The sequence below is a fragment of the Harpia harpyja genome, chromosome 8 (genome assembly GCF_026419915.1).
Source record: "Harpia harpyja isolate bHarHar1 chromosome 8, bHarHar1 primary haplotype, whole genome shotgun sequence".
Lineage (NCBI taxonomy): Eukaryota > Metazoa > Chordata > Aves > Accipitriformes > Accipitridae > Harpia > Harpia harpyja.
Genome location: NC_068947.1, coordinates 51025435 through 51140015, shown reverse-complemented (window position 1 = coordinate 51140015; position 114581 = coordinate 51025435). Strand labels below are relative to the sequence as shown.

Sequence of the window (114581 nt, the reverse complement as noted above, 5' to 3'; positions counted from 1 at the left end):
TGTAAACGCTGTTTGCTAGCGGCCTGAAACAGATTTCCCGGCTGAGAAAAGTCACTTTTTAGACTCAAATCTCCCCGCCGGGACTCTCGCGTGGGCCCGGCCCGCCTTTCCCGGTGCTCCTCGCATCCCTCTGGCCGCGCCGCGGCGAGGCGTGGGGCGAGAGAGGGAAGAGGCATCCACGGCCCGCTCCGGGCTCGGAGCAATAGCGGTGCTGAGCCCAAGGACGGGCAGGGCTGAGCCCTTCGGCCTCCGGGAGATGCTTGTGTCGCCTGGGGGGCAACCTCCCCGGGAGTGGCTGATGTGCCCTGGGGCTCTGCCAGTGGATGTGGTTGAAGCTCTTGTCCTAGAGCTTGTCTAGATACAGCCCCCGCTGCCGGCTTTTCCCTGCTCTTTCCGAGGTCCCCTAACCCTCTAGATCTCCGAAATCCCTTAAGGGCGGTTTATTTCTTGGGGAAAAAACCAAAACAAAACAAAACAAAAAAACCCCAACAAACAAAACCAAACCCAAACCAGACCCCAAAACCGCTTTGAGATCTCCCTCCCTCCCTTCCCTCCGGCCAAATCCCCCCCCCCCCCGAGTCCACCTGCAAACGGGGGCAGGGGCAGGAAAAAGGAGGCCCCGAGGAAACCTCAGGAGCGCAACTTTTTGGGGGAGACCTCTGCTCTTCCAGCGGGCTTGCCGGCCTCTGCCCTCCGTGGAGCTGCCACCCGAGAGCTGCAGCCACGCGAATTCACCTGTCAGCAGAGACCTCAGCGCAAGGCAGGGGGAAAATCTGCGGAGGAAGGTTTCTTCCTTCGGGGAGGGGGGAAATGAATATAAAAAAAGCGGACGGCGGGAGCGGGAGCAGCCGACAAGGGGTCCCGGGGCGCCCGTGGGTGTGAAGCGGGGGGGTCCCGGCCGGGGGCACCCCCAGGCTGTGCCCGGGGACCGCAGGGCGCAGGGAGCGAAGACCAAGCGCGCCTGTGGGTATTTGCGGGTTTTATGCACGCAGCGAAAGCTGGAAGCTGCAGAAACTCCGCGACCTTGCTGACAGCCAGGCAAAGTGGCTTTGTAGGCGGCAAATAAAGAAAGAGATCATCTAGAGCCTCGCTTATCGTTCCGGGTTGTTCTGAAGTTTGGCGTGGTAAATACGAAATGCAGGGCTTTTAACCCCGCCTGTGGTGTTCCAAGTTGGCAGCCGAGAAGGCAGAAGGGTCTTTAGCCCGGACTTTCGTCTTTGTTTGCGAGGGGAACCTGCTTTGTTTGAATTATTCATCATAATTGCCTATTTCCAACCAGCTCCACGGGGAGGCTCCGAAATGCAGTCAGGTCTGATTAGTGCCTGCGAAGAAGCGACGCCCGGAGCTGGAGGAAGTTCAGGGACAATTTAAGTTCCCGATTCGCCTCCCCTCCGGGACCCCGGGGGGGACGGGACGGGACGGGGGGGGGGACAGGCCCGGGGACAAGGCGCATTTTGTTGCCTTAAGCGCAGGAAACCTGCCGATGAGTTTCTGCTCTGCCTGCTCTCCTTCTGCCGCCCCGAAAAGAGGAGAGACACAAATAACGTACGCGCCTTGGTCTGCGCTGCCGAAACCAGCCGGGGAGAAGTCCTGGTAAAATGGAGGGAAAATAGTGGCTGTTTTTTATAGTCCAAGAGTATAATCGGATTTTTTTTCTCTCCTGATAGAAAGCAGATAAATTTATGAAGGGAGAGCTAAGAGAATAATTACAGGGTGAAGGTAGTTAAATTTTATTTCGAGTCCCAAAGGCAAAACCTGACATTTTATTGCAAACATCTGGAAGGCTTAAGAGACTGGCATGGTGTTTGTTTAAACACTAATAGAGATTTTTATTCTGTAAAACACAAACAAAGCCTATTTAAAAACACTTGAGACTGTAAATGTTTTGCGGTGGTTCAATTCTCAAAGCCTGAGAAAACCGGGGGAAGGGGGGAGAGGGGGGGAACGAATCGACGGCATAATAGGGGTATAATTATGAATTAGTTAATAATACGCAACAATACCGTTTGTGCAGACCATAAAAATAAATTGCAGGCGTATTTTTTTCCCGCAGTCACAAGAACTGACCCCGCGCAGCCCCGGGAACATCACCTCACTCAGGTTTCCAAGCGGCGACTTGTATTCGCTTCAAACTCGCCTCTTACGAGAGAGCCCAGCCTCGAAATCCTCCGGTCCGTTTTAAAAGATAATCGACGTTGCCTTAAAGTCCAGTAAATCACTCGCTCGCGTTATCAGACAGCCTTCAGCCCGCACCCACTGACTAGTTTTAACATTGTTTTCAATTACTAACTTGAAAAAGTAAATAAAGAATAATAAATCCCCGGGCTAGGTCTGGCTAAAGGACCTTCGGTAAGGTTTTCCTCGCTGTGGTGCAGGGTTTGAAACTGGTTGGGCTCAGCCCTTGCGAGCAGCACATCTGGACAGCACTCCCGCCCTGCAGCCAGCTCCCCTTATTTCTCTTTTTTTCCCCAAATATTTCCATATATAAACAAATATTTTCAGGCTCGTTCTGCGACAACTGGAAAGCAGGAGTGAATGATTTCTTTATAAACCCCAGGGCCTGGCCCTGCGACCCTTGCTCCTGCCACTTTATTCCAGGGAGCAGTTTCCTGGATTTAATGGGAGCTACCCCTGCGAGTAAGGGTCTGGAATAAAGACCAGGCAAAGGGACGCATTCATCTCTGGCGGCTGGGGGTCAGAGTCGGATCTGAATCCAGATTAAGCCCAGGCCGACTCCGGATTTACGCCGTTTGCCGCTCGGGGGCTGAGAAAAGCCCCGTATCGGCATGGAAACTCCGTCGTGTTTCTGCTTGCTGCTGGGGGGGGGCTGTGTCCCGCTGCCAGGGCCCGGCGTGGGGTGGTCTGACACGGCTTCCAGCGCGGAGAGCCCGTGGGTAAGAGACCCAAAAGGGATCGGGGCTGCTTTAAACTGTCGACCCGTAAACCCACACTTAACGCTGTGGAAAACGTTATTTCCGAGCTCTCATATCAGCCCCCAAATTTCGTTTAAATCGCCCTGCCTTTCCAACACCATTTCCTCTCGCTAAAACGCTATAAATAATCCTCTGTTTTCTTGGGCTCTCTTTCTAAAATCTCCCACCAGCTTCTTTAAAAGCCTTCCTCGGTGTCTGTCTCCCCGACGAGTGTTTCCGAGGCTTTTGGAAATAGGGAAACGGTTTATTTTATTTTATTTTATTTTATTTTTTTATTTTTATTTTGGGGACATTTCTTTGCCGGGGAAAGGACACACAGCCGGGGGACCCCGCTGGAAAGGCATGTGCCCCCTCTGGGTCCCCTCTCCTCGGCCGGTGCTGCTGCCGGCTCCCTCCCAGCCCCTGTGTCTGTCATTCCCGCTGCTCCGCTACTGGAGCCGGGTAGTGCCGGGACACACACACACACACACACGACGGGGACACAGGACACGCGAGAGGACACACACGACACCCCGTGTGGCAGTGCCGCTGTGCCCGGCGCTGCGCCCTGTCAAAGGCGATGTACGAGAGGGGAGGAGAAAGGAGCGGGGGGGGGGAATGTGTGCGAGGGGGTGTAGAGTGGGTGATGAAGACAAAACCTGCTCCTCGGCCTAGATAACAGGGCTTAGCTTTTCCGGGATTTCCCGAAAAAACGGGTTCTTTCTCGCTTTTCGTCCGAAATCTCTTTCCGGGCGGGTGAACCCCGGCGGGCTGCTGTCAGGCCGGCTAGAGCCGGGGAGGGGGGGGGGGCTGAAGGGCTCCGCCGTACCACGCAGACATGGGCACCGTGGGGTCACACCGGTAGCTAAAAGAAGGGAGACATCCCCCCCCGCGCCGCCTGTCCCCTTCACTTGTGTCCAGCCCCACGGAAAAACCTCGCCTGAGAAAAATCTCGCTCTGCCCCTGGCGCTGGGAACATCGGGGGAACACCAGCCAAAAATAATCCCTTCCTGAAATTTGTTGTGTATCCTCGGCCGCTTTTCCACCGTGGCTCCATCCATATTAATTCCCTCCCTTACTTTATAATTATTTATTGTTTATTTGGAACCTGTATTCGATCCACGGGATCGAATTAACCCCCGGCGGCTTTCCCCGCTGTTTTTTCCCTAGGCGGTGTTTCGCTTGACTTCACCTATTTTTCCGTGGTCCCATCACCTAAGGAATACAGACGCTGCTTCCTTCACTTCTCAAATGCAGCCCTTGTTCTTTTTCCCTGCGGGCTCCCCCACGCACGACCGAGGAGCGTGGGAGCAGCTGCGGACCCTCCTCACAGCCTGGAGGGTTTCAGGGCAGAAAGAATAAGCGAGCAGAAATAGAATGCTGAATATCATCCAGGCAACCGGCCGGGATCTGTACCTAGCGGGTTTCTTCTCGCTGTAGCTCAAATGACAAAAAGAAGCGGGGTGGGTGGGGTGGGTGGGGGCGTGGGGTAGGGGGAATAAAATAAATTGATCAAGAAGAAAATCCCCCTTCCCAAAGAGAAGGCGCTCCCCCTGCCCGGGCGTGTCTGGCTCTATCTGCCTCGCTGCCGGCGCCAGCCCACGCCGCCCGCTCAGCCCCGCCGCTCCACGGACACGCATCGGTTTGAAGGGAAATTTCTTCCCCCCCCCCCCCCCCCCGCCCCGCCCCGAGACGTTGCTGTTGTCGGGCCAAACACCGATTCAAGCGCAAGTAATAAAATGGCATGAATGACGTTTTCAAAACACCCCCTCCTCCGGTCCCCCCCCCGGGTGGTAAAGCCCCTCTCGGGTGTTTTGCGTGGGGCTTCGGTAGCGGCAGCCCCTGGGAAACCTGGGTGCGGTGGAGAGAAGTGTGGGAGTTGTTACCTCTCTGCATTTAGAGCTATGGGTTTCCTACTGGCTCCCCGTTCTTCAAACAGTTAATTCTCCCGGCCGGTGCTCCAGGACTCAGATGGCCAAAATTCCTCGCCCTGAAGCCCGAGTCTCCCTCCCCTCCCCATTGGGTCGCAGCTTTTGGGTCTCTCCCGATCTCTAACTCCTATTGGCCGGCAACAGTTGTTTTTTTTTTTTTTTCCTTCTTTTTTTTTTTTCTTGACAGGCGCACGCAGCCTGCCTAACTCTTGGAGGAAAAAAAAAAAAAAAATCCCAGAAGTTTGGATCAATCAGAGAGAGACAGAAGGAAAGGGGAGAAGGGAAAAAAAAAAAAAAAAAAAAAAAAGATGAAATCCAGCCTGCAGCCCCTCTGAGCAAGTGCTGGGGACCTGGGCTGAGCACACCCTCCCGGCTCTGCCTACGGAGTATCTGCAGCCTCATGTAGTGCCTTCGGGAGACTGAGGGCTCCTTCGTTCTGGGGGTGCAGCTGGGGAGGGCTGGGGGGAGAAAGAGGCGAGAGGCTCTGCCTCTGGTCCCCGGGCTCTGCGCTCCCAGCCGCTGCTCGCTCCTCTGCCCCGGGGTCTGGGCTGGGGGATAAGATGAGTGAGAGGCGAAGATCGGCGGTGGCCCTCAGCTCCCGAGCGCACGCTTTTTCGGTAGAAGCCTTGATCGGGACAAATAAAAAGAGGAAACTGCGAGACTGGGAGGACAAGGGGCTGGATTTGTCCATGGAAAGCCTCAGCCCCAATGGCCAGCTAGGGGACAATGAAGACCCGACTCAGTGCCTGGATCTCAATCCCGGTTAGTGCAACTCCTTTCTCTTCGGGACCCCCCCCATACCAGCCCCCCAGCCCCGCTCCTTCCCCGGGAGCTGCCCGCCGGGAGAGCGGCGCCGGGCAGGGCGTCCCGGAAAACACCCGGGACTGGGGCTAGAGGAAAAGGCCGGGGGGGCGGGGGGGGATGGATTTTGCGGAGATTCCTTGGATTTTGATTTTAATTTTTTTTTTTTTTCCGGTTTACGGGGAGTTTTCTCCGACTCACTGCGGCTCTTTCCCCCCCCACAACTCCATGATCTCCCCGGGAGGGAACGGCGTGTCGTCCCCCCCCGCTTCCTTCTTCTCCCTCTCTCCTCCCTCTCCGTGCCTGCCGGTCGCGATAGTCCTTCCCGGGTGTCTCGGGACACGCGTTTCGCCTTGCCCCGGAGCTTCCCGACCATCGCGGGGGTCCCGCGTGGGTCGGGAGCAAAGGAGTGGGGCACGACCCTCGCATCCCCGTGGGAGGGATCACTCCCTCTCCTCCTCCGTGCGCCTTTCCGAGACACCGGCCACCACCCCGACTCCGTCCCGCGGGGACCGTGCCGCTCTAACCGGAGGTTTCGGTGGAGGAAGAGGAGGAGGAGGAGGAGGAGGCAGGCGCCCCAGACCCAGGCGAGGGGCTCCGGCTCCTCGGAGCGGCGGGGACCCGCTGCACAGAGCACCCACGCCCCGCGGCGAGCTCCCACCCGAGACCTCCACGGGCCGGGCTCAGCCCGGCAGCGAGGGGCTGGGGGGGGCCCGATCCTTTCCCCGGGATCGGGCCCGCCGGGACGCTGCTCCCGGCAGGGAAAAGGGGCTCAACCGGCAGCGGGGGTAACGAACGGGTGGTGGTGGGGGGGTCCCCGAGGAGCCCGGCCCCCGGTAGCGAGCCTGGCGCTTCCCGGGACCCGGGGCGTACGGTCCCTTGGCCGGCTGCACGGTATTTGGGGAGAGAGAACACGAGATTTCCCTCCTGGTATTTGTACTTTTAATTTTAAACTTTTCTTTGTTTATTTATTTTTATTTAAAGGGGAGCCGGTAGCTTGGAGGGATCATTTGGCTTCAAGCGAAACCCTCGGTCTGCTCTTGCGTGTCCGTGTCCCCCCCCCCGCCACTCCCCGCCTCGGGCCGTTTCTCTTCGGCCTAAAACGACGGTCCCGCAAAAAGCAGCCGCGGACCCGCGGCCACCCCGAGTGGGGAAAAGCTCGCTGCCCCCCCCGCGCCCTTCTCGCCGCCCCCCCGCTCCGCTCCCCAGCGCCTTCAAATGGGACGGAGGGAACGGGCCCAGCTCTCCCGGTTAGAGTGTGCGGAGAAAGCGAATGTTAGGTAATTTCTCTTTATTTTTCATAGTCGGGGGGGAGAAAAAGGGTTCAAGCGATTTCTGGGAGCGATCCCGCAAGAGAAAGAGCAGAAATTTCCTCCACTCGCGCCAAGTCCACTCTGCTGCGCTTGGAGAAGAAAACACCTTTTTTATTTATTTTTCTTTTCTTTCTTTTTTTTTTTTTTTGCGTGACATTCCCCACGCTATCAAGAAGCATCAGCTGCCCAAAACCCAGCATAAAAAAAACCCCAACTAACCAAGCAGAAAAACAACCAAACCAAACCAAACCAAAAAAGGGGGGAGAAAGAATTAGAAATCGAGGTGTAAAAAATATCTGCTGTAAAAAAAAAAAATTAAAAAAAAATCTGTTAAGTATTTTTGAAGGGAGCGAAAGACCGGCAACTCCGGAGACCTCGCCCCGCTCCGCTCTCAAGGAACCGCATTTCATTTTGCTTGTAACAGCAGCAGCCCTTCCCGGTGCGGATCCTAAGGAGAAATAGGTAAAATCTGCTGCCTGGGACCTCTCTTTCAGAGGAGCGATGGGCCTAAAGGAGAAGGGACAGAAGCCATCAAAATATCAACCGCTAAAAAAATAGCTGACCGTTTCCGAGTCTTCCCCGTTCAAAACACGAAATACGCGAACGGAACGACCCAAATCCGCTTTCCAATAACAGAGCAGATATGTGCATGAGTCTTCTTTTTTTTAGAACCGTTTCTCGTTAATTTTTAGCCGCAATAGGATATATTTTTGGACGGTCTAGAAGTTTAATTTGCCCGTTTCTCCAGGAATTGGAAAGAAAAAACGGGAAAAACTCCCCCTGCGCCAGACTGGAGAGCGGGAGAGAATGGCTGCTAATGCCTGAAACCTTAGAAAGCAAACGTGATGTTTTTCATAAAGCAAAGGAAATCAAGAACAGTTTGAGAAATCATTTTTAGGAGCTTGATAGACTTTAAATAAAGTCCGCGACTGTAATTTGCACAGTCACTTCATTAAACCTAAATCCTCCGCGGTGTACCTTTGCTGCTGGGTGAAAATTGATTAGCGGCTCTATAATGGCCACCAAATTCCATCTTTACAAGACCCAATTAAGAACAAACTTTACACCTAAACTATTTTAAACTCGCCAAATCTCCAGCGATATAGCAAAAAAAAAAAAAATTTAGGAAAGGGCTTTTTTATAGCGTCCCAAAGGTTCAAAACTCAAAGCCGCTGCCCACGAGTACCGTAGGAAATAACACGGGGCTGTTCCTTCTGCTGGAGATTTTATTGGTACGGGGGTGCTTACAGAGAGGCCCCAAATATTCCAGTACACCCCGGGAAATTCTGTGTTGATTTTCCTGTGATAACCTAAATCGGCCTAGCCGGGTTTATCCACCTCTCCGCATAACCCCCCCTCCCCATTTCCAGTTCAAGAGGGGCTGAAAAAACCATTCGCGGCGGGGAACCAAGCCCCGCCGAGGGAAGAGTAAGGCTTCGCTCTCCTTTTTGCAGCTCTTTTCCCTGCAGACGGCTGTGGGGATTTCTCTCCCACGCGTCCGTCACGACTCCGTCCCCACGGCGAGTGGTTCTCCCGGCGTGGGGGGCTCGGCCGCCCTCGGGGGCCGTGTACAAAATCCAGCCTTGGAGGGGGGGGACACGACACACAGGGGACACCCGTGGGAGGCAGAGCTCCCCGTTTTGGCGAAATCCTTCACTCCTTACGTGCGACTTTCCAGCCGTGCCCAAATCCTTGGGCGACAATATTGGCGAGCCCGAGGGACCTTTCCCACGGGCGAATCTTCCCGGGAGAGGCGAGGGGGCAGGTTGGGAGGTGGCCGGGAAGGGGGGGTGGAGAGGTGAGAAAAGCCAGCGGAAAAATCCCCCAGGTTTGTAAAAAATATGTCCCGAGCATCCGAGTTATTTATGTCTCGGCCATGAATCTTGTCGCCAGAGTTAATGTGCTGTTTTACGAGACTCATTTAAAAGGGGGCTAAGGCTGGATTTTAATCACGTGCGGGTTTTAATCACGAAGTTGGGAAAAGGAATTCGGGATTACAGCGGCTCTCCCCCTCTCCCTCCCCCTTCCCCGTCCACTCGGGGCGTTCCACGCGTGGGCCCCTCGGTGGAGCCTCCCCCGGCTCCTGCCCCCGCCGCATCCTCCGCCGGTCCTCGGCTCCCACCGCCGCTGCGGAGAGGAAGAGGAGGAGGAGGAGGAGGAGGAGGAGGAGGAGGAGGAGGAGGAGGAGGAGGTGGCGGGCAGCCCTCCGTCCCCTCGGCAGGTTTGGTTTCCGAGGGCAGCAAAACAATGGGCTCGGGTGTCTGCTGGGTATTTATAGATTAAACCTGAGCGATGGAAAGGTCACGGGGGGGCTGGGGGGGGGCAGGCGTTGCCTCCCTTGATGTATATATTATTTACCATCGTTTACAGCCGTGCCTTTCCTCGGCCCTTCCCTCCGCCACCCCCGGGGCGCAGGGACAGACCAGGCAGAGCCCAGCGCGCTCCTTTGCTCGTCGAAAGTTTAAAATGTTTTTGTTTTTGGTTTTTTTTGGGGGGGGGGAAGCACGTCTCCCCGCGGACGCGTTTCCCTCCCTCCCCCCCCCGAAACACGGCTGTTCCCTGAGGCGGTCGGGGTCGTTACACGGCGAGACGCTAAACAGGCGCTTCGCAGGCAGAGCAAAACGGTGCGGCTAAAAATTTAGGATTTCTCGGATTTGGGACGGTGCTGTTCCTCGTAAAGAAACACGCTAGCGAGTTTGGAAACGAATTTCGCCAGTGCTGTCTTCATATCATGCATCCCATCGGTATTTCTGATGGCATATATTAAAAATGCACGCATTGGTTAAAACAAACAAACGAACAAAACAAAGGCAAAAACATTTTCGACAGTTTTATTTTAGTCAATCCACGAAGGCATTGCATTGCAAGTTGGTTTTCGTTCTGTGTGTTTTTCTAAAGCTACGTTAACGAACTACTGCGAAGCTTTGCAACGAGAGAAAACAACACGGCGCACATTTTGAGACCTACAACGTGTTTATTACAGCTGCTTATCCATAAGATTAAGATCCGATAGCTTGACAAAGCCTTCCGTGGCTGGCAAGAGTAAAACCTCCATCTCTTTTACCACGGCGTGTGGGTTCTCCTGCCTATCCCGGGAGGTTGGAGGATTAGCCATCCCAACCCTGCTCTGCCACAGGGTACCTGCTCCTCCTTGCCCCTGGAAAAACACCCTCCACCGGCCATGCAGCCCACCCACCCTCCGGAGAGGGCAAACAAATTTTAAGAGCTGGAGAAATGTGATTGATGATATGTGATTTTTGTAAATTTTTTTTATACCACTGCTTCTGAATGCTCATATTGATGAAGTCCCATTTTTTGAGCAGCGCCCGTTAAACCTTCGAGTAGGGAGTGACTTAGTTTGGTTCCTGACGTAGTTTCTCACTTCAGCTTTTGTTTGAGTGCTCGGTGGACAGGGCTAGGATTTCAAGAGCTGGCAGAGAACTTTTCCTCCTCTCTTTCCTGAGGTAGGGGGAATCGGTGTACACCGTCCTCTGCGTGGTCCTTGAGGCTTGCCGAGGAGCAATGCTCCGTAACAACGAGGTGTAAGGCAGAGAGCGTCAGCTTTGCCTTTGGCAGAAGTGCTTGGGACTGGGCATTATTGATGCGAGGTCTTTCTAACGAACGTGCGTGTGACTGGGATTGTATGAATTCATTCCACCTGTTGGATCATCAGTTTGCCTCCTAAGGAGGGGATACCGAGCTCAGATCCATTGCTCCCTTGTGTACGCGATGGAAGGAAACGTGAAAATCTGACCCTCGTAATGTCTCTGCTCCCCCGGTGCTCTGGCCGCAGAGCTAATGCTCTCCCCCTTCCCAGAGGAGGGAGTTGCAGGAGGCAGATGGAGCTGTCCAGATGAGAGCCAGGAGAGCCCTGGGGGAGCTCGGGAAAGGGCTGCCTTGGTCAAGTTCGTACAACTCTGACCTTGGAGCCAGCCGGAGGAGACAAGAGAGCGAGAAGGATTTGTCTCTGCGGTAACACGCGTCTTACTGAATTGGTGAACTCCCGCGGCTGGGTTTGTGAAACTTTTCCTGCAGAGAGGTGAATTGCTCACGCTGTATTAAGAGGGCAGGTAATAGAATAATAGAGACAAACCTTACAGAACGGCGGAGTGTTAGAAAAATGGCAGCGTGTCAAACAACGTCCTCCTTTCTTTTGTATGTATTTTAAATCTGCAGCATTTTTTACGCAGGTTTATTCCATCTGCTGGGAAGGGGAATGCTGCTATTTCAAAAGACATTACTTGTCTTTGACAAGAACTTCGGGAGAATCCAAAAAGCTTCTGTTACAAGCAAAAGTCAAGTAATTCCTTACAAACCATCAATCACTTCTCCCTCCTCCCACTTGGGACTGAGCGCTTATATCAAATATCAGCCCAGCTAGCCTCTCCTCAGGCAGAAGTGTCCAGCTTTATCTGTATCTGTCTTTAAGGAAAACTGATGCTTTTTTCAGATGGAAAAGTTGAAAGATGTCTTCCAAGAGCGCTACATTCAGGAAAGAGCATTTGCATTGTTTTACAACACAGTTGGTGCCACTTAAGTCACCTCTGTTCAAGCAGATCACCGTTCCTATTTTAATCAATTGGATTCCTGTATGAATCTTTGCTTGCAGTCTTATGTCTTCAAAGGTCAAAGCGTGGGGGGGTTTAAACTTTTTTTTCCCCTGCCTTCTGATCTAGATTAATAAGCTTACGCTAGTTTAAAGAATGCACTAAAATCAGTGCGAGAGTGCTCGGAAAATTCCTGGATATATTGAAAGAGGCTCATATGGCGTTTACATCAGTTCCTGTTGCAAGTCAAATCTATTCAAGTGTGATTTAAATCACCCCAAGCGTCCATATTGAGATCTGTAGTTTACACCTGTGATGTAAAATCAAGTTCAGTGAAAAAAGCTGAAGTTTTCTAAAACTAACAACATTTCAGAGATCAACAGAGTTTCCTGGAGAGGCTGAGCTTGCTAGTGCCTGTTGATGGAATTCCAGGATTTTATGCTAGCCCTTAGCTCTCTGACATCCTCCTGAACAATACAGTTATTTTGCGGTAATGGGATGGGAAGTTATGTTTAAATCCTGACAGATTTAAGCAAGAGCAGCAGCGGGCACCTGGGCGTACAGGGAAAGGCAGGTGACTGGGGGCTTCCCAGCCTAATCCTGCCCAGAGCAGCCCTGCATAGCAGGACGTTGAAAGATTTGGCTTTTCTGGCTTATTAGTCGAACTAAAGTTTTCAGTGGAGAGCACTGTGCAGCAACACCGAGACATTTTTATTTTCAGAGAAAAAAAATGGTGTAGCTTTTTGCTGCTTATTTTCAACATTGGTTAAAATAGGTTACAATTCCAACCTTTCTGCCTGTGAAGCATCTGCTGTCTCAAAATACAATGCCATTGCACTTCTAGGGGTAAAAGCTGTAGCGTGCGTTGGTGAGAAGGGCTAGGGAAGATAACATGGTGTTATGGTAAAATTAAGTTGAAATATCTTTGAAAGCAGATTAAGAAATTTTAAAACTCTGAGAGGAAACGTAGTGCCAATTCAAGTTCTAGCAACAATATTCATGCCGGGGGCATCTTTTAATTGCATATTCTGCAAGATCAGAAAACAATGAATCAGTAAATCAATCCAAGACGTGACAAAAGCACTTGTTACAATAATATTTATAATAATATTTCCATATGCCATTTGCTCAGATGAGCTATTGACCTGACAGTACTGTGAAGATGGTGAAAGGATTGTCCGAGTCAAAGCCCTGTGACAGTGGGTTGTCCCATGCTTGCTGTATATTTGCAAACGCAAACTTATAGCTGCTAGAGGGAAGGCTGCACCTAGCAAATGCCTTAGGCCAGCCCATACTGATTCCCAGCAGCTGAGGAATTCAGAGGAGGATTTTTCATCTGGGGACTGAGCAGAAAAAAAGTGAAGATGGTGAGGAGGCATTTAGGTTTGGTTGAATAAAAGCTGTTTTTTTTTTTTTACTTTCTTGAGAAACAGGAAAACTTAGGTTTTGGCCAGCCTTTAAATATTTATTTTTGTATCATCAAACTACATCACGTTTTTAAGTTACGCAACCATTTTAAAAATGGATCCCCAAACATCCTTGTTTAAATTAATTAAAAAATATTTTTAAAAGAAATTATAAAATGAATTTGCAATTAAAAAAATAAGGCATTTTCTTTTAGATAATAATGAAATCAAGCATTTGGACATTCAAAACTGCTTCCCCATTTTTCTTCTTTTAACAAGCAAAGTTATTTGCCAAATTGTGTGGGATTTCATAAATAAGTTTTCATTTCTCCAAAGCTCTATTTTCTTGGTCAATTCACTACATATATGTATTAAAAAAAAAAACAACTCAGTTAAACTCTTGCACGGTAGAGTTCAGTCCCTGTCATAGCGGACAGTTTCACTGCACCGCATCTGCACCTGCTCATTCTTCTTAAGGCTTTTGCTTTTGGGGCAGGAAATCTTCCAGTATTGTTAAATGGACATTTTCAGCAACGTCCACACGTGTAGCTCTTGGAAAGAAGCTTGGGAAGAAATGATTGCCAACTGCCTTTACAAGAACCGATTTACAGTTTCTAAAGAGTACTTAACCGACTGGTTAAGAACTGACACAAATCATATTAATAATCAGCACATCTATACGAATGCAGCCACAGCAAAGATTGTTTGAAAATCAGTGGGCCAGGGCACACAGAATAATTATGAATGACTTACAGTTCTTTGACTTCACTCAGGGACTGGATGCACTCTTGGCTAACATTAACATTTTTCCCATGACCAATGAATTAACAAAACCAAGCCTCTACTTTTAGGAGCTTCCGGAAATAGAGAACTCCCTGATCAGAAATCTACCCTGAAACTAAGGGGAAAACTGAAGACACCAGAGTGTCTTTGCTTTTAATGAGAGTGGAGAACTGTGCATCGTAGACTTCTTAAGAAGCTGCACCAGTTAATAGCAGTATCCCTAAATCAGATACCAAAAGTGCTGGCTGACTGCATGGATGCTTACAGACACAAAATAATTCTGGAGAACACATCGTAGCATTTAGAAATGAATGGTGCATATGATAAGTAGGTTAGAGAGTCTTCAAAAATAGCTTTTTGTTGTTTTACCCCTGAAATGCCTGCAGATCAGTTCTGCAAGTTTGAGTTTGCTGAGGAAGAAGGGACCTTGGGAACAGACGGAGAGACTCACAGATAGACATTTTTTTCACCTACTTGCCACACTGGATTGTCCTCAGTCCTGCTCAGAGGATCCTATTAAAAGGTCAGTTATTAAATGCTCATAGATGTTATTGTCATCACTTCTACAGGCGTCACTTAGTGTGATGAAGAAATTACCCCAGCGCTGCCTTGTCATCCCTCTCTCAGCTTTGCATGTAGATGCACTTTGCACAGAAAACATGCCCATGTATTTTTATTGTGCTCTAAGCAGTCTTCCTTCTCAGGGTGAAAAAAATAGTAGAAGGCGACCTGTTGAGCATTCCCTTGTATCCCCTCAGACCTTAATGGAAACACTCCCACCGGCTTTTTTAAAAGCAGGCTTCAGCCTTGAGGTTGTACTGGACTCTGCTGCTGCCTTAACTTGTAATAAAATACCATGCAATAGCTGGGATTGGCAATCCTAAATTTTTAGTTGACATCTCCTCTTGCAAAGATGTGTGTTGCCCCTGAGTTTGTTCTTTTATGTATCAGGCATCTGAAAAACTAGAGAACAAAGAGATTGGAAGTGCCCTATGACATTGCAAAATACAGTGGGGCGAAGGCTGTGGGGAGACACGCTTAGGAGGCAGCTGCTAAAGGAGGGCCTGATTCTGCGAGGTGCTGAGCCTCTGCATTTCAAAGGACTTTATGGTGCTCATTTTCAAGGGTGCAGCTTTTGTGACCTTATTTTCAGTGGCGTTAAGAACGTGTAATCGCCACGGAGATCTCGACCTCTCGCTTGATTTCTGCTCTGAGATGCCCTAAACAGACGGCGATAGCCAGAAAGTAGCCTCCCCTTCAGCGTAACTGTCAGGATTGGAATAAGTTTGATTTATGTACGGGGATTTCTTTTTCATCTGCTGGAATACTGTATCAGTCTGTATGAGTGAAATAATCGTGACAGTGAGGTTAATGCCTGGGTGATCACTTTTATGCTATGGAAAGATCATGTTTTCCTCTGCTCTTCAGTTTTCCTGCAAATGCCTGATAGCGTGGAAACTATCAGGTTGGATCAGATACGGGTTTCTGGATTGTACCCGTCTTTGCAATTTCTAAGTGCTCCTGCCTTTTTACTCTGTGATACGATAAAACAGTGCTCCATACAAGGCAACGAGGCTGTTATTTTTAAACTGAGAAGGTGTTTTTTACTTCAGAAAACTTAATCTTTTTATGCCAGAAGGTTGTAGGAAGTTGGGAAAATATAGAATACAGCACATGGTGGTGGGTGCCTAATGGTTTTTATTTTGCTCCAGAATTTAAAAGATAAATAGAGGATTTATTATTGCAGGATTTGGGGGTTTCCTGTGCCAGGCTCCTTGGAGCAAATAAAAAAAAGTCTTCATTTACCATCAAACAACCCTAGCAAAGTCTCCATCTGCCTAGCGGCAGGCCAGTCACGTTATTCACTTCAATGCTTGGGAGTGTTACCCACATAAGACTGTAACATCACAGTTCTGTTACGCAGGTCCCTGCGACGCTGACGGAGTGGCAGAAAGCCTACACTGCCCCGTTAGAGACTGCTCGGATTATTCTGTACATAGTAATTCTGTTTACTCCATAGCTCAGGAAATTGCGCCTGGGCTGGGGAAAGGGAGGGCGGCTGTGGAAGTGCCTTGCAGTGGGCCGTTACAGAAATGGACAATAATTAATAGCTTTTGTGAAAATATAGTCATATAATGCAGCTTCAGGAAAAAAACCTCCTTCTGCTTCTCAGAATGAAAGATTCGATTGTGAAGCAGCTGTTTATTAAGAGCGTTACAAGACTGATTGCTTGAGTTACATTAAGGTCCTGAGCATCATTTATCCAGGGTAATTTGGGAATAACTGATGCAGAAAAAATGGAGAGAGGCTTGACTGAGTACGTACGGGGCACATGAGCGAGTAATCTGGTATGGTTACAGCCTTTAACAGAAAAGCAATTCGGCCCCAAAAGGGGATGAAAAATGTCCGGGGCGTTTGTTGCCTCTGTCCTTTTGCCGTGTCAGATGCCCGGTCCCTGGTTGTGCTCTCCGACACCCGCTGGACTGGGATGTCCCGGGGCTTCTGTACGTGCCGACTTCTCCTTGGGCTAAGAAACGGTAAAGGAATAACAAATCAAGAATAGGAGTGCTGGAGCTCAGCCTGGATGCGGACCGGGTGCCCCGTATCGCTCTGTGGGGCTCACTGGCTGGGGACAAGGGACATAACGCACCAGCGAAGGGACCGGCTCACCGTCGCATTAGCTTCATTTTCACGTTGAGTCGCGCGCGTACGCTATCCGCCTGGGGATGAAATGATGGTGAAATCGGGAAGAGACAAGTTAATAGGGGCAAAGGAGTAGAAAACCAGGCAGAAAGGGGGATCGCCGCTGGGAAGGAAGGAGGAGAATGAGGCAGGAACGGGAGCGGGCCAGGGCTTCACTTCCTACCCACCGGCTGCTTGCGGCACGAGGAGGAATTAGAAACTATTTTCAGACTTTCTCCCTGCATCTGGGTACCCTCCTGGGTTTTTTTTGTTTGTTTTCTTTTTTTTTCTCCCCCAAATAATGAATGGCGTGGTTCCTATAAATGAAATATACTGTTCAAAATAGTTCATGAAGGCAAATTAGTACATTATACCAAACAAACGTAATAATTTGGTGTAGCTTACGTATGTGAGAGGCCTGGGGGAAAAAAGGGAAAACCTCTCAAATAAGCAGAACCTTTCAAGAAAAAGAACAAGGTTTCTTCACATGGTCTTTGTTCTCTGGGGTTCGATGTGAAAAAATCAGGAATTTCAGGTAAAATTATAAAGCCTCTTCTAGATGAAGTATTTTCTCTTACAGTGAACTCGATAGGATTTTTTAGAATAATTCTTAAAATCCTCTTTGCTACTTTTGCTACTTTTACGCAGGCCTTCAGCCTTTTTATAATCAATAGATGTAACACATGGAGTTAAGTCTATTTTATTATGCAGTTGCATTGGCTGTACATTATTGATTTCCATTGTATATAAAAATCAGATATTTCAGTGCTTTATATTATTATATATTTAAATTGTCAATATACAGAAGTTTTTTATGTGCCTGAGAGAACGTTAGTCATTATTGCAAGGAGTGTAGTTATTTATTATATAGGTATACCTAGAGGCAATTTCTAATGGCTAATTAAATTACACATAGCACATTTCTTATTGTTAAGGAAGTAATTAAACTGGACTTATGATGATCATCTACTACAGATAATTCAGTCTTCCCCCTCTACTTGAAATTTCTACTTGTTATTTTGTTTGTTTATGTGTTTTTCCTGGGGTTGGGAGTGGTGGGAAGAGGGAGGCAGCTTTCCTGCACAGCAGCAAAATTTTTTGGAATTGTCACTCTGGCTAGGGCCACGTAATTTAAATGAAGAATTACAAAGAGTAGTAAAGGTTTCTTATTACAGTTATTTGTAGCTGAATGAGAATACTTATTTGTGGACTGACCCTTAATAATTTTATTTATGAATAGTCAGACAATTGCTGAGTATTCATGAAAATGCTTGACAGTCCTGAATTAAAATATAAATAATTACATCTCGGATAGTTGCTGTTCACTGTAGCATTTAGGCAGTGATGTTTGCTGGGCAGATAAATGGGAAGAAAAAGCTTATTATTATTCTGATGGTCATCTAAAGAAGTGTATACTAGTTATTTTGTACTTCTTTCCTGAAAAATGTGTGTTTCTTTTTTTAGTCTTTTTTTCCCTATTTCCGCTTCCTTTTTCTTTACTCCAGATTCACGATTGCAGTGTTTTTGACTCATCTGAGTCATGACTTTTCTCCTGTAAATCAGGATGCTTATCTAGCTTTATTTCTGAAGCAAGAGGTGATTCATCATTAGCACTTGGGCTGTTGCACGTACTGAGACTGTTGGCTCTTTGGGACAGCCCGATGAGCTCCTTTGCTTACGTTTAACAGTACAGTGGAGCGTCAATCCACATCCAGGGCTTCGGGACATTACAGTTGTACAAAGAATAATATTTTGAAGGTGTTGCTGGTTAGTCACCTTCCTTTAATATGACAACATTCGTACCAACCGTTTACACTGCGGTTGGCTAAATTTTTTCCCATGTACATACTAAGATGTGATTCTTCATTTCGTATGCCAGACTTTGCTGCTTTGAGCACAGCAGATCGAATGCTCTTAACTCTTCCTTGGTATCTCCATTCTTAGGGAAACAGGGACTTCAACCAGGATTTGTCATTATTTTACTTGTGGTCTGAGTTTGACGTCATTTAATAATAAATGCAAAGGGACGCTCGACGATATTTGATTAGGAACTCAAATCTCAATACAGTGGAAACCCTAAACGAAGAATGAAGAAATAATCAAAGTAGAGTTTTGTGGAGTAGAACAGAGGTGTTGTGTGAAATCTCCATTTTATAAAGGAATATTTTGTGAAAAAAAAAAAAAATCAGAAATTCCTGAGATATGTTTCCTCTTCCTCTGTCTAAGATGTTGGGAGAAAAGCCCTTTCTTCTTGTATATCTGAAAAATAAACAAGGGAATAGAAAGCAGGAGTTTCTCTTTTGCGGGGGCAGGGAGCAATCTGAAGCTGAAGGCTTAGTTTGCAGAGTTGGCAGAGCAATTAAAAATAACAGGGTTCTCAATTCAAATTGTTGGCTTGAAATGCATCCTGATTTAGTAAGGAAAGCATAGGAATCAGTCAGTGATTGAGTCCCTCACACAAGGGATTTGCAAAATTGGAGATCTGACAGTTTCATTTTCTTCAATTAAATTTTGGCTACCCTCGCACAGATACAAAGGTTATTTTTTAGGAGCACATGACTTTCAAAAGTTATTTTAAAATATTTGTTTCTTTGTTTCTCTTCAGAAGAGTCTGCAGATACCTATTTGGGGCCAGATTCAGCAAACGGCTGAGAACTCTAGCCTCCTGTTACTGCATTTAAACAAAAGCTTACCAGCAACAGTGACTTATAGCAAAACTTATATTCCCCATTTTGAGTGAATGTAATTCTCCCTCTCTTTTTTGCGTTTGTTCTGGAATTTCTTTTGTTTAAGAACTGGGGTTTTTTTGCAGGGAAGAAATTCCCGCTGCTCTTACCAGTTCAGAGACAGCAAAGAACTTGGGTTCAAATCCCATTTTGCTTGCTATATACTTTCTGCATGTTGTGTGCATGTATAAGCCTCTCTCTATAGATACATTTATAATATGTACATGTATATATTATACTAATAATATTTTGGATATAATTTTTTTTTTAAATAAGACTGTTTTTCTAGGGCCACTAAAACCCTGAATTTGAACATTTAACATATTTTAAGTATTTTAGAAATACCAATCTTTTCCGTTCCTATTTTGCACTTCCAGTTTGTTATGGCAACAAGTATTAGTTACTAATCTTACGTCTGACAGATTCTAGCTGACGCTAGAAGTAGGAGAATCATACTCTGCAAGAGGTTTCAGGCATTTGGTAATGAAAGCTACTTTCATTTTACAATGGAATTTAAACACCTGTTTTCGTACAGGGCAGCAAAAAAAACCCCTTTCTTTTTAATGGGAGAAGCATTGTTCTATGCATTGATTTATCCAATTAAGTTTGCAGCAAGTACCTAATCTTCAGGAGTTGAAGGCAGAACCGTCTGCTGTCTTTGGTGAGAACCGCTCGACAACCAGAGCATTCCCACTTATCCAGCAGATATATTTGTGGCAGCAAGGGTTTCCCTCCAGGCAAAAGTGGAGGTGAAATCCTCTTTTAGAAGGGCAATTCAAAAAATTCCCCATGTTAAACAGAAGTGCAAAAAACTCTTTTAATGAAAGACAGATTGCAAGCGTTTGCCTAAGATTATCACTCCGCTAAACTGAAGCAGAGCAGCTGAAATTCCTGCATCCCTTACGGCCCGTGAGCAAGGCAAGGGCAAAAGCTGGAGGGAGAATATTCGATAGCATGGGAGCAAACAGCTGTGAGGAAGAAAAAGCTGCACTTTTAGTTGCTGAATCTCTCAGCAAAAGAAAATAATAGTTTAGTAAAAGCCAAACCAAGCAAACCCTGGGCTGTGCCATGCCATAAATCCTTAAAGGGACGCTTTCAACTCAGCTTTAAAAAAAAAAAAGATCATTTCTGAAGTCCTCGAGTTTCTGCTCCCTTTAAATACTCTGGCTGGCATTTAAAAGTGTATAAAACTTTAATTTTTGTTCCTGGGATCTTTCCCTCTTTGTGTTTGCAAAGGTGGTTTCTGTTAGCTGGTTTCCTCCTTGCTATCTGAGGCCCTGATCCTGCCAAAATGTATTCATGTCCTTTATTGCGGCGAGTCTCCCATCAAAATCCCTCCCAGCAGGAAAGGTGAGCTCACATTTATGTGTTTGTAGGATCGGCGCCTAATTGTAGGGGAAATGGAAACTGCACAGGGTTCTGTCCGTGGCACAAAGTAAACAATAGAGAGTATGGAGTAAAGTACATTTCTTTAATACTTCAGTTATAGAAACGCTAGATCCGATGTGTAACTCTAGTAAGGGACAGACACTTCAGAGAGGAATGTAATTTTTCATGTTAAAAGTGTATAGTCTTAAGCAGAAGTAGCTATTAAAATAGCATGTATTGAAATTATTGTAGTTGTGAGGTGAGGAATCAGGTTCTTTATTTTCATTCTATATTTTCCTTTCAATGTAAAACTGTCGAGCCCTTTTGTTGCTTGCCGTTGAACTCCAGTGGGACTTTGACTTTATTTCCCTGGTGCATGATCTTTTTTTGCATATTTAGCAGTTCTGATGATGGAACTTAAGATAAGGCCATTCAGAAATTGCAGTATTTATTAAGTCACCTTTTATGGAGGCAACATAAGACAGAATGTTAAACAAAATGAAATTGTGACCCCCTGATGTGTCCTTATTCAGACAAATAGTCTGACGGAAGTCACTGGGAGCTGGAAAATACATCACATGCAATGTAGACATTTACTCAAACCTAAAAGCTTATACTGCATTGGAAATTGGAAAAAAAAAAAAGTGTGCTTAAATCATTTACATGCTTTCAAAGATGCTATCAAGATTTAAAGTATGATACTGGCATGCATGACCATAATTGAAAAATCTAGTCTAGCCATAGCATGCTCCCTTTAACTGTGCTAGAGCTGGTTGAGATAAAGATTGCAAACCTGCTGTCATCTTACAGAGCTAGGTAAAGTCACTGCACAAACCTCTATCAGACCCAGCATGAAGAATGGGAATGATAACGGACTGAGCTGTTAGGTGAGAAATTATCTTTCTTTCTGGGTATCAACCTGAGATAAAAGTTGGGGAAAGGTGTATGCTGGTACTCAGTTTTTGGACTTCAGTTGCAGGAAAGTTATGAAGAAGAGAGGCAATCTTTATTTCTTGTTCTCTCTTCTTGCACACTGGTGCAGCTGTTTTTCTGAGAGCCATTTGCAGAGCACAGGTGAGACATCAGTATTTAGATCTTGTAAAATAAAATATGAACGACTGTATAGCAGCACTTCAGGAAGATTTTATAAGCATTTTCTGCTCCAAAGGCCTAGTTTTGCTCTTCTTCTGGGCCCTGAATTCTTGATGACTTTTAAAGGGTATTTCAGTGAAAGAAGCAAGCCTCTTTCAAGCAGCTGGACAAATGACTTGTGTTATGTCCTGATGTCCCCATCACAGAAATGTTAGTTCCTCCTGCTTCTTCCCCAATGGCTATACCCTGTTGTTTACCAACATTTTCAGCTTCATGTACTTTCCCCCGAATATCCCATAGCATCCCAGTTTCAGTTCCAACTCCTCTACTACCTGTCTTGGGACGTTCTGCCTGGATGAGCACATAGCGCAAGTAGCCAAGGGAGCCTCTTAGTTGAGGGTGCTAATTAGTTTAGCCATTGATTTTCACAGAATTTGTAGAAATTTAATTCCTTTGAGACCTCTATCCCTCTGTCAAAGTTGGTTGAAGCCGACCAGTGAGTCAATTTGGATCAGTGGGTCCAGAATATTGAGGGGAAAGGGAAGATTGACCAGCTGATGGCCTCCTGTGAGCCTAATTTCCTAAGAAATACAGCTAAAACATTTGATCCATAGATAGACAATCTATCCCCTTACATTTTCTATCTCAGTGTTCAAAGGAGATGCTTTAGGCCGGAGTTATTTTATGTGCTTATGAAAGGATGATGAAAAAATAATGTTCCACACTTTCACAGAGTTTTGGTCATTTGTATAGCTTCCTTCTTCAACTTTCAGATCTGAGTGCCACTTTAGGAAACAAAACCAACTGCATAATGCTTATGCACATGCTGCTAAAAGGCACTGATTCTCCGTGCCCTTTTGTTCCTGACATAGGTCTTTTAAACACGACATTTCCTCTCCTTTCCCACAATATTCGATAAGGAGAGAGGTAGCTAACATAATGCAGTATATCCCGATTAGCCACCAAATTAGCACCTGCAGATATAAACAGAACGTCAAAACTCAAACCTATTAATGTAGACACTGCAGATTCACACAGCCGTCCATAAGGTGGTTTTCAGACTTGCTTGGCACCTTGGTTTGAAGGATATTGCGCTTTCTGATGGCGAGGGCAGAGGGGCTGTGGACAGCGGGCAGCCGAGCTTGGCCTCAAGCCCTGCTACTTACCTGCTGCTTGACCTTAAACCAGACTTAGGCTCTATCGGTTTTGATCCTGTTCATTTTGTTTCAGCCGGTACTTGCGTGTTCAATCAATGACAAATAAACCTGTGTGTGTGTGAGACCCATTATCTGATATCTAAAGTACACTCAGATATGGTGAAATAAAGGTTACCATTTGAATGCAAAGCTTCAGCCTTGACTCTTGGTTGGAGAAGTTCAATGTATTAAACTGCATTATTAAAACACCTTAGGGTTTCACGAATGTCATTTTACTCGCTTGATTTTTCCGGAAGGAGATTTGAGTTGTTACACATTCAACTGATGTACTGTAACATAACCTTAATGCTGACTGACAAACAGTTCAGGAGCATTTTCCCAGAGATCGCTGTGCCTTCACCACTGCCCCTGCCCTTGGGCTGTTTTAGAAGCCCTGACAACTCAGAAGGAAACGTTTCCCCTCGCTTGGTAAATGTTAACATTTTTCTAATGATAATTAATACAGAATTAACCTTTCCTAATTTTTTCAGTGGTTTGATATAAATAGTTACATCCTCTGAGTGAAAATCTCCCCGGCAGGGAAACCCAGATTAAGAACCCATTTACCACATAAGACTAATTTAACCCCCATATTAAGGGTTTAGTATAGTTTGTTGGCTCTCGTGTGGAACACTGGATATGAATTTCACCAGAATATTTATAGATACAACATTCCTCCTTTGTATCACCATCTGCTCACCACCTCTCTTTCTCTAGCTGAGCTTCAGGGTCTGTACCAATGTCAGCGGAAGCTTTAAAATCTGCCATTAAAATAGCAACAACAGCAGAGATCTGCTGTTAAAATAATAGCAACAACATCCCTCTGTGGGATGCTAGGGAACACACGACTATGGACAGGCCTGATCCAGCATTCCTTTCCTGCCCTGGGAGCTTTTTTGGGGGGGGAAAAAATAAGAAAGAAAAGAATGCATGGGCTGACTCCGTTTGTGTATAGATAGATGGAAATGTGGAACTACTTTCTCCCATTGTCCTTCTAGCTGAACACTGGGGAGAGAGTGGAACAATGCATGGAAATGTCATGGAGGGAATGTAAAGAGATGCTCAGCAGATGAATTCAATATAAACAGAGCTAAACCCACCGATAATGTTAATTTCTACATTTTTCAAATGACTCTCCATGTAACTGTGACTGAGCCAGCTTCTACACATATTACAGTTAATGGTAGCAGGATTACAGTTAATGGGAGCGGTCCTTATATCTGATAGCTGTGGGACTGAACTTATGGGTCATGTGTGAAACACCCTGAAAACACAAGTACAGTTGTGAGCAAGAAAACAAGATGTGAAAAGGAAAGTAATACATAAACATTAAATGTCTGGCAAATTTTTATTTGGTTGTAAGGAAAAACCATTGTGGCAACATCATCTGGTTTGGTCCATAAGTTGTTCTTTTTTCAAAGTGGCCAATGATACAGGAAAAGTTGAGAAATGTTCCTGGATAGCATCTCAGCACATGCACGTGTCTAATGAAGTCACATCGTATTCAGCAGCACAACTTAGCACATTTTCATGCGTTTGACTAGTAGAACTTCAGAGACAGTGTAATGCCTGACATGAAAATAAGATTGTGGTAGCTAGTATGAAAGAAAAAGGTGATCACAGTGATCAATAATATATCTTGAGGGGCTTTACTTTTCATATTTTGATGCTGCTTTGATAAAAAAATAGTGTAAGACTTCAAGGAGACAATCTGAAATGTAGCATAATGTGCTTTATCGAACAGAAAGAAACAAAGGGCTTTAAAAATTGCCTTTTTCACAGAAGAACTTAAGACTGAGGAACTAAGCTAACCATAACAAAAGGGTATAAAGGACAAACCCTCAAGACAGAAAGTGCCTTTGGCCGATTTCTTATCCTGAAAAGTGCGTGAGTGGCCATTTGCAATGGATGTTAATGGTGTAAAATCAATGGGGCGTTTTAGGTGCCTGGGGTGGGACAGGGCAAAGGACATCTTCTCTGGTGCAACGAAACCCGTGAATTCCCATCCTTCAAAAAAGAAACTTACTGTAATCAACTTATATATAGAAGCAGAAGGAGGTTTGCTGATTTTGATGCAACTATTTGGTGAATAACTAGGCAGAAAAACAATTCTGTGTCTTGTGGTGCAATCCCTGTGAAGTGTAATGCTCACTGGAGGAAGCATAAGGAATGAAGTCCGGAGGGCCAAGACTGTTATTAAGTACCAGCTGTATGTCAATGAAGTGACTGCATAGAAAATATTTAGTAATAATTGATAACTGGTCATTTCAGAACAGCAACTTTGTTACTAGTAAAGAGTTCAATCTCTAAAATACTCAAGATCCTGCTCAGCTATTGCATGATACAAATAGACACTTGCAGTTTCATGGCGTAGGAAGAATATACACAGAATTAACTAACAAAGAGCAACACAAAATGCATATGCATATGAGCAGCATATTAAACAATCAATTAATGTTTTAACAATGGTGAAGAGTAGCAGGAATACCATCTTTGTATGCAACTTTATTTCCTCTTATATTGTGCAGGATTTTTTACCTTGCTTCCCTTGCACATTCAGAGCGTGCTGTTGGTTAAGTGGAGCATCAGATGAAGGTGTGAACTGCTAGCGTCTCTACCATCAGAGGGAAAAAGGCTGCTGCATCACCTAAACTGTGCGCGTCTGTTAGCAAGACTATGTGGAAATGAACAGGAGATCAAAACGGGAGGGGAAAATAAGAGATCTCCATAAGATAAGGGAACCCAATTTATTATTTTTAATGACAGGCACATGGAAGAGACACGTATACCACAGTAGTAACAAGAAACAGTCTACCATTTAATAACTGTAGAAGATAGCATTTATTTTTATGGCAGGTCAAGAGCCCGATCCACAAAACAGATGAAACTTTTCTTTCATGAGCTCAGCAGGCCAGACCCATACCATGCAGGCTACAACTGCAGTTGGACTGGTCTTTGAAGTTAGTTGTATCTGCCTTTGCAGTATCAGGCACATGAAGCCCAAGAATGTTAGAGGAAAAAAATCTTTTAAAAATTACCGTAGAGAAAAGGGGAAGTGGTATAAAGGAAAACAAAGACAAAATCCACATTCTTGTGGCTGTAAATCAGTTCCAGTGACCTGAGTGAATTTTCCCTTGTTGGTACTATGTGAGGCTGACCCAGAAAGACAGAAGTAGGAATACAGAAGCCAATTGGGCAGAACAGCAGTGAGATAGGCATTATCTGTGTAATCTGAGATGAATTCCTTTTATTTTTATTCAATAAAAGTAAGAATTGCACAGTGCAAGCCATACGGATGAGGTCAGACTGGGCTGCATCTCTTCTGTGTGCCTATGACTGCCTGTCAGTAATCCACAAGACCTCGAGACATGGGTTCCAGGCTTTAATTTCATCTTGCACGTCTAGTGCCTTTTACTTCCTTGGTCTATTAAGATACTGCAGGAGCTCTCCTACTCACTCTGGGGTTTTGCAGAGAAGCAAATTGGGATGAAATGCCCAGAAGAAGGTTCCTGGCCAGACACACCTTTTCTGTCAAGGATGTACCTGCCTGGCTAGGAAGAAGTATCCATCATTAAAACATATAGTTTATTTGGGTACATCAACCCTGCTCCTTCTTGCTTGTTCCTGGCTACTTTAAGCTATTTTTTCTGTTCAGCTCATTTTTATCCCAACTGTCCAGCTTCCCCCTTTTGTTTCAGAATCTTCTTCCTTTGCTTTTCCTGAGAAAACTCACCATGCTCATACTCTTAGACCATCTTGCTTACAGCAATGTTACTGTTGATAATTCTCTCCAGATGTTGTCTGGCACATGATCATCAGGCCAGGCACTTCCTAAGCTATTTACCTTCCATTAAAGAAAAAAACAAAAACAAAGACAATTTTCTGTTTAGACAACTATAAAAACCCAGACCAAAACACAGCTAGAACATGCAGAAATTGCAAACCAAGATATACAAGATTCAGAAAACCATTAACACGATACCATTCACATAACAGAAGAATTACACCTGTTAGCAAATGTAAAGAAAAGTAGTATGTGAATAATACCTGCGCAATATGTAAATAATCAATATTATTCATAAAAAATATCATGGCTAGGGACCTGGGCTTATTTATTACCTGGTGAATTTCTGCCTTTTGTGTAAGTAAAGAACAGAATCTGGATTTACAAACACTTTTCCCTCTTCTGACTAATTTCTAGAAATTCGACCTGATGGGCTTCTCCATCTGTTACCAAGGCGTCCCAGAATTAGCAGGCTGCATGTTCAAGGAGGAAAGGAGAGGGCCGGTTCAAGGAGGAGACTTGGTATCTTCCACATTTGATCATTTCACGCTTAGGGTCTCACAGCAAGAGGGACATCCTCTCTTCCTTCTGCACCAAATGAACTCCATGTGAGGAGCAGGCAGTAGGCAGCCCAGCAGGTCTGAGGGGATATTGCTGTCTGCTACAAGGGCTAAGGCTCTGGTCAGGTCCTCCCAGAATGTTTGGGTCCCTGACGCGACCCAGGATGACAGAAAAGGAGCTTGCATCTCAAGAGGTTCTCCAGTGGGAAAAGTCACTGCCACAGAATAGACATTGAATTGCTACTGAGACAGATGCATAGATAGAACTATCTCTTAACAAAGTTGGTTTTGAGAAAATCACGCCTGGAAGATGAGTAGCTTACATGTTGTCTCTCTCATTCGCTATGCTGATGTATCTATCTCTCCATTAAAATTACATGTATTTTAGAAATGATTCCATTTTTCCTTGACTTCACCTATGTCAGTTGCTCAAAAGGGCAAAAAGGTCAGATGAGAGCTCTTATACGATTATTGCTGATTGCTATTGCTGATAGAAGAGAGGAATTCTTACTTTATTATCACAAATCTTTCTAAATGGGTGACAGCTGTCATAATGCAAACAGAACTATACATTAGACTGAGTGAAGAATTCTTTATTTTTAACCAGGAAGGTAAATGGGGAAAGATGAAGGGAAAGGAGTTTTTTCCTCTTTATCTTTGTATATCAAGGAAGGCCAAGTCAAGAGGTGGCTTTATTTTTTTTTGTCCTTAATCTCTTTCTTATGCAGCATTCATCTCAGAAATTTCCTCGCACCATTCTCATTCTGTATCAATCTACAAATATGGCTTTGCCCACAAGTATAAAACATCCTTCAGCCGAGTTCCGTATTTCAGCTGAGCTCTGTAATAATGTGCTGCTCTTTCAGCCCTGTAAGATTTCCCATTGTGGGAGGCCTCAATAGTACGGAGCTGTTTGGTTTTGGCTCTGTCTATTGCCAGATGAAATTCATGACAACAGCTTTTCAAGTCTTTAAAGTGCTGTCTGGTACACATACAAGTAAGTAGTGAAACAGGAAAAGAATGTGAGGGAGTATATTCATTTTCACAAATATATTTTTTTAGCCCATCTCAGAAATCCCTGTTCTTACTCCATTTCTTAAAGCTCCTTTTTTTTTAAAAAATAAATTTTATATTTTGGACCAGATTAATACACAATCATCTATTAGAAGACCTGAGTTATCCAGGTATCTCATTGAATCTTTAATCCACAATAGTTTTGTATCTGTGCTTTTTTTGGGAAATGCAGAAACCCAACCCTTTCCTTTTACCTTGACTAACAATTTTATGTGTAGAAGCCGAGCTGTATCTGTGTGTTTGGAACACCACTGCTTATGAGGCTTCCTGTGCTGAAGGTTTCACAGAGAGTTATCGCAGGTCCGGTCTCTCATCTGTCCCCCAGTTGCTTTATTTTGAGACTTCTGCTTAATTCCTTGTGGCCAAAATGAACAGCCATCAGCTGTCAGCAGGGCCTCGTCAACTGTCTTCCTCTTGAAGACATTCAATCCACTAACAGACGAGCTGTAGGATCTTTATAGAGCGTAAGTGCAAGTCCTCAAAGTATCTTCAAAATCATACTTTTAGTGCCATCACTGGAAGTTCCTGTTATTTAATTGAATATATTTCTACATCCAGAGACAAGAAGACTAACCTGTATAATTTTCAAGCTTTGCAACTATCTGGGTTTTAAAATTTGAGTTTATTTGTTTCTTCTGGAAGAGAAACTACCTCTTCTTTGCATGATCTTGATAAATAGGTCTAATGACACTGTATTTGGTCATAAACCCATCTGTTCCTGCTGCCTTATTTGCATTCAGACTTCGATGATAGTACTCACTTCCTCCTTTTAAGTGGGTTATCCAAGAATTCTGTATTTTTCTTGTGGTTCTGTGGGAAAGAAGTCCTTAGAGCAATTTAAAAGTTGTTGGCTTTTGGAGAGTTGACCTGTGATCAATAAAACCTTTTGGTCTCAAATCACCCAGCATCTCTTCTCAACATGTTACCAGATGTCCATTGCTGTCCCTTTTGAAGAAATTGCCATATTATCCGCTTTTTTTAAAGCCTGTCCACCATCTTTCCCTTATATAATGTTTTGGTTTATGCATTTTTTAGGCTGGTTCTGTTTAACAGATTGGCAGGAAATCCAGTCCCTCCAATCCCTGTGGATTTATGCATTTTTTCACAAAACCTTTTAGTACCTTTCTGCTTATCTCAGACTGAAAGGGATCCACCAGGCCTTTTTCTTCACTGGCTCTTGATCTTTTAAGATGGAAAGCTGTACTGGTAACTTTATCATTTATCCTTGACTTACAAGCATCCCACAGAGTTTTCTTATCTCAGTGAGCTTACTGTTTTCTCTTAGATAACTCTGAAAAAGCTACAAATATTTCTTTTGCCCTAAGTTATAAGCAGAGTTCCATCCAGTTGCCATCAATATAATCTGTTTTAAATTTCAGTCTTTTAAAATTAGGCATGGGGAGTGAGGATACTGACTGATTACATCCAGAGAGATCAAAGTAACAGGATTTAACAAGCTACTAGTGACAGGGAACACATCAGTGCCTGAATATGCATCACACGGTTGATAACAGTAAGAGCATCCCCTGAGTTAAGAGCTTACCGCCTTTCGAACATTACCAGCATCTAACAAGGTCACTAGCTTTAAGTTACCTTCTTATCTGCAAATCCTGGTCACCTCGGTCTATCAAGGGCTGGATTCATGAACTGACTGTAATTGTCTCTCCTGTCCTAAATTTTATTAAAAATTCTCAAAAAAAAAAAAAAAAAGAAAGTGAAATGGAAGAGGCTTGTGCCTGGATGGAACAGTACATAGTATATACTCTTTTAAGTTACCCTTTTAGAGGTCTTTGATCAGAATATATCTGCCATCTTCAAACACCAGGCTTTTAGGATGAAAAGGAGGTATTCGACTAATAAAACTGCCACCCCTTTTCCTTTTGATGGCCCGAAGAGCAGTATGGTGTCTGTTCTCATATTGCATCTCAAGCAGCTTTCATTGTTGGTCTGCAGAGGAGCTTCTTGTGATTGTACAGTTGTGTTATTATATTTTTTTTTATTGCTTGTAAAACTTGTTGACCTAAGCTGGTCAACCATTTAACATTTAAAGGCATCATTTGAATTGCATCAGCTGTTCTACTGCCTTTCCAGCTGTTGCTTTTCTAACATTTAAACTTAAAGGCTGTTATTCTACTCCTTTTAGCTGATACTTTTATAAACAATTCAGTGCTGCCTGTTGCAATAGCAAGTATCCCCTTTTATTAATAGAGGAGATGACAAACCTTCAGATAACTTTGCAGGCTTCTTACTACACTTGGTTTACTTCCTTGCTTCGTGTGTTTCATACTCTGTATCGCTGCCCTAACATTCATTGAGCTGACTTTAGCCATTCTGAATTTCTCCTGTCTTAAGTACCTTCTTGCTACCCTTCTGGGTGTCCAAGCACTGCTGTGTCCTGTGCCCTTTGGAGCACAACTGCAAATTTGAGTGAGCAGAAATTACTCGTTAACAGAAGGTACTGACCCCTAAAGTGGAAGGTGCTTGCAAAATGGAGAGAGATGCTGAGAGAGTAGGGAAGGGAGGGCATCATTATTTTAAGAGCTCTGCCGGCCTCTCCTGCGGGGTCCATTGCTAGCCTGCCTGACAGCCGACACAAAAAGCAGCTCTTTGCCTGCCGATCCGAGGCAGATCATTCAAATCAAACAAAGGACCGGGTTTAAAACGCTGCCTGAACCCGAGCGGCAGCGTGCCCCGTTCGAGTTGGTGCCTCCGCGCGTTGCGCACCCACCGCCAAGAGGAGGGTGTCTACTAGGAGTTTTATTTCGTACATATGGAGGGGGCCTCACCATCCCGGGTAACTAGGCAGGGCAGTAGACTTTGGGTGTCCCCAAAGCTTTTGCTCTCTTTGAAAGTCAAGGCAAGGAAGGCACCCTGCCTCGCTAGAGAGATTTCTGCTGCCCAGACGGGGGAAGTGCTGCTTGTTATTAAGTCTCTTGAAACTGAGCAGTTGTGAAAGCATGTTTGAAAGCAGGATATGCTCTACAGTGATATCCAGGGCTCATAAGAGATTTTAAAGGAGTTTAAAGAGGAAATCAGACCTGATCAAGAGAGCTTGAAGATGGTAATTTAACAGGGGAACTCTATATAGTTTGAGGGTGTTGCTTTCCTGTGTATTGATTTTTCTGTGATTCTGAACTAAAAAAATGCATTAGGATATTAAAACCAGAGCTTCTGGAGTATGGTTTGGATGAAATCATGAAGTGGGAGAATGTGGCAAATTTGCCCATGCAAAGCCCAGTGTAAGCTTTTCCTTAAAAAGTCACATCAAAGCCATAAATATTGCAAGATGTAAAGCACGACAAATGTGCAAGCAGAAAAATACCTCTCCCTGTTCTTTCCAGCTGAGCCTACAGAGGAGAGTATAGGATAAGCTAGAACAGTAAATGCTCCAGGATGCAAAAGGGAATAGCAAAGCAACCTAATTCAGGACCTAATGCAAACATTAAATTACTCTCTCAGGCTTTGCTGCAAATTTACTGTCATACCCATCTATTTGAGAGCTGTCTTTATCATGGAAGCTGCTGCAGACGTGCGCTCCTGATAATACCTCTCCTGTTAACAGAGATCCTCTGGATTCATGCCATTGGTGGGGGAAGGTGAAGGGCATTATGGAATTTGGTCCATCTGCATTGGAGGAAAAGGAACTTGCTTTACCTCTCAGTTTTTTTTCAGCTTTATTTCTGATTCAAACTCCCACTGGTTTTGAAGCTCGGAGGAGCTGAATAGGGTAGATAACTCATCACTCCTGTGACATCTGCATCCTCTTTGTAGTGAAACTCAGAACTTTTGGCTTTCTAGCTTTAAAAACATTCTTTCACAATAGTGGCTTTTTATTTTTAATACAAATAAACAAAAGTACCTTATGTACTTTAACACTGCAGATCAAACCTTTTCCACTAGCAGCAGGGATACACTGCAGACCACAAGGAGCGTAGACTGAATAACCTACTGATGGCTCCTAGCAGCCCTTGTAGGATTTTCTTAGTATTATGCTGATTAGCTATAGTATTATACTGTTTTCTACCAATAAATGGCATTAGCAGCTTATATGTTTCTTTTACAATACAAAGCATTTCTATATTTGTGATCATATGGTATTACGTGAAATGCATATGTTGAACTTCTGTTTAATTTTTTTTCTCTTAATATTAAGAAGGTCAAAGCCTCATGCAGAAAATGGGCTGTGAAACTCCCTTGAAGTCATCGTCATTATCCAAAGCTACCAGCTTCTTCATTGTTCAATGTTTTAATACAAAAGCCTCCAAGTTCAGTGAGCATAAGGACTAAAAGAGTTATTTCTTCTTAATGAAATCATACAGGATGCCTACAGCTTTATGGTATCCTTGTGTGGAGTAAGGAATGGTCTTTGGCCCTAACAACATTCTTGGTTACTTTGATGAAAATCCATGGAGACCCACCTACCTTCTAATCGTGATAAGAAGCAGCAGTTTAGATATATGGAGTTTAAGGACCAAAGAGACCATTAGATTGTCTCATTACCTTTCCCTCTATCACAGATTGCAGCATCTTACTCAGTCACCTTTTTATTTGGCTAAAAAGTATCTTCTAGAAAAGCACATAAGCTTTGTCTGAAAGGTTCAGAAGCTGGAGAACTCAGCACCACCTGCAGCAGGAGATACCACCCCACTGCTAAGAACATGTGTCTTCTTTCCCTCAGAAAAGGGCTTCACCTTCCTGCATTGGTTCTTGTCATTCCTTCCTCCAGGAAATTAAAGAATTCTCTTCTATTTCACGTTTTATACTGTAAGCATACCCCTGCATTGTAATAAACTCACCCTGTCTTCCTTTAGTATATAAAGCAGGCAGAGCTCCTTACATCTTTCTCTGTAACACATTTTTCTCCAGACCAGAAGTAATTTTGCTGTTTCTTTTCTCCATCCCATTGAACTTCTAAACATCCTTTAGAAAATGTGTGCACAGGACGGTATACAGTATCTCAGTAGGAGTACCGCTACTTTAAAAAACTTTAAAAATCTAGATTTAAACTACCTCAAATCCCACTTAATACTCCCCAGTTTAAACACAGTTACTTGTTTTTTCTAGAACATTACACTGGGAGTTCATATGGTGTTGCTTGTCACTGTGACCCCCCCCCCTTTTCAGACACTCCATCGTTCAAAACACAATCCTCCGTTTGTACGTTTGGCTCCCATTCTTTCTTCCTAAATATACCACTTTGCATTTGCCTGCTTTAGCATGTCCTCTTTAACAAGATTTATGTTCCATAGAATTATGTGATATAGCTTTATTTATATCTTTATTCTTCGGTTATTTTATGAATGGGATCTGTTCCCGGCTTTCGCGTTCTTCTTGCCCAGAAGGAATATCAGGCTCGTCAGCAGAGCTCCTCCGCTCATCCCATTCACTTCGTACTGACACTATTCTAGTCTTTCTGCGTTCCCCTGCATTTCCAAGATACGTTCAAGACCATCACAGCAGGCCAGAGATCTCTTCAGCCAAGTCTCTTAGAATTGTTGTGCACAAGTGGTCTCGCCCTGCCAAGTTGAATATGCTTACTCCTAGGGGACTGATCTGAATTTATGTAGCATCCTCCTGTTGCTAATAAATATAAATTTTCTTCATCATTCTTACATGGTGCTGTCTTACTTCTGAGTCCCAGGCATGAGTAATTGTTATTTTGTATTTATATTAATGTATCTGAGTGCATTGATCTTATTAATTCAGCATTCTTAGTTTTATAGGCTACAAGCTAATATTTATTGCTCTTTTCTGATGAAGAATGTTATGCCTGTAAATTCCCTGGTACATTTAATACTTACTAATGCAGACTTCCTTGCTGATTTTGGCGAATTTACCCTTGACTCATTCAGATCATTTAAAGCTCTAGCCAAAATTGCCTCCTTTGCCCACTGCTTCCCTCATGCTATGGGTTCCTATGGACCCCTACTTTTTTCCTCCAAAATTGTACTGGGACACTGAAAGGAGTCGCTTCTAAATGCAAATACTCCTGCACTTTTAACCAGCTTTCGGGTCAGGCTTAAGAACACAATTTGACCCTTCAACTGTTAACCACAAAAAGTGCTAATCTTCTGCCCCCTCCCTCAAGCAAACTATTTTTATGAAAGTGATTATCTGGATGGAAGCTCTCACACCTGCTATCAGGAAGCCTTGGTGCGTGCTAATAGTTTGCTGTAATACTAGAATTGCAGCTGCTTCGGGACTGGGGGCTCTCGGTCCTGCTGCCATTCATGCGGACACGGGGCTTTCATTCTTTGATCCTGCGACCTGGGGTTGGTGGCTACCAAGTCACCTCCGTTGTATGGCAGGGTGCTGCCTCCATCTTCAAGCTTTGGAGGAAATCCTGATATTTGCTCAGTTCAGAATATAAAATTTGGTTTCCATAGGCTCTTCCTGAGCTTGCTCTTCCCACCCGCAATTGCGAATCGCTATAATTGCATACATTTAAACACATATGGGAGGGAACCATTTTTCTTCGGATCAGTGTTAGAAGGAGGAAATAGGGGGAACGTTCACTTACAACTGACAACCACCTGGGGCATGCATGTTAATTTCTGCTCAGTCCCCCCCCAAAAAATTGGTGAACAGAAATGATTTCTGACATCCAAGCCTTCAGAGGCTAAGAGACAGAAAAATAGCAACTACTTAGCGTAGAGAGAAAAAATATCCAACATATCACGTGGTAATATCTTGGATATCAACAAATGAATAGGAGACCAAAGGTAAATTTTTGGTTCTAGTAATACAAAACAAGGGAGACAGAATTAAGAACAAAATGCTTGGTGTGTGTAGTAGAGATCACAACTGAACTGAGGGCTCCACGTATGTCCGCAGTAAAAAATGCAAAACATGCATAAAACACAGAATATAGTCTTTTTCCATGGAATGGTTTGAAATGTTGGCATGTGACTGTGTGAAATATCATACGATATAAATACTTAAATAGGTAGCACCATGGTCTCTATTGCAATCCTAGAGAGCTGTTCTGAAACATACTGTGCTTGCTCTTTGCTCAGGGGTGATTTTCTTTACTTTTCAAAACTGGACTAAAAATGGTTCAGCTCTTTGTAGAGACAAGGTGAAGGTCCAGTGCGCAGTTTACACATCCTAAACCAGAAATCTCCCTCCTTTCCTGCAGGCCTGTAGGTTGGAACAAGAACTAGACATTTTGCAGAAGGCTATTTCCATTCCACTCAGATTTGGTACAAATTACAGCCCGCTCATGTTCTTTTAAGGTTTCTCTAGGCTTGTCCCATGAGCACGCTGCTTTGGTGGGCCGACTCCAGCCATACAACTCCTTTACCCTCCCATGGGAAGGAGCTTGGGAAGATGCAGCAGCAGCAGGGATAACTGCTGCTGTTTCTCCTTTTTCCTAGGAGAAGGCAACAGCTAGAGAAGGGGAAAACGGGTGGTACCAAAGCTTCTCTTGCATTCTTTGGTTTGAACTGGATGGGTGTCAGCGCATATGAATATGCATACATTTGCATTTGCACGGAACACCGAAATACAGGGAAACAAGTGGATTTGCTGAGATCGTTTCCTTTGCTTCATTAAAAAGCAAACACTTCCCAGTCTTCTTCCATGTAAAACACATCCCCAAACCCCACGTTGTCTTTAGAAACAGGCATATGTTCTGCTCAAATTCACTCATTTCACTTAAGAAAACAGCATGTGCTAAAACTGATCCAAAATGTAAGTTTTTCACAACACACACCAGCATTACCTCATAAATCATGAAGGGCAGCACAACCAAGATCTTTTCTCATCTCTCTTAGCCATTAGAGGTACTTACAGTGTGAGAGACTGAAAATCCTTATATTACCAAGAAAAATGTAAGGGTTTCTGAGTCTGCCAGGTTGAGTAACAGTGGGCAGTGAATGAGGCAGAGGACAGCAAGAAAAGGATTGAAATTTTGCAAAAGCAAATGTAGATCTGCCACCTCGTAGGTACCCAGAACTTGTACATTCCACTTGTACATGTCCAGAGTGTGGGACAGCAGGAGCAAAAAGCTAGATGTGGATTTACAGCGATGCATGGCTGGGCCGGTCTGACGCCTTCTCTGCAGAAAACATGCAGGCACAGCGCGTTCCCAAGTGGACTATAGGTATGTGGGGGGGAGTGCAGAAGCCGTAGCCTAGTTTATAGAGTGTACATCTGGACATTCAGAACAATCAATGATTCTTTATGAAAATCCCTCTCTGCTGTTTCTTTCCCAACGATCCCTGTGACTTGGGCAGTGAGCGGGTTGCAGATGAAATGAGCTGTTTTGGCAGCTTACCGCTTGCAGTCTTCTTGTTGGACTTGTCTTCCTACTGCCTTTGTCCTATGCATTTAGCACACGTGACGAAGGGCCTTCTGATCTGCTGAAATAAGTTGGAAGTATATATAATCACCACCACAGATGACAGGGTTTAAGGACTCTTTTAAATAGTCATGGTTAAAGCCGCCTATTTAGCCTGTTACAGTTTCTTTTCATTGACACAGTTGGTAGGTACTCAAATAGTTACTCAGGAGCTCCTGAAACCTTTTGGACTTTAATGGTAATACTGGAAGTACAGTAACTAAGGACTTTGCTACGGAGGGATATGCTGGAAAGTTAATATGAATTAATTTTTAATGTATTAGCTAATTTACATGGAAATCCTGGGTAGCTATTCACTAGAGATGAAGTAAGTAAAATGAGATCAGGGTCATCTGCATTCTCAGTAGGGATTTCCACTTAAGTGGCTTAATGCAGTTTTGCAAAGCCACTTTAAATTACGAACTTCATTGGTTTAGTATAGTTTTCCTGAATGTCTCTGTGTAGGTAGTCCCTTGAAGAAGAATTCCTATAAAGGTGGTAAGTTTTAAAGCAGCATGAATATTTTTTTCCAGTTTTCTTGAGGCTGATTTAAAAAATAAGCTGACTTAAGGAAAAGTGAAACCATCTACTCTTTGCCTAGCTTGGAGAGTTCCCTGTAAGGTTTAGTGTTGGCTTGCTTAGTAACAATGCTTAAATAATTCTTTCTAATAGAACCTTTCTGAAGCCAAAGAAGGAGTTTTTCAAATACAGATTACATTCAGGCAAGCTTCTGGTGGTAAGAGGGGCTAATATATGCGAGAAGGAAACCTTCTCAGACTGTATGAAGCTGGAGGGAGGAGGCTAAATGAGACATTCTGCAGAAAGCCCGTCTTTTGGAACTGCAGTTTGCTGTCCTGGTAAAGGAGGAGAGGCATGAAAATCACTGTAATTAACATGTACAGAAGTTTTCATGATGAAAAAAAAAAAGTCATTGTGGAAAGGAAAGTGGTATGAAAAATAACGTCATCATAAAAATAATGGAAAACAGGGGCTGGGAAGTTGAAGAGCAAAACTACTCCTGCATAAGGGAAGCATCAGGAAGGCATAATTCAGGTCACGTTGACTATGTAAGAGTGAATTACAGAGCAAAACCAAACCTGAACCGGAAAGGTTTTCTGCACTAACTATACCAGCGGTTGCTGATGGCTCTAAACTGGAAGTCAGTTTTAGCTAATATGTTGCTAATTTTTTCCTCCTCTGTTAAAATGTTTTTCATTTTCTGGCGTGCTGAAAATATCTCTGAATAGGACCTTACAAATATATGAACTTTTACCACAGCCCATGCAGGCGGTGGTATGAAGAATGCTGGAGAAAATTGCTTTTGGCTTGAGGGACACAGAAGACAATGAGAAGCTTCTTTAAAAAAAAAAAACCAATCTAGTTTGCATTTTGTTGTGGAGCGGACCACAGGACCTGGTTACGGGAATCGTCCCACACAGAAACCCGGCCAGCATCTCTCACTATCGATTTGCATTGTTCGGTGGAAGATGAACCGATATTTTCTGCGGCGTTGGTGGGGAACAAAAAGTGTAAGCGAATGAACTATCACATACTGCTCTACAAGAGGAGGACAGCTTCATTGCTTCAGCCTTCCAAGACAAAGTGAAAGGCTGGAAACCTTCTGTCCTCTAGAGGAGGAAAAATTCAAGGGAAAGCCTGTCTGCCACACTAGAGCTAGGGAAAACAGTATGATGCTGGAAAAAATAGGAAACTAGCAGTTTATAGCCAGGCTGCACAGTATATTGCCCATATGGATTTTCAGAACAGAACATTTTTTTGTCAGCGTCCACAGAATAACTATTATTGGCCTTTAATAAGGAGCAAAAGCTATTTGGAATAACGACTGTACAGAAACTAAATGTGCAGAGGCTTAAGTCCAGGCTTCAGGACCTGGCCCGAGCAGTCGGGCCAAGCGGTGGGCAGGAAAGTGGGGCGGGAGGAGCGGACTGAAGGAAACCCTGGGAACTGTTTTGAACCTTTTTGACAGAGTCCCTACAGCCTCTTTTGTACTGAAGAGCAGCTGAGCAGGCGCTGCTGGCAGCAGCATCTCTGTTTATCCTCCTTATCACCTCTGTCTGTTGTTCTGCAGGGCCCCAGGCAGCCCCGGGGTCGTGCATGACTCCGTTTGGGCTCCTTTGCGCTGAGCAAGTGCAGCGATGATACTGGCTGGGGGGTTTTTGCCCATGACTCATGAAATGTGACATTTACGATTCACCAAGTCCTTCTGCAAATAGATTTTGGGTTTTTTTTTCTGAAAACCTCTCATGGCATTGTTTCTTTCTGCTGCTTTTCTGCTTCGGTTCGCTCTTTCCATTTGGTAACGTACCCTCAAGAAGTGTTTTGTCATCCTGGCTAACTGTTGCTTTCTCTGTCTTCTGTATGGTCTGGGACTTCATCCAATGCTTTGTGTCTTCTGCTGGTTTTTATCCAGATGTTCTCCAGCATTTTATGGAAGGTGAACTTCCCACCTTGCACACACTAGCCTTCATGCATGGTCCTGAGGCTTCTCTTTTGAGGTTGAAAATTGAAAAATGAGGGCAAAAACCTCCTTAGAAACAACTTCCCCAATCAATAAATCAAGGCACACATTTTTCAAAACTGCCTGTGGGTTTTTTTGGAGGAAGAACCTGAATCGCTGTGTGTGCTTATTTGGTTTGCATGGTGTTTTATAGATTTCTCAGTGTTTGCCTTAAAAATCTGTTTTAATTGAACACAATCACAAAAACCATAGAGGCAGAACACCGGTTAGACATTAAATCCTAATTTATGCCTGAACTGCCTTTGCGTGCAGTCGGATGAACGGCGATTACAAATAATTTTACGGCCAGCACACTGTGCAATGCTGAGAATTCAGACCACAGGGTTCACCTCTGAAATTCTCCCACCTCCCATTTTTTGTTGAGACAAAAAAGACAAAAAGGAAAGGAAAGGAAAGGAAAGGAAAGGAAAGGAAAGGAAAGGAAAGGAAAGGAAAGGAAAGGAAAGGAAAGGAAAGGAAAGGAAAGGAAAGGAAAGGAAAGGAAAGGAAAGGAAAGGAAGAGAAAAGGAAAGGAAAAGGAAAGGAAAGGAAAGGAAAGGAAAGGAAAGGAAAGGAAAGGAAAGGAAAGGAAAGAAAAGGAAAGGAAAGAAAAGGAAAGGAAAGGAAAGGAAAGGAAAGAAAAGAAAAGAAAAGAAAAGAAAAGAAAAGAAAAGAAAAGAAAAGAAAAGAAAAGAAAAGAAAAGAAAAGAAAAGAAAAGAAAAGAAAAGAAAAGAAAAGAGAAAAGAAAAGATGAAGCTGTTGTTATGAATTGAACTTCTTGTGTTGCATATCTAAACTGCGCTGTGCTTCTGCCCTGGAGCCCATAAGTGCAGCTTCTAATGACATTGCTCCAGCTGCAGGAATCTGCTCAGCAAAGAGGAGGAGGAGAAGGAGGATGGCTGCTGGCCATTTTTGTTTTCTAACGTGCATGGGTTGAAGAAAGAAGAATCCCTTGTGGGATTTGATTTAGATGGTTTTGGCAGCTGTAAATTACTCACAGCATGCTGCAGAGTTTGTGCTATGAGATATTTTCAGTTCCATCGAAATCTCATGCTAAAAAAAAAAACCCTCACTAAACTCGAACAAAAATAAGGCAGCAGGACAGAAGATCGCTGCAGATGACTTTCAGCTGGCTTGTGCCTGCTTGCTCTATAGGAGGAGTTTTAAGGAGCTGGATTCACCACTTAGGGAATCCTGAAGAAACGACACTGACACTTAAACATTGGTTTTCACTCTTAATGGCAAAGAAAGTGCTTTTCTTCAGACTTTGCATTACATTAGGGTACACTTACAGACAGTACTGTCTGTCTTAAGATTATGCTGCAGCACAGGTTTTTAGAGGAATTGGGGAGTAATGAGTTAGTGCTTTCTAAAACATTGTTTACTTCTGTGGTTATGTCCTGAGGGCCATTTAAGAGTGATTTTTAGTCAGAGGGCAGAGCTGCTGCTTATAAATTGTACCACCACAAATAAGAAAACAAATAAACAAAAACCTGTGCTAAAATTAAAAATCTTAGGAGCACGGTGTGCAAATACCTCTGTTTTGTGGAGGGCTGCTCTTAGAGTAATTTCTACTTTAAAAAAAAAAATGTATTTTTACAACTTCCTATTTCTTCTGCTGCAGTAGAGCCTGAGTAGCAAGAGAAGTGAGATTGCTTTCCATCAGGAAAGGTGTTGCTGCAGTTGCAAGAATGAAATCTATTTCAGTGGAGGGGAACCTCTTGGAAGAAGCTTGGCTGGGGTCTCAAATCCCAAGCCAGCTTGCAAGGTTAGCCCCCCCCCAAATCCAAGAGAAACAATAACAAACAAACAAAAAAACCCCCTCTCCAAACTTGCTTGGCTTGTAAATTGAGAAATTGAATGGATTTAACCCAGGTATGATTGAAGAGTGGGGAACAGAGGTGTCCTTGCTAACACTTTGGTTTTTGAGATCAGTCGTGCTCTTTCAGGACATTTTACACTGTAAGAGGCATGTGGCCGTACAGCCTTCCCACACCAAATGGAGCCTGCAGCAGAGCAGGGCACCTGCAAAATCAAGTGTAACGGTGGAAAGGGAACAAGAGCTGCTCACCTTTCCTTCCATCCGCGGGATCATTCCAGCATCTGTTCTTACTCCACAGCTCTGCCTCTGTTTCCTGTATCACCGTATGCAGTACAGAGTAAAATATTTTAGTAAGTGGGAATATGCAAGATGTTTCAGAAAAATATATGCACATTTTAATGATGACGTTTTTATATATGTCAGTACAAAAAGGGTTGTAATCATCAGAATGAAACAGGGCATTAGACATAGTTTCAATTATGAAACAATAATAATACCTCTTTGAATCACTTCTACTTTTACACAATGACACTTTCTGAAGAAAAACTTATTTCATCAGCATGTTTTGACCAGCTTCAGTCACAGTTTCATTTTACCATCACTTCCTCGGGTGGACTAGAACAACAACGAGTCAAGAAAAATGCTGGTATCTTGTATTACTAAATTAATAGTACTAGGCAGCCTCCTTGCTGCCTTCCTTCTCCCAGCAGATCCTTTGCTGCAGGTACAAACGCACACATACCCCCACACCTATACCCGTGGCTGGGCAGCGGGCGGGCAGCCAGCTTTTAGTCTTGCTTGATGACATGAGCTTTGTGTCATGGTCCATCTGCTCCCACCTCCCTCTCCGTGCGCTCCCGGTAGGAGGAGGAGCACTGCAGGAGAAACGCTGCTTGACCCCTGCAGAGTTCTTCCCTGGGTTGAACAAAAAGCCAAAGAATTGGCATGTCAGGTATTCATCCCACATTTTCCCTTCGGGGCCAGGGCAGGACTTCCAAAGTTAGTTTGGTACTGCGGGTTACGGTGGCTATGCAGGGTGAGCGGGGTCGTTGCGGTTCATAGTTACATGCTTCAGCACTATGCTGAAGGTGTGTAGATATAAAGATCATTTTAGGCATCGTCTGGGATGTTTCAGTCACAATCCCTGTTTTACAAATGCTCCTAAATATTTCTGCTACCGAGAGTCCCCACAGGGTGCAGAAGGCAGGCGTGTGTGGAGGGGTCATGGTGGCCCTGTAGCCTGGTGAGGCACCGATAGGCATCTCCTCAAGAGTGATGCTAGAGGACCGTGGGACCCAGCCAAGCCTTCTGCTGGCAGTCCCTCAACCTCCTTTGATCCAGAGGTATTGGTGGATGAGGAAACAGGGGAGAAACAACGCGGACTGCAATAAAATCTGTTGTTAATGTTCATTTTGTGTAAGGCATCTTGACCCGCCCTCTCCCTACTGTCAGGGGAATTTTGAAGGCAGTGCAAAATGTTTTCTCCCGTTCCTCTGCTGGATTAACAGCTGCAAAAGCTGGGGCAGCTGAGCGGTTTTAACCCCTAGGTTCCTGCGAGCGCTGTCTGATATTGGAGGCTTCTGTTGGTGGAGGAGAGAGAGGTCATACCTCAGTTTGGGGCCAAATGATATGACAGTGGTTTCGTGCTGTCATCTGTTGTCTTGCACGTTATCTTTGCGTGTTTTCCAATAATCCGTAATTGCTTCTACCTGAACTTCCACAGGACCGTAGGGGAAGTCCTGCCTTTGGCTGTCTGAGTCGGTCCACTCCAAGGTCCTCTGCAAGAGCTTTCTAATTCGAAATGGAGATGTAGAAACATTTTCTCCAGCATATTACACTGGAGAGCTCATTCTTCTTTGGCTTGCTGTCTGAGCTATACCTGTGTAGAAAGAGAGCACAATGGAGAATAATTAGGAATCTCTACTATCACTGTGCAAGAGGAGAAAATGCCATGGAAGTAGATGATGTCACTGTTGTGATTGAGGAGAGAACTGGAATTACTTTGTATTGACTTAAATGCACACAAAGAAACACAGTGGTGGGTTAAGATTCAATATTAGAGGAGTGTTTTGGGTTTGTGTGGCGCAGGTTTTTTTGGTAGCAGGAGAGGGGCCGCAGGGCTGGCTCCTGTCAGAAGCTGCTAGAAGCTTCCATGGCTCTGAGTCGGACCCGCAGCTGGCCCAGGCCGAGCCCGTCAGTGAGAGTGGAAACACCTGTGGGAGAACAGATTTAAGAAGGGGAACCTGCAGTGAGTAGGGGATTGGAATGTGAGAGGAACCTGTCTGTGGATACCGAGGTCAGTGAAGGAGGAGGGGATGCCCCCACAGCCTGTGGTGAGGCGGCAGGCTGTCCCCCCAGCCCATGGAGGGGAGCGGAGGCCACCCAAAATGGCCGCGACTCTGTGGTAAAGCCCGCGCTGGAGCGGTCTGTGACTGAAGGACTGCACCCTGTGGAAGGGACCCACGCTGGAGCAGTTGGTGAGGAACTGCAGCCCGCGGGAAGGACCCACCTTGGAGAAATTTGTGAAGGGCTGTCTCCCGTGGGAGACACCCCACAGCGGAGCAGGGGCCGAGCGCGGAGTCCTCCTCCCCCTGAGGAGGAAGGAGCGGCAGAGACGAGGTGTGAGGAACCGACCCCAATCCCCATTCCCCGTCCCCCTGTGCCACTGGAGGGAGGAGGAGGAGAGAACCGGGAGTGGAGTTGAGGAGGGAAGGCTGGGGGGAAGCTGTTCTCAGGTTTGGTTTTACTTCCTAATATCCTTGTTTTGATTTGATTGGTAGTAAATTAAATCGATTTTGTTTCTTCCCCAAGTTGAGCCTGTCTTTTGCCTGTAACTGTAAGTGGGGAGTGATCCCTCCCTGTCCTTGTCTCGACCCATGAGCCTGCCTTTATATTTTTTCCTCATGCCACCGTGGCCGGGGAGGGCAGTGAGTGAGCGGCTGCGTGGTGCTTTGTTACCGGCTGGGCTGAAAGCACGACAAGGAGTTTCATAGATTTCCTCCATAATCCAGCATATGTGGCTTTGTGCCCACCTGAATGTGGTTGTCTGTTTCATGCAATGTGGACATCTCGCAGATGTATAGAAATTATACCTAGGGAGCACTGGGAAGGTGTTCAAACCATTTAGCGTGTCAGAGTAATTTCTGAATTTCAGCTTGACTTGCCTTTTTCATAGTCTGTTTTCTCTTTAGGTTTTTCTTTCATAGTTTTATGTCTTTCTGATGTCCTTTCAATGTCTTTATGTTTATTGGAATGGGCTGCCCAGGGAAGTGGTTGAGTCACCATCCCTGGAGATATTCAAAAAGCGAGTGGACAGGGTACTCCAGGGCATGGTTAAGGGGGCATGGTTAATGGTTGGACTCGATCTTGAGGGTCTTTTCCAACTGAAATGATTCTATGATTCTGCTTTATTATTTGCTCTATGCTTTTTTTAAAGCTGTGCTGTTATAGCTCTTTACTGTCTTGTCTTCTCCTAATCTCTTCTCCCATTGACTGTTCTAGCTTTTTCCTTTTCTCCTTCTCCTGTGCTTTCTCCCCTTTCTTACTGCTGTGCAACCTGCAGTGTTTCTACCTGTTTCCTCTGAAAACATCTGGACTCAGGATGGTCTTAAGAGTTTTGTGGGTGAATATGAGCCAACAGAGCTTTTAGGGAATCCTACAGTCAAAGCCTTAATTTTAGTAAATAAAAAGTATTGTAGCCTTCCCTGTGGCAGGAGAGGTGGCTCCTGAGTGTTTGCGTTGGCTTCCAAGCCACATAGGAAATTCTTGAGAATGTTTTCAGTGATTCAATGTGTTGGTTAGTAAGTCTGTAGTCACTGAATTATTTTGTGTATGTGTGGGCAGATTTTCTTTTTGCTTTATTTTTTCCCTCTTCCTTTATTTCATTACGTCTTTGGCTTTTGGTTTTTATTTTTCTTTTCCCCTCCCTTAAATTATTTTTCTCCCCATAACACCACCACATCAGCTATTTGCACCCACTGTGTCCTTCCAGGTCCTTTTCATCTTGCTGCTTTTACCCTTTTCCTCCTTGTATTCTCCTTGCTTTTATTGTCCCTATCGTACTTTGCTTGCTCCCTTTAAAACTACTGAGAGCAGAGAGCCCTATATCTCTAAGGAACAGGTTTTTGTGATATTAAAAGTTAAAATTTGGAGTGTTTGGCTTAGGAGGTCTGAAGATTACCTTTCCTGAGACAGTAACTGGATTGGACCTAAAATTCACCTGTGTTTCTCCTGTAATGGTCCTTGCTGGATGCTCTGACTTCAGGAGCAGAGCAAGGAAACTGCCTGCTGTGTCTGTTTGCTTTGCTAAGAGCTCAGGTGGTAGCATGCAGCCTTAGAGAGCATCAGGGCATTGCCTGTGGGAAGGGATCCAGGCTGGAAGAAGGGATTTGCTGCCCAGGCTTCTCCTGTCCATGGCAGCTTTCAGATCTCTTTTCCCTTGGAGCCTGGCTTCTTCCTCCCACACCTGGGAGAACCCTGTGCAGGCTGTGATGTCCTTTCTCAGTGAAACGTGTGGGCGCGACAGCTGTTGAACTGGTGCTAGTGTTAGCAAAGTGAAATCGTTTTCAGACTGTGTGGTAGATCTATCTACTCTAAAGCTGATAGCGGTGCTGTAAGCAATAACTTGAGGTGGTTTGTGCAAGTTGTCAGGCACTGTCAGTAAGCCCGACTCTGTGTTCTGTGTGAGGGTTTCGTGTGTGCCCAGGAGGGCAGTCTGGCCGATGGTGAATGTTAATGGATTTACTGCTACTTTGAGGTAGCAACTGTGAATTAATCATAGCCTCTATGAGGGAATGGCTCAGATTTGAGCAATTCTGGTAAGTGTGATTCAGCTTGGACTTCCCCCGGATGCTTCTAGCACAGCTGAGCACAGGCACAGGGAAATATTCCTGGCAGGGGTTTGAGGGCATTGTATGTAAGTAGATGTGTGTCTCTTTGCTCTTGCGCATGTGTAACCCTTGTGGAAATCCCCTCAAACCAACTTGGTCTAAAATAAGTAAGAAATTGCTCGAGCTCATTGAAGAAGCTGCAATATAATAGTTTTCTGTGAGAAATTCTGCATATAATCGCTTTAAATTGTATGCAGAAATTGGAGCATTTATTGGGATCTGTACTAAAGCAGTCCGTGCTCCCACAGAGGCTTTTGCTTTCTGGTGGTTTGTACTCTCAAGGCGACCACGCTGCCTTATAAAGTTTGAAAGCTCTGTTCATTCTTAGGCAGACTGTGCTGGCCTGTGTGACTGATTTGTATGAACTGTAATATGCTTTTAGCTCAAGAGCTGTATGTTTCTGGCAGATTCTTTCGAGTGCTTTGCAAACCTTTGAAATAAAAAGCTGTGGAGTATTTGAGTGCATAAATAAATGGGAGGAAATCACATGCAATAAATCACCAGGAATGCATAGACAGTCCAAGGATTGTGAAGGAAATAAAGTGTGAAATAGCAATGATACTGTAAAAGAGATATAATAAAATCAGAAAAAACAGTGGGTCAGGTGCTAAGCAGCCTGAAGGCTGCTTTGCTCCGCTCCAGTGGCTCAATATAGCAGTTAAACAAACATTTTATAGTTGGAGGTACACATACTCTAGTTCCTCTGAAGCTGAGTGCTGTGCCACTCTTGCTGTGAGGCTGAAATAGTAGCACACAGTCCTTGCATCGACAGTCTGCAGGACTCATTCAGTGGGTCAGTGTGTGGGGATGGGACAGAAGCAGTATTCACTGCATGTCGGTTTTCATGTTCAGAGTTCCTGCTTAGTTCCCTGCCAGCTCCCAAGCTCCTCTGCCCAGTCCTATATACAGCAAGAGTGGGGGAACCACAAAGGGATGCTGAAGTTTGTGGAGCATCGCCTGACTTGAGGCAACTGGGAAGTTATTCTTATCTTTTAAATACATTGCCTCCTGCAAGAAAATACTGGTTTTCATGCATTAGTGGAATGTCATAGGAAATGAGGCATTAAAGGCAAAAAAAGCAGGGGAGGGTTTAGAAGGTCGGTCTCAGCTCTGGCCCCTGGTGCCTGTGTGTTACAGCTGGGCCCCAGCACCTCTGTGTTTAATTTGTTAATTAACAAGATGAAGTGATGTGTTTTTTGCAGCTGATGTCCTTCACTCACAATTGCTGGTGTGCATGTGTGTTTATGGAAATTATGCTTAAACTAGACTGTAGGAGTTTAATTACAGGTGCATCGTTATGCCAGAGCTTTTTCCCCATGAGATGACGACATGGATTGGTTCAGTGGGTGATGGTGGAGAGCTCAGCTGTACTGTAACTGTTCCCAGGGCTTTCATATGGGTCTGGTGGGGGCAAGTCTGAAGGAAGGGTTGGAGGGGGAAGAATGACCTGGCTGTCTAAATGTTTCTTCCCATGTGTGAAAGGTTCTGTAGAAGTCATGGAGATGCTTGCTGAGGTCTGCGGTGCTCTGGGAATAACTGCTGGTACTGTGAGCCTTTCAATGTCTTTTGTGGGTAAGAGGGGAGGACAGAAAAGGTTGAGCAGGTCCTTGAAAGGAGAAGATTTTTCATTTTTGTATGATGTACTAGAGAAAGGGAAGAGAGTGGAGGGGTCAGGTGACAAGACGGGAAGTTTAGCCTCACGATGGTGTTTTACACAAATGTAACTGTGGCACGACTGTGTAATGATCTTGCAGTAGACAAGAGGCCAGTACTGACAAAACCTTGCAGATACTGGTGCTGACAAATCTTACAGATTTATCATAAAAAGGCACAGGTTTTGCTCATGTTGCATCAGTTTCACACTGCAGAGACAGGCTATGGGCTGTACGTGGTTTTTAAGAAAACAAGTCAAAGAGAAAGGACTTCTCAGAGCCATGTAGAGAAATGTGTTATGCAGGAAACCCAGAGGAAGCTCCAGCTCTCCTTAGGAGCCCAGGTCTCAAACCTCTAGGCATGGGTAATTTTTGGTAATGGCTCATTGCAGATCTCACAGACAGTGTGGGGATCTGGCAGAGTTGGAAATAAAGTGAGATGTCTGTCCTAGAAAAGGTCAGTCTCATTCTTTTTTCATGCAGTCTTCCAGAAGGAGCGTTTCAGAGAAGACATTTCCTTTTAACTATCTGCTTGCCTAATAGCCATTGGTACTATGTACTGCCCTCTGCAAGCTGACCTACACATGGCTTTTTCTTGACACTTCTATTGCTGTTACATGAAAAGCAACTGATGCTTTAGCTCAGATAGAGACCCGAGAGGTTTTTTTAGACATAGAGGCTTCCCTTGAACTCTTGACTTGCAGTCTTAATAGGTCTTTATTATGTTTGCTCATTTTGGTGTTAAATGCTAGGCCGGGGGTAGAAACTAAAAAGTTGATGCCCACTACTTTCTACCAGTAGATTTATGCTTTGGTCATTGTAAATTGCAGTATTGTTCTGTTCATGTAAAGAGTAGCAACATGCTTCTTACCTATTACTGGCTCTCCTGTCTGCTCTGCCCTAAAAGTTAGATAAAAGTAGGTGTAAGTATAAACATTTTTGCTTTAAGCCCTCCTGAGTTTGATAAAAATGTACATTTACCTGAAAGAAAAGTGTAACGTTCCTGCAGCAATTATTAGTATGTTCTTGTGTCATAAACATGTGAATGTTGTGTTAGGTGTTTTATTTGCATGTATGCAGTGTCTATTTAAGGTTAAGGGGGTGGCAAAGAGAGCATTTGGACCTGAAGATGATGCTGTCTGTTATGCGCAGAGAATGGAAGACCATTTGGGTAGGCTTTTAAAATCTCAGCTTTGGCTCAGTCAATTTCTTTCCACAAAGCTAGTCTCAGTTTTGAAAATGTAGCATTGGCACCAGCAGGTCTTTAGGACAATAGCTAGTGGGTTGCAGAGTCTTTCAGGGATTTTTGCACACTTGAGATCTGGAAACTTAATTATTTTAAACTCATATGCTGAAGGCTAAAGCAGAAGTTAATGGTGGTGTAAATTCTTCTTGTTTTCTGCTTCAAAAATACATGGAATATTTGCAGATAAGAAGCTGGATCAAGCCCAGCTCAGGGTGTATGACAATTATCCCCAACTTCATGGATGCACAGTGGTCCCTCTGTAAGTTGAGTTCGATGAGTCTCAGTTCCTCCTGCTGCTGCACAAACTGGCTGCTCAGTCTTGTCCTCTCTTTCTCTCTTTCTGTGTGCTTCTCAGCGGTTTAGCACAATGATTGCCTGAGGTCAGGTAGACTCTCATGTAAGAGCTCCGACCAGGGCCAAAGTTGCTCCATGGCAGATGTGATGCTTACAGAAAGCTATTTGCACCCGCCATTTTACAGCGTTTGAATCTCTGGCCTGGTAAATGAGGAATATTTTGTGGGGCAGGCTGGGTAAACTCTGTCAGGGAAAAACTTTGGAGGGTGAATTCTAAGGGTGAAATTTTAAGATATTTTTCTCCCAGTCAGACAATGGTTTCCTGTGGTACCTCACGGGTAGGACTGGGACACTTACTGGTTGTCAGGGTGGAGGTGTGCTGTTGCTGAGAAGGCTTGCGGTGGACCCCCAAACAAAGCTTTGTGTGGGCTTACTGAAATCTGTTGAGAAAGGCTTTGAAACTTGAGTTGCTCGAGTTTCATAAAGGAAGGAGAGCCTTGCAAAACCCCAACTAAACAGTGCCACTTGCTGCTTGGAACACAAGGGCCCTGAGCAGTACAAGTTCTGGGGGGGGTGAGGGTGGATGAGTGCGGCGCTGGTGGGTGGGATGGAGACGGGTAGAACACCACAGGTTGCCCTAGCAATATCCTGCACAGCACACTTGCTTTGTGCTCCAAGGGCTTCTCTGCATGGGAGGTTCTTAATCAAAAAAATTCAGTAACAATCAGTGTAAGGTATCCTTTACTCAAGAAAAAACCAAACCCAACAACACGCTTGCTATTGAAGTAACCCAAAAGTATCCACGGACTATAAGTCCACATGGAGATGCCTTGCTGGATTTAGAAACACCAGAGTTATTACACAAAGCGTGTCTCATGGGTATGACCTTCTCCGTTCCTCCCACTCAGTAAACGGTGGCATTGTTATTCTCTAGCTGTGTCTTCCCTGCAAGAAAGGCATATTTTTAATGGTAAGATGCATAAAAGGAAGTTAGCAGTCTTTGTCTCAAATACTTGGTATAATGAGCTTGTGAGGGGTTTGCCCCAGCTGCAGAGAAAGCAATGGAGAAGCAGGGGATGTAATAGATGTAATGTTGGATTTGCTTTGCTGCCTTCTGGGGGAAATGTGTTGCTCCTATTTTCCAGTGAGGCCACCAAAGTGCATTAGTTTACCTTTCTGTAAATATCCTGACTTGTTTTAGCAGCTAAAAGACACCTGTGGCTGCAAAACTGGCATTTTGCAAAGACACCTTGAGATTCAGCCATGGAAATAACCATTTAATTTCAGCCAGCCACTTTAATTTTGTTTTATTTTTTTTTCCTCTATGCCTCAGTGGAACTTGCCTGCAACTGTACCGTGTTGTTAGCGAGGAGTGTTGTGAGACATGCTGTCTGCTCAGAGCTGGGAGAAGGAGGCTGCAGATGGGTGAAAGGCTTTTTAGCACTGGTTTCTTTATACCTAAATGCTGTAAGATTTAAACAAAGAACAGACTCTCCAGCCAGGATTCTGGGTGCCTCATGCAACAAAAGGTATCCTGTTGAAGCAGCCACACATTTTTCTATTATGTTCATATTTTCCTCTGACATGAAATGGAAGTGGGCAAGCAAGCTGCTGAGATGGGTTAAGAGGTCCCTACTCTACCTGGCACACACCGGAGGAAATCATCCGGTCTGCTGCAGCAGATCAGACCTGCAGCCAGTGATAGAAAGCAAGACTGTCTGACAAGAGCTGTGGAAAGAATTGTATGGCATTGAGGACATTAGCCTGCCTCACTGTCATTCTTTCTGCCGGGGTGTTTCGTGAGAAGGTGTAAGGTACGGGGTCGTAATGTTTCCTGGACTGTCCTCTCTTTACAGCATTTGGTGTCAAGAAACCCATTCCAATAGGCTGTCCTAATCCTCAGCCTCTTCCTTCTCCTTTCTCACTCTGTACATTTGTTTAACTTCTGTTTTATCCTTGTTTTCTCTCTTTCCTTCCCTCTCCTTCTCTGCCTTCCCTAACGCATCTCACGGAAGAGCAGCCCAGCTGCTTCTCAGACCCTGCTGGGCTCCAGGCTTTGCTTTGAAGCATCACTGTGGGGCTTCGCAACCGTACTAGGAGAGGAAATTGCTGCCTCCTCCTGTAGCCACATGGTCAAGCTCAGCAGCATTAGAGACAAGCTTGGGCTGCTTTTCACATCAGATTTTACCACACAAGAAGGTGACAGAAGTATGGTTGAAGAGAAGGTGGAGGGAGGGGGAGGAAAGTACGTTGTTTTGAAACTATATTTTTCTTCTTTTTTCCCCTCTGAGAACTGGTTGATCTCTTATTAATTTAGTACTTCTCTCCAACCACCTCATGCTGTAGGGCAGGAAGGGCCGAAAGGAACTTTTGAGCCGCAGATGGCAGCATTTCAGCAATAAGGAGGGCATGGGAGGATGCACAAAAGCACCAGAGGCAATAAATTAAGTGATGAAATAATATGTTTAGAGGCCCAATAAGGGATGGGCTAATTGGCTGCTTGTGCACTTATACCCCACTCATAATGAAACTCCAGTGACAGTTAAAACTCTGCTTTGCCTCTCTGCTCTTCTTGAGCTGACCAGTAAGATAAATCTACAGCAGCATCTGGCAAGGATGTGAGGTATCATCTGTATATCAGAAAAGTCACGTGTTTTTTCATTAAGACCTTTTGCGTGGAATATGCTGAGAAGTTGCCGTTAGGTTAAAGCATATTCATTTAGCTGTCAGGGATTTTTGCACATCTGAGATCTGGAAACTTGATTATTTTAAACTCATATGCTGAAGGTTAAAGCAGAAGTTAATGTGATATAAATTCTTGTTGTTTTCCGCTTCAAAAATACATGGAATATTTGCACTCTTACCTGTAGTTGAGATGGAAAATTTTGAGAATTTTGCAGATTTCCTTTCCACATAAAAATTTTCATCCTCATTTTCTAACCAGAGGCTCTAAAGTAATTCAGTAGAATGCATCACACTTCTCATATGCAGTAAGATATAGCAAGCCATTTTTCCTACTGTCAAAAAACCTAACTTTTTTGGAGAGAAGATGGTTGGGAAAAAACCTCAATAAACACAAAATATGCGTATAATTTTCCAAGTGTAGTACATGCTTTTAAAGGTTTTAAAAGAATGGGTTACGAAATAGTTTAGTTCTGCATGGTTGAAAATGTGTGGGTATTCATACACACAGAAAATTACTAGCCCTGTTTTTGACAGCCATAAACGATGCTATCTGAGGTCACAGAAGCCAACAGGTTTCTGAGGTCACCCCTGATGCATTGACATCGCTGTTGGGGGAATCTGGCAAACCTGAGCCCTTTGCAACTTCGATGCTTCCAGACTGTGTACTTTCCAGCATATTTTGCTGTAAGGTAGAGTTTACTGAGAACATCACAGGGGGGCATCCCACTGTTTCCGAGGTGCTGAACTGAGAGCCAGGCAGGCACAAGCGTTTTGAATTAAAGTGTTTTTCATAAAATACCAAACACAAACTATCAGAAGTTTTTGCCCACATTCTCCTTGAACGTATCTTTTAGATTAGATGTGGATGAGAGAAACAAAGGAAAACAGACCGGAGATTTCCAGCATCCAAAAATGCTGAATTATGCAAGCATCAATTTGAGTGTTAAGCAATGGGATGTCTTTAAGTTAACAGATATCTGGATATTTGGATGTGATTCTTCATTTCCTTTTATCAGTTTTATTCTGGCATGACTTCTCACCAGAAAGTGGAAAAGAGAGCAACATAGCAGGTAAGGGCATGTAGGCACAGGTACAGGTATGACTGAGAAATTGAGAGGTGTATATCTGTAAGCAGATTATGTGCAACACGTGTGAAGTGTTTGTGTGAAGAGCCATTCATGCCCTGTTATTCAGAAGGCACTAAATGTGTGCTTTAAGAGTAAGCGCAAGCGCTTGGTTGTATTTCTGCGTGTGTGACCGTGAATGCCATGTTAAGAGCACATACTTCTTTCAGTGAAGTGGAAGAGGTTATGCACCTCTTCAGTGGATGTATAGATGAAGTGTTTGTGAGTTTTGTAAAGATGAATGAAGTTCATGGAGCTATTACAGTTAGCTTGCGATCTCCAGATGTTGGAATATGTGTGCGCATGCATGCTGGTGCATCTGTTGTTTGGATAATAGGATATACACATGTGGGACAACTGTGCAGTGTAGGTATCATTACACTCGGGACCATAGCTTCACCAGGTGTAAATCAGGGTGGCTCAGTGGAAGGCAACAAAGTCCAGCAGTGTGCGCTTCCTGGAATCAGTACGTGTGACTGCATGGAGGGATTTTGATGTGTGGGATTGCGGTTGGCAGAGTTTGTCAGGATGTGACTTTGGGAGCTTGAGCTGAAGACAGTTAGTAAAAGAAAAGAGAAAAAGCCAAGCCACAAATACACATCCAAGGAGCAGGGATGTTAAGGGAAAAGGAAAGAATACATGCACTGAGACTGATCCTCCAGGCTAAGCCACCAGTTTTGTACTGCTCTTTCTTTGTGGAAGTACATGGAAGCTGTGGGATTTTAGAATACCGATCTTTCACGTAATTCAGTTGCTGGCAACGTCTGCATTAAGCTATGCAGCCTGACAGGAGCAGACCTGCGGGATGAAATGGTTGGTGTTCAAGATCTGATGTTCAGATTGTCCAGACTGTCTGACTTTTGAGTAGGGTTAATTTAATTTAATTACTGCAGTGGAGCTGGGGAGGGCCTGGAGTCTCTCTCAGCCATGACCTCATTCCTTGTTGCACTGCTGCTCCATAGGGGAACAGTTTATACCTGCTTTTGTGCCACTTCTGTGCATGGGCATGAAGCTTGTGGTGCTCTGTCCCCCATCCCTTCCCCATCCTGCCTGTCTGCCGGATTGAGGAGGAATGTAACTCAGCGTCTCCTTCCTCTGCTGTATGTGGAATGGGAGTCTCTAGGTACAGGGCTTCCTCATGCCCTCATTGCTAAATGCAGCCACAGCCTGGCTTTCATCGAAGCATTGTCTTTTTATGCACTGCCCAGAATTGTGGGGGGTTATTTTGTCTGTTCAAATGACATAGTCTGGAAGTCCACTCATCCGTTCTTTCTTACCCCCAGGTCTGTTTCAGCATCCCCTTCCCTGTCTTCTGGCAACTACAGCTGCTGTTGATGGGCTGCCTACATCAATCTTTCAGCTCATCTGGGCAGTGGTTTAATTATTAAGATGTTCTTGAACATCAGTGCCTGGTACCACTCCCTGGATGTGGAGTGAAGCATCAGCTTTTGCAACTTTGAAAACTTCTACAGTTTTAACACTTTCTGTGAACAACCTCATCCTAAGCATCGTTTACTTTTGCAAGTTGCCTGATTATTTTAAAGTTGTTAGGATAACTGTTTCAAATTGATATGAGGTACATTCCTGGTTGAAGGGGGGATGCCATTTATGGCTTGGCATGTGTGTCTGATATTTCAGATTTCAAATTAAGTTGTTTTTATTTGACACGGCTGCCTTCCATAACACAGGCTGGATTGAAGTTTCTAATGCATCCTTTCCAAGTCCATGCACCATATTCTTGTAATGCAGCACTGTAACCTATTCAGTCTCTCGTGGTTCTGTCCCCCGTGAACTCATACCAACTCCATCCCCTGTTTTGTCACTTTTAAAAGTAGTGTTTTATGTTCCTGGCTTGGTCTTGAAACACTAGAAGTTAAAAAATCAGCACTGTGCTCAGGTGTTTATGGAAAATCTTCTCTCTCAACCCCACCTGCATGGCTACATAGTCAGAGGCAGGAAAATTGGCTGGTTTGGATGCAAGTCAGTTGTATGTGAAGCAAATAAAAGGAAGAATATGTTTATCACTTGTGAAAATGCCCCAGGCTCATTGTTTAGTAAAAACATCTGGTCACTCTGCAGAGGTGATCAAAACAGCAAACAGAAAGTTAAGTTGCAAGAAACTTCCCGATGGAAAGTACCATTGAAAACATTACAATTTTACAAAGTGTGAGCCAGTGGCAGATCACTGATTTAAGAGCCAAATACATTTTTAAGAATTCAATCCCATACATATACTTATGTGTCTTTGTGTGTGTGCGTGCGCATGCATGTATGTAATAAAAATAGAACAGATTCAGAGAGTGAGCAATTGGAATGTTTAGAGTCAAGGAGAAGCTTTGTTATGAATAAAATCTGAAAGGATTTGGATTACAGTTAAGAAGTTTAGATGGGGTAACCAAAATTGTACTTGGGCAGACAGTCTTCCAAAGTCTGGTTCAGAAAGGGGTATGGGGGGGTCTGAAGGGCAGCTTAGCTAATGTAGCATGTGGATGAAAAAAATGTAGGTTAATGATTAGTTGAACTGTTACAAACCCAAACATCAGTTCAAAAGGACTAGCCTGGTAATTACTGTTTTCCCAAAAGAAAGTTGTAGATTGTGAACAAAACAACAATTTAAACTTGAAACTTCAACTTAACGGAACTGCATTTTTCTTGTAAAACCATTCCCATGGAAATTTCCTAATGATTTCCTTTTGAAATGATTTTGTTTAGAAAGGAAATACAAGCAATATGTAGAATGATATTTATCTCTTTATAACGCTGCAGCAAATGAACACTTATACTAAAAAAGCAATGCGTTTTAAAGGGAAAAAGGACTCTTGCTCTTCTTGTGTGCACAGTTACACGGTGGAACTCACTGCCATGTGACAGCAGTGCCAAGAGCTCAGTAGGACTCAGGAAAGGGTTGGACATTTCTTGTTATTAAGATGCCAGCTGGCTCCCTGATACTGCTGTCATGATAACTGCCACGGTATAGGGAAACACATGTAATGTCTCTTTCCCTGTGGTTTGTAGGCCACCAAATATCAGCTTGCAAATATTTAAAATGTTAATCTTAATTTGTTTGAGCTGTGTTCATACGTAAAAAAGATGGCAATATTTTCTGGACTTCACGGTCATTTTAAATTTCTTGGTGATTTCACATTGGTCTCAGAGAGAATAGATACCTCTGCAGCATTAATCTTGTGTCATGTTTTCCTTTTTTACAAATGAGTTTTTTTTCCTGGCTGGCAGAGAGCAGTCCAAGCCGCAGAATCCAGAAACAGACTGTCCCAGAGCTTGTGCCCGTTCCCATCAGGGAAGGGCCTGCCACAGAGCTGGGATCTAGTTTCAAACTCCTGCACAATTTGTGGTTATTTAGAGCCAACATTTTGGTTTAGGCTGGTCTCTAAATATTTGTTGTATGGTTTTATTTATAAGAATAATGACTCTATGTTTATGGGCTACAGCATATAATGCATCTAATGCCTGGTCTCTTATTTTTTTTAGCTTTCCCTAACTTTCAAGTGCATTTCCACTCTTTAATTTTACACAAACTCTTGGACATTGGCCAGACAAATTCTTTGTAGTCTGTACAGTTCAGGATCTTGGCCAGATTAAAGTTGTCATCAATTTCACCTCCCTCTTCTTTTAATAACATCCCACTTTCTCCCTAGTACTTCTCATTTGTAAAGGTTGCTGTTCTCTGTGTTGTTCTGCATTTTTGTGAATGTTATGCTCTTGCATTTTATCTCCTGATTTAACTGACTCTTATTTTCCTGCATGCTCTTCTTAAGCCCTTTACCATTTTAAGTAGGGGCTTTCTGAATATTTGCTACTGAGCAGTCTTTTTGTGATGCTGTGCTGGTGATTCCTTGCCCTAAGGCAATGCTGACTGATAGCTGCAGGGGATCTCCTCAGGGAATTTTAGGAATCTCTTGGTTTCTTCTATACTGAAATTTCAAATTGCATTTTTCTCAAAGCTAGCCTGAGATACTGAAGACCCAAGCTATTCTTTGCTTTCCAGAAGACAATAATACAACATCAAACACCGAGTTCAAGTTTTGCTACGTCAGTGGGGTTTGTTCTCCTGAAATATGATTGCTGGAAGCCTCTGCTGGGGAATGGTTATGCTCATAAAATACTTTTAGAGCAAACAAGTTACCTCAATCCAGAGATGGGAGGGTTTGTAGAACAGGATTTTGGTTGACATCCATTTGATGGGATATTTTTAGTTGTGATGGGTAGTCTAAAGCACAGACTGATGAGTTGCAGGCAGTTTTCCTGAGAGAATATGGTGGGATTGGGTATGAAGTTTACAAAGAAATCCTATGCTGTGACACTACTCAGAACTCTCTTGGTCACCTAGCTTACACTTCTGTAATGAGAATTTGTATTTGCCAAGGATGACTTCAGAGCCCAGCAGCCAGCATCTCCTTTTTTAGCTGATGCAGCTTGAAACTGGAGCTGGTCTCTTGAATGTCTGGTCCTAAACTGTATGTTGGCAAAATGTGTAAGTTTTCTTTTTCTCAGCATTCTTGAAAAATACAATAGATTGTGAGATTAAAAAATCATGTTAAAGTTCAACTGTGGCTGATATTCTTTCTCCTGGCTGGAGCAAGAGTTAACTTTTGAGGGCAAACCCCCAGGGCTAAGTATACTAGTAAACTCCAGCTGCTTTGTACTTCTTTGCCAATACTGAGAAGCCATAAACCCAATTTAACTTGCTGGTTAAACCAGGTTTACAGCTGTTTTGCATTGCTGGAGTGGAGCAGAGCAGCTGGAGCATACCAGTGAATCAGGGTGATTTTTTTTTCTTTGCTGGGTCCTGTGTCCCTTTGTTGAGTCTTACATGGAATAAGCCAAGGCAGAGGCAGTCAGTTCTTGGCAGTGCACAGTCAAGTTGATGCAAGCCTTGCATTTAGAGCCAAAGCCACTGTGTTTTTTTGTCTTTGTGTTTGCTTTTATGTTCTCCTACCAGTTGTTTGCCATGGGGATATAGCTGTGTAATAATTCCATGTCATACTGGCCTTATACTCAGTCTTTGTTTTGGTGAGGGCAGCCATCAGCTTGAGTGTATTTTTACAAACTTTGCTGGCTCAAGTAATCTTATGAAAACACCTTACAAAACTAATTCAGGAGGATGAAGAAGTCTTTGAGGTTAAAGTGCCAGAGAAATTCTTCACTTCAGAATCAGCTTGTCTCTCATTGATTTCACTTGTGACTGTATCAGGTCTCTTTTTTTGTCTATGCAACATTTTCCCATCTATACAATGTCTTTTAGTTTTGTCTTTTTAAGTCTTGCTGATATTAATGCCATTTTGTTCTGCTGTGGTTTCATAAAAGGGTCTTAGGCTGGAAATTAACTACTTGAATGCTTCTTTTGGCTGTCTCAGATTGCAATGCAGCATGAGTATAGATGAAGTTCTTGGTTTGGACAATCTTGTACTGTCTCCATATCAGTAAATCCTGATATTGGTTGCAACTTGTAATCACTAATGTAATAATAATAAATATTATTGGGGATAGACTAGGTGATCTCTAAAAAGTCCCTTCTGATCCAAACTGTTCTGTGACTCTTGTCAGTAATAGACAAGTTACAAATTCTAGCCATATGTAGTTGATAATGGGCCTAATGCTGGAAGAAGGCATGATTAATATAGTAGGGTTTGTGAATGAACGGAAAACAGTTCAGGGGGACAAGACAATACATAAAAACACCTGCAGAACTATCTTTGTGTTATTTGTTGTGTGCAGTGTATGCACGTGGTCATGATCACGTGGGAAGTGTTTAGAAACCTTTGCCTACAGCAAGAGCAATTGCTGGATCAGCTGTGTAAAATGCAACCATGCTGATCTGAATAGCTGTGTAGAACTCCAGCCTGCTTCTCTGCTGCTCCTGCTGTCTTTGCCACAACCGGACTTCTTGTCCAATTCTGAAGTTACTGAGGTCTTTGGTTTAGCTTCTGCCCAAGTATTAGTTATTGGAGTAAAACAGTTGTATACCTGAAGTAGTTGCACCAGCAGCCAGATGAACTTCCACTCTTCCAAACCATTCAGACTTCATGAGTTTCTGCTCTTTCCCCTTCGTAGGGTTGTGACATTTTGTTTCTGGGTTCCAGTAGTGTCACACTGCTATATGCATGGTTCCTATGCCACTGATTTTGTGGGGTGGCAGTAGCCAGTTTGAAAATTAGAAATATAAAAAGAACTGTGAGATCTGTCTGCAACCAGCAGCAAAAGCAAAGTGTCTGCTGTGTTAATTTCAGCTGAGTTCATGGCGGGGGGGGGGGGGGGAGAGTGATGTCTCCCAAATTTTCTCTGCCCATGCATGTCCAGGATTTTGTACCTCCTTTGTAGTCTGCAGGTCCTGATTGCCAGCAAATCGGCTGCAGGGCAGAGGGAAGGACCACCTGTTGCACTAAATGTTCACAAACTTTGCAAACAAAAATAAACAGTTAAAAAAAAAAACTAACAGCTTGTAACAGCTGCCACATTCCACCCAAGAGAAATCTTTATGCTAATGGAATCTGACAGGATCTACATTAGACATCTACAAATATGCAAATAAAATAAAAAAAAAAGAGAAAAAGTTTTTTGCACTCTTCTGGGTAGGTGGTGTTTTATGTATATAAGGTTTTTGTCACTGTTCTCACTCCTGTAGTTTACATTCTTTGATACTTTGGAGTAAAACATTTGTTGAGTGCATAAGCTGCATGATATGGCCAAGGAATAAACTGAGTCCTTTCTTATTGTTTTATTGGTTAAATAAGGGGAGCTGTATCCCTGCTGTGCTCCAGCTGCAGAGAAAATTCTGCTGAAGATCCATGTATGAAGTTGCTTAGGAAATTAATGTCTTTTAATGTCTCACATACCAGTTTGCCTCTTGTACCAGACTGATGAAAAAACAGGGAATGTACATGAGGAATACTAGGCAGCTGAGCTGTAGAAAGAAGTCAGGCAGTAGCAGCTCACTGTTTTGTGTAAAAGGGCTCTGATCCCAGGACACACAGTGTTGGTGCAGGAAGCCGGTTGGGGTTATTTTCCATCATCCTGGGGCACTCAGTGGGGCTGCTGACCTCAGAGTCACCATCCTTGTGAGAATGGTGTTTTCCTGCCAATCTGCCAACAAGAAGCCTGGGAATTTGTGGATCAAAAGAAGTTATGAGCTGAGGATTTCCAGGGCGATCTGAAGATAGTAGAAATGGGAGAAGGATTAAGAAAAAAAAAAAAAATCTGAACTAGTTCAATGTTCCTCTGTAATCTCAGCAATGGCCACGGTATCCCTGGGAGCTCTGAAAGTGACCCTGTGGTCTTGTTGGTAGGCTCAAAGGTTGCTGAAAGTGCTGAGAAATTTCCTCTCCTCCAGGTCCAACACTTACACTGCAGCAGCTGGATACAAGGTCAGTGTGGTAAGAAGGGATGAGAGGAAGCCATCCAACAGGGTGGTAGAAAGGGAACAGCCTTTTTGCACAGTGGCAGTGAAAGAGAGCTACGCTTCGGGCCTCAGGGTTTTTTGCACATTGAACCCATGGGTCTTCTCCATGAACTTTTCAGTAGTGTCACATTAGATAGTTTCAAGCTACTTGAAATACAACGCTTGCAAGAGACTGTCTGTTTTTGACAGGTCAGGCCAAGTCCCATGGTCAAAACCACTTGGTCAGCTTGTTTGTCCAGCAAGGTGCCTGTAATAAGGGACAGTATTTTAGGAACTTTTCTCTGGATTGTCTCTGGGGAGAGCATATTAGTCTGGAGGAGTTAAGCATTGGCATTCCCCTGTGGTCACTGGGTCCTTCTCCACACAGACCAAAATGGCTGTGTTTTCTTCTGGCTACACACCACTCCACAGAACAGCAGAAATAATCGGTGGAAACATCAGAAAAAAAGAACATAAGGAACGAGCAAGAGTGGAAATGGATGATTTTAGAAGAGATGCACAAGGGGAAAATGAAAGAGGCAGAGTGATACAAACTGTGCAGTCAGCAGGAGCTTTGGACATGTTCACCTCGATAGCTATGGTGCAGCAGGAAGGGCCCTTCTTCAAACAGACAGGTGAGGGGAAGGACCTTGTAGAGAAAAGTAGGTAAGATCAGAAAGTGCAAGTTCATGGGTGCCCGAAAAAGCAATGAGGAACGTTTTGACCTGAGACTGTCTCAACTGAAAGTCCAGTGGAATACTGTAGGTTTAGAAACCTTGGTTGTAACTACTCCTACTTTTGCTAGTTGCCAGCAATGGATGAGTTTGGTTTTGTAGTGTCCTTTCTCAAGGACTGTACTCTACCCTAGCAAAAGAAAACCATGAAACTGTTTTAATTGCCACTTGCCTAACACATGCCAAAAGTGACATGGATTGCAACCTAACACAGCACCAGAGAACCAGCATTCCTATGGTGGTAGTCTGAGAAGGTCTCCTAACTCTGAAAGGAAGCCACTGCATGGGGGAGATCCTGCATGTCCCTGTGGCTGGACCTTGAACTCAGCATGTGGGCTTTTGTACAAGGCACCCCTTTAAGGAAAGGCAAATAATCTTATCTTGTCACTTTGGAGCTAGAAGAAATGGTAGGAAGCTTATCCCCTGCAGAAATATTTCTCTTTGTCCTTCAGTCAGACACAGCATGTAGTGCCAGCTGCACTCTGCACCTCCAGGTGTTCACAGGCATGTTCTATTTTGTCAGAGCTTCAGGAGCTATTCCCTAATCCTCCTTCGCTTCCACCAACTTAAAGTAGAAGTAATGTCTTTGAGTTTAGCAAAGTTGTACCCCACTGAAGCTGGCAGATGAAGAAAACCAAGCTCCCGGTTCAAATGCTGGAAGAAAACTCAGATCTTCTTCCTGTCTTGTTTCATTGTGAGCAAATATGTGCAGCAGAGTGGCTTGAGCTGTGCTAGCCACCACAATTAATTACTACATATTGAGACTGGTTCACCCTGTACCCCTCTGTATGTTGCTCACTTACAGATGTTGACACCTGTCTCTTGATTCATTCAGAATCCTAACACATGTAGAGAACTCTAGTTAAGAGTCACAGAGTCTTATAGAGCTGGATGTCATTAGGGATGATTTTCATATGTCAGATGCACTTAACTTCCCCTGAGTTCCCTGGGTCTGGAATGAAGTCAGTGTCTCCAACTGGATGACACCATTCAGGAGGGCTTAGCTCAGGAAAGGCCGAAGAAAACACAAAACCCACCTCAGTGCCTACCGAGACTGAACTAAGAGTGGCAACACTAGTGACTCCCCCTCTCCCAGTTCCAAAATTGGAGGAATTGGAAGGAGAGGTACTTGCTGTTCTGTGCACTAATTTGGGGGTAATTATAGATCATAGTTCAGGGCACAAAATAATAGTCCTTGGAAGAAAAAAAGTTCTTTTCTCCTTTGTGTGGTACTGCATGGTTGGGTAGATACTGGCTTATCAGTAATTAGTGAATTCCTTTTGCAATTTTTTTTTGTACCAGAATGACAAATTATATCCAGGGTTGTGGCTCTCCTTCCACTTGCATCATTGTCAAAAAAACCCTCCAAAAGTCTGTAAAGTCAGTGGAGTGATATCAGCACAAAATCAGTGAAGGGGCCTTAAGCCTCTGATACTTAATTTTCTGCAGCATGCAATTCCAGTCAATTCCCAAGGCTCCAGCCACGTACACAGTTTGAAAGGCTGTCCAGGGAATGCTGGAATGATGCGGGGACAGCACCTAGCCAAGTGCCATCTGTTGGCCATTTACCGTACTGCTTCAGAGGGTGCACAGAGTTGCTGAGTGCTTGAACCAGCCTCTTTAGGTTCAAATCTGCAGTTTAGTACCTCGTTTGGGGAGGAGGACTCCATAATGGAAGCTTTTCCCTAGGGTCTCTTCAGACTCCCAGTGTAGTTTACCTTTACTTTCTCAGGACCTCAGAGAAGATGTAAGACTTCTGGTTAATGGTTCAGCACACCAGTAGATATACAAAAAGGTCTTACTGTGATTTGTGAAGCATACTCTTGCTTTTGGTTGAAGGATAAAGTGATTAACCAGCACTAGGAAAACAAATGTCCTAAGCGTCGTGAACCCTACTCAGGCTTACCTTCTCCAACCCTTTGAGGTGGAATAATTTGAGCTAGAGGAAGCAGATAAGTATCACTTTGCTCCTGCATCACTGGGCTCCTGAAACAGGGAGCAAATGTCTCAGCCTCTTTGTACTCTCAGATTGATTCTCTGTCTTATGGTCACAGAACCCCAGCAGGTTGTCTCCTATTATATTGAATCAGCTTGTGTCTAGGATATCAGTTTGGGGTGTAGTACTGGTCTCCATGTAACAATCCTCTCTTGGTAGGTTTGAGACACTCCTTTAGAGGCATGGACCTGTTATTGCTTCAGCCCAAGTTGGAATTCAGTGGGAGACATAAAGGACTCCATATTCAAAATGGATTGGAAGCAATACATACCGAACCTTTCTAATGTCCTACAGAATTTCTACGTTGTACTGGCAGATTGTCTGAATCGTTGGCAAAGTTTACTGAAAACATCCTTTGAGCACAATGTCCACTATCCAATGACATATCACTTGGGGTTCTTGCAGAACATAAATGCTTCCTGATGGCACTTGGGGCTGGAAGTTTCTCATATACTATTGGCCAAACAGTTTATGTCCATGCCACTGCAGCAGTATGAATTTTCCAGAAATGTTTCCATGTGGCAGGAGGCAGGGCTGGGATCTGCAGGTGGCATCTTCCAGCCTCTTCTTAGCTATAGTCCTCTGCACTGTTGTGCAAGCTGCTCCAGGAGACAGTGTCTCTCAGAAACACTGTAAATCAGAGACTTAGCCTGCATGACCTCAGGGTTATTAAAGAGTTTCTGGCATTTGCTTGGTATGGAAGGAACTTTAGCTGGGGTGATTTCATCACATTTTTAGCACAGATTGTTACTTTTTGTCTCCTTAAGTTTCCCCTGCAGACAGAGGTATCTCTTTCTTTCTTAAAGTGTAGAGAATACATATAAATAGCTGTTTTATTCCTTCACTGGGATGCTTGTAGCTATGTGATCAATGAGGACACGAAAATATTGTTTCTGTACCTTCTTCGAAATCCACAGAGCTCTTAATGAGCCATTTGATGGAGTGCTTCGCACCACTTTATTCCTCTGTCAATCATCTATTCGATACTAGTGCCAATTTTTTAAAAATCGGGTTCAAAACATAAACACATTGCTTTGCTGAATGTATTGTGAATTATTTTGATGTAATGGGAGTGTGCACCCTGTTGCAAAATAACACTGCTATTTGCAAAATTCCACCATAGCCCTATTGTATGAGAATTAGGACCATATCTATATCATACCTACCTAATACATACATGAGAGATTTTTGCAGAGAAATGGCCATCTGACTCAACATGCCAACCTCACTTTTTTGTTTGTTTGCTTATTTTTTTGAGCAAGCCGCTGCCTTCTCCCCCATAAAGAGAGGTGGTTGTCTTGTGTGTTCTCTTCTTCAGTTTGCTTCAATTGCTTTCCTTAGTAACATATTCCATATGTTTACTATCTCCCCTTTTTGTCCTTCAGTAGCCTAGAGCATTTTCCTCACCAAAAGCTGCACAATTATTTTCCCAGGAAACATCACTGTTCCAAAAAAGATATTATAGGAGCAAATAAAACACATTTCCAAAATGGTGCTGCCAAATAGCAAAATAAAAAAATGCTCATTATTTTTGATGACAAGAATATTAAAAAGAAAAAAATGTGTTGTATAAAAATAACCAACTCTTCAATAGTAATGTGGGAGTATATTCAATTAAATGGAATGTAGTTTTCCAGTGAGCCCATCTAATCTTGGACTGAAACTATGGGTTGAATTATTTTTTTTCATTTCTATTTTTTTAATCTATATTTTGTACTCCATTCCCAGCATTGTTCCTTACTATTTATATTTTATGTTGAGGGTTCTTTTTTCAGCTGTTTCTAAAACTTTACAAAAATGCCAGATGTCATGTTGGAAACCCAAAGCCCCAAATCAGGCCATAAATCACAACAATCCATAAATATATATGTGTTTTTATATATACATATATAAGGCCATTGTACTGTTTTTTAGCACTTCCCTTGTTGGCTTTCCTACTCCCTCCCTTTACCACTCACAGCAGGTAGAACTGAAGTGTCTTACCTGGCATGTTTACTTTGCAGACTCAGAGCAGAGCACTGGGTCAGACACAGAGGTGCTGGCAGAAAGGACGTCCTGCTCATTTGGCTCCCATTCTGACCTTACATCTGGTGGCTCAGGCCCTCAGCCTCCTCCACCTTCATCCATGGAAGAAATCCAGGTAGAGCTGCAGTGTGCTGACCTCTGGAAAAGATTTCATGATATTGGGACAGAGATGATCATCACGAAAGCAGGCAGGTAAGATATCTCTGGCTTTCTGTCTAGTTAAAAATCATAACAAAACAAATTAATTTTTTTTTTTAAGAACGAACCCCTTTTTTTCTTCTTGGTAAGCCAAAGGAATAAATCTGCAGGAAAAATTAAATGGCTGTCAGAGTTTCACAGCCGTATCTCCTATTAGCTTTCTTAAGACAGGTAAAGTTGTTTCATATTACTGCTTGAATCAGCGACTCCAAAGGAGAACTGGCAGCTGCAGGAAACTGTTGAGGATAGTCTTTCCTCTGAGCAAATAAATCAGGAAATGATCATTGTACTGTTGGCTGTACTGAATTTAAGATGAGTTATGAATTTGGGAGTGAGCCATCTGAGTTTCCTTTCAAGTTCTTATAGCGCTTCAGGAGCCAGTTGATTTAATCTCAAATACAGTGAAATTCAAACTCACCTTTGCACCAAATGAATGTCTTCCTGCAGTTCTAAATAGATAAAATGATAATGACTTCCTGTATAAAAAAATGTGCAGGCTGAATGTTTCCCTCTGCTATTGCAACTAGTATCATGTCAGCTGAGGTTAGGAAGAGCCACTAATAAGCCAGTTTTTTTTTAAAAATTAAAACTCACCCTGCCATGCCGTTAGCCAAGGGTAAGATCTTTATTGCTGTCTCCTGTTAAAAAACGGCTAGAAGTCTGCTTGCCAAAACACAGCTGGAAGCTAGCTGTAAATTTCTAGACCCCTCAAACCAGGATTTTTAGCCACGTTTGCCTTGACGTCACGTTCCTTACTCCCACCTTACCGCTGGTGTTTGAATTCCCATGAAGGCCGGGCAGGCGGAATCAGCACCATGGACAGAGCCGGCGACCGGCGACGAACCACGTGACCGCCCCAGGAGCTGTTCTGCCCCTCCCGCAGGCCCGCAGGAGGGAATTTTTTCCCAAGTTTTGGGGGAAAAAAACAGCGTGCTCTAGTCTTTATAACTTTGCTTCATGCCTGGGCTCTCAGAATTTGCCAGAACAGCTAGACTTGTTTAACGTTCTTGTGAAGTGAGCACTATTGCTCTGTAGCCCCAGGAAGTCCAGATAACTTGAGGAAAGTTGTACCAGACAAACAACCCAGATTATCCCTGAAGAAGATTATCAGAATGACATTAGCTCCCAGTTTTAGATATACGATCTCATTGGCACAGGAAGCATCTTGCATCAGCACAGAGTGGGCTGCTGGTTTTGCCCTTCTGTCTCAAATGGAAGAGGCAAAGTAACAGGAATGATAACGCTTGTTATTATGCAACACCTTTTCTCTGGAGATGTCAAAGCAGACGCAGAGAAAATTATGATTATCCTCTTTTCATAGGGGGTGAAATTGAGACCTAAACAGATTAACTGATCTGTCCAGCATCGTTAAATATGACACTGGCAGAACCAAGTTCCTTGCTTCTGATTTTGTTGTCCTGGTGCCTGGGCCATGCTGTCTCAGAAAATTAAGATAATATATTGTTACCTGTTGGATTAACTATAATTAATTCTCTTATGATACATGGAGTGGATAGACTTAACTGCAGCACAAGTATCTCAAAGCCAACCAACACCAGTGTACACTAAAATGCCCAGAGCTTAGTGGTATGAAGACGATCTCAGAAGCTCACATATTTCTGAATGAAGTAGCTGACCTTGCTGGGATCTTAAAAAGCCATACCCTGATTACAGGTTTGTTTTGTTTTTTTGTTTTTTTTTTTTTTTAAAAAGTCACCCCAAAAGTTACAACATCAATGCCACTGCAATTTTGCAAATAGTTCAATGCAACTTCTCACAAAAACCTTGGCAGCATTGGCAGGGGTCCTGGAGAAGGAAGCGTTCATGGAGAAAAACACAGTGAAATATTCTGGGGAAATAAAACATAATGAAATTAAATACTTTGGATCAGTTAAAAAAATGAAGAATTTCTATTTGGTCTGACTGATGCACATATACAAAAAAGATTCTCTAGTTTCGTAAAAGTTTTTAGGAAATTACATTATTGAATACATTGCTGTTTTGTTTTGCTTGTTTGTTTTTTTTAAAAAACAGCTTTTTGTTGAAATTTGGTATCTGCTGCCTTCAAGCTCTAAACTCTTATTTGTTGATTGGAACTATGTATTTTGGCACTTTTGAGATAAAACTGTTGTTCTGACATTTATGAATTGAAATGTTTCATGTTGGCAATGGAACATGGAACTTGCTGTTCATGTTGCCTTTCTGACAAATACAGCTTTCCACATTGCATATCTTCATAACAAACAATAGATACATATCCCTAATTACACGGTAATAAGAGGAAGCTGATTAAGAATTATAGTAAGATGTACATAGTTCCTTCCATGTGGGTACATGATGCAGCTGATTCCTGTGAAGCACCATGCCAGGAAAAATGACCCCCATTTAGTAAAGAAGCATCCCAAACAAAAACATTCAGATTTACTTCCCCTGCCTGATTTTTTTCTTTGCTTCAACATGGCCCCAAATAAAAACAAAAAAAATTGTTTTGATTTTCTTAGATTTTGGCTCAAAGATTTTGGTTTTCATGTTTTGGAGGAGAGATCTCTGCTCTGGGGAAAACCTTGGTGTGCATTTTCTGATGAAATATCTCTTTCCCTATTTATGCAGCTGTCAGAGGTCTTCAACAGCACATGTTAAGACAGACAGACACCCTAACTTTATTTTAAGGAGTCAAAAATAATATGTATTTTGGTAATTTTTAGTAGGGAATAGATGTAGGGAACCTGTAAGGACTGTAAAGAATATTTCTCTTTCCAAGATTTTTTTTCTGTAACACCATTAACAGCATTCTCAAGTGCCTTTGCAAGCTCCAGTCTTGATAATTTTTCCTCTTACGAAAGACCATGTATCACAACACAGAGTCATAACTTACTGTGCAAATCATATATTCTTTACAATCCTAAATAATATCTTTTCTCCCTGAAAGGAGATGCTTATAACTATTTGAGTCCTGATGGCCAACTGGCTAATCACTGGCTGTCCACACAAAATCTATATAGCTACTAAATATATGTATTTTTTCTGCTTGATGATGTTCTTCTCCAGAAGTGATGTTAACAATACTGTCGAGAATTTTTTTTTCTGCTGACTACATCTGTAGGTTCACCATTGCAAAGCATAATGAAGAGTTGGGCAGTTTCTTTAGGTAGTACATTTGGTTATTGGGGATGGTCCTTATAGATATGATACAATTCACAGATTAAATGTTTAACCTCTCAGGTTAAACATTTTTCTTTCAGAGAGGATGTGTCTGTGCTGGGTGAGAGCGGAGTCTAGCAGTCCTGTTTCTCCATATGGGATGCATGATATTTGAGGCATCCCATAGATTAGATTGTATGATTTCTGGCAAAAATAGCAGAACTGGCATTATGTCCTGAAGATTTCCTACTACTTATTGAAATTGTGAGAGATGCACAGTTTAATTTGCAACTTCTTCCTTCCCCGGGGAAGATTTTGCTCTTCTTGTTGCTTTCTGTTTGGAAACCCTGTTTGAGTTCTGGAAGACCTTCTTGTTTTGAAAGCCCTTATAATTACAGACTCAGTTGCCTATAACTACAGCTGCTCCTTAATTTTCTATGACTAGTAAGGCACTGCTTGGTTCCTGCCTGACCCCACAATGTCTTTCTGCTCTTGCTGTGTAATGCTAGTTTCTAACCTACGTTCTCATTTCAAACATATTTCTGGAGCTATATCCTGCCTGCGTCAGGCCTACTACACTTTTTAACTTTCAGACTCCCACTCCATTTAATTCTGCTTTGTTTTTTCTTTTTTTTGATGCTGTATTTATAGATGTCTTTTTTTAATCTGTTTCCATAAACCCACTTAAGTCCTCTTAGAACTATTCCTTTCTTCCTTTCCATCAGAATATTATTATTCAGAATTTAATAGGATGCTTATAACAAGACTCCTTTGTTCTTTGTGCAAAAGATGCAAATAGCTTTGTCAGCTGCAGCGCATTCAATCTGCAATCACCTTTATGTCCTTTTTCTTTGAAAGGCAACCTTAGACTCTGGAAAATAAAATAAATTCAACTTAAGCCCAGGTCATACTGATTTAAGCAACTAGTCCTAAAAACCATCTTTAACTCTTCATCTCTACTCTCCTTCACTAATGGTGATCATGCACGTACCCTGGTGACATCAGCAGAGGAATCTGAATCCCTCCCCACCTCCCTACAATCAGTAGCTAAAGTCCATGGTCACCTGAGCTGCAGGGGTAACTGTTAATTAACTGCTGCATAGAAATGCTGCCCAAAGGGGAAAGCAATGGGCACCTATTATTGGGGCGATACACTATGAAGAGCGCTTGGAGTCCTGCTCTGGAAGGGAAGTGTAGCCTACTGTTCATGGAGGTGGCTATCCAAGTGTGACCACACAGCTGGGAGGTGTTCCTCTGGAGACCCAGGTTCTACCTGTCATAGAGCCAGGATCTCATTTCAACAATGAGGGAAGTGATCTCACCTGTCATATCCTGGTTAATCACATCTGTACTGTGGGATGGCTCAAACCTAAGTGCTGAGGCTGGGCTCAGAAATAGGAGTGGAAAAGCCAGCAGTGAGTGGAACAGGTGACCTTGTGCTCTCCTGACTCCTCTGTGCCTCCTGATAGGTTAAATGGTATTTTGTCTGGAGTTTCTTTGCCTCCCTGAAACCATGAGTCAGAGTTGTTTGAAATGTGTACTTGAGGCTGTTACCAAATGTTTTTTTTTTTCTTTCTGGTGGAAGGAAGGAAGGGCCCCACAGTGCTCTTCAGTTAGAGACAGCAGCAGGGATTTTGTTGCAAAGCTCTGTTGATGCTGAAGGGGCCCATGGAGTGAACTTCTCAGAGCAAGGACTGGCAGGTTACAGCTACCAAACTGCTGCCCAGAGGTCCTGGCCCAGTGGGCTTTCTCCACCTTCCAGAAAAATGTCCCCTTTGGGAGCTACTGAGAAGATCTGCTGGGGTCCCTCTCCCTCATAAGCAATAAATCCTTTTGCTCCCAAACCCTGCCCTCAGCCTTTCCTCTCAACACAAACATCTCCTCTACATGATCCCATGCTGCAGAGGGAAACAGAAAGCATTCCTGCCTCCTTTCCCTTGCCTTGCCTTTCCTTCCCTTCTCTTCCCTCACTTTCACTCCTCACAGGTTATTTTTTATAAAGAAATATACATTTGGCACCAGTCTTAAATGCAAGGAAATATGCAGTATAAAATAGCAAGGATAACTTCAGGCTGCCCTGTAAACTCATGCACATTGTAAACACTGTGCACACTTAATCTGCAAACCTAAATCAGTTTATTTTGCATAGTTTCTCAGATTTTTTTATGACTGGGAAATAACTACCCTGCTTGTTACTGTCAATAGACAAATTGTCTTTTGCTACAATTGAAGAGTACATCCTTTCATTTTGGGGTTTGCGTTTAGCAGATGTCACCCTTAAGCAAATTTAATCTTATTTAAGTTGTCGTTTACACAGTGTATGAATCATTACACTAAACAGTCATGAAAACTGTACAGTAAATTGTGTCAGTCCTTTTAAACTCTCATCTGACTTCACTAAGCTGTCTGTACAGGAGTGTTTCCAATGTCTGAAGAGCTTCAGGAATTGCATTTGTGTTTTGAGACAACCTGCCAGGTACCTTTAATTTCTTACACCCTAATGGGGAATTGCCCTCTCTAACATTAAGCTGTGAAAGAGAGAATGAATTTATGTTGGCAAGGATCTTTGGAGGTCATCTGGCCCATGCTCTGATGAAGACGGCCCATGCTCTGATGAAGACAGATCCAACTTGACAGAAGCTTCACATGTGCTGGTTTGAGGGGCAGGGATAAGAGTTGGCACCTTGAGACCCCTGTGGGTTAGAAACTGAAGCTTTATGCTATTGGGGAAAAAAAAATCCAGTTTGGGGATATACCTGTGATCCTCCTTCTTTGAACAATTTTCACAAAGGAAAATTGAGCTGTATTTTTGTGTTAAATGAAAATTTTAAACAACAACAAAAAATAATGCTGGCTGGCACAATCCAACTACTTCTTTCTATTGCTGAAAGTTCCCAAACATGGTTCTTAATATCAGTACACTACTGTGCTGGCAAACACTATTTTAATCAAGTTTTAGAGATCTTTATATATCATTAATTTTCTTCACATTCAGAGTTTCATAAACCTCATTCTCATTATGGAAGGAGACAGGTATTGAGTAAACTGAGGCACATGGTTGTTACAAAAATGCTTTTTAAAACACTTCTAAGTAGTCATAAAATAATTGTAATAACTTATTTTGTATCACATCATATTTCCCCTAAAAGGGTACTTGTGTGTAAGTTCACATTCTAAGTTTAGGAAGACTCTTTTCCTGCTGAGTGGTAAAGCTAACATATAAATAACTTGATCATCCCAAACTGCTGCTGATATAAGACCTCCTCCTAAAATATATCAGATGTCATCACGTGTTCCCTATGAAAACAGACAGCGTTCATGTCTCTAGCTGTTGACTATAAAGCTAGCTGGTATCTTTCTAGATGAAAGGTTCTCATATTCAAATGGCCTGAATTCCTTCCAAACCTTTGAGCCTCCTGTTTTCTATAGGGCTGGTGCCTCTGGGGGGGCAAGAGGAAACACAGAGCACAAGGACTTAACCCAGATTACACCTGAGTACATCCCTAAGTCACCACTGTTTGCCTCTGCCTTTTCCATTTTCCCCTTTCCATGCAGCAGTGCTGCTGGAGACCTGCTGTGACAGTTCCAGGCCACATCCTTATGGCAAAGAAACCTGAGTTACTTTTACACCCACAGAAAAGAAAAACAGTAATAATTTACAAAACTTTAAAAGTACACTTAAACCTTAGAGAAAGCAGTGGGATCAGTGGAGCTCTCCCCGATCATTTTAGAGATTAGCCTCTAAGCCTGTTGAATGGTCTGCGGTAATCTTTTACAAGGTATTTCATAAGCAAACAACCCCACAGGCTATACTGCAACTTTACACGGGGCTGCAGATTTGGAGAGAGCTTCTTGGGACACACGGCATTCAATTTTCCCAATAGAGTGTGTGGAGTTAGACCCAAAGAGACTCGGGTTTAATCCTGGGTTTCTCATCAACCCTCTGAAACATGACCTACCTCTTAAGCTGCTCCTAAGCCACCTCTCTCCAATTAAGGAGAGCTGGACTGTAAAATGCCACATCCTGTACCCATTTGGCTCGGCAGATTTAATGAGCCATTGTGGTAGAAACAAGGTAATGCCCTCAAGCCACCGAAGACTAATCCATTATTCCTTTTTTTCCCCCCAAATGATTCAGCTAGCAAACTCACACCATCAGTTGCACAAATCTGCTCTCTCCTTGAAGGGTTTCTGCAGACAATTTTTCTGACAATTTTGTCTCTCATAACTCGGGTTAGCTGTGCTCCGCTGGCTGTGGGGTGGTGCTTTCCCCGCCCCCCACGATAAATGCCCTTTTCCAAGGCAGATGCAGTTACTAATAGGTCAGAACTTTCCTTCTCAGTGGCCTGAAACGGAAGAGCTGCGGGTAGGGCAAAGGGTGAGCACCAAACTCCTCCTTCCCACCCTCTTCTGCAGGTGGGTATATGTGGCCTGGATGGGAAAGAATAAAATAGCTTCTCATGGTCACACCCCTTCAGTGCAAAGTTTGAGACATGTTTGGAGATGCTGACATAAACTTTCCTGTTTTCTTCCTCCTCCAGGCTGTGTCCACTGTGTCTTACTTTAAGAAACAGAAATGTTGGGAGGAGATCGAAAACTTCTTCTCTGGTATTTCACTGCTCCTCACTAAATAGAAAGGAAAGAGGCACGATGGTTTCTAGGGATGGCCCCTAGACACAGTGGACAAGCATTTCTTATATGCTTTTCCACGATTTTGGCATTGTGATTTTAAATTCCCCTTTAATATCCTCCTTCCATCCAAACCACCCTCATTCCATAAGGATGTATCTACGTATCAGAGGAGCAGAATGTAATTTCGTATGAACACCCAGTACTTCCAGAGTTTCTCCTACCAAAGCTCTGTATGTTCTGGGCAGAAGTCATGCAATTGAGTAATAACATCCTGTAGGACCTCAGCTCAAGGTTTTTTCCGATAAGGGCTGAGAAGCCACTCAAGTAGAGCTTGGGTTTGAGTTAACAGTCAGTGAAACAACATGGGATTTCTTTCAGGGCTCTGCTGCTCATTTCCTTTTGCACTACACCCAGTTTTGCTCCTCAGATTTTATGAGGACATTAAAATACCGCATTAGTTGCAAATATGATAAGGCATAAACAATTCAGTCAGCGTGCTGTTTGAGGGAAGTGTAGAATGGCAGTTGGACTACTGGCAACCAGAAAATTTTTAAGAAGGAGAAATTATGCCATGGCCACAGCACGACTGACATCCTTTGAGGTTAAAATTGTTCTGAGCTGTTCTCTTCTGAAATAATTGCCTAGCTACAAACACATCCAGAACAGTGACTAGCGCACAGCAGAGCTAAACCAGTGCTCAGACAAGAAAAGAAAGGCTGTGAATTGATTCTTGCTGGCGTAGAGTTTCATAACTTGCCTATCAGGAGAAAATGCTTAAGACAGATCTGGATCATATGATGTAGAAAAGACAACACTTATTAAAAAGACTGCATGAAATACTACCAGGACTTCAAGGAAACAATGACGATAATGCCAGTGTTTCTGTTAAATGTGAAATATATGCCTAATAAGCAGATTAATTTGAGGGACATTTTTTCTTAAATAACTATAAACATGAGAGTGAGAGGACCTTTCAGGATGATGGGTTTGCTTTGAATATTACTCCAGTACTATCAAACTCTATACTGAAACGTGATTTTCTCAAAAAAGAGAACTAAAGTGATCCTGTGTTTAATGGAAAAACTGAGAGAATTATAGATGGATGATCAGCAGGAAAAACAGTAGGAAGAAGGTTCTCATTCTAGAAATGCCTAGAGAGGACAATTTGTCTGGACCACAGCAGAAATGTCTGCTCGGAGCTATGAACAGACAGAGTGCTTGACTGGGAATGTTTTATTGTTACCCACAGGCTGCTATCCTGCTACCCTTTTTCTTAAGTGGGAAAAATTTGAAGAGTCAAACCACTGCCAGCATGGTCTTTGCTACCCACACCAAGCCCAGAGGAGTCATGCCAAGAACTGGGCTGTGTAAAGCAGTGTGCTGCTGCTGTCAGTGAGACATCTAAGGAGCCCCTTCAGCTCCCTTATTCACAATTTTCTTCCTTATTTCTACTCTTCTTTTCCTAGGAGAATGTTTCCAGCCATGAGAGTGAAAATTACAGGCTTGGATCCTCACCAGCAGTATTATATTGCCATGGACATTGTGCCTGTGGATAACAAGCGGTACAGGTAAGCTTTTTAGGTGCAGAGGTAGGAACCTTGTCATAACTTACTGTCAATGGACATGCCATTATACACCATTGCAAAGGTATGCTGGAGGAGACCGTGTTGATTTACACTAACATAGCTGATTTGACCAGAATCGTGAGACACAGACCTAGAGGTTTAATATACTCTCTTGCACTTTCGGATTTAAATCTCGCTCTTTTCAAATAGCAGTTTTTAATCAGGGAGATCCCTGGCATGCATTTCACAATTGACATGATTAGCAACAACTGTCTGAGGAAACTGATAACTGGAGTTATCAATGGAGAGTCTGAAGCCTCTAAAGCTACTTCAGCGAGAAAGGAATGGGCAAGTAGCAGCTGAACTAAGATGGGCACCTCAGGTCTGGCCTGAACTGCACTGGCTGATTTTTGTTTTAAAAGCCTTCACTGCCCAGTACAGCAGCCACAGGGGATATGGACTCTGACCTACAGTATAGAGCCATTGAGAAACCTTTTGGTGAATCTCCACCGCTGAGCTGAAGGAGAGGAAGAAGAGATTTCTCTGATATTAATGGGCTTCCGATCCTAAAAAGTACTCTGGAAAACTCATGGTCCTCCGCATCCCAGAAAACTATTCAGACAGAGGTGATTTATCTATACTCATTAAAAGGCTCCTGAGAGCAAGTCCCTTCCCCAAATAGTCTTGACTGCACCACATTCCAAGGATTCAAGAATTGATCCTCTGCTTGAAATGCTAAATATTACATTTTTGCTCTCAGATTGTGCAGTGTTTCTCAGGAAAATGCTTTTCCTGGGAAGCGTCAAGGTAGTGTCTGATACTCAGCTTGATGTTTTTCCCCTTTCTTTGAGTGTGGCTCTGACAGCATTAACATCGAAAATAAATATATTGTCTTACATTTTTTTTCTGTCCTTGTTACCTTGTGCAGCCACATAGAGCAAAGTAGCAGTGGAAGGAACAGACTCTTTTTTTTTTTTTTTTTCTTTTTTTGTGAAAATACAGGAAATGAGTCACTGTTTGTAGGTAAGGACTGAAACAGCTTAGCAGAGCCGAGTAGAGACCCAATGAGGGGCAGCACAGGGCAGAACTCAGAGGTGTCAGCAGGACTGTTTGTGAAATGCCTTCGGCTGAAGGAGCCGCAGGACAGAAAGAAAAAAGAGTGTCTAGGCAAAGCTGTGGTAGAGAAATTTATGGCATGTACAAGATGGCTAGATCAGGAACACAAAAGATCACAAAAGACCAGGAACGCAAAAATTATTTGTTCCTCTAATCCCAACATTTGTAATACTATACAGAATTTCCTATTTTGCAACATTTCAAACCAGAAATTCTGTTTTATCAATTGTTCTAGTGGTATCCATTGGATTTTGCATTGGTCTTTCTGGGTGAAGACACATGTGTTTTGCACAGTCTGGCATGGCAGCCAGTGCAGATTTCCGGAAATCACAGGGTATTTATTAATATTTTCAGAGAGGGCTTTGTTTAACCATATTTCCTAGCCTCTTACTCTGGCTGAGAGAGGGTTAAGGAGTTGAGAAGGCACATGTGGCAGAGTTTTACAGGGAAAATAACTGCAAAGGTGGTTTTAATAAGGAATCAAGTCTGAACAAGTGGCTCAGGGGTAATCTGGCTTTCATTTAGAAGGTAGGAGGTTGCAATAAAGCACATTCTCCCCTGACTGCAAATGAGAGCTTGGGGTGCGTGCGGTAGGGTGGCAGGGGAGGGGGAGCCCTGGAAATGTTCCTCCAGTGAGTGAGTGAGTGACAACTTGTCTTAGCCATCTCCCCTTCCTCTTCAGGTATGTGTATCACAGCTCCAAGTGGATGGTGGCTGGCAATGCTGACTCCCCAGTGCCCCCGAGGGTTTACATCCACCCTGACTCGCTGGCTTCTGGAGACACTTGGATGAGGCAGGTGGTCAGTTTTGACAAGCTCAAGCTGACCAACAACGAGCTTGATGATCAAGGCCATGTAAGTTAGAAGCTAATCCTGGTGCCTGCTGCCCCAGCCTCACTCCTCTCAGACTCGAAAGGGAGCTGCTGGTGCTTCAGTGCTCCTGTGTCCTGCTGGGCACACATGTCTGTAGCCACTCTCCAGAATTATGGAGCTTTTTTCCCCCACTTCAGTGCTTTTCCTCAAAATGTTGCCTGACCCTATAGAGCAATAAAGCCCCTTTCTCTCTGCACATAGCACAAACTTCATCTCGTACATACTTGTAAGAAAAGGGTAATTTTCTTCATATTAGCCCTTACTCCATCCCTGCTTCCTTGTACATCTGGATGTAGGGTAGAATATTTGGAAAAAAAAAAATCCTTTTCCTTCTCCTTTTGTTTTCTCTTCAGATAATCTTACATTCAATGCATAAGTACCAACCCCGTGTTCATGTCATCCGCAAGGATTTCAGCAGTGATCTTTCTCCTACAAAGCCAGTTCCTTCAGGAGATGGGGTGAAAACCTTCAACTTCCCTGAGACTGTCTTCACCACAGTGACAGCCTACCAAAATCAACAGGTAAAGCTGCATGCCTCAGGCTCCTTTTGTGTTGGGTGTTCATATAAATATCAGTGTGCTCTTCATGTTTGAAACATTAACTTCTCTAAGAAACGTAGCTCAAGTAGAGTGTACACTTTACAGGCTCACTGGTTTTTTTTCTGCACAGAACGAAAATGCTTGCTATGGCATAATGTGCAGACATGAGGTATCTAGACAGAAAACCACCTTGCAGATAAGATGCCTGCAGTTTTTACTGTAAAGTAAATAGGTGAGATCAACCGTAAAGAGATGTATTGTGTTCACATTTTCTTGCTGTCTTATGGTACAAACTACAGTGTCCTGTCCCCACTGTAATTTTAAGGCAATACAACTAGTCCAGATATGTTACCTCACAGAGAAAACACATGGTTGTGGGTTTTTTTAGCAGTGAAGGAAAAAATTTTAGGGAAGCGCGATCTCATCAGTTTGCTGACAAAAGCAGCCTTTGAACATGAGCAGCAGCAGTCCCTGTATTGCATATGAACTGAAATCCTCATGCATAATTCACGTTTTATTCAGATCTTGCACAGTTCCCAGTGGAGAGAGTGTTACTATTGACTCCAGATATCATAAGGAAAAAATGTTGCCACAGTGGGATCCTATCTGTAGAGACCTTGACTACTGAGCTTTTTTACTAATCTGCCCTTTTCCTTAAACTAGGCTTCATGGCACTAAGAAACGTAATTTTAGTGCACACTAGTGTTTGACTGCAAAATTCCCTGTCTATCCCTATTTTCCCCAAAGTTATGATATCTTTAAGAAGAACTTAATTGCTAGGAAAACGTGAGCATTTGAGAATGTAAGTATTTGAGACACCAGCAAAGAAAGCACATTTGGAAAGGCCTCGGCGTGGCTTACACACATGTGTGCTCCTCCTTCTCCTTCAGTGGCCAGTGAAAGACGATGTCCTAGTCTTTGAGGAGGTGGCCTGCTTCATTGCTTCTGCAGGCGTGTTTGTTGCACACATTGAGAGCTCCTTATATCCACCCATTCCCTTTGTACTCTCCTTATGTATCGCTCATCTGCCAGCTGCCTCTGCCCCAGGGATTCCCATTAGCCTTCAGACCACCTCTGTCACGCTTTGGGCTCAGCATGCTCCTCTTCTCTTGTTCGTGTGCACATACTCCCTGTTTTATTCTCAGGTGAGAGGTACTGTGCACATCCCATTTCCCTTTCCTGTCAATCTCCTCCTTACTGGGTTGGGGGTTGTGATGGCATTAAAAGGGCTGTGTAAGGTAATTTTTTGCTAGCCATGTGAAACAGAATCTCAGTTGGTGAAGCTTTTTGCTGTGTTAATAGCGTGTCCACTTAGAGAGTGCAAGGTACTGTTATAAGCTAGACTGAGGGTCCAAACTGGCTTAGAAGAAAAATAATCTGTTATCAAGCCTGTTAGGGAAGCAGGTTATACAGTTTTCTGCCATAAATTGCAGAGGGGTCTTGAATCAGAAGTGGTGAAGTAAATATTTTTTCCAGGACAACATCTGTGCTTCTGGAGAATGACTTCATGAACTCAGTGGATGTCATTATATTTAGTATTCTTGGACTGAGAGACAGACCCATGTCAAGTCAGCACAGGGCAGATTGTAATATTTAGCCAATTTGTAACAACTGTGAATTGTAAAAATTTAGTGAATTGTTATAGAGTTTTTATTTTGTGACATGTAAGAGAGAGCACACGTGCTTACAGTGCTCTCATGACTGCTTCTGGATACTCACTCCTAAATTTTTCTCTGTCTGATCTGCCTGAATTGACTTAAATTGGGATCCAAAATGGATCAACCATTCCAGGAGGAAAAAACACTACAACACAATGGTGGGTTTGCTGTCATTGCAGCATTTGAAATTTTCTGCCCCCCTTGCCCAAACGCATGTACTCCACAAACTTTTAACTGTAGACCAGACATGGAAAGAGGAGAGAGAAGGGAGAAGAAATGACAGGAAAGAAGCCTGTCAGTCTTCCCTAATGACCAGAACTATAATTACGCAGGTAAGGGAGGTGCTAGGGGAGGGATCTCTGTCAGGCACTGGCTCTGTAAGCCACCTCACCGTAAAGAAGCACTGAAATTTCTTCCTGTCTCTCTGAATTCCAAGCATTCGGGTGTTTTGTGGCCCCCCCCCCCGATTGGGGGGTGGATTTTTATAATACAAGTAAAGGAGATTCTGATGGGTTGGAGAAACCTTTTCATTAAAAATAAATTTAAATCCCCTGAATCTGCCTGCATGCCCTCCAGTGGCTGTAAAACTTTGCCTTACCGGGAGAAGCATCTCTGGAAACAATTGTAAAATGTTAGCAAATCCACCACAGGGATTCCCTCTGCTGTAATTCCATCCTCCACAGAACATATCTGTCTCTGTACACACAAGTCCCAGGACAGCTGCAAAGTCAGGCTAGCGGAAATTAAGTTCACAAATTAAGCTTCTGCAAAAATAGGAGCTGCATTCCAGATCTGAGGTTAATATCCAGAGTAAGGGCTTGGTTCTGACAGAAGCAAAACACCTGCAAATCCGTTTCAGATCAGTCTGTATTAAACTAGTCCCTTTTGAGCAGTTTCAGCAAAAACACCTCAAATTTGATAGGATCTGGAGATCTTGCTTTCTTTTCACTCCAGAGAGAGGGTCTCCAGGATGAGGTGAGGCTGGTAGAGGGAAGCTCTCATGCTGCACCAGGTTGGGGAATAGCTGACAGGGCATATGATACCATGGGCTGCAAGGTCAAAATCCCAATATTATTTTCCATATTTACCAACATGGAATTCAAGCCTAAAAATAAAGCAGGAAGGAAGATTCCCCCAAAGCACTCAGTCCAGCTGTCATCTTCTTTGTTCAGAGGAGGGAAAAAAAGAAAAAAAAGATGGTTTCCAGACCAGAAAACCCTTGCAGGGCCACCCAGGTGCTGGCCAGAAGAGCAGCACCTTGTGCACGTGACTGGGTGGCCAGCTGCTGTCTTTGGAGGCTGTAGCCTGTGCTTTGCTTGGCCTCTTCTCCTTAGCGTTGTTTGAAGGTCCAGGAGTGCATCCAGCTGCCGGATATCTAGAGTGTCAAGGCTGGGATAACCCAGATACCAAGCAAACCTGAGCAGTATGCCTGCTTCCCGAACTGCATGGCTGCCGATGAGTTATAGTTCCTGGGGTTTTGCACCTGGGTGCGAGGTGTACTTCTCCTTCGGGAACGGCTTCTCAGCCCCAGCGCTGTGCCAGGTTTCTGTCTCTGGCACTGTTCGTTTGCTAAGCAGATAATCTGTTCATGGATAACAGAAGGGTAACTGTAATATAGGGCTGGGGAAATAAATATGAAAGATCATCGTACAGGTGGTTTGGGCAAGAGTGGTAATCATCAGTAATTTTCATTTGTTGAGAGAAAAAAAGTTGGGAGAAATCAATTAATTCTCTTTTTCTTCCTTTGTAGATCACCAGATTAAAAATTGACAGAAACCCCTTTGCTAAAGGTTTCAGAGATTCTGGGAGAAACAGGTAAGAGGAGCTTGTTTGTGTTTCCTCACTGATCTCCTCTCTCCTTCCCCTGATGAGTGCACAGGGCATGTATCTAAGGCCGAGGAAGGCGTTTTGTGATCCTAATTAATTTTTACAGGAGAAATTTGCTGTAGACTAGTTCTTAGAGGAAATACAAGGACTGTTTTACTTTACCTAAACAGATCCAATGTATAATGATGGCTTCCTTTGAAAATACTTTCCAGGTCAGCCAGCTAGACTGCCCCGTTTCTTTTCAGAAGTCTCCTCCAGTGCTGCTCCTACCTCTGCCTGGATCCTGCAGTCCCAAACCCTGACAGAGGGTTTTAGATATTCTTAGACAACATATATGTAAAAACAGCTTATCACTTTCCTGCTTGACAATATTTTTTCTGTGACTGTATTTTTTTGCTGTCGCATGTTTAATTTCCTGTTCATTGCTACCTCATTACTCCTTCTGTTACCACTACTTTAAAGGCTGTTTTCTTTTGTACATATGTTTTGCTGTTAGTTTTTTTCCTGCTGGATAATTTATTTATTTATGCTCATTTCTATTATTTTCATGTTCCTCTGAGCTTTTTCGTTTGCTGTTGAGAAACACAATTAAAATGTTCTTTAGCATCTCTGATAAGTTATTAGTAAACTGTTCATGTATTACTGATATGGTGCCATGATATCCAAAGAATTAGATAAAATAAATGACCTTGTAAAGGTACTGTAGAGTTTCTTAAAAAAAAAAATTTTTTTTGTTACTAAAGTGAAGAACAAGAGATAGAAAAATGGAGGATTGCAGATTGTAAAACAGATGAATAGGTCATAGGATAACACTGCGCAAAATAATGAAATTTGTAGGAGAGGGGACCTAGACAATTTTGTTTGTTCTTTATCATATGTAGAGCTGGCTGAAGGGAATTTTTGGATTTTAATTTTCAGAGGAAATTCTAAACCATGGAGCACAAATGCTTGTTTTACATTAGAAGAAAAATTGAGTTTCTGATATGTTTGCAGGATAAAAGTGCAAAAATGTTCTAGTTTCAAACAATTTCAGTTTTTCTCCAGTGATGTCAAGTTGTTTCACTTTGTTGCTTAATTTTGTCAGGATTTTTATGAAAAGGTTAAGTAGAACACCTTCAACATTATTTAGAATACATTATATTCTAACAACGCAATAGTAAAACAGGACCTTTAATCAAAAAACCTTTTGTATTAGTAAAAGACATCACAGAGTTATCAAAAAAGAATATGAAAGTCCAAACAAAAAGTTTCAAATTTTCTGCCATTCATGAATCCAGCAGAGTGTGCAGCAGATCTAAATGGGTATCCTTTAAATCAGTGTGACAAAGGCTTTAAACATTAAATTAATTATAGCATTAGACATATATGACTACATTACAAGAACCCTAGAGTTGTAAAGCAAGGCTCTGAGTGTGCAGACCAGAGCAAAAGTCGTGTGCATGGCCCTCATTTGCTGTCCCCATGGGCACTGTAATTCAGTTTTTACTTGCATGCTCCTCTTGTGTGTGTTCACCAGGACTGCTACCTCGTTCACAGTTTGGTATGGGAAGCGTTCAGTGAATGGGCAACTGCCCCATGTTTCCCATCACCCATTTAAATGCTGCACGCTCCATGATCACAAAGATGACATCTTACCGACCTAGTGACTTCCTAGCTCAGCTCCTCTGTTCTTACCTTACTGTAGCTATGCAAAAAGATGTTACGGCCCTTACTTAATTCCTGCTGTGAGCATTAGTTCTGATACTTGAGGCATATGTGACTTTTACTCTGCTCTCCTCTCCTGCATGGGGGAAGTAGTATGTGCCCTGGGTACAAGGTCTTCCCTGTGTGCAGAGATACAGCTGTGCTGGAAGCTGGGCTTAGAGTAGGGATTGATGCAGTTCCAGGTACATGGTGGGCTAGATTAACATGGAAGGCATTAATAAGGTCCTAGCCCAGTGAATTTGGACAGTTTCCTGAAAAGGTTGGGAATTACTGATCTTTGTAGCTCATTGATTTAAGAAAGGGCAGGAAATTGCTACACGGCTGCAGCTGTGGGGAGGGCTCAGTAAGGCTCTCTGCTGATGTACAGAGGAATTAAAATCTTTAAGGTATTACACATCAAAGAGAGCAGCCTGAGGCTTTAGGAAGAAAAAACAGGCAAAGGTATTTGCAAGCATATATAGCAGTCAGGCGCCTGCCTCACAAGCAGTGGTCTGGCTAAGGTTGCACCGCTGTTGTCAACTAGCCGAGGACACTACCCGCTCTGCTGCTCCCTTGAAAAAGGACCTGTACATAGATGTCCACATAGGAGGGAGAAAAGCATTAAGGTCCAAGCTGTGTGTGGGAAGGACGCTCCAAATGGGACTTAACACTGCTGGTTGGCTCCTCTTCCTCTCGTGACTTTCTGATCTCATCAGGATCACTGGTCAACTGGAGTGATGGTTGTGATGCTCCGTAGCTTCCTATGTCCCCACAACAACTTTGATCAGCTACGGTGCATCAGGCTGTAGCTGGAGAACGTCCCACTGAAAATGTAGGCTTCCTTCGAAAAAGAAACAGGGTAATTTGAAAAAGGGGCCATTTGTGAAGCAGGCAAGCGTAGTATACATCCAAGAGGTTTTCTGTAAGGTCTTAAACGGGGAAAAAAATAAACAGTGTGGCAGCAGCAGGGGCCACAGAATGTCTGAGACTGCTCCAGGGCATCGTATCCCAGCAACATCAGGATACTGAATCAAAGCCATGGTTAGCGTTTGCCAGCAAATGATGGAGAAAAAACCCAAACACTGGAAAAAGCAGAGCATGGTGGGGGAAGAGGAGCTCTAAGGCCACTTCTTCTCTAGGACACTTCCTTTCTGCTTTGGCTTGAGGCTTTTCCATGAAATGGAGATGCATGTTTTTCCTTCACTTATTTCTTATTCTGATACTGTTTCACTGTTGTTGCCTGCTGCAGAGATGACGGGGTTGACTGGTGTTTTTAAAACTAGATTCCCTTTTAAATCTTTTACTTCCATCAGCTCACAACCTTCCTGTATGTTTCCTTACGAGTGTGCTCTGCCTTCATTAGCACAAGAGACTGCTAAAATCCTTCTGCCCTGGGGACACCCCATCACGATGTAACTGCCTGTATCCACCTGGGGTGTGATCTTTTCACGCACCCCTTCTTGGATCTCCTTCAGTTGCTTGCACGGTTGTCTCCCTTCACAGCTGACCGCCTCAGTCATTGTGCTGGGAGAAGGAGCAGTGAGGTATTTCAGAGGGAAGGATGCAAACTGCTCGGCAGCTGGACATTGTTTTGCAGTCTTGGAGCACTCAAACCATGTTAACAAATGGTGCTCAGAAATCTAGCTGTCAGCCTTGATGAGTTAGGGAGTTAGCCTGTGTTAGAAGGCCGAGTCTTAGTTCCCTCTTATTAGAGATTACCTCTACATGATTTTTGGTCCCTCTTTGCTTTATCTGCAAAAGCACGTGAAGCATCTGTAAAAGCGAAACAAGAGAACCGGTCCTGGTGGTGAAAGGATACCTACGTAATGTATGTACGAGGCAGGTTTTACTGCGGTGCTTTCCTGAACTTCAAGAGATTGAGAACCAGAGTTTTTGACATATGGAGCTCAGCTAGCCAAATGTTTGGGTAGCGAGGGTGCAGGTTTAATGCCACAGAGCCTATTTTTGGAGACTGAGTAAAGTTCATTTGACAGTGGGATACTTGGGGGAGCTCCTTATCCAGGAGGAAGCCAGAAGGGACAACAGTCAGGAAACCCAGCAGGGTGAAGGAAGAAAAAAACCCTAAGCTGAAGGCAAGCAACAGCACTTTCCTTTCAGATGTGGGCAGCTGAGGTGAATAAAAGTTGTTTGTGTTGGAAATGTTCTTTGAGCTTTTGTCTAGGGTAAGAGAGCCAGGAGGGTGCTTGGAGCCAATAGTATGGCTTCCCTAGTGAACAATGAAACGATGACCTGAATCCTGCGTGCAGCGGGAATGGCAAGGTCGGCCATATGGGATGGATTATGGAGGTGCACAGATAGCTCGTACATCTTTTTTCATTTTTCAGACAATGGAACTGTTTCATTTATTGCCTATTATTAAAACTTTATGGCACTAAAAATAAAAGAATGAATGAAAAAGAGAGAGCAAATTTTGGATACCTTTTAAAGGACTGACCTTATTAAAATAAAGCTGGCAGTGAGTCCTCTTCTGATACTTTTTTTACTTCCTTCATAAAGATGGTGTGAGAGGGGAGGGTTTATGGCCTGATAGACAGTTTGAAGTCAATTTTTCAGTGCAGTTCTTTGGAAGAGAAAGTGGATGCCACATGGATAATGTTCAGCACACTTGGTACCAGCAGCCCTCACCAAAGCCCAGAAGAAGTTGCTGAGATTTCAGAAATGCTGAAAACAATGCACTTTTTTGTCAGCATTTATTGCTGTCCCAAAATTTCTCCTCATTGGCCAAGTGGGGTTTGTTTTCCCTGTTAGGGGCTGAAACACACACAAAATAGCATAGCACTCCAGTATTTCTGCTGCCTAAGAGAGCACTACCTTTGTGCCCTGTGGTGGAGGTCTGTGATGTGGCTCTGGATATCTTGGTACCACACCAATGTCATAAACTGCTATGGGAGGGAGGGGTGTTAGAGTTGACAGTGATGGAGTTTCTTGATTCCCACCTCCTCAGCCTACCTTTCACAAACAGGAATACATCACAGAGAAGAGAGAAAAAAAAAAATACATTGAAAGGCTGGGGATAGAGTTATAAAATAAGTCACTCAAAGGTGGTGTGCCTTCTCACTAAAGCTCATTTTTGCATGGCTGCACATTCTTTTTTTGCAAGACTCCATACATGGGGTGGTAGGTGCCTAGCAGGTTAGCACATGAGGCTGTTATCTCATGGATCTTGTCTGATGCATGGAACGATGTGAAAGTTCAGTAAGGATGTGTTCTGCTTAGATACTCTTTCAAAAACACCCACAACATTCGTTCTGCACAAAGAAAAAAAACCCCAACAAACCAAAAATGGGGAAAAAGGATGATCTAGTGTATAGGGACCTAAATTTGTGCGTAGGAGAACTGGACATAACTTTAAGCTCTGTCACCTGCATACTTAGAGAGGGTGTTTTATAATGCATGTCCAACATGTGCACGCCTCTGGGGAAGTAAAGGACTCTCATTTGGGGCAGGAAGAGGAAAGAGGTGGCTTTAAGCCAGCTGTGGAATTTGGCATCCATTTTTCAGGTACCTTGTGGCTGCAGTGCTGCCCTCAGCGTTACAGGGGCAATCTGTGAATCCGGTGAAGCCACAGTGTTGCTGCTGGCAGTTGCAGCGTGGAAAGGGGAAGGTGACAGGATCTGTGTCCACAGCAAAGGGACTGTTCTAGATCTGCTCCCCTGGAGCGGGAGGAGGTGGGTCCCTGCTGGCATCTCTCCTTTCCCTGGTATACAGGACAGGAATAGAGCAGCTTTGCAAGCTGCTCTGGTACACTCGGTGCTGCCATTTACCCTCTATCAGCTCACAGGTGCAGTGGGATCCAACCCTTAAAAGCAGTGTATTATTCCTGATTTACTCTTTTATTTCTTCTTTTTATTATCTCCTGACTATTCTCTTTTTTCCTTTTCTTTTAGAAGTACAAATTATATGGTACTTGCGAGAACTGTATTGATACAGGGGAAAGTGGTAGACGGAGAGCTAGAAACTTTGAACTGTGAGTCAAGCTGAGCTGAGAATGATGCAGGCTCCAGGCAGAGGCAGGGGTAATAGCTTTAACCTGCCTTTACTGTTTTCCTGAGCCACCTCCTGTTAGGGGTTGGGTTTTACTGGAAGGGAGTCATGAGAGTAGAGCTAGAAGTCAGATGCTGATGCAGAGTGGGGGATCTGACTGAGCCAGACTGTCTGAATACTGGTTTCAGTGTGCTGGCCTCCCTAATTCCCCGCACGATCCTTGTGGCAGACGCAGAGCAGCTGGATTGGCACAGCTGGAACTTTCAGTCTGCATTTCTGGATGTATTACTTGGTTTTAATCGTCAAGGCAGGTCCTTTCAACAGCAGGTCTTGTTGCATTGCAGCTTGCTCAGGGCATTTTATGCCCCCTGGATATATGGTACCAGAAAGTCCTCCCTTGGTGTTTGGGCTGGGGATCGTTTCACGAGGCTGCAAAAAGTTACCGTTCTCTTCCTGGCTGCATGTGTCAAGACGCAGATGGAGTCTGAACATGTGTGGCTTTCTCACCCCGGGAGCAAAGGAAATCCTGGGGGTGGTACCGGTAGTCAAAGAGCTGCTTTTGCACACAGAGCCCGGCTTAGCAGATGGGTTCACATTCTGCACTGCCTTGTTGTCTCCCAGTTCCATGAGCTGGCAGAGGCCGCTGTATTAACCAAATAGTTTTGTTGTAATGTGCTCAGCGCTAGTGTGAGACTGCTATGCAGAGATGTCTTCTGTTTCTACTTCTAACAGCTTAGCAGCTAATAAACACCATGCAACAACCTCTCTTCTAAACCTCCTCTTAAAATACAGAGTTTGGTTTGCCAACTCCAATGTATTTAAAGCATCCAAGCTTCCGGGGACACTTTGGAAAGTTAACTGAGTGAAAGCACGTGCAGAAAGACATTTTCAGAAGCAAAAGGCAGCTCCAGTATCAGCTCAGCATCTGATGAGAGGCACTGGAGATGTTAGAGCCTTTTGCATTGAAAGGGGATATGTTCTCACATTTGACGAAGCATCTCTAAGTCATGTTCAGTCAGTGCAAGGGCTACAATCTACTGCTGGAAAAGAGGGAAAGGTGAGGAATGGGGAGCAGAGCAATGTGCAGCTTCCAGAGAAGAGAACCTTTCCTGGGAAGAAATTCCAGGGGGTTGTCTCATAAAGAACATGGGGGTCTTTCCCTGATAATGCACGTATGTCCTCACTGAGCCTGTGGAGTTAGAGACTTTCAGCAGAGCTAGCATTCTGTGGTGAAAATAAGAACATACCTGAGACCCTAGCCCTTCAAGAGGAAAAGTTCTCACTTGATTTTTGGCTTTTTTCTCTTTGGTACTGTCTTTGCCATGAGTTAGGGACCCAAAGCAGAGATGTCACTGATCTTTTATAAAAAACCTCTTATGCATTTCTAATTGAAGTCCAAAACCAAGCAGACTCCCTTTTGGACAGTTTCCCATAGCACTTCAAAGCAATGTCCACAACTAGGAGGTGTCAGGGAAAGGCAATTCACAAAATCTCTCGGATTCTGAAGGCTGAATTCCAGACATCCCTCGTTTGCATCACAGCTTGCATCCACAAAGTGTGGAAGCCCGCTCTACTATAAAGCATGCTTTGAGGAGCTGACGGTCCTGTGTCACCGGCAAAGCAGACAGAAAGTTTGGGATCCTTGTTAAAAAAAGAAAAAGGGGCTGGAAAACTGTTAGGAGCTTTTGAAATCCTGGGCTGGGGAAATTTTGTTTTGCTCTAGTGGCTAGCACCTGTGCGGGAAGGCTCGCTTGAGGAATTCACAGATGCCAAGGTGACCTTTCGGTGGCCGCTGGCAGTCTGTCAAGTGAGATTGGAGCGCTTTTTCCCTGGTGCCGATACCCTTGCCAGCTAACTGACATTCTTCTTCTCTCCTTGCCTTATTTTCATTGCACAGGACGGGGCTGGAGGCCATTATGGAGACCTACGCCTTCTGGAGGCCCCCCGTGCGCACTCTCACCTTTGAAGACTTCACTACAATGCAAAAGCAGCAAGGTGAGCGTACAAAGGGCATGTAAAGAGCTGTGGAAAGAGCAGGAGAAGAGGGTGTAAGAGCAGCAACGCGCTCTGCCGTGCGTCTGGTGGGGTCACATATCTTGTTGAGCTCTTGACTGCTGTGAAAGGACACAGCAGAGAGGGTGGATGGAAATGGTGGACAGGCCGTGCCTTACGAGGTGCAATGGAGCCGCTTCATCTCCCTGGTATTCCCAGTGCACCTAAGAGCTAGGAGAATGAGCAGGAAGGAGCACAGGGTTGGGAGAACCAGCCCAAGTACACAGCATGAGTTGAGTTAAGCGCAAAGAGAGCACAGAGTGACCGACAAAACGTTCCAGCATGTCAGACACGTTGTTCTCCATTTACAGTTAGGGTTTGCTATTTGTGTGGAAGCATAAGGGGAAGGGGTGTATGTCCTCTGGAAGCTTTAGGAGACCAGAAATGTACCTCCCCCCAGGATCACGCTGCCTCGCTTTCAAAACCCGATGGCCTTGCTGGAGAGACTTTCTGTTAGTAAAAGGCTGGGAGGAATTATTGGGTAGGCCAAGTGTTTTCCGCTTGTTCATGCTGTGTCTTTTCATAGCTTCTGCCCTTTACATCTCTCATTTGTTAAGTAGGGCTTTCATCTCTAGTTTCAGGCTGTGTTACTATTTTTTTTTTTTTCCCCTGCACGGATAGGACTTCCCCATTCACTTCATTGCAGCTATTTCTAGTTAAAAACAAAGTGATCACTGGGAACAGATGTATCAGGGCAGCCTTGTAGTTTTTTTATTCCAATATAAATGCAAGAAAAAACCCCCAATCCAAAACTGTGCTCAAATGTGACACCTGTGACGTTAAACAATCAAAACCAAATGCATGCCCTGTGTAGCATATTCTCCAGCCTCTCACACTTGAGCTTGACATCATCCCCAAACTTCCCACCAGACCTCGAATCCATCTGGGAATGGCATCGTCTCCTCCAGAGGGAGGTTAGCAGCAGTGGCTGCTAGGGCTGCCCATCACCAGGCAGGATCAGAAGGGGATCTCTTCTGGCCATCCATTCCCCACTCCAGTTCCCCGTGCAACATCCCAGAGCCCAGCTCACCCACTAAATCATTTTTCTGATGGCACAGCACTAGAGGAGGACAGACCACGCTCCCGTTGGCTGTGTCAGACTCTCCACGCACGGTCTTTACACAACCACCCAACCCTTCTTAAACAGTGCAGCATGGGGCAGGAGAGATTTCGCACAAGCTCAGGGGCTTGTGTCGAGGAGCGCTTGCGGTGGGGTGTGTGGTCAGAGACGGGTTAAAATAGGGATTCAGAAACGTTTTCATCACCCACCTAAATAGAAACATAACAGCCTCTCCTTCTGGTCACGGTTGCTGAAGCAGCCTCCCTCCTCTGTCTCTCCCCCTATTCGGGCTCGCACGCCTCCCCTCCCCTCCCATTGGTTATCAGATAACGTCCTAGTGGCAAGTCCAGCTACTGCTTACGTGGTAAGGTAATATTAGGAAAGGAAACTATTTAATGTATTTTTAGCTTGTTTTAATATAGTTTGGCAGCTGAAAAATCAGGAAGCAAGCCAGTACCCTGTGAGCAGCCGGCTCTGTGCAGACCACCACCACCGCACCACAGACCACTAGGTTTAGGGAAGCCCTTAACTAAAGTTGTGTCCCCAGGTCAGTCTCAAAACTTAACTCACTACAAAACTGTGCTTTTGAGTGCTGCATTTTAGCCATGTGAAATGACCTCAAGATAATGAATCAGAAATATTCCCTCCATCATAGTGCTCACCTCTCCAGTGCTGGTTGTAGCAAGCTGACCCCTGGTCTCAGCAATAGGTGCAAAGCCAAGGTACAAACACACTCTGTTTTAATTTCTGGCTGCCAGGACAGCCCCCAAGGGCCAGCACAAATACATTGGTCTGGAGGTCTTGGAATTGCTGGCAGAAAGAGCAAGAAATGCTGAGGTGGCTTTAAGCCACATGGGATTCTTCCCTCCAAATCTAAGACGAGCAGGATGTACAGTGTCCATACCGCTTCATCCCCTTGCTTTCAAGCACATGAAGTGTGTGACAGGTGAGTAAATCACTGGTGTTTAACAGCTGACTTCAGCATCAGCTATTGCACATCAGATCCTCTGAGCCTTTGCCAGACTTTTCCTGTAAGGGACTTGCCTGGGACTCTGCTCCTCTCTCCCACCTGAAGCTTTAGTGCTCTAAGCTGCATGCTGTTATCTCATAACCTTGCGTGTTTATGAATTAGAAGTTTTCAGGGTATTATTTTAATAAACGGACACTTTAATTCTAGATCATGCTGTTGTCTCCAAAGCTGGGCAAATATGTGGCATTTCTGAATAAATTTGAGGAGTTGCAAGCCTCCATTTTATCCCTTGAATTGTTAGTTGGGAAACTGCACTGGCGATACAGGAGACTTTTGGGACTAGATGTGTCCGCTGCAGCTTAAAGGAGTGCATGCTTACTGCAGAGAGACAAGATGAGAGCAGCAAAAGTGGCCACATGCCTAGGAAGAAACATCACCAATGAGGAGTGAGTTATGGTTGTTCAGCCTGGTAAGGAGGGACAGAGTACATAATAGTACTGAAATAAGATGCTGTCTGTGATGGATAGGAAAAAAGTGATAGGCTCCTGTTATATAAAGTCTAGTGAAGTGCTGGAACAAATCCCCTGTAGGAACTGTGGAATTCAGCCTTGATTTTTTAGAGACGAGTCCCCCTTACTGTGGTAGGAAAATTGATGCTTTCTGGGACAGAAGCTTGGGACTTCAGCAGCATAAATATGGTCCCTTTGCTGCCTTCCAGCTAGATTTTTCTGTGCTATGGATTGCTATGGATTCTTAGCTTTTCTTTTGCCACTTGGTAATTTTTTCATGAAATAAAAGTGTTATCTGCCTTTTCCAAAACAGTTTTGCCAAGCAAATCCACCTGAATTATTTGGTCAGGTTAGAGTTTTGACTGACAGAAATAACTGTATAGGTGTGATGGATTTTTGGAGAGCATTTAACTTATTGCCACATGTGCCAGCTTGGAAAAGCTAGCATTAGTGTATATTAGGAAACGAGTAGCTGACTGATCTCAAAGCTGACGTGATAACCGTGAATACACCATCCAGGGAGGATAGTCCCAGTGTTGCTCTGCAGAGACTGGTTCCAGTACTAACTTGACCAGAACTAAATGAAACAGTGCAGTTGCTAAAAGGTACGAATCTCATAAAGACTGCAAAGTGGTCAGTAATAATGGGGACAAAGGTATGAAGGGCAATAGAGATTGCTTGGTAACCTGCATGCGCTCAGACAAAGCGTGGCTGTTAGTTCGGCCAGCTACAATATCATGTGTCTAGAAACAAAACGTAGGACATACATACATACCCACCGAGTGTGCTGGAAAGTGTTGGCTCTGATAAGAATTTGGAGGTCTCAGTGGATAAGCCACTGCACAGGCAAGGGATAGTGTATGTAATACTGTGATAAAAATTGGTGTAGAAAAAAAAGCGGTAAGCAGTGGGGAGACAATTTCCTAGCTGCAAACTGCCATTACAATATGATCTTCTACTGTATGTATTTTTAAAGGGTGGAAAGAGATTGAAGAAGGTTCAGGAAAAAAAAAGTAGGATGAGTTGTTGGATGGAGAAGATGCCTGAGAATGAAAACTCAGTTTGTACACTGTCCTGGTTTCAGCTGGGGTAGAGTTAATTGTCTTCCTAGTAGCTGGTGTAGTGCTATGTTTTTGAGTTAGGTATGAGAAGATCAAAAGACCAAGTACCATATCTTTATGGCCTAAACTATCTTGCAGAGAGAAGAATATGTGGTAGCTTTGTGTCACCCAACCTTGGTAGACTCTTGTGACTGCAATGTCCATGTTTTTATGACACAACTGTGTGGAACAACATGCTTCATTCAAGTAGCTCTGAGTTTTCTACTCTAACTGGTTGTTCATCCCTTTTTGTGGGATGTTAAGAGATAAGGAGAACAGAAGTTCCCCCTCATCTGCTGCCTTCATACATTTAATTGTTTCACAGGTTTTTTTGTCCCTCTTCTGTGCTTCTCACAATGAATAGCACCAGTCATTTCATTTCTCTTCAAGTGGAAGTTTTCCAGGTCCTTAATCGTTTCTTTAAAAACAAGTCTGCACAGAGTATTCCATTTGCATCCACATGATACAATTATCGCAAGGTATTATAATTTTTTCCACATTATCCTTTCTGCCATTCAACATACATCCTAGTGCTTTGCTCATTTGTTTGGCCCAAGCTGTATGTTGAGCAAGGGCCACAGTGACACACCAAATTGATACTCGGCGCTCTGGATGCAGCTGTTTCATACAGGGATTAAATAACTTTCTAATCTACACAATGATAGGTTTCAGCTGCCACACAAACTGGAGAGCCTGATAACACAACCAGTCACACAGATGCTTGGTGTGGCTGACTCTAGTGGTCCACGAGCTTTATTTGCATGTGTTGCCATTAAAGTAAAGTGCATCAGTTAGTCTCTGCAGGTCTGTGACCTGAGTGGTCACCATATTCTCCTACCAAGGAGAAGACCATGCCATTTCTGTCGGTGAAACCCTCTGGCCTGAGAACAAAACCTCTCTTTTGGAGCACTCAATCCGAAAGTCATCGCAGCTTTACAAGGGCAAGCACCATGTTTGACGCAATCACAGCAGATCTGCAGCCAGTTTGGAAAAAAAAAGTCCGCCCTGAACAAAACCTTTGCAAGAAATGCTCTGAAAATGGCAGTCCAGGAGAGGCTGACCTTCTGGAGAATGATGTCACCCACTCTGCAGTCTACTTATTACTAGGGAAAAAGGGGGCTTGGGATTATTGAATGCACATGGCAATGAGATGTGGGGAAAGCCAAGAATCTATTAAAGTCTTTAATTGGAATATATTTTCAAAATTTAGATTGAACCTCATCCAGATTCTCATTATTAAAAATATGTGGCTCAGTTTCTTGATTTTAACAGGGAACATAAAAAAAAAAAAAAAGGAGAGAAGGGGGGAAAAGAAAATAAGAGTTCCAGTAACTCTGGATTGTGTCACTTTCCAAGAGTAAAAAGAGCCATTGCTGGCTCCTATGTGATATAGACTTTCCCACAGGATATTGTGATGAGCAGATCACTATCAGTGACTGTAAGTTTTGCCAGGACATAGAGACTAGAAAGGCACTGTGACAACACTAGAATAGTGTTCAGTATCTGATCCTTCCTACAAAAGCTGATGATTTATGCAAGAAGTAAAATCGAAGGTACCCTGGCAGCTGGTAAAAAGAATTGTCTCCTAAGTAGAATTTCAGGACGAGTATGAGAGTCACACAATGTGGTATATCAGCAGGTTTGCAGCACGCAAAATTTTACTTCACCATTAATTTACTGTTTTGATACATGCATACAAAATCCGCAAGAATCAAACATCTTAGCTTTGATTGGTGAGTTCTCAAGGCAGCTTTCCTTTCAAATGGGGTTTCTTTGCTTGAATAAGTGCCTTTGCTGAGGATTCCGCTAATTGCTTTCAGTAGATTCAACCCATTTTCCATTAACTTGAGCATCTGCTTTGATCTTGGAATGGAGACTTGAGGTAGAACATCCACCTGTTAAGAGTCTGCAAAATTGTCATTAATGGTTGTTGAGATTAGCATCAAGAGCTTGAAATTTGCGTAAAAGGCTACTGGAGGCAAACAGGGGTGTGCTCCTCGCCAGTAAGAGAGCTGTTGCTCTCTGGTAGCAGCAGGCATGCTCTAAAGCAGCATGTGTGTACAAACTGGCGACCGAGTACAGTTCCTACTGTCTTCCTCTGAGAGGGAACGTGGTAAGCCTGCAGTCTTGTGTTGACAAGGATATGCACAAAAGGCTCCCTCTCCTCTGTGGGGAAGAGGTTCAATCTTCTCATATACCGCTCGAAAGGAACAATGTTTTCTTGTAGTAGCGATGAGTCCAGACAGACCCTAAGGCTGCGTGATATATCAGCAGATGGGAGGCAGATACCCTAAGCTGAGGCGTTGCTGCTTTTCCAGCTTTCCTGTCTGTAAACATTACCCTTTTCGGGCAGGCATCACCTCTGTCTTGCCAAAGTTTGTCTGTACTGCTTGTTACTCATTTCTTCTTTGCTATAATACTCTTCTCCGTGTCGGGGGTGGTGCTCAGAGACCTGGCCTGATTTCACTCACCTGAAAACAACATCATGAATGCACAAATGTGTATTGGTGTCAAGTGGAGGGAAGACTGAGCCCTCCAGAACTTCATCTGAAGGCATCACAGGCGCCTAGAGGCAGAAAGAAGCAAATAACTGTTAGGATCCTTTTGGCTTTATCTGAGATCCCAGATCCCCAAAATAGCGTCTGCTGAAGAGCAGAGCTGCTGATGTCAAAGGAGGCTGAACAACCTACAAATACATCTGCTTGGCCGCTTGCCTCCCGATGGCAGCCATCGGTTCTCTCAGCAATGCCACCAGGATAATCTGGATGCTGCTTCCCTTTCAAAATCAATTGTGAACGGTCTAGGCTATTGGCAGAGGTCAGATATCTGGGTTTGGTCTCAATTATCTTCTTGATTCTTTTGACCTTGACGAGGAGATTGGAAACAGAGCAGTTGTTGCCAGAGTTATTGGGATCAAGCGCTGGTTTCTGCTGCATACTTCAAATGGCTCGTAGATTGCCTCATTTAAACGAAGCAACAGGGAACAAACTGTTCCAGCTTCTTCTCGGTTGAGCTGCAGATAGGTTTTTTTTTTAGGGAACGGGCATTTCTAGTGCTTCAAGTTCTCATCTTTCACAGTGAAAAGTTAAAATACCCTCCCAGATGTGACACGAAGGGCTGAGAGTCAAAGTCTGTGCCACTCCCTGATGACCCGAAAGGAGCCCGAAGCACTCTGTTCCTCCAGGGAGGTGTTTACCCCAAAGTCTAATTACTGAAGCCTAAATCTCTATTATCTCATGGGTGGCGATCAGATTTCACACGAGTAACTGGAGTGGGACAATGATACTTTGAAGATTTGCACAATTTCCTCAGAGCAGCACATTATTTTGTTATGAGTAGAAAGTGGCATGAGCTTTGAGCTTGCCACAATACTACGACATTTTTCCTCAGTTCAGAAATTTTGAACCACAGTGCCTCTGGGGTTTTATAGTTCTTTATCATATTTTTTTATCATTTAATGTGCTGGAGCTTCCAGGGCCTGTGTTGGCCCAAAGCAGACTCCATCAAGATTGGCAGGAGAGGTTTGCAATTCAGTTTACTTCTGTCACCACCAAAGAAATGGCCACAATTTCAGTTAATCTCAGCTGCAAAGTTGCAGCAGCTTCTGTTGTGACTTTCTGAAGGATTTGTGCCACAGGGAGTCCTTTTCTGCATCCTGTGTTCATTCAGTGTCATCTCCTGGGGTAGCTTTTGTTACACGACCCCCTTTTCAATGTCTGCGCCCAGCTGATGGTTGTAAATGTGATGAGCAATTTTCTCCACTAAAGCGGGGTGCTCCTCGTCCTCCAAGCCTGCACTGATTTGATCTGTCTGTACTTGAAGGGAAACAGGAGACATTTCTGTAGGAGCTGACATACAGCTCACGAAAGCGTTGTGTACGCCGCGTTACAACTCTCTGCACACAAGACAGAAAGTCACGTCCAACAGGCCTTCTCCTGAGACAGCATGGAGCTGGCCCAAGAATACCGTGCGCTTGTATGAGGACCAGACACCCTTGTATTAAAGACAGTCTGGGGGGACTGGGAAGGGGTTGTTGTCTCTCACTTTTGGGAAAGCTCTCTTGGCGCTCTGGATATAGATGGGAATGGAAATCAGACATCCTGAATTGTACTTTTTGTCCACATTAGAAAAAAGGGTTGTTTTTTACCATTAGATCTTGAAAATATTTTATCTTGGAGGATGGCTGAGGCAAGTTTTATCTCTAACTTTCTGACTGCTCAGTTTGTGTTGCAGAAATCTGTAAAGGGAAGTGTTATTCTGAGTTGTTCTAGGTTTACCCTTAATTCCAGTGATTCTTGTAATTTGAGGCAAACTTATAAAAAAGGTCCTTCTATATAATTTACCAACCTTAAATAAAATTTCCTTTCATTCCTCAATTTTGTGCCATACAGTACATACTTTCCTCCTTAAATCTATTGCTGTAACCATCTTTTTTGAGCTCTGTGAGCTGTATCTCAAAGAACTACAAAGCACTCTTTATGTTTCCTCCACCAACCCAGCAACTTGGCATGTGGTAGATTTCAGGTCTCATTTGGGCCTTTTAAAGATTTTACCAGCGGAGTCGTAATTTGATAATTGGCCAAGGAGTCTAGAGAGAGAACAGGCAGCTACATTCCGTGAAGACAAAAATGGAGTTTTCATTCCTAGAAATGGGGAAAGAAGGAAGAGAGAGTCCAGCATGTCACCGACCAGGTGGCCCTGCCCTTGCTTGGTGAGAGGATGAGGCAGAGGCATCAAAGCTGTTTAGTTTTCCAGGGTGGGGAAGAGGGAACTCAGAGGGGTAGGGATGGTGCAGGAAAGATGTGATGAAGAATCTTTCAGTCCTGAAGGTTTTAGGCTTGAGTTTTGGAAAGCTAGTAACAGTAAGAGAGACCTTGGGCTGTCAGTTATACTTGCAAGGCAAATGTTGCCATGATATGTGAGAGCAGGAGTGACACCTGATTTTTGTGGCATTTAGATGCCTGGAGATGCAAGCAGGCGTCAAGCAGGACCTAGGCATGTGCTGCTCGAAGCAGAAATGAATCTGGGTTTGTGCTAGGCCTGGCCCTTAAAGGACGTGAGATCAGATGATTACAGTGGCACCCTCTGGCCTCATAATCTATCAGTCAGATCACCTGGCAATCTGCACAAACCCTCCCTCATTACTGTCTCAGATTTCCATCTTTGGGCAAGTACTTAATTTTTGTTCTGAGACTAAAGGTGCAGTAACTTGGAAGACAGGGAGTAAGTTTCGTGAGCCATACTTAGGGTGCATGGATGTATGAGTGCACAGAACGGGAATGGGATTTTACCTTTTTGTTCAAATTTGTTTTCCCGCATGCATGCCATCACGTTTATTTACTGTTGTGTCCAGGGCTAGAACATTGCAAAAAACTGGGAAGAGTTGGTCTCTCCCACGCTTTAGAAAGTCCCTTTACATATGTGTACATGTCCGTAAAGTCTTCACAAAAATCAGACCTTTCAGGAGTGACTTAGAGTACGTCTGCATGGACAGGCTCCTCTGTCTGCACTCCACGCTGGCCAGACACATGCCAGCTCCTGGCCAGCTCCACTTGGAAAGCTGGAGAGCTGCATTAGCATGGATCTGTGCCCAAGTGCATATAAACTGCCTCTCAGGAGGGCTTATTCACTCAAGTTAAGTGCCAGGAGGAGAGCCGTGAGCCAGATGGATGACTAGTGGCCACAGCCCCTCTTTCCCGCACCCTCAGGTGCTCGGACACATGCCTATCACATGGTGGAGATGCCAATACGTTGGGCACGTGTCAGAAGAGGGGCTGTGGCTCCTCCAGGAGACTGATCACCGAGGCCGTGCACCTATCACTCCCAAGCATCTGGCCTTTGGGCTAGGTCCTGCTCGCACTTGAAGGTGGGAGGAGATGGCTGGGCTGAGGCTGTGGGCCAGATGCTGTCCTGTTGGGTTGAGTACGGCCTCTGGGCCGTAGGCTGGCCATGCTGAACCTGCAGCTCATATCTGTGGCCATAATAAGCTAAACTAGCTTGTAGATGGAAGTGGGCTGAGCTGTTTAAGAAGCGTTTGCACTCAGAGAATAATAACTTTGTGCTGACTGACACATCAAAATATAAAATCTTAAGACAAATCACCTCGCAGTTCGCATCCTTGTTAGAAAGCCAAGGCATAAGCTCTGAGGACCCTCAGCCACATCTGCTCTTAACGAGACAGTGAATGCCAGGTTATCGCTGTCTGAGCCCGACCATGCTAAGAGCTGCAGGCTGCCGATGTGGTCAGATAATGGCAGCGATCAAGTTGCCCAAACTAGTCTAAAGCTCTTGCCTGTCTGATGAGACTCTGCTGTTGCACAGGGCATGGCACTCATGTTCAGATATCTTGCGCCGACTGCAGCTTCAGCTTGCGCTTGCTCTGCTCCTCTGCACTAAGCAAGGACTTCGAGGACTGAGAATTTTGTACAGAGGCACTGCAGGTGATGGTAGCAACTGATGCCTGGAAACATTAGCAATGAAAATACGCTGGAGTGGAGTCCGAAGTGTGATTTATGTGCACCTTTCAGATAAAGGAGGTTGGGATAAGTTGTGGGTCAATTGCCTAGTGTGGTGTCATTCGTAAGAGAGATCCCAGAAAATTTTCCATGCACAATTGCTTCAGACTCCCTTGGCACTGATGCTCTCCCCGCTATCTTCCTGTTGCCAGAAAGCTCCCTTGGCTAATGCTGGCTGCTGGCAGATGTGTTTTCCATCTACACTGCAGTGTTAGAAGTCCTCTACGTGACCTGCCCTGTGTGGAACTGGTCCCCGTTGCCTTTCAGATGCCCTGGCATGCAAGAATACTTCAGCCCCTCACTTTAAGGCACATCATACCTGTGGACTGCGTATGTTTGGGCTTGCAGTTTATTCTGAAATTGTCCTTAACACAAACTCAGTCTAGGTAAAAGCAAAAGCAAGGGTTTATTTGGAACATATAGAGAGACAGCACGGTTACCAAGGCTTAGGAGGACACAGGTGGCAGGAAGGAAAGACTAGTCATAAGCTACTGGAAATGAAATTTTAATGGTAGTTCTTATTTGTACCCAGATGAGAAGCTGTAGTTTCTTCCCTAATCCTTGTGGGCAGGTATTTGACATTGGCACACAGCCAGCATTTCTATATGGTGTCACAAGAGGAAACACTGGCATGAAGAAGAAGATTTGCCTTTACATCCCACCCTCTCCACAGGGTTTCCCTGTCTTCTACCATGATTTCATTCTTCTTTTTCCCACCTCCCTCAGATACAAAGGAGAGGCCTTTGAAGTTATGAACCTTGTATTTTATACAAACGTGACTTGTAAACTGCACATATGTGGGACTGATGTATGCAGGGCCAGAAACAGTCTTCTGGAGACCGGACACAATAGTAACTAATTACTTGGGAATCACGATAAGTGTGGAGGTGAGACATACTGTGACATTACTGGTAAATGCTGTTGGTGTTGGCAGCTATTTCCGGGGGCAACAGTGGGTAGAGAAAAGGAACAGAAGAGAATTATTGAGGGATTCATTTTATTCTTGCTTAAATGTGGTTTCAGTTGACTTAAACCAGACCTAAACATAGCCCTGTGTATCAGTTTAACTAGATTGGTTTGTATCCATGCCTTCCATTAAAACGACATACACATCTGCATATCTGAGACTGTAGTATGGAGTGGATATACTTGCTGGGCTTGCTGCCATCTCTAGGGGTATTTGGCTGACTTCGTAACAACTACAGTCCAAGTTATAGCTTCACAAAAGTCCAGGTTGCATTTGGCCCATACTTAGTGCTGCCAGCAAAGATGGATAAGAAAAATCGTTCAGAGCAGAGTGGAGCTGTTTGCCTGAATGAGCCGAGATGAGCCTTGCTTTGTATTGTTTTCCATCCCACTTAAAGGTGTAAAGATTATTCTGCCAATGATCAGGAACTTCAGGCTTCTGCGTTATGCTCTATTGCAGCAGAAGCGTGGCGTGTCCTGTGCTTGTGGTTGGCATTGGCAGCAAAGCATTCTTGAAAGAGAGTCGTCAGGTTTGGCGTTTGCTCCCGTTGATAGATCTCTCACCTCGTCATCATTTTAAAGTTACGGAGAAAAAGAAGAAAATCTTTGTTTCTTAATTGCTGTGTTGTCATTTCAGGGTTTTTCTGTTGGCCTGCAAATAGGGATAATTCAGAGCAGAATCACTTCAGTCACTCTTTGGGGGTAACCTGAAACGTGCAATTCTCAGCTTTGGAACCATTAAGCAACCCTCACAATTGCTAATCAGAGATCTCCACTTACTCTTACTCTGTGGAGCCAGAGCCTCAGGTTGTGGGTCCGACTCAATCATAACTCCTTAGCAGACGTTTAAAGCCTAATGCTCGAGGTAACTGGTGTGTGTGCTCTTCTCCTGCATAGTTTTTAAAGGTTAACTATGGGTAAAGGAAGACTGAAATGAAGATATTGCAGTTAATCATTTATTCTATGTATTTTATTTCAAACAGATCATTAAATGCTCATACATCTATACATATGTATTTTTACTTATTCTCCAGACACTGTCAGCAAGTAAGTCACCGACTGAAGTTTGTTCATGAAATATGTGGTGTAAAGAATCAAGTGCGGGATTACTGCGGGTTAAATACATCTCACTTCGTGCTGTATTTGTTTTGTGATTATGTGACCTCTGTATTTTGGGCTTTGATAGCTAAGTGATGATATATGAACTCAGCTGTCTGCCTGTCCTCTCTGTCGGAGGTTACCCTCTTTAGTGCAGGGCTAACAGGAAAATGTGTGTCTGTAGTTGTGTACCTGGGTTCAACCTCACCTGTATCGGCGACCTCAACTAAAATAGACTTTGCAATGAAACTGCTTGTGTAGAGGCAGACGTTCCCTTCTGCTGACCTGCTGCAGTATTGACAACCTGTAACAGAGACAGGGAGAAAGGCTGGAGGAGGTACCGTCTTAACTTACCACAACAAAATTAGCTGGAGACTGACTGTCAGAGACTTTAAATGAACCAGGCAAGTGTACCTTTTAAAACAAATGCTAAATTAGAAATTCACACAAAAAGTCTTTGAACTCTGGAGCTAAAACGCACTAGCAAGTTTGAGCATTTCAGTGTTGTCAAGAAGGGAATATAGAGAGTCCATGATGCCATTTGAAACTTCAAATGTTCTCATTAATTTTAATGGAGATTTGACGCAATGCTTCTCTTTTATGCTTCTGAATGAATGACAAAAGGAGTCAGTGGCTTAGCAATAAGCATTCCTCCCCATGGCTGGTAATGGGAATGACTGCTTTGACTTAGCAACACAGAAACCTGCATTTTCTTGATGCTGCCTGGGTCAACGACAGCCACTCCAGGCTGTGCTTACCCAAGGCTGTTTTTCTTCTTTTTTCTGGCTCTTGTTTCAAAAAATTTTTAAATTTAAAAATCCCAAATATTATTAATGTCTCAAAGTTACATTTTGACTCTAATGCCCCATTCTGTTTCATCTTAGATGTGTTAGAGTCAGATATAATCTCACTTACATTCTCACCATCATACACTGACACGGAACCTGTCTTTCTAACGCATCTCTTAACCATTAGCATCAGCTATTCTCTTTTCATCAAGCAGCACCGCATTCAGTTCCTCCCCCATTTTGCAGCAGACCTATACTGGTCTCAAAATCCTGCTGTTTTTCTTCCACAAGGCAACACACGAGAAAGCTGTCCCATACGTTTGATCCTCAATGTGCAAACTCTGCCTTGGTTAAATTTCGGCTGCCCGCTCCAATGCCCTCTTTTCCAGTCCCTTTGCCTCTCACCCATCATCTTCTAGCTTGTCCAAAATGTTGCCTCACCAGTTGTCTTCCTAGTTCCTCTGGTTCTGCTTCTCCCCTGGTCAAATCTCTTCACCAGCACCTCTTTGCTCCTTTTAGAAGAGTCTTCAGTGTTAGTTGCCCTAATGCAGAAAAGGAATCTCATAGAAAGAGAATCATTCAAACTAAAAAAAAAAAAAAAAAAAAAAGTTTCACACCAGAGAACTGCATTCCCTTGAGCACAGAACTGATTTTCCTGGTTGACCAAGGAAGCTTCCTCTAACTCAGAATCTTGCCTATAAATAATCTCTTCTCAAGCTCAAAATTGTGCCATCAGCTTCTTCATATCACTTACTTTCAGTTTGTTACTGTTCTTGGTAGTATTACGCAGTATTGTTTTCCCAGGTCAGAACACGTGAGCATCCCTGCTGTGCAAAATAATAAATTCTATCTTTCATAGCATAAATATTGTATAATACATTGATACTACTGACATGCATATATATCAATATTTTGTTAACACCAGTGATACAACATATGGAAACCCTTTTAAAGTTAAAGCACATGATTGAAAATCCTGCGACATCCCCTTTCTCCGCTCTGTGGAACAGGCTATAGCTTGAAAGTCTGTCCCTTCATTTTAGTGTTACTTCTGGCTTAAATCAGTACCGCTGCACCATGAGCCATCTGAAAAAACCGTTGAATGGTGCAGAAATCCAACATGCTTTCAGCTACTTCGCACCGCAAGCCCCCTGAGCGGATGATAAAGCATGTTTGCAGCGGGGCCATACCGCTTACGGACTGGTGGTCTTCCTGCAGACCAGGAGAGAGGAGAAAAGACTTCTCCCCCCCCCCCCCCCCCCAAAAAAAGGACTAGATAAAGACGCCTGGAAATGGCAGATCTCTTGACTGATGGAGTGGTGCTTCCTCGCAGCTTTTCCTGCTGCCTTGGATTGTTCTGTGGCAGGCTCGCTTCCCTCTCCTATTTTAAAAGGGAAGAAAACCTCTGTTGAAAAACAAAGTCATAACAAAAAAGCAGCAGGAAAGACCAAGGGATGCTATTAATAAAGTGAGGGCCCTTGCCAAGAAAGGCTGAATTTTCCAGCGGCCATTTTACCACCCTTGTTTCTTTATTAAACTAAGCTGTTTTTTAATGAGACTGTCTCGTTTTGCAGATGTGATCCCGTGCTCTGAACATCCTCCCATGTGTTTTGTTTTGCAGGAGGCAGCACAGGCACCTCCCCGACCACCTCCAGCACAGGGACCCCATCTCCCTCTGCTTCCTCTCACCTTCTCTCTCCATCCTGCTCCCCTCCAGCCTTTCATCTGGCCCCCAACACTTTCAACGTCGGCTGCCGGGAGAGTCAGCTTTGCAACCTCAACCTGTCTGATTACCCCCCGTGCGCCAGAAGCAACATGGCCGCCTTGCAGAGCTACCCGGGGCTGAGCGACGGCGGCTACAACCGGCTGCAGAGCAGCACCGCTTCTGCCTCGCAGCCCTCCGAAACCTTCATGCCTCAGAGGACTCCATCCTTGATCTCAGGAATGCCGACTCCTTCCTCCCTGCCCAGCAACAGCAAGATGGAGGCGTACAGCAGCCAGCTGGGATCCTTCCCCAGCTCCCAGTTTCAGTATGTCATGCAAGCAGGCAACCCTGCCTCCACCTCCTCCTCTTCACACATGTTCGGTGGCGGCCACATGCAGCAGAGCTCCTACAACGCCTTCTCCCTGCACAATCCCTACAACCTCTATGGATACAATTTCCCTGCTTCCCCCAGGCTGGCGGCGAGCCCGGAGAAACTCACCACCTCCCAAAGCACTTTACTCTGCTCTTCCCCGTCCAGCGGGGCCTTCGGAGAGAGGCAATACCTTTCCACGGGGATGGATCACGGGATGCACATGATCAGCCCTCCCTCCAGCAACCAGCAGACGGCCAACGCCTGTGACAACAGACAGTACGGTGCGGTTCAGGGCTCCTCCTCACAGATGTCTGTGCACATGGTCTAACAAGCCGGGCCTCTCCTTGGCATCGAAGGCAGCCGGACCTTCGTCGTTTCCAGGGGTAAACCCATCCCAGTACCTTTTTGCCTTCAAACTTATAGTGGAACTAGTATTGTAATGATAAATAAGAACACAAGCCATCTAGGTATGCGCCACAGAACCTTGTGGAAAGCCTCGACTGACAGCCATCACAGCTTGTTGTAGCCCAGGGCCTCCAGACCTGGTACGGAGCGTCTGCTCTTTCTGGACATTGCAGAGAGAAGGGCACAACTTTAACGGGAAGCTGGAGAGAAGCAGCCGAATATACCGTTTATGCATTAACTCTCAGCTAGTGTGAGCTCTCGGCGTGGAGGGAGCCGTGGCCCTGTGCTGTCTCCTCCGGGTGTCGAAGAAAGGCGGTCTCCCAAGGCTTCGTCCTCTGAAGCTGCGCTGCCCATAGCTTTAAAGACCTCTCCCTTCCCAAACCGTTCCTCACTGCTGGAGCGGCTTGGCCCATTTCTGAAGCCAACAGTGGCCCGTGGGTCCTTCTCCCACTGTAGCACGGGAGTGGTGCTGCTGGGCTGGAACTTCTCCTCCCAAAGGAGGAGGAGATGGGATTCTCTGCCCGACCGGCGCTTTCTTTGCAAGGGTTGAGCTTACCAGCACCCAGCCTGCAGACGGAGATGGGAGAGAGAGAGAAAAGTTTTAACCCACAAGTGAGCCTCAGACATAAGCAGGGACTGATCTTTGGAAAGCTGCACGGGGGAGAGGGGGGCTCAGCTCCTGTTGACGTGACCCGAAGTGACGCGCCCAAACCGAACGGATGACAGCCTTGGTGGGGAACGTGTCCCATAGCACTCAACCCAATGGGAGGAAACTGTCCAGACTGAGCTCACGGGGAAGAGCAATGAGAAAAGAGAGCTCTGCTCTGCAGAAGTGCAGCCGGCCTCCCTCACCTTGCATGCAAGAGTTGCCGTAGAAAACCATTAGCATTTCAGTAACAGTGAGGTCGAGTATTCGCCAACCTCCCGCCTGCCACATGATCTCTGTTTAACCAAATAGATCGTTGCCTTTTGACACCTTTCTTTTCTGTTTTTTTTTTCTTCTCTCTTTTTTTTTTTCCTTCAAATCCTTTAAAAATAAGAAAACAATTGTAGCTTGGTGCAAGCTATGCATTTAAGTTGTGTGAAAATGCAAATACCAAGTAACAGAATACAGATATTATTGAGATTTGTTGTGAGGTGTTGTAGATAAATGTATTTATATGCCTAGTGAGGGATTCAATATTATGAATATAAAAGAGGGCAATAAAAATGGTATGTAAAATATGTATGAAGAAAAAGGTGTATAAAGATTTGCCCTACGCACGGAACTCTGTTTCTAAGTGCCAAGCACAGAATGCGCTAAATAAATCTTTGCAATTGTTCCCTCTGTGTTTTTCTCTGTCTGTGAGGCTTCCTCAGTGGTCTTCCAGAGACAGACATTTTCAAAATACTGTCGTGTGTGTTTGCACAAAAGGGGAAAGGAAGACATGGTGCTAAATTGTGAAGTCCAGGCAATATTACAATAAAAATAAAAATTCTGCCATCTCAAAAAATTTTAAAAATTGACTGCTTGGGATCTGTAAGGTGCTTGCCTTCACAGGAAGTGCGTCTTACGGACAGCTAGAGTTGCTATTTTGATTGTTGAAGTCTAATACAAAGCTCCTCAGAATATTTTTTCACAGTCAGTATAGAAAATAATACTTATACATAACAGTATGATTTGTTTCTTATTTTTAAATCTCATTTTGGGGTATGTGCCAATTTTTCATTTGTACTACATTTCTAATATGAGATTGAGACATTAACACTGAAAGCAGTGGGAAAGCTGAAGACCCCCGCAAACCTGACTGTAAGTTATGGCTGCAGAGTTTACAGCTTTCCTTGTGTCAATAAACTTTTTTTTCTGAATTGAAAAAGCGCCAGGAAGGTAGAAAGACCTTGAAAGATAAATTCTGCAAGCATTTCTTCATTTTTATTTTTACAGGGGAAGATAAATAGCCCAATACCATTCCCAGTTCTGTGCCTAGTCTGTCCGACTGTATTCCGCCTTTTACTGTGTCTAGCCGTGGATGCTGCTGAAAAGGGTTGGAGGCACTAGGGATGGGAGAGAATCTGTCCTTCCCCTTATTGTCTTCTGTTTACCCCTAATAATGAATTTGTGGTTTAATCTTGAAACAGGGAGTTTTATAGCCTTTCTAAAGTCCTTTCAGAATCTTTCAGAAATACTCTTCAGTCTGTGCTTTGAGTTTTGCCGTGCTTTTGGGTTTGACTCCATCCTATGGCAGTGATTTCTACAGATTAATGGTATGTTGTGTGAACCACTTATTCCTTCTGCTGGCTATTTGCATTAGATTGGTCTTTCTTATTTATTCCATTTAATTCTTTGTAAGTGAGTCTGTATTTCCACTAAGAGAATGTGATTCAACAAAATCAAAATTATTCTCAGCATCAAAATACACGTTTCTAATCTTGAAGAAAGCGAAAGACAGATGTAGGGCACAACCTTCAATATTAGTGTGAAGAAATGGAATCCCAGTTTCCATGCATTTTAGTAGGAATCCGAGGGGAAGAACTTTGAAATTGTCACGCAGACTCTTCAGCAATTTCATCCTCCAAGGCCTTGAGCACCCTGTCCCTGATCCAACCAAGCTCTTCAGCATACTGAGATAACGTTACTCCATCCAATTGCCTTCAGTATGAAACTTATTGACCTTAGGGTAAGCATTTATTGACCTTATTTATAGACATGTTTATTTAGTTCTTTTGTGGCACCTATATAAAATGAGAGAGCTTAGTTAGCTAGATAGTTATTCCTTCATCTTAGCATATGTTTAAATGTTTTGTTGATTCAGGATCAGAATATTCAGCATCAAGACTGAAAAACAACAGGAAAAAACCTGCGAGAGGCTTCCCCGTCCCAAGATGTAAAGTTGTAAGTACACAAATATAGCTCAGTGTGGAAGTCACACTGCCAGTCTATGAAGATTAAAACCAAACTAACAGTGAAATGGGAAAAAAATAGTAAACTTTTTCCTTGGTTGTCACTGTGCAAAGCAAAAGTAGAGCAATGTTTGGAGGGCAGTATCAAAAATAACAGGCTAAAGCACGTTAAAATGATTTGCTTTAGTGTTCAGTTACATGCATGGGTGAAATCCTTCCAGGATGACACTCCCCTGAGCAGACAACTTGCTTAAGGCCTTGACACCCCCCCAGAAACACGAGGTGAGCCTTGAATTTGAAGTGGACCCAGGTACGACAGAGGTATCTTGCGTACCGCAGAGGCTCTTCTCCCCCTGCCACCCCCGTAGGGACACAAGGCTCCGAGCCATTTGTCACTTTTTGCTGAGGCTTCCCAGAGAAGAGGTAATGGCAATGGGCAACGGGAGAGATGCACTGGGGCCAGTCTGGGAGATCCACCTGGGACCAGCTCGCCTGGTGGGTGGCCCGGGTTGCCAGTACACACAGCAGCCACCCCGGGAAGGCTCCCTTTCCTTGGGTGACTGCCCTAACCTTGAGAGTCCTCCCGGCATGATCACGCTCTCATCCAGGAGCCCTTTGATTTCTCATTTGCAAAGCACGTGTGCGTGGGGGGCAGAGGCGGCAGTTGTGCGGTTCCTCTCCCCTTCCTTCCTTCCCCACTTCCCCACGAACATTCGAACCCCTTGGCCAACTTTAAGCAACTTTGATAGTGTGGTCACAGTCGCAAAGATGTAAGTTCTCGTGTGTTTCCTTAGAAGATACAAAGGAGGAGGACGGGGCCCTTCTTCATTTTCCCTGTGCAGGGAAGGCCATCGCGTGACATCTCCTCATTCAAAGAAGCCACACAAGGAACAGGTATCCTGCATGCAAGCTCCCTCCACCAAATTTCATCTGGCATATGCATGTTATTAGACACCAGAGGATCTACTAAGAGCTGCAGAAACCAGGGGGTCTTTACTCCATCACTGCTGGGCTGACCCATTTGCTCTTAGCCCGTGCAGCCTTCTGGCTTCCAGTCCAGGAGCAGAGAAGGCTCTGTTACCTCCCAGTTAGATGCTGCAAATTTAAAAGGTGAAACATCACATACCTCTTTGAAGAAGTACCTTTTTTTAAAAGCCTGATCCAAATGCCAGAAAGGGTAGTGGAAATCTCGATGATAGGCGATCCCTCATCTTGCAGCACAGGCTCTTCCAAATGCAAACCTGGCAACTTGTTACACAAATGGAAGGGAAGGGGCAAAAATAATCAGAGCAGGTTTGTCGGCTTTGCAAAGTTTATTTAGCTTCATTCCTTAACACACTGACAGGCATAGGACATAAATATTACTGTGACCACAGTCAGTGCAGCTCAGCAATACCAGGACGTTGCACTCCAGTGCGACATAGTGTAGCAAAATACCTGGGGCACAAACATAAATACAAATTAAGGCAGACAGCCTGTGACATTATGTTAAATATACTACAGCAAAAATTACAGCAGATGATCTGCTAGTGTGGCTGATTTATTGCATACTGGGTGAAGCTTTACTGATGTAGGTGAGGGCTGACAGTCATTTGCCGTTAAAAAAAAAGAAGTTTTCAGATTTTTTTTCCCTACCACAGCTAGGCGCATTGACCCGGAGCACACATCCCATGTTAGACTAGCACTATCATCAGATGAGTTTTGATGGATGTTGCTTGTTGGGCATTGTTCTAAACAAAACAACAACATGAAAGTGCACCCAAGGACTGGGCTGAGGAACGCCTGAACATTTCAATTACATGCTATAGATGCACTAGAAACGCAGCTCTAAAAGCAGTGACAGAACTTTGTGAGGAGGGTGCTGGTGTGGCCGAGGGATAATTTGCTATAAATAAGCCAGTTCCCGTCCAAGGAACGTCTGACTACTTCAGCACTTTTTCTTCTTTAGAGAAGCAGCCTGCAGGAGCAGGCGTTTTGGCCAGGTCTGTAACCCAGCCTTTGGAGTCCACCGATGGGACCATTTCTGTGATCTTGTCTCTTGGTCGGCTGGGAGGGGTTTGTGCAGCCTCTTGCTGACCCACAAAAATTCTGCTGGAAAAGCGGCTCGCTCCGTTTTCTGACTGCTCCTTCTCATTTGTCTGTAATTGCTATCTAGGAAACTGTATAGAATACAGCTAAAAGCCCTGGAACTCTTTTCAAGGGTTGTTTTTCTCTCGGTAACTGTTGCTTATCACCCCAGAAGAGTAACATGACGATAAATGGCAGGAGCAGTGTATGGAGCACACCTCTTTAAATATTAGCTCCATTTTACAATAAAAATCCCCAATAATTTTGGCCTGCCTGAACGGAGGACTAGACTGGAAAAGAGCATTTCATGTGTTGCGACAGCCCAGTGATGAGCATGGCTTCTGTGCTGGATGGTGGTCGGCACCGGCAGATTCGGGGAGAAGCAATAAACCTCCACGGTAGGGTTAATTGTGCAACAGTCTATCTCTGGAGCACGGAGCTCGTCTGTTTTTCTGACTCAGCGTGGAACTCATTGCATGCTGTGGGAGAGAAGGATTAGGAGCCTGTATAATTTTACACCGGTTGAAGTTCCTACAGATGCTGTTCTTATTCCAGTAATGTTCTAAATTTGTTGAGCATTTTGGAAGCTCTGACATTCAGCTGGATAATGCCCTTCTCTGCTGAGATAGGGTGACTTCCGTGGGCTCCTCTCGGATGCTTTCGGAAGCGGTCCTAGGCTCTGCTAGGCCAAGTCTCCCCTGGAGCATCCAGCACCATACGCACCTCAGGGCACTATTTTCCAGCTGACTGGATGCAGCTGTACTGCAGACACGCAGAGTTGGCCCAAGCGGGGCTGTGAGCAGAGACCATCAGCCCTTCTCTTGGGGTGATGGGGAGGGTGGCACTGCTTCAGCCAAAAAGACCGGCTGCCCGTCATCATTCTCAGTGAAGGTGCCTGCGACTGGGAAGGGCTTTTCCCTCCGGACTACACAGATGACAGCCCCGGGGATGTGCCGTGGCACCCACCGCCTTCCCAGTGCTTCCTTTGTAAGCATCAGGGGGTGACACGGCCTCGAGTCCCTCTCCTACCTGAGCTGGTTTATAATATTTCCCTTAGCGTGCAGTCAGGTAATCGCACATTAATACAGTTGCGTTTTAAGCTGGTGTAGCTGGCCCAGGAACAGGCGTAAAGGAAAACTGCGGTCAGTTTGTTATATTAAATAGATAATGTGGTGATTGGAGATGTGCTGTAAAGACCTGCATCTGCCTCTCCCAGTAAAGCTGGAACAAATTGCAGTCCAATTAACCCAGCATAAATGTAAGTACAGCGTGCCAACCATCCGAACCAGGGCCCGCGCTGTACTCTATGGTTTATATTATGTTGCTCTGCAAAGGTCTGTCTACAGAAATATTAAGATTAGTTAGAAAAAAGTATGAACGCAGGTGTGTGTGTAAAAACGCTAGAGGAACATGAGAGCAAGGATTCAAAGAACGGCCTGTACTGATAGCCAGGGACATGATCAACAGCAGTGAAACTGGTAAACACTGAGGGATGTTTTGCTTTCACCAAAATCAGAACACAGATGACTCAATGGCAGAAAACCTGCAATCCAGTTATGGGAGAATGGCAGCAAGCTGACAGCAGGCTGTATGTGCCGTTTCTCTTACTGTAACCCCAACAAGAAGCCAAGCTTTACTAGCAAGCTACCCAAAATGAGGAAGGAGAAAACAATGTGCAGCAATGTCATCCAAGATTTACAATGGGCGATTAACCAAGATTCCAAGGTGAAAGATCAATACCTGTGACTCCTGAAACATATAAAAGACCCGTCCAAAACCCAATGCATTATCACCAGTGAAAAGAAAGCCAGAAGATGAGGTGAAGGTTCGATGGCAATTGCTCCTTGCATACAAGTTATCTGCCCAGAAAACTTGGAGACATATATTTTGGAGCTTGTGCGTGCCATGTGTGCATTGGCAGTGTCCTTTTTTTTTTTTAGAAAACTAAATAAAAATCAATTCCACTTCTATACAGTCTTGCATTGTTTTTACATGAATTCCTACAGCTGTAGTATTACCCATAAAATACTCCAACTCCTAACTCTGTGAACATTACAAAGTCAAGTTTTACAGAAGACCAGAGGAAACTAACACAAAAATTTGGTGAATGGAGGGAAAAAAAGTAAAAAGAATAAAGGATTATGTAAAAGGAGGTTGAGCTAGCCTGAAGAAACCTACATAAAAATGAAAAATAAAGTGCACACATCCAAAATAAGAAAGAACTGGCCTTGCACACATAGAAAAAGGGACAACGTAGAGTCTGTAAAGATGTTCTGTGAATAGCTCAGATACTTTTGGATAATGAGTAATAAACTGCCCTCCTTCTTGAATGGAGAATTTGAACTTGTCTAAAGGAGCTTGTGATGTTCTAGCTTCTGACCACAAAGATAAAGAACATGTCAACAAAAAAAATCAGCCTTTGAAAGGAAACTTATTCACTCCTTAAACATAAAATGTGCTGTATTAAATTTGTTGCTTACACTGTATGCACTATTGTATACACTGTTTATAGCTACTAAATGTATCAGGCAGCTAATCACTAAACATTCACAATTAAAAGCACATAAAATTGATTATGTTGTCTATACACAGACATAAATGGTTTTATGCTATGCCTAACTGTTCGTTCTTTATTTAGGGTGGCACAAACACCATGAAGTGTTAGGAGTTATCTCAGCGGTTGGTCCCTGTAACAGGAGACTTACTTGGGAAGCATTTTCCATCACTGCCGTGATTTGGGAAGTAAACAATCTAATTCAAAGAACTTCTAGAGATAAAAACCTGTTTAATAGTGATTCATGATTTATCATACTTGGTTTCTGTTGATAAATGAAGACCATGGCTCCTGTCTCAGGTGTACTCATGCACAAATCCAAACTGGAAAACTAAATAATTCTGGGGTCTGTGTTTTCCACCACACAGGACATGGTGTGGAGGTTGTGTAATGGCAGAGGAGAAATGTAGGGCTGGAAACATCTGTCTAACGTGACCATAGTTCAAGCTGTCAACTATGGCTTATAAATAGTAAAAAGCGAGAGGGGCAGAGAGAGGGAGCAAGGCTTAGCTGTCATATGGCCTTAGTTCTTTGCCTTCTCCTTTCTCATATCCAGGTCATATTCACCTTGTGAGTGTATGAGCGTGCCATGGTGATGTGACGGGATCTGCTGATGTCCATCTCTTTTCAGCCTAAGCTGGTAGACTATTCAGTGTTCATTGTATTGGCATCAATGAACAATATCTACGAAACGCAGCCATAGCCATATACAAATCAATGTGTTCAGGGCAGTTTGACACCCCTTGACATTGAGTTTCTGGAATGATTTACTTTTCGTCATATACAACAAGTTATGAAGAGAAGTTACAGCAAGAAAAGGGAAATTCAAGGGGAATACCAAATAAAGTAGCTTGACAGGCTGAATTTAGCTCTGGAACGGTCACAGCTCTAAAGCTTGGGAAAGTCCTGCAGGAGCAGTCCTGGGTGGCCTGTGGACTAGATGCCCAGTGCTAATGCTATTTTCCATTTCTAAGAAGTCCAACAGTTCTACAACAGAAGGAGCAACATACAGCATCCATGAGTTGCCCCTACAAGGCAAGCAGGGAGTTCACAAAATCAATTGAGCTTGAATCCAAACCTAAAAAATTCTCTAGGTTCATCCATCCATAATATCTGTGTTTTTTTCTCCCTTCAGCTGTTGCCACAATTGTGCCACTGGGGCGTTCTTTAATTCAGTTCTCCACTACTTATCCATGTTTCCCAGAATGCTAACAGCTGCAATATAATGAGATTATTTATGATTTCTAAATATCATCTTCTAATGTATCTCCCAGGCCAGCAAAGCAGCAGCCCAGCAAATCTCACTGAACCAGAGCTGCCTGTAACAATCCCAAAGTGTCCAGCCATCCATTTCCATTTCTGTTTCACTGGCTTCTCACTGCACTTTTTCAGATTTCCTTCTTGAGGTTTTGTTTTTTTTTTTTTTTTGCACAGCAATAATGGAAAGAAAAATGTTATTGGCTGCTGGTGTTCAATCCCCGAAGAGGTGTTGCAGCTGGAGCCTCTCTTCTAGGACTATTTTGGTGGTGTGTACAGAGGAAAGAATGTAAGTTCTGTCCTCAATGTTGTCCCCAGACATGGGCACGGTGTCCCCTGACCCAGCAGCCCCTGAAAGAGACTCTGCAGTGACATGGATGGATGTGGTCCCACAACCTTCTGGTCTGGTCTCAACAGCTGGCATTTCTTCTGTTTCTGCATTTTTCTCACCCACTTCGGGCCTTGCCCCTTCAGGCAGGTACATACTTTAGGGTGAACGCATTTCTAATGCTGCAGGTGAAGACTAATCTCCTTCAGTGTGAGAATGAGTTGACTGCTTTTCAGCAAACTTGTTGGGCATTTATGTGTAAATAAAGACTTTCATACAGCAGCAAAACATAATTTCAGATTTTTCTATTAAGTTCTATTTTATGTTGATTAATTTTTAAGAGACTTTTTGCTGCTTTATATAGCCAGAAAAATACCTACAACCTCCTCTTTGTGATAGTACTTGAAAATTTATCCTCTGCTTTCCATGGCCAAGGCAGATAGAGAGTAACTATGTAATCCCTGTACCTCCCTTGCTGGTCAAGGCAGGGTAGCCCCATTTTACAGACAGTAAACTAAACAAAAGACTTGCCCTTGGCCATGCATTCCCTACACCAGTCTCTGCTCCACTTATTGCAAAACTGATCACTGGTAGAAGCGATGACAAAGTCCCCATCTTTGCCAATTTGGTACTGTATTAAAGGTAATGTTGCTCGATTTATACCTTCAAAATTTAGGTCAGGTGGGAGGAAGAGCATGCTGTGTGATGACTGACACCACCAAGCGTCGGTAGTCTGAGCGATATTTCTCACGTCGCTGTCGCAACATCACCCAGACATGCAGGCTTAGTGGGACCGGGCTTAGTATTTTATCATCGACCCACGGCAAGGTGGTGGTGAACGTTTCCAGCTGAGGTTGCAAAGCCTGTGGGTTGCACAGGTGGGAAAACTGGACCATAGCATGCTGCTCCAGACCAGTCCTGCTGCTGGGCAGCAGAAATCTCTGGGGCACAATTGCCGGCTCCTTAGCAGCACGCAGAGCTGAAAAGGGCACCCCTGGAAAGACAGTACTTGTGCCGACGGTGCTCCTCAGTTTGGTTTTACTCTCCCTCGGTGTGCGGATAAACACAGCCCTGTGCCAGCAGCCTTGTGTAGGTGCACAGAGAAAAAGAGACAGTTGTCCAAATAATATGGTATGGAGGGCTGGGGAAAAGGCATGTTGAAAATGTAAAGGACATTTACATTAAAGGAAGGTGTGAGAGCTGTAGGAAGAGCCAAATTACAAAAAAAGTGAGTACTTCAAGCAGCCAAATTAAACAAGACACAATGGGGGCCAACTTCGCCTCCCAGGCATTTCATGAGCCCACACCCCAGAGTTCAGGGGTGCTGGGGGGAGAACCATGTGTCTCTCCAGGTCTTATTTAACTTGGCCACGTGTAAGGAACTTTAATTTTTTGGGGACTTGCCTGTTTCTACAGCACTCGCATCTTCCCGTTTTTTTTTTCTTTATTTCTGGGTGCTTTTTGTTGAATGAGTTTTAAATCCTTTTGAAGACAAATAATTTCTTTCTATTTAGAAAAATAATCAGTGGAGGCAAAGCGTAAAGTCATTTCAGTCATAGTATCTTGGAGGAAAATAGATACAGTATTTTGGAAAGAATGTGAAATGAAAACACAAAGCCTGATGGGATTTAAATGTAGAAAACCAAAAATTCAGTCTCACCCCCTCTTTTCCATCTCCCTATTCATGAGGTCACCATTTCTCATCTCACAGACTATGGCATTGTGCCGGGATCCTGAGGCAGCCACCAGAAAAAGTGTTCTTGCTCCTGCAAGCACAAACTGGCCAAGAGAAAATAATCGGAGTGGCTTCTTGAAGCTAC

At 43.9% G+C, this 114581-nt stretch overlaps 1 protein-coding gene across 1 annotated transcript; it reads left to right on the top strand.

Moving 5' to 3' along the window:
* The first annotated feature begins 5159 nt into the window (after nt 1–5159).
* On the top strand, nt 5160–104997 carry TBX15 (T-box transcription factor 15). The gene is made up of 8 exons (XM_052794873.1): nt 5160–5605; nt 64877–65090; nt 74336–74437; nt 76233–76404; nt 76776–76943; nt 80370–80434; nt 88032–88129; nt 102814–104997. Exons 1-8 carry the CDS (start codon nt 5404–5406, stop codon nt 103596–103598), a joined length of 1806 nt encoding a protein of 601 aa, XP_052650833.1. The 5' UTR covers nt 5160–5403; the 3' UTR covers nt 103599–104997.
* The last annotated feature ends 9584 nt before the right edge of the window (nt 104998–114581 follow it).

What these genes read in the sequence shown, in the direction of transcription:
- TBX15 (XM_052794873.1), top strand. Translation starts at nt 5,404, where the DNA reads ATGAGTGAGAGGCGAAGATCGGCGGTGGCCCTCAGCTCCCGAGCGCAC. An exon ending in CAGCCTACCAAAATCAACAG is followed by an intron (nt 76,944 to 80,369) that starts GTAAAGCTGCAT and finishes CTTCCTTTGTAG; the next exon opens with ATCACCAGATTAAAAATTGA. An exon ending in TACAATGCAAAAGCAGCAAG is followed by an intron (nt 88,130 to 102,813) that starts GTGAGCGTACAA and finishes TTTGTTTTGCAG; the next exon opens with GAGGCAGCACAGGCACCTCC.